General features: G+C 38.1%; 2 protein-coding genes across 6 annotated transcripts; both read left to right on the forward strand.

Annotated features, from left to right (window-relative positions):
• The first annotated feature begins 2,620 nt into the window (after positions 1 to 2,620).
• Positions 2,621 to 120,412, forward strand: Ecpas (Ecm29 proteasome adaptor and scaffold). 5 transcript variants are annotated; one of them, XM_085677111.2, is made up of 50 exons: positions 2,622 to 3,242; positions 10,847 to 10,950; positions 32,166 to 32,296; positions 39,448 to 39,564; positions 42,178 to 42,296; positions 44,493 to 44,642; positions 46,830 to 46,998; positions 49,849 to 49,988; positions 54,235 to 54,316; positions 56,622 to 56,741; positions 63,486 to 63,571; positions 64,025 to 64,103; positions 64,306 to 64,355; positions 65,364 to 65,430; positions 65,521 to 65,643; positions 66,333 to 66,436; positions 68,437 to 68,560; positions 69,974 to 70,054; positions 70,902 to 71,121; positions 71,790 to 71,881; positions 75,719 to 75,853; positions 77,258 to 77,420; positions 77,784 to 77,956; positions 79,078 to 79,179; positions 82,585 to 82,708; positions 84,652 to 84,797; positions 85,242 to 85,296; positions 86,213 to 86,327; positions 86,896 to 86,964; positions 88,710 to 88,827; positions 89,153 to 89,320; positions 91,550 to 91,629; positions 92,250 to 92,355; positions 93,435 to 93,482; positions 94,282 to 94,403; positions 95,892 to 96,042; positions 102,299 to 102,364; positions 103,508 to 103,597; positions 104,913 to 104,979; positions 105,473 to 105,564; positions 105,641 to 105,707; positions 105,869 to 106,060; positions 106,612 to 106,820; positions 107,498 to 107,541; positions 107,638 to 107,830; positions 112,124 to 112,262; positions 114,295 to 114,400; positions 116,251 to 116,339; positions 118,652 to 118,723; positions 120,121 to 120,412. In XM_085677111.2, exons 2-50 carry the CDS (start codon positions 10,929 to 10,931, stop codon positions 120,258 to 120,260), a joined length of 5,517 nt encoding a protein of 1,838 aa, XP_085533237.2. In that variant the 5' UTR covers positions 2,622 to 3,242; positions 10,847 to 10,928; the 3' UTR covers positions 120,261 to 120,412. The 5 variants fall into 5 exon arrangements, with proteins under 5 accessions (XP_085533238.2, XP_085533237.2, XP_085533235.2 ...); XM_085677110.2 differs by lacking the exon at positions 2,622 to 3,242 and adding an exon at positions 3,745 to 3,846; XM_087897111.1 differs by lacking the exon at positions 2,622 to 3,242 and adding an exon at positions 4,382 to 4,400.
• Positions 120,413 to 138,811: 18,399 nt separating this feature from the next.
• On the forward strand, positions 138,812 to 139,915 carry Or2k2 (olfactory receptor family 2 subfamily K member 2). The gene has a single exon (XM_048420575.3). The coding sequence runs from the start codon at positions 138,812 to 138,814 to the stop codon at positions 139,751 to 139,753; it is 942 nt and encodes a 313-aa protein (XP_048276532.1). The 3' UTR covers positions 139,754 to 139,915.
• The last annotated feature ends 4,264 nt before the right edge of the window (positions 139,916 to 144,179 follow it).

Raw genomic sequence — 144,179 nt, forward strand, 5'->3', positions numbered from 1 at the left:
GCATTAGAGCTGCTCAAGGGGTCTCATTTGAGTTTAGTCTGTCTTAGACAGCTTGCACCAGCTCTTGGCAACTTCACTTTCATCACTGTCAACCTCAGCGACATCTTGATGACTCTACCTATCTTGCTGCTATGCCTGCTTAGGACAAGGGTGTGTGTGGGGCGGGGGGGGGGGGGGGGAGAGCATTTCCCTGATGACTCAGCAAAAAGCTTGTGATTCTCTCTCTCTCTCTCTCTCTCTCTCACACACACACACACACACACACACAAACACACACCATGAGCATGCAAAGCAGTGACTGGTGGAGCTTGAAGCTGCTCCTAACCCTGCCATGCCCCCTTCCTGGCTATATATATATATATATATATATATATATATATATATATATATATATATATAGTCTGCTTGTTAGGCTCCTGGGGTCAGTTTGAAGGCTTCTTTTCTACGTATCATCCCTGTATATTGTGGTAGGCCCCGATAATAGGCTCTCTCGAGTGGCCTTTTACTTGCCCATGTATAGTCTTTACTGTGGGCTGAACTTGCCGCGTGGAAAGAAGACGAAGCGGGAGGGTGCTCAGCCACAGCAGCGGCACTGGTTGAAGTGGTGGTCGCAGCAGCAGAAGTGAGAAACCAGCTGGAGAGCTCCAGAGAAGGAAACCGTAGCAAGGAGAGCCTGAAGGTAAGAACCTGTGAAAAGCTGAGTCAGCAAGCTGCAAGCCCTAATTCACGGAAGACTTCCAGAGAGCTGGCAAGGATTAAGAGCCAAGAATCCGGATAATTGAAGCTTTGGCGCTGTCACACCAGCTGCTAGGTTCTGTGCCTAGAGCAATAAATAGCCTCTGACCCGAGTTCCTAAGGTTCTAAGTCTCTGACTGTGCAACATTGGAGCAAGAAGCCTCTGGCTTCGAAAGTTGCAGTCTGCTTTGGCCTTAGTACTTACCTATATAACACAGGCTTCTGGCCTAGAGCCACAGGCCTCTAGTTCTCAGGGACCAGAGCTACAAGCCTCTCTGTTTTGTAGGCTCTAATGTCCAAGAACTCAGAGATAGTATCACTAAAGAAGCTATCCCTGCCATTCTTTTCTTTTTATGTGTACGAACATTTGGTCTGCACTTATGTCTGTGCAGCACATGAGAATAGTACTCAGAGGTCAGAGGAAGGTGTCAGATCTTGTGGGACTTGAGTTCACAGATGATTGTCAGACGATACTATGTGGATTCTGGGACCTGAACAGGGTCCTCTGGGAGAGCAACCGTTGAGTCATTTCTCTAGCCCCTATTCTTGCCAGTCTTCACCATTCAAATAGATCAAAAAGACCCTTGGCCAGGTTTTCACGACATTTGGAGCACTTTAATACAGTCCAGAAATAGGAAAGTTTCCATGTATCAAGCTGTTGGATTCTTTCTAGGGAGTGAAATGAGGAGACGGTGGTATGGGAAGAGTAGCGAGACATGTCTATACTTCAGTATTGTTTGTAAATAGTTCGCTGCACACTTATTTTGGAAGAAACACCAAACCAAAGAGCAAGAATGACCACTAAAAAGGATTGAGGCTCAGTGCAGCAGTACAAAACTACACTCAGTTTTGTGTGCCCAGAGGCAGAGGCTGGAGTCAGGGACTTAGGACATCAGTCTGGATAGCATGGTAAGATTGTAGAGGAGGGGATGGTGTGGTTTAATACATCAAGTCAACAGCAAGAATGATTGTTGGGTAATACAAAGTTCTTTAAATTAACATTGAACAATGTTTACGGGGGCTGAAAAAAATTTATCCAGAACCGCGATCCACTTGTGTTTGCTCTTCTCACACCTGTGATCATCTAAAACCAGTGAAAATTTATTTGGTTCACAGTTTTAGAGGTTCGGCTCACGGTCACTTTGTTCCATCGCTGGGTGCTCGAGGTGAGGTTGGCCATCATAGCAGGGAGTGTTGGTGGAATAAAGCAGCTCCTCTCAAGGCAAACAGGAAGCAGAGAGCAGTGATCCAAGAGACCATTGCCACACAGTCCCTAAGGACGCACCTCTAGTGACACACTTCCTTCTGTTAGCTCCACCTCCTGCTTTCCACTGGCAAACATGAAGCCGTGAAAACATATCTTACTGATTAGGTCAGACCCCAGGGTCCAATTATTGTTCCAGAGTCCATCAGCTGGCAAGCCAAGCCCCAGGGCAGGAGCCTGTACGGGACAGTCCGTAGTCAAGCCTTATCACTATCAACCGAGCTATAGATGGGGCTGTACATGTGTGCAGAGAGAAGGTCCTGAAGTACCAACACAATCCTACATTACATAAATTTTCTTTAGGGTGTGAGATAGATGAGGTAGCTAAACTAGGAGGAAGGACTCTTTTTTTATGGTATTTCAAATCATTTGCATTCTTTACAAAGGCAATGTAAAATAAATACAGGAAGTAATACTGTTAGTGTTTAACATCTTGTACTTTCCAATGTCACATCCGGAACGACAGGAACGACATATATTCAAATTTCAAGGCATTATTTAGGGCCCTAGGGATTCCATTTTGGGAAATAGATGCAATTTCAATTAATTTAGGGTGTCATTATTCCATCTCCTGCCCCCCCAAGAAAGGTTATCTGATCTGGCACCTAATTTCTTATCGTGGAGTAATCACGTCATCCCTGAATTTGGATCCCCCCATTTTACAACTGTACAAGACCTCGTGGACAAACCGAAGGCATCAAAATTCAAAGTCGGCCTTTCCACTTAACTCGTGTGAAGAACAAATCTAAATCAAGTCTTGGTAGCTCACACGGGAACTTTAACTGCGGCGGTGCCCCGCCCTTCCCCAGGCTCGCAGCCCGTCCACGAGGCGTCCGTGGGGTCCCCCTCGGGGTTGATCTCTCCCGGCTGCTCCCTCGGTGCTCAAAGTTCGGGGCCGCACGGAGGCCCGGCCTGAATCAGCGCGGCGGCCGAGAAGTTGGGCGCGAGGCGCAGGGCGGGGCTTCCTCCGTCGACCCGAGCCTCGCTCGACTTTCCCGACTCCACGTCTCTTCTTCGGGCCAGGCCGACGTGACAGCCGCACACCTCGATCGCCAGCGCCGAGGGAGCTCTCCCGCCGAGACCGGGACAACCGGGCCAGGCTCGGCCGCACACACCACCGGCTCCTCCGGAGCGGCCGCGCGCGTCCGCCCCCCACTCACTCAGGCCCGGGCCGCCCTCCACCTCGCTGGTCGCGGCGCCCGAGCGGCAGCAGCCCGGGCTATGGAGACCGGTTCGGACTCAGGTCAGAGGCCGCGCGCCCGTGGCGGAGATGGGGGGTAAAGAAGCCGGGGAGGCGGGGGGAGCGGCCCGCCGCGGCTCCGCTCCGCGCCGGGGGAAAGCTTGGCGGCGGCAGGTGGGCAGGACGAGCTCGGCGCGGGCGAGAGAGCGAGCGAGGGCGGGCGCGCGAGGGGCCGGAGGGGGGGGGAAGGATGGCTCAGCTCTTTCTAAATATAAGAGCCGGCGTGAGGCGGGCGAGCCGGGCGCCGAGCCGCAGAGCCGCCGCGCGGGCACGGTCCCTCGGCCGCACGGGCGGCAGCGGCTCCTCCGAGGCGCGAGGCAGAGGGGGAGCGGCCCGCGTCGCGAGCTCGCGGGGCGGCGGGAGCGACGCTCGCCGCGCGGAGGACGCAGGCGGCGGGCGGGCCTCGGGGGCGCAACGCGGCCCCGCGTGAGGGAGCCGAGGCGGCCCCGGGCCCCTGCGGCACGGCGCGGCGCGACACGGCACGGCGACGGCCGCGAGCCCCCCTCGTCGCCCGTCCGCCCCTCCCTCCCTCCCTGGCTCGCTCGTTCGCTCGCTCCCGGGCGCAACATGGCTGCGGCCGCCGCCTCCGCCTCCCAGGACGAGCTGAGTAAGTGCGGCGCAGAGCCCGCGGCCGCGAGCGGGAGTCGACTCCACGCAGGGTCGGGCTCCCGCGGGACCCCGGAGGCTCGCGGGGCCGGGCGAGCGGGCGAGCGGCGGCGGCGGCCTGGGTGTGCGGGGGGCTGGGGCGCTCGGGCCTGGCGGGCGGGCGGGAGGGAGGGAGGGCGAACGGGGCGGGCCGCCGCCGCGGGCGCTTGTAGGCCGCAGGTTTGCACTGTCACGTCGTGAAATTGAAACCAGAGCTCGGGGCAGAGCCACCTCGGCTTGCCTGCCGCTTCGGTCCCGGGGTTCGGGGGGGAGGGGAGTCCGGCCCCCTGACCTCCTGCCCCGGGGTCGGACTGTGTGTCCACCCGTCCCGTCTGACCCCCGCCACCATGTCCCCTGGTTCGGACGGACGGGCGAGTTGTAGCAGTGGAGCTTTTGGGAAGGAGAGAAGGTTCCTTTCCCCGACATCCTAGGAATCGGCGGAAAGGTCACGGATTGGAGATGACGCTCAGGTTGAAGCAGGAAAGACGGACAGGGCCGCTGTTAGCGGCAGAAACAGTAAATAAATAAATAAAACGCGGGGTGCCAGAGCTGTCAGAAGGGAGAGGCAATCGCACTGCACGCCAAGCCTTGCGATTTTCCAGGGGACGGATCCAGGCTCGCCCGCAGCAGTGGTCACCCTGAAGTCCAGGCCCCACATGCTGCCAGTGTTCCCCTCTATGCTTTGTGGGAAGTGTAGTTCCAGAGTGTTGTGTAGGCCTATTCTGGGGTCATAAATATGCAATTTCGCGGGACATGTAGAATAATTTGTTGTGTTTTGGGTGGTTCGTTCAAGTGCTTTAGGGTATTTTAGGAGCACCCCTCCTCCACCCCTGGTTGCTGTTGAGCTCAAGACTAAAGAAGAAAGGTGTTATGGGATGATGTGTCTTTTACATGCGAGCACGGGTCAGGTGTTGTACGCTTATGTTTGTGAAGCTTGTGTTGTTAAAGCGTCTCCATCGCCATGTGAAAGTAGTTAAACGTAATTTATGTTTCTTTGGTGCTTGGCAGTTGAAAGCTACTTTTACGAACGTGATCTCACTTCTGCCCTCATAACAACCTTGTGTGACAGGCAGGTAGGAATTATCCTGGTTTTAACGAGGAGTCAGGTTTAGAGGGATTAAGTTCCTTGCTGCCTGACTCAGAACCGGGGAAGCAAGAGTACTGGTTGCTCTTTTGGACGTGAAAGTCAACATTGGGTATGGCTTATGAGGAACAAGGCAGGGTCTCCTGGTATGGAGGGGTAGGTGTGGACTAGTAGCTGCAATGTTGACTGCTTGCCTGCCAGTCCCCGTGGAATCACCACTTGGCCTTTTGAAGCGATCAATTCCTCAATTTTATTTTTCCGTATTTTTTTTTAATTGTCAAATACACATCACACAATTTATCATCCTAGCCATTTTGAGTCGTGTAGTCCAGGGTCATTGTGTACATCTACTCTGTTGTGCAGTCCCCACCGCCATCATCTTCAGGACTTTTCATGCAAAACGGAAATTCTGTACCTATTGAACAACTCATGCCCTCCTCCTTGAACCCCCTCGCAGCCACTTTCCCGCTTTTTGTTTCTGAACTTCATTAGCTAACATGTTTAAGTGACTGTACACTGTACTTGTCTCCTTTGTGTTGATTGTTTTATTTCATTTGGTATAATGTCTTCAAAGTTTCTCCATGCTGAAACATCTGCTGTGATTTTCTTTCTAAGTCTGAGTAACGCACCCTCACACGTAATACATTTTCTTACTCATTCGTCTCTCTGTGGACGAGTATGCACAATAACAGATTTCAGTTATTGTGATGCTGCTGCTCTAGTACTGCTCTCAGCCCTTTTGGGATTATGCCCTTAACTTTTGAGGAACTGCCACGTCTGGCTTGTTTTTTGTGGTGCTGGTGATTGAAACCAGGGCTTGCACGTACTGGGCAAGTGCTCTACCGCTAGTGACATCCCAGCCTGCCATTTGTTCTTTTGTCAGTGGCCACACCATTTTACATTTCCACCAACGTTGCATAAAGGGTTCCACTTCTCCATACTATTGTGAGTAATTATGATTTTCTGTATTCTCACTAGTACCATCCTAGGGGATCTCAGGTGGTCTGTTTTCATGTATGAAAATGTGTATTTTAAAATTGACATGCCTCATGGTTTTTGAGTTTCTGTTGAAACACTAAGTACATTACAATCTCAGTTGCTGGTAGGAATGGGAAAGAAAATGAGATGAAGAATTACATAGCATTTTGAAGTGGCTCAAGTGCTTGTGTATCTGCAGTTCATATTTGTATATCAGGTACCATTTAAGATGATGATAGTATTTCTGGTTAAGAGATTTGTTGGCATTACCAGCAAATGTTAAAGTTAGGAACAGATGGTTCAATTCTACCTGTTCTGTTTTCTTTCGTCAGTTTATCAAAGAAATCTGTTGATTTAGCTTCTGTTTTCTTCAGGAGAGATTAAAGACTTGGCATTTGGTTCCTAGAATAACTTAAGACCATGTACATAAGTGCAGGTTCAGAAATTTCAAATGGTAGCATTTGTAAAGCTGAAGCAAGAGGCACTCCAGTTTGAGGTCAGTCTGAAGTATATAGCAGCTCCTCTCTCTCTCTCTCTCTCTCACACACACACACACACACACACACACACTCACTCACTCACTCACTCTGAAGCATTTTTTTGTTTCAGGATGGCTGTAATAAGAGGAGATGAATGGTAAAGGTGCCTTGAGGGTTCCAAGAAAAAGGAACTAATTATCTGAACATCTGGTAGTATTTTACTGTTTTTGAGATTGGTCTTATGTTACACATGCTGGTCTCCAACTCTTGGGCACCAGTAATCCTCCTGCCTCAGCCTCCTAAGTGCTACAACTAACTACAGGCTATTACCACTGTGTAGTAGGGAAGCCGCTTGTTCGTTTCCCAGCTGCCTAGACTCCTAAAATAACCACACAGAAACTGTATTAGTTAAATCACTGCTTGGCCCATTAGATCTAGCTTCTTATTGGCTAACTCTTACCTATTAATTTAACCCATTTCTATTAGTCTGTATATTGCTATGAAGCAGTGTCTTACCGGGTAAAGTTCTGGCATCTGTCTCCAGAGGAGCTACATGGCTTCTCCCTGACTCTGCCCTTCTTTTTCCCAGCATTCAGTTTAGTTTCCCTACCTGTCTCTGTTCTGCCCTGTTCTGTTATAGGCTCTAAGCAGTTTCTTTATTAACCAGTGCTATTCACAGCATACAGAAGGGAATCTCACATCACTACTGGGTCTGATTTACTATAATTTCTGCATAATAGATGATAATAGAAGCATGAGCTGGATGGCAGCATTGTTTTTTTTTTTTTACCCTACTATTTTATTAGGGAGCCCAAACATACAGAAAAAAACCCTGAAAGTTAATATTTATATACTCAAATACTTGGATTTGCTGTTTGGTGCTATACTGTTGAGTTGTATTAAGTCCTCCATTTTTCATATACACAGCCACTTTAAATTACATGACCACCATACACTGCTCCTGAGCAGCAAAACTGACTGTTATCTCTACAGTCCTCACTCCTTTCTCCCTTCTTTCTCCCCCCTCCCCTTGAGACAATCTAGGTATATAGCGTAGGCTAGCCTCTAACTGTTGGGTCCTTCTGCTGAGATTACAGGCATGCACTACCATGCCCAGCCTTTGACTGATTGAATGTGTAAGTGAACAAAAGATAGGAAGGCAAGAAAACCTGGAGTTTTGTTAGAAGTTATGTTCTTTTTAAAAATATAAATATTGTGTAAGTTTTGCTTTGAATTATGTGGTTATAACAGAGTAACAGTAAAACTAATGTTTTTTGAGAGTGTACATACTTAATGACTCCTTAGAATAAATGAATTTGGTGCTGTCAACCAAATGGTGAAGTTATCCTAGGGCATAGGTAGGACTTGGACTTAGATTCTTTGACTTGAAACATTATGTCAGTTCTGCTCTGTCAGCTGTTAACTTCCCTACAGTTATAGAAAAAAGTAGTTATATTTTTAATGTTTTTTCTTTTATTCTCTTGTAGGGATCAAAACTGGAGAGGGTGTGCAGGGGAAGGGAGTTCTACTACTGAATAAACTCTCAGCCTTGTGGCAATGTTTTGCTGTTTGAACAAAATGTGCTAGACTTTTGGATAGTATGCAGATAAAGAGATTAATTAATTCATATTGTTAAAAGTGTTTCTTAGATTTAGTTTGTAATTACTTATGCTCATAGTCTGGTTTTATTTGTGTTTAGGCTAATGTTTGCAAATGGAATGAAATGCAATAGAGGGCAGATGGCTAATTTTGATTCTAACTTTATCCTTTATTGGTTCACGGAGAAGCCGGCACTGTAACTGGGTTCAGTACCTGAGAGAGGTGCTTCTGAAAGAAGGAGGAAAAGATGGAAGAGTTTTTGCTTGATTAGCTGCTCAGTGGTTTCCTGTTCTTGATTTTTAACTGTAAGGTGGCATTCAAACCTGATCTTTTGTTGGGTTTTGAACAACTCTTGAAGAAGCAACATATAATCTTGAAGCTTCCATCGTGGTACGGGTTGTCAGGTAACCAGCACTGCAGCAGTCTTCTCAGAGTGGCTCTGCTAGAGGATGGCATGTGGCGGGCAGGTGTGTGGTTGTGTTTTCGGCCATTGTTTGGGCTTACTGAAATAGTTCCTCAGAGTTGATTATTGGAATGACAGGCATTTAGACTGCTGAGTTGGTCTTTGTAGAAAGATCTTTGTAGAAAATCATTAAATTTTGGTTACTTAAACAAATAGGAAGTTAAAATGGAAAATGACAACAGGATTTTTCTCTCTTACTCTAGTCCAGATTTTATTTCTATCCTGTTCTTTTGAATTATGCTTTCAGCAAACAATAATTTTAATAAAGGTCAATGCCAGTAGTTGGCATGAAGATACCGGCCTTATTCAGAAGATGGTAAAGCAGTTGCCAGTGTTCTTAGATGGTTTGATCCAGGTGTTGATTTCTCCTTTCAGCCCTGGCCAAGACTCTGCTTTGCTGCTTGCTTTCTTTCATGACATATTTTATCCACATATTTTCCATTTCAGTAAGCAGACTTTTAAGATAGAACAAGTAATTTATGGCCTTGTCCTCAGAATGCTTATAATTTGACACATTTTTTTATGTCAATATAAATAGCCAATATGAAGCTTCATATGAAAAATGCTTAATTTGGGTCTTTGGAAACCTTAAGGAATGAATATAGCATTCTAGGATCTAAGGAATAATAGCTTAATTTGAGACATTGAAGTAGAGTAATATTCATGCATTTTGAGAAGTGACTGAGTAAATCAGCTGAGAGGGATGAAGGTGTTTTACTGTGGCTGTGTAAAGGACTAGGGAAAGAAATAAACTTGGTAGTCTGAGACTTACTCTGTAGTGCCTTTATGATTTTCAATCTAGAATACATCACTTCCTGAGTTTTTTCTTTCTCATAAAATGGGGTGATGACAAGAAAATACTCAAGGTGTAGTTAAGATTAGTGTATGAAAGTGCTCTGTATAGACAGTTAAGATCTCCAAATTTACTGTTTCTGGTGTGGAGGAAGGCAAGAATAGATAACATGGGGAGGATAGGATGAGCCAGCGTATAGAGACACCAACATAAAGAGTTTAACTTTGTTCTGTAGACAGTAGAGAGCAGCAGAGACTCCTAAGTTATACAACACGAGAAGACCTGTTTTAGAAGGATAACACATGGCAGTGGTGAAATTGGTTGTAAGAACCCAGAGGTCAAGAGCATCAGACTCATTCAGAGGGGATCACAATGGCTAAAGAAATTTAGGGTCTGAATTGAGACAGTGGAACTGAATTTGGCAAGGAGATAACATTAATTTTGAAGCCCTAAAATTTATAGAAATTATTGCGTTATTATATAGGCGAGGAGTATTAAAGAGGGGAAGAGTTAGGAATCCAGCTGGAGACTGTAGGGAAGGGAACTAGGACAGGGAGTAGCTGTTAGGCAGACAGAGAATTGGAAATGGAGAAACCGAAACAGGCTTATGAGTGAATGACGGAGGCATGTTTATTGACTGGTGTAAGGAGGACGTTTTGAGTGGCGGCCAGTGCCTCTGAAATTAGAGTCAAAGGGTTTCAAATTCATTGCTTTATCACTTTTTGATTAATGTATCCTTGATCACAAAACTGCCTACCTTTGGGCCTTGCTTTTTCCATTTGTAAAGTGGGATCATAACAAACCCAACTTACAGTAGTCAAAGAATGGAAAGAGATGATGCATGTTAAAATCTTGGTAGTTGGCACATGGGTTGCATGTGTGTGGGAAATTTGATTCTAAAGCTTTGAAGAGGTGGGGATGATGAGGTCATGAGATGAACAGGTTACTCCAAAGACTGTCCTTGGGAGCCTGTGGATATGTAGGAGGGTTGACATGATTCAAGGTGACGAGGAGTGCTGGGAAAAGTCATGGGTGACTAATGATCAATCTTAACTTTTTTCCCCGAGTTTTTGAGACAGAGTCTCACTATATAGCCCATGCTAACTTCAAACTCTTGCCTCCTGCTTCAGCTTCCTTAGTGGTTAAGCATTTATATTTCTCAGTTATACCGGCTAACACTCTTTTTTATACAAGTGCAAGTGCTGTGTAACTGAGATACTTCCTTTAACCTTAATTGAAGGTTTTAATATGTTTATGACACACACACACACACATATGTATATACACACTTATATGATAAAATACATGTTGTGTTAGTACTGGAGTTTTAAATCTTTAGTCAGTTATTATCAGTCTATCTTTGGAAGCATTATATAGGTTCAAATTCAGCTTATGGATGTGCTCTTTTTCCCCAGATATGGTAATAACTGTATTTTTCCTTATTCTGTTTCACAAAGGAGGGCATCAAAGATGTTAGCAAGAAATGAATAGTGCTTATTTTTCTTAAAATGGTAGCTGTGTGTTTAAGTCTTTAATTGTATTTTTTTTTGGTGTTCTAAATAATAGATTCTTTATACAATTGCATATGTACGAGTGGATGAACATACCATTGGTGATCCAGAGGATTTTTGTCAAGATTGGATAAACCATGTATCACATTGATTGTAGAGGTTAGTAGATTTAGTTTCTGAGGACATGTGCATTTTATAGCAGCATTTAAAATGCATAGATTATTAGGTAGCAATTTTCCCCTAAGATCTTCACTTTTTCCCTTTTCCCTTTCCTAGTTACCCGAGAAAACCAGTGAATTCATGTTAGTTTGTATTGCCTATTTCTATCTCTGTGATGATAAATATAAAAAATTAGCAAGAAAGAAGAAAAAGCTAGAATTTGAAGATACTACCTAGCAGTGTGCGCAGGCAGAAACAATGGATGACCGTTTATAATATTATCTACTGTACGAAAAGCATTTTTATGGAATTATTTTACTTCTGAAAAGAGGTAATGTAGGAGGCATCTTCATGGTAACTGATTACTCCTGTTTCTGCCACTTTGATATACACTGCGATTTTTTTTCAAAGCTGTTTTATCCTATGTCATTGTTACACAAGAGTGTGTTTCCAGGTTTGTTCTTTAATGATACTGAATAGTTCTTTGAAACTCTATAAATTCAGACTGTCATTTTCTCATATCATAAATTCAATATCCAGTGACTACTTGGGGTTTAGTAACATCAGCCTTAAAGTGGTTTGTGTGCCTGTCTTCTGCTACAACTCCTAGGCTAATTTAACTGTTATTTTATAACTTTTTAGTTATTTATGATTTATTTGGTACTGCTGATTATAGTATATGATGCTTAATTCATTTAAGTGGAATTTTGGGGCCTGGAATATTTGGTAAACTGAAATTCAACTTTAGAAAAAATTTTAGTTTATTTTTGCTGTTCCTCATCTTTTTTTCCTGAGGTATGTGGTGAAATGGAGACTTGGGAAGTTGGAAGAATTGTTTGGTAGACCAATGAGAACATTGCTTATTCCACCCTAGATTCTTTAGCTATTTTGGGAACTGTGAGAAATGTATTCATGCTCCTATGATATCCTGAAGACAAGCAGACCAAAACACAAATGCTAGGACTTAAATTGTGCCTTTTTAGTTAGGCTGGTGGTTCATGCCTATAATCCCTGTACTCAAGAGGCAGACGCTGGAGGATCACAACTTTGAGGCCTTCTTGGACTACATAGTGAATCCATCCAGGCTGGCTGGGGTTATTGTGTGAGATCCTACCTCAATAAACAAAACAACAGAACGTTCAGACGTTTTCACGTCTAAATGAACATTTTTCTTCCAAGTAATTAATTGTTTTTGGTGGATATTAATTATCCTACATTGGACTATTATGCAATCTAAATTCTTACGTAGTACCCCGAATTGGCTTTCATAATTCAAAGTAATCCTTCTGCTCAATAACTTATTAAATTAATTTCTAACCGGCTGCCTGCCAGCTCCCCGGCTCTGAGGGGAGAGGCCCTTTTGAGAGGTGGGAGTGTGTGTCAACCTAAGAATTGTATTAGGAGTGTGGCCCTTACTCACTGCGTCTTAGGAATTGATGAGTACTCTGGTCAGATCGTCTGGTGCAACCCCGTCAAACTGCCCTCCTGATAGCTTTGCTTTCCTATGTGTATGTGTGAAGGGGTGAGGAGTTGAGTAAGTAAATAATATTGGTGTGGAACTGAGGTGATCAGGAAGAGGTAAGCCTTTTTGGGGCTCATACTGAGTTGATAGGGGGCTTTAAAGCAGTCTGGCATCTTATACAGAAGGCTAGGATTTCAGTTACCAGGAAATAGACTCCTAACTTCACTTTGCTTAAGGAGTTTGGTACTAGTTCTTCTAGATGAAAAGATCCATGGCCTTTTCTGGAGAATGCGGCAGTGTCTATTCACCCCCCAAAAATGTATCAGTGGGAAACCAAAGAAGTGATTCTATCCAAATTTAGCTTGGTGAAATGAGGAGTTTATTTGGGCTCCTTAAAGGACCCTGGGTGAGTGGTTACTTACAGAATACATGACTTGAAAGCACCTGCTAGACTGCAAAGTCCCACCTCAGCATGGGCTACAGTTTATGAAAGTTGAATTCCTAGAGCTCCCTGCTGGACTTGGGCAGGGAGTTGCATGGATGTTCCCTTTTCTGCGGTTGTTTACTGCTTATGTAATTGGGGGAGGAGCCTCTGTATCATAACTTTTTGGGCTTCATGAGCTTCCAAAGTTTCATTAGCTTCCTGAGTCTTATGATCCTTAATCCACTCTCTGAGGGAATGCCTCAATTTAGGGGAAATAACTAGAAGATAACAAGGACTTTCTTAATTGGGCATTTGTCTTGACCCTGAGGACAGAGGGACAAACATGCTTTTGTTATTTTAGTCCTGAAGAGCAGGAGGAATGCTGCATAGGTCGGGACCCAGGTCTGGATGGTTCCCTGGGCTGCACTAGCTAGAGGAAGGCAGCTTTTGCAGAAACTGTGCTGATAGGGATTGAGTCATTGCCTTACTTACAACATACTGTATTTGTATTTACTAATGGACTGCTCGGCATTTGCTTTTAAAAAACACATTTGCACTTATCCCAGTTCCTTTAAAAAATGCTGGAGTAGGGGCAAATTTCTTTTTTAATATCTTAGGCATAAAGATGGGAGTTCTGATTTCTAGCCATTTTTTCTAAAGAAAAGTTCTGCTATCCTTTCTTAGGTTTTGCACATATTAGATTGACTTGGGATATCATTAGGATATTATTTAGGAATCAACAGATGGAATAGACTTTGAGGGCTAGTATTAGTTAGATTTATAAGACAGAATAATCTAGATAACAGCCAGGTCTTCCTTATTTTTCAGTTTTAGCCTCAATCTAATCCAAATGGTTTTCAGAATTTGAAGATGCTCAGTCTCTACTTTACACCTCTAGATTGTTACTTCCAGTTGTATAATTTAGTTCTTCTATTTTTCTTAGTTTGTAAGTTCCCATTTCTGAAAATGCTGGTTTGGTTCTCCCTATTTCAGATCTATCTATCTATCTATCTATCTATCTATCTATCTATCTATCTATCTATCTATCTATCTATCATCTATTTATCTGTTTTACACTCACTATTCTCTTTACCCCCAAACATTTCTGGAGTAAATTATTAAAAATGTGATAAGCACAAGGCAGCCTGGTGTTTGGAGCATTTGATTTTCTGTGATTTCACTGGTCTCTTTGTCATTTCCCTCTTTCATTTTTCTTTTCTCCTTTTGCTTCAGAAATTGCTGTACTCCCCTGATTTGGATCAGGATAGCTTTGCCACACAATGAGGAACTTTCTTGTCATGGTTATTAAAAACCTGTCTCTTTTCCTACTGATTCTAATTTATAACTTTCTACCAGTGTCCTCTTTTCCTATACAGATGTTAGATGCACAGCCTTCTAAGTAGTTTTTATGATACATAAAGAATTTCTTTTCTCTGCATTCAGTCAGTATTTGAGCGTGTACTTTCTGAAAGGAACTGAGTTTAGTGTTGGAATAAGAGACTCAGTCATAGGTTCTGAGCTTAAGCTGGAAGAGGATGGAGACAGCGAATAGGCAGTAGGGTGGAATCAGATCAAATCTGGTTAGGGAAGGATGGATGGAGCTCTTACATAATATGTAGCAAAGGATAGTAATCACCAGAAGACGTGTAGAAAATGTAAGTGGTGGCATGGGTCGGGGGAGGAGCTGAGGAGCTGAGCCATAACTCCAGGATGTCTCCTGTAGCTGTATTCAGGAGAAGCTGGGAGTTTTGACTTGGCCTCAGAAAAGAATTTCAAGAGGAGTTAGTATGAGGCCAAATTGGAGTTGATTAAGAAAAGATTTTAACGTAGATTTAAGCATGGGATTTATGGAGAGGTACTCAGGGAAATATAAGGTAGTCTAAGTGTGGGCGTGGGCCACTCAAGAGAGAGTTGCAGTTGACTGTGCCAGAACCTTCTAGATGGTTTTGATGGCTTCTGAAGTTACATCCCATGGGGTTGCTAAGGCACTTACGTGTGACCATAGAATGATTTCTGATGTGAATGTGTGAGGTAGGATCACACCTGATTAAGGTGAACTTTAGATGACAGGCTCCTTTTCATGCCCCTTGTATTTTCCTGGTCTTTGTACTTCATATCCTCTCCTGAAAAGGCCTATAGGGAGCCCATAGGACCAGGTTGGAAGCGGTATATTTGTATAGTACATAGTATTTGAGCTGGGTCTCAAGAGGGGTGGGGTTAGATAGAGGAGCAGTCTGGTGTATTTGGGAGAGTGGACTGTAATGATTGCCTTGGTTGGCCAGAGGACTTGGACTGGGAAAAACTGGATGTGGTGGCAAATACCTTGATTCTAGTATGGGGGAGGTGGAAGGAGGAGAACTGGAGTCTGAGGACAGTCTGGACTGGAGCAAAAGTGTTTCAGAATAATTGGACTGGGAGAACTTATTGTACATGTGAGAAACAGTTGGAATTTGGATGGTTTTTGGGAAATGATGGCATACGTAAGTGAGAACGTACATTATGGATAGATTGGCCTACTCCTAGGAAGGACTCCCTTTTTGATTTGACATGGCATTGGAAACATTTTGTTTTTTAAATGTACTTTATGGAGGTATGTTTTTATTTTCTTTTACAAGATCCTCATTTATATTTGGATCAAGTTGTAAGCTGGCTGAAGCCATAATGGCACTTAAAGTGAATCTCAGTACTTAGAGTCTTAGAATCGCAGGCTAGGAATTGTTCAGATCTTCTTCCAGCTTTTCTGTGTCTTCATGCCATTCTTTCTTCCGTCCAACTTTCTCTGATTTTTGTGGTCAATCGGATAGGCTCAAGATATCTGTATCATATCTGCTGGTTTGTATTTATAGCTTCAGCCAGTTAGATGAGACTTGGCTCTTAAATCCCAATTCTGAATGCCTGAAGACAGTTGCATCAAAGACCTACCCTGATATATTTGACACCAGCTGTGGTTAAGGTACACATTTATACTCTTGAAGTAATTAATAGAGTTAAACAACTGGCAGGCAGTATGCTTCCCCGTCTTCTCTTCATACTTTATGAGGACTGTTATAATAAGAAGGTGGTCCTGAAAAGGTCTCTGTTTCCTTTAGTGGTATATTGTTGTTGTTGTTGGTAATAATAATAATAAATAAAGCTTGCCTGAAGATCAGAGTGCAAAACAGCTGGCGGTGGTGACACACACCTTTAATCCCAGTAGCCACACTAGTTAGCCATACAAGCCAGGTTGCGGTGGTGGGCACCTTTAATACCAGCACTGGAGAGGAATATAAGACGGGAGGAGACAGCTCTTACTCGGTCTCAGATTGTGGATTTGTGGAGGCAGGATCGCCCATTTTGGTCTGAACTAGAGGTAAGAGCCAGTGGTTGGCTGCTTTTCCTTTCTGATATTCAGCTTGAACCCTAATATCTATCTCTGCGTTTTTATTTATTTGTGCTACATCCGGCGACCAGCGTGGGGATCGTGCTACACTTTGCCATTCTTCTCTTTTGTGTTTTCTGTATAAGTAATGACGTGAGTTAGAAAAAATATCTTTACATTTTTCTTTTTTTGTTCTGACATGGATATAATAGTTGGCATGAACTCAGCTAGAAACTGGTTTACTTTGGGGCTTTAAGATTATTCTCAACGGTTTTGGTACTTTTCCTTAGACCAAATACTCTTATTTTTTTTACATTTAAGTTGCTTCAAAAGTTCTGTAATTAAAATTTTTCCTTATTTTTGAAACATGAATTCTTATTTTTTAAATTGCTCTGTACTGTTCAGATAAAAAAGAAATTTATTTTTATTGAAGAATATTTGAAAATACAAAGAAACATCACTGATATATTTTATTCCCTGTTTTATATACTTACAAACAAAATTCTGGGCATATGTAATATCTTTAAGATAAAAATAATTCAAGTAATAATAAAAGAATACTATGAAGAAATTATGGAGAACTATTATGGAGGTTTTGAGTTTCTCTGTTTGTTGCAAGAGTTTTTAGGGATGGAAACCTGAGTACATGCTCGGCGAATGTACTTTATTTATTGACTCATGTCTGTTCTATCTGTCATAAAGTTTTGACATTTTTTCTACTACCTTCAGATCCTTTAAATAAATAATACAGAGATAATTAAAATCGCCTGTTACTGTTCTTTTCTTCCCGTTTTTGTATTTCTTCTTTTCCCTACTCTCGTAGACATAGTCATTTGTCCTGTTGTATTTATATCGTGAACAGTGTACGTATTGCATTTAGAAACTTTCTGTAAGTACAAGTACCCTGTTGTACATGCCTTGCTTTCTGACTTGTTTGAATCTTAAGAAATTTAAACATAGTACTGTTTAAATACGTACTCATGTATGTTTAAATACATAGTCATGTAAATATGACTCATACTTATTTTTACCACAGTGTGACCCTACTACATTTAATCCATCACTTGATTGATATTTAGGTTTTATTTATTTATTTTTACTCTTAACTAACCCTGTGGCTATGAATGGTTTTATGCATATGTCATTGTGCTTAGTGCTATACCGGAAGCATTAGCTCCTACCTACCTTTCTTTCCCTCCCTCCCTCCCTTCCTCCCTTCCTCCCTTCAGTCCTTCTGTCTTTGGCTTTTGGGACAGCATATTACTACTGCATCCCAGGCGGTCTTGGAACTCACTACGCTGGCCTCAGACTTGTGGCAGCTCTCTGGAGTCTTCAGATTGAGTTACCATACCCAGCTTAGTTCTTTAAAGTATTTATATTTAGTTCTTTTTTAGTTTAAAAACATACTAGCTATTTATAACTTATTCCTCTTTCCCTTTTTACTTTATAGAACTATTTTTTTGTATTTTGTTTATATCTTATGCTTTGTGCTTGAGAGTGTACTGTTTCAATTTTTCATTTTCAGATTTGCATTCAAAGCTTAAAATATCTTGATTTTATCCATTTATTAATTTACTTGGAAGTGATTTTTATGATATTTCATGTATTTCTGGTTGTCTGCTATATTCTCTATTTCAGTCTGCTGATTTGTCCCTTTGTAAATCTTTTTATTGTATATACTCTTACCTGCAGTAACTTTATTATAAGTCTTAAAATGTAGTAGGTCCATTCACTTTTGTGGAAATTTTGGTTATTTGATGGTCCATATTATTTTTTATTTATATTTCACTTGAATTTTATAATTATCTCTTCAACTTTCATGAAGAACTCTTGTCTATAGAGAATATTTGGTTGTGGAATAGTCTACTATTTTTATGATACTGAGTTTATTTATAGACATTTTTACTGTTTACCATATATTTTTGGCTCTCTTTTTGGGCACAAAAGACATTTTGGTGCTTGGCGGCCTTTTTGTTAGGGACATGACATGGTGTGCATATAAGACATGAGGTTAGTTTAACTTTCCTGTTGAGCAGAGGGTTGAGGGTGTGATGCCAAGGTAGCCGGGCTTCAGCTGGAGTTGGCCCTACTGCTGACTGCAGAGCAGAGCCTCCCTACTGAGCTTTGGCTGAGAAGTATTGTGGGAAGTTTGTGTCATCTTCTTTAAGTGTTGGAACTGATGCACATTTTAATCATGGAATCAACTAACCTGTTCCAGCTGACACAGAAATTTGAATATTTCTAGTCTGTTTATTCTGGTCTTTAGAATTAAGTTATAGTTCAGTAAAGAATTTTGACATGTTGTGTTAGATCCATTTCTAGGTACCTGTCTTAGGATTTCTGTTGTTGTGATGAAACACCATGACCAAAAAGCAAGTTGGGGAGGAAGGGGTTTATTTGGTATTTTGCTTCGACATTGCTGTTCAACAGTGAAGGAAGTCAAGGATAGGAATTCAAACAGGGTAGGAACCTGGAGGAATTGATGCAGAGGCTATGGAGGGGTACTGCTTACTGTCTTGCTTCCCATGGTTTGCTCAGCCTGTTTTCTTATATACTCTAGGACCACCAGCCCAGGGATGGTACCTCCCACAATGGGCTGAACCCTCCCCCATTGATCACTGATGAGAGAATGCCTTACAGCTGGGTCTCATGGAGGCATTTCCTCAACTGAGAGGCTCCTTCCTCTGTGATGACTCGAACTTTTGTCAAGTGAACACACAAAAGCATACAGGACAGTACCTTATGGTTTTTATTGCTGTTGTACACATTTTAAATAATGCTCCCTTTTTAACTCTTTGTTCTCATGTGTATCTCTTGACTTCTTTACTCTGATCTTGTGTGCAACATGAACTTTTTGCTCCACATTCTCTTCTCATAGATACTATACATTCTGTGAAATACTGGGAGCTAAAAAAATTCCTATTGATTTTTTTACACTGCATTTTCATGACCCTTTAGTTTGGTTAGAAGTAGTAACGATGTGTACTTTCTGTGTTGTCCAGGTTTTGTATACAATATGATATTTGATGTAGAGTTTTACATTTTGTCAGATAATGGTTATTTCCTTCCAGTCTAGTTGTTTTCAAATTTACATTTCTAAGCTCTGCTCTTTGATACTGGGATTCTGTATTATATAGCTTCCTGTGTTAAGGCTCTCATTTTCTGTTTCTATGAGAATATTTTCTTTGTTCCTCTTAGAAATTGTATTGTTTTATCTTTCATATTTAGAGTTCTTGGGAGTGGTGCCAAGGATGGAAACCAGGGTCTTGTTCATAAGCACATACTCCGTCACTGACTACCTCTAGCTTTTCATATTTAACGTTATGAGTTGCCAGAAATTTATCTTCTTTGATGTGTGATGAGATAGGAGTTATATTTTGTTTTCCCTTATTACAATGCAATTGATTTTAGTGTAGTTTCCTGAAATCACAATTATTCATTTACTCATTTTATTAATAACTTTGTTTTAAGGCAGGTGACTTATACATGTTTATCTCTTAAGGATTTTCTTTATTTTCCAACTGGTCTGTTTTTGTACTACATGGTACTTTTAGTTATTATTGTTTTGACAAGGTTCAAAATCTTGTCATGTAAATTGTTTTTCTTCTTCAGCATCAATTTGACAAATATTGGCAATTTTCTCTTCAAATTGGCAATTTTTAGCTTCAAGGTCATCCTTTGCAAATTTTATTCCTTTGTGGAAGTGGTAGAACCAACCTTTTATTTAATAGTCTTTAAAATACGTTTTGAGTTATTATTGTGTAATGTTTTCTATATATCAGTTTGAGGATAACTGACACCTTGTTAGTATAAATTGAAATAGCTCCTGTCTGAAAGGCTTAGGCCAAGAATGGGTTTCTGGTTTTTGTCTTTAGATTTAAAAGAAAAAGTACGTATTTATGATATAGTAGTTTACAGATGAGACCCAGGTCTAAATGCAACTTTTTTTTTTTAAACAAGTGCTTTACAACTTACTTACATTCTTAGCCCTTAATAAAATTCTTTTTTTTTTAAAAAAAAATTATTTTTGCTTTATGTGTGAGTACTTGCCTGCATGATGTATGTGCACCATGGCATTTCTAGTTCCCACAGAGGGCAGAGAGGATATTTGATCACCTGGAACTCCAGTTACACATGTTGTGAGCCTCCGTGTGTGCTGGGAACAAAGCCCAGCCCTCCCCAAGACCAGAAAATAGTTTTAATCACTGAACCATCCCTCCTGTCTCTGAGTAGAATTATACTAATGAAAAATGTTTCTGTTGTTCCCAAAATAAGGGAGCATGTAATTTATGTAATTAATTTTTCATTAAGTACAATGTTTGCTGTAAATTAAAAAACTCCTAACAGATTAAGTTCTCTTTCAACTTTATTCAATATGGATAATTTATTCATATCTTGTCAACCTGAGTACCTTTTCTAAATATATTAAAATTCTATAGGATTTTAAAATCTTAATTCTGTTAGTATGGTTAAGTATACTGATTTTAAATGTTAAACTAACTTTTTAAACATTTTTGAAATAAGTTCTTCTTTAGCATGATGTATTATTTTTATGTAACACTGGATTTGCTTTGCTATTTGACTTATTTTATTTGCCTTTGTGTTCAAGTAAAATATATTTTATTTACTTATTATTATTGTTATTTCTTAGGTGGAGAGATGGCTCAGTAGGTAAAGGCATTTTTCTGCCAAGCTTGACAATCTTGAACTTGACAGTTTGGTTCCTGGAGCTCACACAATGGGAAGAGAGCCGACTCCAGCAACTTGTCTTGTGACGTCTAGCACATGTGCTCTTCTGTCTGTTGGCACCTGAGATTTTAGCTCTCAGGCCTGTCTTAGTTTTCTTTTGGTGGTGTTAAATGAAGGTGTTAACACCCAGCATAGGATTTCTACTGGTTGTTAGAGTCTACAATTAATCTTAGCCGAACATGTGTTCTGAAACTGAAAAACTGGATAAATTCCTTATTTATAATATTATATGTTAATTTATATTAAGTTTTGTAGTAGCAAGCTTTTCTAGAACAGGTAAAATTTAAGAAGTTATATATATATATATATATATATATATATGTATATATATATTTAACACATATTTCACGTGTGTGTGTGTGTGTGTGTGCATGTACCTGTGGCATGAATGTAGAGGTCAAGGAATATATTGCTGGCATTACTTTTCTGTTTCCATAAAGTAGGTTCTGGGTTTGAACTTAGATCATCAGGCTTGGTGGCATGGAGTTATCTTACCAGCCCAGGAAATAATGTATTTTAAGTAGCCACATAGGACATGTGTGCACATTATAACATTTTTTATGTAGTATTGTAGATATACCTAACATTAAGGATGTGATCCTCCAGAAGGCTGTAATTAGATGCCACCATCAGTTCTCATCAGTTGCTGTAAAGTTGGAGGTCTCCAAAGATTTTTCCCAGGTTTACTAGTTTTTCCCAGCCTCTCAAGTGCTTGGGTTATAGGCATTTATTGCCAAAGCTGGTATGGTATCTAGAGTTTTCACTGACAAGATACTAATCAAGTCATTGCTCATGTGTCTTGATTTCCAGCCTCTTACCTTTATTACCTGGCTTCAGTTGCAATCCCCCAAGCATGTCTTGGTCTTTTTAGGGTGATATATCCCTTTTCTGAGTTATTGCTTGGGCACAAATTGTTAAGGAATTCCCTCTATCAGTTACTTCTTTAGTATAAGCTTTCTGGTGTGATCAGAGGTCCCATCATTGAATAACAGAGGCTTTCCAATACATGGAGAAGCTTCAAGGATCTAAAATTATCCCCTTGGTAAATACTATGTGGGGAGGGGAACAAAAGGGTAGGAGTCTTTTGATTTGTTTAGTGTTATAGTATGTGTTCACTAACCTTAATTGGGTCCTTTACAGTTTCTTCAGTTTTATGTTTTAACCATGTTTTCTTCTCTTTTTACCCTGATAATTGTAAGCCTTTTCCTATTATTGATAAACTTCTGACCTGTTCTATGCCTTCCAAATCTCAGTACTTGAGATTGCCTTCAATTTTGTAGAAACAATTAGTAGCAACCTCTCATTTCACCTGCTTTCCTTGAAAGGGGAGAAGTACCTTCTTTGGCACTTTTGAGTACTTCGTAGGTACACAGAGGAAATTCCACTTCAGCTACAAGAATCACTTAAACCATAGCTGCTGTTGAAGCGATGACTTTGGCCTTAGGATGTCCTGCTCTAGTCACAACTTTTCCAAACAGCTTGCACTGACTCTTGAGTACTTTTTTGGGGGCTGGGGGCACGACAGGACTTGATGATTGTTAGATGATTCTATCTATGTTGCTGGTATTCCCACTCAGAACATGAATGAGGCCATTTTCCCTTGTGCCTTAACAAAAAGACAGATCGGTGGGTAGGAGTCTGTGTACATTTGAAGCTTGTAATAGATTGATGGAGTTAGAATCTGTGTACAAACCTGACCCGCCTTGTTCTGACTAGTCTATTTCTAAGTTTCATTGGGTCAGTCTGAGACATCCTTCTATGTGCATCCACTCCCCAGGGTTGCAGCATTTGGCTTCAGTAAAATTCAATATTTGTGTCTAGCTGTCTCTCTCCCCATCCCTCTTCCCACCGTCCTTTCCTTCCCTTTTGTTCTGGCCCTCTCTTCCCTCTTCTTTCCCTCACTCTTTCTTTCCTTCCATCTCCTTCCTTTTCTTCTTTCCTTCCTTCTTGGCTACAGCTCAGGGTGGCATTGAATTTCTGGTTCTGCTTTCTCTTCTCGAGTGCTAGGATTACAGGTATGTGATACCATGCTTAGCTATTAGATGTGATTGTTTTTATGTTAGACAATTTTCCAGTTCTGTAATGATTAATACTTAATTGATAGGATCTGTAATCACCTGGGAAACAAATCTCTAGACATAAAGGTAGGAAGGAGCCACATCCTAAGTGTGGGTAATACCATTCCATGGGCTAAGGTCCTGAGCTGAATAAAAATGAGAAAGTAGGGCTGAAGAAATGGCTCGGTAGTTAAGAGTACATAGTGTTCTTGCAGAGAACTGAGTTTGGATCCTATCGCTAATGATGGGTGGCTCATAGCCATCAGCTCCAGGGGATCTGATGCCCTCTTCTGGCATCTGTAGTCAATTATGCTTTATGTGCACGGACACACATACAAAGTTAAAAAAAAAAACTATTGTTTTTAAAGGGGAAAATGAGCTGAATACCAGCTTTTTTTTTTTTTTTTTACTCTTTGTTTCCTGACTATGGATACAGTTTGACCAGCTGCATTATACTCTTGTTTTTCCTGTGTGATGGACTGTGTCCTCATGCTGGGATCCAAAATACTCTTTCTTCTCAAGTTAATTTTTGTCATGCGTTAAAATCACAGCAGTAAGAAAAGTAACCAAGTTCTTTTCAACTCTGAATATAGTAAGGATTTTTCTCTTTTCTTTCTCTTTTTGATACTATAGTTTGCACCTGGGTTTTGGACATAGTAAGAATATGCTATGCCAGTAAACTAAACTTGCAGCCCTTCAAATCTTTTTCTCATCCTCCCCCCAGCCTCCTTTCTTTTCTTCCTCTCTTCCCTTCCCCCTGACCCTTTAGAAATGATTTTACTGCGCATTTCAGTTAGCCTTGGATGCTTCATCCTTTTACGTCATCCCTTTGAGTACTTAGTTACATGCTCTTTTTATGTTTGGTCCCTCTCTGCCTCTGTCTGTCTCTCTGTCTCTGTCTCTCTCTCTCTGTTTTTTTTGAGTCAAGGTTTCTCTGTGTAGCCCTGGCTGTCCTGTAACTAGCTCTGTACACCAGACTGGCCTTGAACTCACAGAGAACTAATTGCCTGCCTCTGCCTCCATAGTGCTGGAATTAAAGGCATGCACCACCACCACCTGGCTAACAAATCTATTTTTAGTCATATTTCAGACCACGTATTATTTTCTCCCTAGGCTTGGGTGGTAGCTCTGTGAGCTGCCTAGATGAGCACTGCTAATAATTAATTGAACTGTGAGTGCTTGTGCTTTGAACAGTTTCTTTGTTTTATTTCACAATGGACAAGTTTTAGAGACTTCAGGAAAAATGTAAATTTTCTACATTCCTTCATATGCTAAAGGAAAATTTCAGAACAAAGACTTGAATACAAAAGGCAAAATCATAAGGTATTAGAAGAAAACGTAGATAAATATGTGTTAGGTCTCTCCAAGGCTACTACCAGATTGAGACCTTTAGTCTAAGAGGACTCACTGGGCTCCACAGATGTTTGTGCACTAAAGCCACCAAAGGGAAGATGTTATGGAATGAAGTCGGGAGGAAACCATGTCCAAGCTTCAAGATTCCTTTCCTGGCAGTCACACAGAAGAAGCTTTTAGTTCCTGTACTGATGAGCTGTGATGTGTGTGGAACGGTGTCTAGTAGGGTGCTCATTAGAGACGCAGTGTCAGATTTTTCATCTGAAGCCGGTCATTTTGGCATATTTTGCCCAAATGTATCAAAATTCTCCAAGAAGAAAAACTAGTATTTAACATAAAGTATACTGTTTGTAGAAACAGTTCAGACAAGGTGAACCATTCTTAATCTGAATGGTGAAAATGCTCTTGAACTAAGTTTCCAGATGTCAGTTAGATCTGCTGTGCTATTTTTAATTTTTTTAAAAAAATTATTTTTGTAAATGAGTACACTATTTGCATGAATGCCTGGACGACAGAAGAGGGTGTCAGATCCCATTATACATTATATAGATGGTTATGAGTCGCCATACACCATGTGGGTACTGGGTCTCTGGAGCAGCTGGTGCTCCTAACCACTGAGCCATCTCCCTAGTCCATTAATTGTTTTTCTGTACATCATAAATTTTAATATGATAGTCTTGGCATGATAAAACATTTTCAGCACGACGAGGAGAAAATTAAAAGGCCATAAAGTGAAGTAATGATAGATTGAACTGTATTTAAAAGCTGAGGTCTGGAAAAGAAAAAGAATAAGCTCTATAGAGGGTTATAAGGGAAATGGGAAAATATTTATCATATGGGGAAAAAGTGGGAGTTACTTGCCCAATATGTGAGAACTCTTATAAGGGCCATCAAGATTATTAGGATTCAGCATTATGCTGCCCTCTGTCATCTGGCAGGATGCACTCAGGCAGTACCCTGACCTGCCCAGGGTCCTATGGCTGCTACACAGGTGCAAAAGGTCCCTTTAAGAGACAAGCTTTGCCGATTCACATTCTCTTATTTGCTGTTCTTCTGAAGAGGCAAACAGATCTTTGCTTCCCCCCTCCAATCCCATCCCTCTCTGCCCCCTCTCTGCCCCCTCTCTGCCCCCTCTGCCCCCTCTCTGCCCCCTCTCTGCCCCCTCTCTGCCCCCTCTGCCCCCTCTCTGCCCCTTTCTCTACCCCCTCTCTGCCCCTTTCTCTGCCCCCTCTCTGCCCCTTTTATCTCCTATTACAATAAAACTCCGCATGTAATCTGTCTGCATGGCGTGTCTGGCTCTCACCTACCATGGACTCTCCCCCACTGTGGTGTGGACCCACAACCAATCATTATGAAGATGACTGGGTGGGTCAGCTTGTTGTGCATTAAGCTTCTGTGCAAATCTGATGATGGAAGTTTGATTCCCAGAACCTGCGTAAGGTGGAAAGGAGAGAATTGACTCCACAAAGTTGTTCTCTGACTTCTCCACTTGTACTGTGGCACAAACATGCTTTCCCTCATATCTTTACCCCTTTGCTCTCTCCCTTTTCTTCTCTCTCTCCCTCTTCCTCATTCTCACACACAATAATAATAATAATGAATAAAATTTAAAAATCTTTTACAAGTCACGTGGGCTTGCATACCTATAATCCCTATACTTATGAAGCTGAGACTGGGAGATTGCAATTTTGCTGTTTGCTTAGGGCATATTGTGAGTTTTGAGTCACATGTCTTACGTGGTGCCTTTGTAAAATCTGAAAAGTTTTGAGGTATATCACTCTAAAGCTCTAACGTAAGAGATTTATATTAATTAAAAGAGGAAAAGCAGACCAGGTGTGGTGATACACACCTGTAGGGAGACCCTGTCTCAAAACAACACACACACACACACACACACACACACACACACACACACACAAGAAAGGCAAAGTATGAATTAATATATGTTATGTTCCAGTTTTGAGGTTATGTAATGTTGCTATATGAGTGGAAAAACAGCAGTTAAAATACGTTTCCTGTGTTTGGACTGGGGAGATGTGAAACTCCATTAATAAAATGCTTGCTGTACAAACATGAAGGCCTGAGATAGATCCTCCAGTGTCCACATAAAAGCCAGAGGGTGACATGTTGCTATAATAGTGCTGGGCAGATACGATCTCTGGGGTTTGCTCAGCTCGCTTTGCTGAATTTGGTGAGCTTCAGATTCAGTAAAAATGAAATGGAGAACAGTGGAGGGAGATGCCTGCCATTGACTTCTAGTCTCCATACATCTGGGCTTGCATGTGCATACAACACACGCACACTCTGAATCAGTTACTTTTCTTGTTGCTATAATAAAATGCCTAACAAAAGCAAATTAATAAAGGAAGAAGGCACACAGGAATTTGAGGCATCTGATCACACTGCTCCTACAGTTGGGAAGCAGAAGTAAGTGGCTATATTTAACTCACTTTGTTCTTTTTTTTTTTCAACTTGGGACCTTAGTCCTTGGAATGGCAGCACTGGTATTCAGGGTGAGTCTTTTAACCCATTTAACTGAATTTAGAAGCTCCTTTTTTGACTTGCCCAAACTTTTGTCTCTTAGGTGATTCTAGATCCTGTCAAGTTGACAGTATCATGAATTATTTTTCTCTCTATCCCCATCTTCCTCTCTTCCCCCTCCCCTCACCCACCCACCGAAACATTTAACTGGTTATTTAAAGGAAATAGTAAGTTTCATAAATGAAGCAATGTGAGTTTGAATAGAAAAATAAGAAAATTATGAGAAAGATGGAACTTATTCTTGTCCCATTCTGTTTATCATATATTAGAGCTTACCATGATGATTTGGAGAATATCAGCTCCCATTGTAGCTTAAGAAAGATGGATGTGAGTTAGACTCTCTTTGAATCTTCAGAACATAATAGTCTTATCTCTTCCTAGTTTTAAAAAGGTCCTTTTGAGATATTTATTTTTGTTGCTACAACAATACTTAAGGCTAGATAATTTATAACAAAAAAATTCCCTTCATTTTCTTGTTTTTTCTTCCTTCTTCTTGGAGACAGAACCTCATGTATTCTAGGCTAGCCTTGAATTAGAGAAGGATACCCTTGAAATTAAAATTCTTTTGCTGACACCTCCTAAGTGCCACATGTTTGGTTTAATGTACTGAGGCTTTCTACCAGTGGATCTACACACATAGCCCAATATTTTTATTGTTCCTAAAAGCTGAAAGTCCCGGTTGGAAAGATGGCTCAGTGGTTAAGAGCACTGGCAGCTCTTCCAGAGGTCCCGAGTTCAATTCCCAGCAACCACATGGTGGCTCACAGCCATCTATAAGGGCAGCTGATGCCCTCTTCTGGCACACAGGTGCAGATAGAGCACTTATACATCAAATAAATAAATCTTTAAAAAAACCAAACAAACTGGTCTATGAGTTTGAGGCCAGCCTGGTCTACAAGCTAGTTCCAGGCCAGGCTCCAAAGCTACAGAGAAACTCTGTCTCAAAAAACCAGAACAAACAAACGAACAAAAAACTGGAAGTCCATGATTGAGAGATTTTCAAATGTTGAGGTCCCTCCCTCCCCTGTGTTATACCAGGTGGATGGATAAAAGCTCAAGAGGGGTTACTGTAGCTCAAACAATACAAACCCAGAGACAAGTATAGGAATTAAAGCTAAAGATCAGAAGCACAGTAGTAAGCCTCTAGAGAGACCTTTTACCTATACCAGTGTTCAGACCGAATGGATGATCTTCAGACTCCACACTTCAGGGAGTTTCTGTCTCTTCCCCTTTATGTTCCTTTCTCTGCCCAGCCCTTGACCCCTGAAGGTGTGTGACTCCCAAATACTGGAATTAAAGATGTGAACCACCACCACCTAGATCTATTTCTGGATCAATCTTGTGTACCCCCGGTAGCCTTGTGTACCCCAGGATCTCACAGAGATCCGTCTGCATCTGTCTCCCAAGTCCTGGGACTGAAGGTGTGTGCCACTACTCCCTGGCCTCTAGTGACTTAGCTTTGCATTCTGATCTTCAGGCAAGCTTTATTTATTAGAATACAAATAAAATACCACTATAGGTTACAATCTTAAGGAGAAAAATACTGCATGTTCTCTCTCGTGTAGGTCTTAGCCTATGTGTGTGTGTGTGTGTGTGTGTGTGTGTGTGTGTGTGTTTAGGGATGCATGTCGTATGTGTATGGAGGTCAGAAGACAACTTGCAGGAGTTATCTCCTTCCACTTTGTGATCCTGGGAATCAACTCAGGTTGTCAGGCTTGGCAGCAAGCACCTTCCCTCTGAGCCATCTCTCTGTACCCAACTCCCCTGTTTAAGACAGATTCTTGTAGGATAAGCTGACCTTGAACTTCTTAGCCTCCTGACTCAGCCTTCTACTGCTGGCATTATAGGAGTGTGTTAGTCACACCCAGCTTGACTATTTAAAAGTACATAGTGTCTCTAAAAGATGGCCTGATTAGTTGTACATTGATTCCTCTTCACTGATTACAGAGCTCTAACTCTGCCTGCTTTGGAAGTAACCTTGTATGATATTTGGTGCTCTTTGTATTATCATATTAAATTAGGAATGAGTATGTGAAAAATGACTACAGTATATCCCGTTTTTTTTTAACTTTGGCATAGATTTTTCTATATTAGTTTGTTGTGAAAATTTGTCTTTGTAGAATAGTGTTCCTGTGATTATAGCTTGTCTGTGGGCAGTTTTTACTGTCTCAAGAGCTGAAATGCATTGAAGAATATGCTCTTTGCTTGGAACTCCCAGATTGTATCCGGAGACTGTACTTTTGTTTCCCAGCCACACAGACCCAAATAATCATATAGAAACTATGTTAATTACAATATAGCATGCAATGCACATAGAAACTATATTAATTACAACCCTGTTAGGCCACTGGCTCAGGCATATTTCTAGCTAACTCTTATATCCTAAATTAACCTATTTCTCTTACTCTATGTATCGCCACGAGGGTGTGACTTACTGGTAAGGTTCTGGCATCTTCCTCGGCAGCTACATGGTGTCTCCCTGACTTCACCTTCTTTTCCCCTCTATCTCTGCTTGGATTTTCTGCCTAACTATATTCTGTCTATATTCTTTGAATCAGTGGTAGTGAAACATGTTCACAGCATACATATGCTGTGGTTGAATTTACCATTCTTAAGAATTTGTTTTACGGCCAGGAGGTGGCAGCACATTCCCTTAGTCCTAGCACTCAGGAGACAGAGATAGGTAGGTCTCTGTGAGTTCCAGGACATCCGAGGCTACACAAAGAAACCCTTTCTTGAGGGAAGAAAAGAATTTCTTTTACAACACTGAACATTCATTAAATAGAATCATTTGATCTAGTACTCAGAGTTTACCTGCCTAATTTTGATTCTTTGTTCTATTTTACCTTTATTATTAATTTCTTAAACTAAACTCGAATTTGGGATTTTACTAGCTTTTTTTCTAATGTCTTTTGTTCTTCCAGGATCCTGTTCAAGGCTGCATTTAGTTATATAACCTAGCCTCTCTGGGGCAGTGTATTAGTCGCCCTACCACCCCCAGCTTTTCAGGATCTTGGCATTATTGAGAAATACCAACCAGCTACCCTATAGAGTGTCTTCCAGTTTGGCTGTTCTATTGTTTCACTACAAGTAGATTAGGATGATGGATTTTGGATTGAACCCAAGAGTGCTGAAATGCCTGTCTTGTTGTATCGTCATGCATACGTTATATGTCACTGCTGTTGTTAATCTCTTTACTTGGGTGAGAGTGTTTTTCCATTGTAAAGTTAATCTATTTTCTTCTGTTCTTTGTAAGTAGTAACTATATCCAGGCTACCTTGAAAAGAGAAAAGGGAATGAAGCTGTACTTCCCTTTAGGAACATACTACATACAGTATTTGTTTTTCCATAAGAAAGATTAGCTCCTCTATTCTTTTAATTTCTTTAATCATTTATTAACATCAATATAGATGTGTCTAGTTTGGCTTTTAATCCAGTGCTGTGCTATTTATTGTGTTCTGTTATTAATTGATCTGCTATCGGCTAGTAGGAGCTCTTTCAGTTGATTTCTATACCTTCTAGATGTTTCATGTCATCTCTAATACTATAAGATGTTTAGACTTACCTTTCTAATATAATTGTTTTCCTGTCCTAAGCCCTAGAATTGTTATTTTGCCGAGAAATCTGTTCCCTTTTATTACAGAATGATATTTAGAAACAAGATTTTATGCTGGATATAGGGTTTGCACATTACTACGAGGGTTTTGCTGTTTCTTGTCCCTTTAGGACTTACTCGACTAATAGATGCCCACTTTTCTTCACAGAGAGATTATTTGAGGCAAACAAAATAATTCTTAGTGTCTGTTATAATAAAACTTGGCTAATTATCAGTCAGTGGGTAATCTGAGTTTCATTTGTACGACTTCTGACACCTGTGTATTAGTTAATATTCTACTTATTATTTAAAGTAAATTTTAGTAGCTATATTAGTTCACCTGAAAGTGTTTTCTGTTTTTATCACTACATAGTGAAGACTTAAAAATTTATTTTTAAATTGAGAGATAGTGCTTGTTGCCCAAATCAAGATATAGAACATTTCCAGCTCGTTCATTGCCATTGATAATTTATTTTACAAGTGATGTTTGCGTGTGTGTGTGTGTGTGTGTGTGTGTGTGTGTGTGTGTGTTTGTGTGTTGTGGAGTATGCATGCTTGTTTTGAATGTGTTGCTTTTACTCTACACCTTATTCACTTGAGGCAGGGTTGCTCTTGCTTACTGAACCTGGAGTTAGGCTGGTAATCAGTAAGCCTCGGTGTTCCTTGTGTGTCTGCTTATTCACAATGTTACAGTTATAGCCACATGATTATATATATTCAGGTTTTTACCTGAGTTCTGGTTATTTGAACTTGGATCTTTGCTTGTACAACAAGAACTTTTACTTGCTGAGTCATCCTCATCTGCCTTTTTGAGACAGTATCTTGTTATGCAGAACACAACTTTAAACTCAGAGTGATCCTTTTACTTAAGCCTTCTAAATGCTGGATTATAGTCATGCATCACTTTGCTTAGTGCTCTGATACTTTTTGCAAGAGACTTTGAGGAACAAGTATCTCATACAGCACCATTTTTTCCCCAATACTGAATACCAGAAAGTTGACAATAATTTGCAGCTAGATATTTGGCATTTGTGTGAGTTCCCTCTCTGTCACCTTTCCCTCTATCCTATAGTATACTGGTCAAAGATACATGGCGGCTTGTTTAATAATTGCTATCTACATTTTGCTGAACGTACCTCCAAGGTCTTGTCTAACATTTTCTCACGTAACTTTCCTGTGGGAAATTTGTCTCTGATTTTCTGATTCACCTACAACACAGTAGTAGTCAGTGATTCTGTCTTTGGAGAAACCTCATTAGTTAGGTTGTCCCTGACATCTAGTTAAAGTTCTTCTGTTGTGTTCTGCTAGCCAGGCCTGCCTCTGCCTCCCGAGTGCTGGGTTTAAAGGCATGCACCACCACCGCCCAGCATATCCTTTCTTAATAACTAAGTCCTTCAGAAAGACAAAGTAACTTTGTATGTAGGAAGGAATTTCATTACTCTTGGCTGTTCTCCTTTCTAGAGATTAAATGTCCCCAAACAGTTCAGAGTAGCACATGATTAGCTATTAGACCTTTTAAAGCAGTACCTCCTGGTGTGTCAGAGTCAATTGTAGGGCTAGTCTAATTGAAATTCTTGACTGAAGGATCTGCTGTACAGAAAATAGGATTATGTTATAAAAATAGGCTTGGTTATGTTTGGTTTGTCAAGTTCTCTTGTTTTCTTTTTATATTATAGATCAGCTCGAACGGGTCTTTTTACGACTTGGCCATGCTGAAACAGATGAACAGTTACAAAATATTATATCTAAATTCCTTCCTCCTGTTTTGCTCAAACTGTCCAGCACTCAAGAAGGAGTACGGAAAAAGGTAAGCATGTTGGAGGCCATTTGGGGGAAATAAATGGTGAATAAGTGTATATCAAGAAGTGAGGTTTTAAAAAAAAATTTCCATTGTTGTAATGTACGCTTATGATCCTAATTACCTTTCCAAATGTATGGTAAGTCCAAGAATCAGTTTTTGATGGAAAAGCTTAACTGTTTGGTGTAGCTGCCTTTACTACCCAGTGCGAGATAATTATTTGGACTGATCTAAAACCGAATATGAAAGCCAGTGTAGGAAGGGGAAATGTTCTTTAATCATTGGTTGATGGTGAATATATCCTTAAATAAAGGTAATAAAGGTAAGCAAATAAAGTTTTTGAAAGCAGACTATTCTAATGTATTTTATACTTTATGTCCTATAAAATACCATTTCATAAAGATATATAACTATAATATCACTTTTATTTTTAGATTGTTCTTTATAGAACATGTTCCCCTTTAATCTGTAGAATAGTTCATTATTTTTTCCAGTATATTTGTGATAGAGCTTCTGGTCTTTGATCTGTCATCAGGTTTCATCTCCTGTGATATTATAATTGATTGATGTTAACTTGAATATCTGCCCTAATAGGCCTGATTTGAGTTCAGTGAGAAGAGTATCTTCCAGAATGTCTGTTTGTTGCTGGAAAAGATGGACACTCTTACCATATATTTGTTAATCTTTACGTGCTGTTGATCCTTATTTGTTGAGGTAGATTTCTTTTTAGTCATGTCATTCTCTTATTTAAGACCCTTCGTGGACTTTTCTTGCTCTCAGGGTATCAAAGGCCTTTTACAGATTGATATCTGTTTACTTAGCTTGGTTATTTACTGTAAATTTTCTGTATGTCTTATGGTACATTCTGTATTTGTTACTTTTCTCTATTGCTGACACAAAATACTTAATTGTAGTGTGAACTCTAATTGCTCTTAATAACCTGAAGTCAGATATTAGGGGGTGAAAGCTGAGAGATCAGAGAAGCAGTGCAGCCAGCCACTAGAGATACTATTTACCTCTATGGAATCCTCAGACCAAAAGGATGAACCTGTCCTCAGACTGTGTCCTCTGACTGACTGCTTCCGGCTGCACCTCAGACCGCATCTGTCTCTACCGTCTGCACTGAGCTCCTGTCTCCTCCCACCTTACATTCTCTGCGCCCAGCCATGCCGCTCCTGTTCCCACCTCCCTAGTGCTGGGACCACTTATAGACAGAGTTAGTCTTGTGTAGCCCAGGGTGGCCTTGAACTCACAGAGATCCCTTTGCCTCTGAGTCCTGGGATTAAAGGCCTCTAGTGGCTTAGCTCTGCACTCTTCAGGCAATCTTTATTTGTTAAAACACAAACTATCACTACACCAAAAGAAGGAAGAATTTACTTTGACTCATGGTTTAAGGCATTATAGTAAGAATATGAAGGTCATATTATAGTCACTCAATAAGCAGAGAATGGATGGGAAGTGAGGCCTGGCTATAAAACCAGAGCACCTCTCCAGGGACCAACTTACTCCAGTGAGATTTTATCGCCTAAGAAGGTTTTACTTTTCAAAACAACACCACCAGCTGCATACCGAGTAATAAAATGCATGGGGCACATTTTACATTTGTTAAGAGGGAAAAAGAAAGGAGTAGATGGAAGACAATGGGAATGTGGTTATGACTGAGTGTGGATTGATGTGAGGGTTCTTGGTAAGCAGGAAGAGAGATCTACCAGGTTAAGAGATAATAGGTTCTTAGTTGGGACTGAATGTGATGGATGCCCTTGGTGAACTCAACAAGGCCACAGAGATTCCCTCAGTGGATGAGGTTGGGTCATAGGAGGAAACAGAGTTCTCCGGCACTGATTTGAGTGGGTGGTAGTGATATCTTTACTTAACTGCCAAAGCTATTTGAACTAGAAACTGAAAGAGTATAGTTCAGGAAGTAGCCAAAGAACCATTGTCTTAGTTTATGTTGAGTAATTTTAGTAGAATAAAAACAAACAAACTGGTTTACTTGAGATACTATATTTCTTTTTATTTTACCTTTTTTTTTTGTAGAAAATAATCCCTCTTTAATTTTCTGTTTTGAATTTTAGGTTATGTATCATTCACTTTTGTTATATTATTTATCCTATTATCCTTCTGAATGTAGACATTTCATTCTTGTTTTTCAGGGTTTTTTTTTGTATGTACATATTTTCATGTGCATGTGACTGTACACATATAAAGGCTAGAGAATGATGTTGGATAGCTTTCCCAGTTGTATTCCACCTTTTAAATATGTTTACAAGATTTTTAAATATTTGTCTGCATGGATGTTTAGCCTGCATCAATGTCTCTGTATCATGTGGATGCCTGATGCCCACTGAGGCCAGAAGAGGGCAGTCAGATCCTCTGGAACTGGAGTTACAGATGGTTGTAAGCCACAATATCGGTGCTGGGAATTGAATTTGGATCCTCTAAAAGAGCAGCCAGTGCTCTTAAATATGGTGGCATCTTTCCAGCCCCTCCACTTTTTCCTTAAGGCATGATCTCTTATTACACATGGGCCTCACTGATTTGACTAGACTGGTTGGCCAGTGAGCCCCAACAACCCTGCTAGCTTTATTTCCCCAGTGCAGGTATATGTGGCATTAGGTATAGCTTCTTTTCTTTTTTAAAACAAGGATTCTGATTGCCTGGGTGGTGGCACACTCCTTTAATCCCAGCATTCAGGAAGCAGAGGCAGGTGGATCTCTGAGTTTGAGGTCAATCTGGTCTACAGAGCGAGTTCCAGGACAGCCAAGACTGTTACGCAGTCAACCCTGTTGTCAATTTTTACTCTTTCTTTTTTTGATGTGTGTGTGTGTGTGTGTGTGTGTGTGTGTGTGTGTGTGTTTGGCACCTAGGTCCAAATAAATCACAAACGGAGGCTTAGTCTTAGTTATGAATGCCTGACCTTAGTTTGCCTAATTTCTCGCCAGCTCTTCTTAGCTTGAATTATCTCGACTGTCTTTTGCCTTTAGGCTTTTTTCTTTCCTTACTTCTGTATGTCTTTTACTGGTTTCTGGCTGGGTGGCTGGCCCATGATGTCCTCCTCTCCTCCTTCTCTTGCTCCTCTTCATTTCTCCTTCTTATCCTCTCTGCCTGCCAGCCCTGCCTGTCCTTGCTTCTGCCTTGCTGCTTACTGTTTAGCTCTTTATTAGGACCATCAGTTGTTTTAGACAGGCAAAGACTCACAGCTTCACAGAATTAAATAAATGCAGCATAAATAAAAGTCACACATCTAAAAATAATATTCCTCAATAGAACCTTGTCCTGAAAAACCAAAACCAAAAACATGGATTCTGTGGGCTTGAACTTAGGCCTGCATAGCAGGCTCTTTACTGATTGCGTGTCTTCTCAGCTCTTAGCTCTAGTTTATTGGTCACTATTATCAAAATTATAGTATTTGTTTACTTGCATATTTGTTTATTGTGCTGGCCTCTGACCCAGTGCTTTCTAAATGCTTGACAATATATCACTCAGCCTAGCTTAGGTTAACTTTTCTTAGGGATGAGCTGTTTTAAAAGGCAAACTAATATTTAGGTTTATTTTCCTCTTTTTAGTTGCATTATTTCTATTTTACTCAAATTTTTCCTCATAAGATTTATGTATATATGATAATGATGATTAAGAAATGCATTAAGAAAAGTGCTAGGTTTCCAAAATACTGTGAAGTGGTTCTTTTCCACATTTTAGAGATGAAATGGAATTTAGAATGGTTGATGAACTTTTATTTGCTTATGTTTACTTATTTAATGCCTTTTTAAGAGTCTCACAGTATAGCCCCCACTGACCTGGAACTCTGTGTAGACCAGGATGGCCTTGAACTTACAGATCTGTCTGCCTTAGCCTTCTGTGTACTAGGATTTAAAGCATGCTCCACCACTCCTGACAATTAACAAATTCTTAAAAGACCAGAGAATGAATAGGTAAGTGAGGATTTAAAGTTTAATATACAACCTTGGTCACCAAATACATTTTTTCATTTATTATGTTTTCAAGCATGCTCAGAATGAATAAAGACCTGTTTTTGAAGTTGTCTTTGCTATTCTGGTTAGATTTTACAGTTACACTGACACAGTGTTTGCTTTTATTTTTAGGTAAACTATTAATAAGAATATTTTAGTTTTGAAGTATTTAATACAAACTTTTCCTTCTTTTATTTTTCATTTGGACTGAAATCTGACAGTTCTGTTTATTTATTTATTTATTTTTTGGTTGTGCTTTGAATGGCTACCACCCAGGCTTTTGTGCATGAGAAGTGTGTGTTTCACCACTAAGTTACATCTGCAGTCCTAAAGGGTATTCTGTGCTCCTGAGGAAAGTCCTTCATAAGCTTAAAAACAATTCTTGTTTGTGGGCTGTGGATCTCAGTTTGCCCTGAGGCTGTTTGCTGCTAACTCTGTACAGCTGTCTCGAGACTCTATCTCTAGTCTTGTGTATTAGTAGTCATGGATGACAGTTTCCTACAGTTTGCAGTTTTCTTGTTAGGTTAATATTTTGATTTGATACATTTTGATGTACAAATTTAACGTTTTATTTTCAATTACAGTGTATTATATATATGTATTTATTGGCAGAGTGATTTACTGTTAAGCAAACGAGAACTTCTGGGACAAAGAAATAATACTTAAAGCTGGTATATTTAACATCATACCACTCTTTGACATATCTTTTCATTGAATCTTGTTGTTTGCCTTTGATGTATTATCATTTGAGTCCTACAAATGAAAATAATGATCCTGAAATTAATAGTAATAGCCAAAAGTATTGAACAGTGTCTCAGTTTAGCAATTCTGTGAGGTATAGGTGCTCTAATTATTCCTATTTTATAGATGAAAAAACTGGAACTCAGAGAAGGTAAGTAATTTGCCTTATGCCACATGACTAACAATGTACTCTATAAACCGGGACTTAATAGATGAGTAATTTCAAAATTAAGCTGGTTTCTGCCAGATACTACTTCTGTGTAATGGCTACATATGTTAATTTTTTGCTGTATTTATGAGAATAGATTTAATTCATCCAAAGTTAGTCAAAGTAAGTAGGGGTTAAAAATCACTTTGAAGGCAGTAATAGAACTTTTCTTGTATGTTACTTTGACTTTTAGACAGTGGATTCTTGATAGGAATCTACTTTCATAGTATATAGTCGTATACTGTTATGCCTTGTAAATTATAGAACCAGTGTAATAATTGTCATTTGAGTAGTATTGTTAATAAAATGTGTAGATATTGAATACAAACACAGAATGCATTTTTCCTCTTAAATATATAAAATAAAACTCATGAACATTTATTTTTAAATAGAACTCATTTATACCATAGTCTCCTCAGCATTCATTTTTATTATTTGGTTTTTTTTGTTGTTGGTTTTTTGTTGTTGTTGTTGTTTTCTTTTGAGAGAGGGTCTCTTCTGTGCAGTCCTGATTGCTGGCTGTCCTGGCTGATTCTGTAGATCAGGTTGTCCACGAACTCACAGAGATCCGCCTGCCTTTGCCTCCCAAATGCTGGGATTAAAGATGTGTGCCATGACTTTCCAGCCTTTTATTTTCTTTTATACAGGTGATTGAACCCAGGACTGTGTGCATATTAAGCAACCATTCTTTTTATTTTCTTTCTTTCTTTTTCTTTATTTTTGTACTGTCTCTAGTCAGTGTAAAATTTTATACTCCAATTTTATAACCAGAGTTAGTTGTACTGATTTTGTTTGTTGACTTTGTGGAACTTTGAGTCCTTACCATCAATTTAATAACATATGTTTGATTTAAGTAGGATATTACATAATATAGCTTTCAGTTGTGGATAAATTGGCTGAAAGAGAGCTAAAATATTGGGATTTTTTTGTACTAATTAGTATTGATTTCTTAATTTTAAGGAAAATGAGGTTTGCTAAGTAGAATTCTGTATTAGTTAACTTTTTTTTTTGTTCATAGTTACTACAATAGCAAAAAGTTGTGCTGGAGAGATGACTCAACTTTTAAAGGCTAGGCTCACAACCAAAAATAAGAATAGCAAAAAGTTAATGCCTGACTATACCTGACGTTAGCAAGGCTGTGGAACAACTTGGGTGCCCATGTACTACTGGCAGGAATACAAATTACTGTTCACTTTGGAAGTATCTGCTTAAACTGGGCGTGTGCATAACTTCGTGACCAAACACTTCTAGTCTTTGATTTATATCCAACAAAAATAAGCACATATGTCTTTGAAAGGAAAAATATATTCATATAAGCATTATACTTAGTCACTCAAACTTTAGTTTTCACCAATGTGTGCTTTGAGGCTTCAGTTTATGTTTCAGGAATAACATAGATGCAACCCTCCAGACTAGTTAAAATGTTCAGTCTTTCCTAGGTTAGATTTTAAAAAATGTTGAATTTCTTCTCTCTTAGTACATATTATACTAGAGTAAGACTGAGGCCATTTATCATAAACTTGTATATTTTCCTTTCTGTCCACAGGAATTGTTAATGTGTTAATTTCTGCATTTGTTCCTTTCCCACTAATAGAGGAGGAAGAAAGTTGTTATTTTTTTATTTAAATATTTTTTTGTGTTTTTGCAGACAGGGTTTGTCTTGGAATTCACTCTGTAGATCAGGCTGTCCTCCAACTCATAGAGAGCTGTCTGCTTCTGCCTCCCGAATGCTGGGATCAAAGGCCTGTGATACCACTGCCCGGCTTTTACTTGAATTCTTTATTGGTCTCAGATGTTTCAGGATAAAGGAAATGTATTTCAGTGTTTTGCTAAATTCTATTGTAATCCAGATCTTGTTTTTCTGAATTCTTACCATTCTGGGTTTCATCCAGATATAATTTGCCATATTCTTTTAGACCCTTGTTCTTTTCTAAAACTGGTTTCAGCTTAAAGTACATCTAATCCCCAGAACTCAGTGTTTCTACCACTTTTTCTCAGAAGTAGAATTGACAGACTAAGTGTATCTAGAAACAATAAAATCTTAAATTTATATTCTTGGGATCTCAGAAATTCAGATGCTGTGTTTTTGGTTCTGATACATCCCTTTCTGAGATACCAACTTTATAGTCCTTAAAAAGAATAAAGTAGCTACCTTTCACCAAAATAAGAAATGTCTAAGAAATTAAAATTTTATTTTTAAGATATGATTCGTAACTTCCGTTCTTCTGTCTTTGCTTTAGGTAATGGAACTGCTGGTCCATCTGAACAAACGTATAAAAAGCCGCCCCAAAATACAACTCCCAGTAGAGACACTATTGGTTCAGTACCAGGACCCTGCTGCAGTTTCCTTTGTCACGGTGAGAGTTGTTTTGTTTTGGAATTTTTTTTTTCCTTTTTTAAAAATTTATAGTAAATCCTTTTACTGTGTAGTTGGTGCCATCAATGTATGTTGGCAAGTTTAGAATTTTATTCTTAGACCATATATAATGGAAATATTTTTACTTTAAATCTCATGCTGTTTTTTCACAGAGTATTGATTCACAGGTAATACTGCTTCAGAGAACATTATAGGGACATGGTAATGAATGTCAATTTACACTGAGCAAAGAAATGTTGGTGAAATGACTGCCAGGTATTTACTTATAGAGAACCTGAACAATTTAGTTCTTAGAAATTAAGGATAGAATAGAGGTTATCAGAAGCTGGGAAAAGGTTAATTACTAGGTACAAAGTTAGAGAACAGAAACTTCTTTTCTTTTTTATTTATTAAAAATTTCCACCTCCTCCCCACCTCCCACTTCCCTCTGTCTCCTCCTACTCCCCTCCCCTTCCCTCTCCAGTCCTAAGAGTAGTCAGGGTTCCCTGCTTTGTGGGAAGTCCAAGGTCCTCCCCGCTCCATCCAGGTCTAGGAAAGTGAGCATCCAAACAAACCAGGCTCCCACAAAGTCAGTCCATGCAGTAGAATCAAAACCCAGTGCCATTGTCCTTGGCTTCTCAGTCAGCCCTCATTGACAGCCACATTCAGAGGGTCCGGTTTGATCACATGCTCCATCAGTCCCAGTCCAGCTGGCCTTCTTCCTCCCCATCTCCTCTTACACAGAGAACAGAAACTTCTGCTGTGCTCTTACCTAGTCAGGGTGACTATGGGTAACAATCCGATACTTGACATCAAATAGCTAGAGGCACCCAGTGTGGGATGGGACCTATAGTTTCATTGACTTGCTAGGTAGAGGCAGGAGTATTGCTTGAGCTCAGAAAGTCAAGACTAGCCTGGGCCACAGAATGGAATGTTCTTGAAAAAAAAAAAAAAGACAAGAAACATACACACAGGAACAACAAAATAACAGGAATCTGGGGGAGGGAAAGGCTTTTCAAGGGTTTGCTTTAATGAAGGGTAGGTATTTAAGGGTATGTTTAGGCTAATGTAAACATATAATGTATACATATATTAAAATGTCACATGGTACTCTATTATATATATATAATTTATATATAATAATTTTTTTATGGTATTAGGGATTAAACTCAGGACCTTTTATGTGCAAGGCAAGCATTCTGCTGAGTTATATTCCAAGTACATACAATTTTTGTTTTTATATAAAAGTGATTTTATTCTTATTGTATGAGATAAATCTGAATAGATCGAAGGGTTACAACACATGGGCATGAGAAAGCAATTGTGGGTGCCAGATGTAGCATGAATTCTGATTGTTCTTAATAAAAACCTGGAGTTAGATATTAGGGAGTGAAAGCTGAGAGATCAGAGAAGCAGTGCAGCCAGCCACAAGAGAGACCTTTTACCTCTACTGAATTCTGAGACTAAAAGGACAGTCTTGTCCTCAGACTGTGTCCTCTGACTAGCTGCTTCAGACTGCACCTCAGACTGCATCTGAGTTCCTGTCTCCACCCGCCTTATATTCCTCTCTCTGTCCAGTCATATCCCTTCCTTTCTCTACCTCCCTAGTGCTAAGATTAAAGATGTGGGACTCCCAAGTACTAGGATTAAAGGTGTGAGCCACCACTGCCTTGCTTAGCTCTGCACTCTGATCTTCATGCAAGCTTTACTTGTTAAAACACAAACAAAATGTCACAACAAGCAATACTGTTTCTGATGTGTGTATTCAAAAGATACCCTTTCTGTAGTGGATTACACCTTAAACTGGCAAATATTCCTCTTCATTCCATTTCATGAAAACAAAATATAAGAAATGATATTATATGAAGACTGTTTTCCTGGTTCTTATGATGATTTTTAACAATATGGCAAAATTTAATAAGTTGTTTTAGCAGGAGTTACAACTTTTGGAGGTGGTGTGCCTGTTTTTGATACAGAGTTCTATTATGGATAATATCTTTAAGACAATATAATCAGTGAGGCCCAGTAACTGTGCCAAACAGAAGGCCTTATGAAACCTTCTTATTTCTTCTGACTAATCCTTCAGATGCGCAGCTCTGTCTTATATGTAAATATGGATTTATGTCATGGGTTTTCTACGGTTGTGAATTTTACATGGGTTATAGAACTACTGATAACATTTGCATTCCTCAGTTTCCCTGACTCCTCTGTCATCCATTGCTGATTTGTAACTGAAGTGAGGAACCAGACTGCTGCAGTTTCCAAAGATGGTTTTAGTAACTGATCAGCTGGGAAATGGAAGCCTGGGGTTTGTTAACATGTGTCTAGTACTAATACAGCAATCTGGGAGAGCTGATGATAATGCAGATTTAGATGCTGTTTTACTTCCAGATAATAGTAATTACACATATGACTACTATAGGTTAAGTCACCTTTCTTGTATAAAAAGCCCACTTTAAAACAAACAGTTTGAATAAGTTGTGCTTGACTTTTTACCCTGATGTATAGTAACTTAACTAAGCTGTAATAAGTCTGTGAAGAGGATGATTTTTTTCATGATTTTGTAATCATATTTTTCCTTTCATACTCACTTGCTTTTCTTTTACTGCATTAGAATTTCACTATAATTTATGTTAAGATGGGCTACCCTCGCCTGCCAGTGGAAAAACAATGTGAATTGGCCCCTACGCTTCTTACTGCCATGGAAGGGAAGCCTCAACCACAGCAGGATAGGTATGGCTTTTCCTTATTACCTATTTCTTGTCTGCAAGAGTCAACAACTGACTTTTTCAAATACAGGTCACATTTGATTTCACTTGACAAATGGAAAGGATCGAGCTCATTTAGCTGAAAGATAGTTGAGTTTTCTGTTACTATTTTAGTTATTATTTTATTAATAGCATTATAAAAGTTCTTGATGTGAACATTAAAAAATGTATAAAACTAATGACATTTTTATAAACCTAACTGCTTTAGTTTTTGCTATTTGTTTTTAAGTGGTAAATTTATGTGATGTTAAAAATCATTTTGAGTCTGGAGAAATGGCTCAGTAGTTAAGAGCACTGGCTGCTTTTTCAGAGAACCCAGGTTCAATTCCTGTCACCCACATGTGGCTCACAGCCATTTGTTAACTCCAGTTCTAGGGGATCCAGCACCCTTTTCTTGCCTCTGGGCACTAGATTATTCTTGTGGTATACAGACGTACATGTAGGGGAGATACTTATATATGTGTTAAATAACAAAAAGGAAAATTTTTAATAAAAAAATTTCTGTCTTGAAGGATAAGACATTTCTCAGCAACTTCTGGAAGCAGTAGAGTATTTTTGACATGATGTATTAAAATAGGTGCTGGAAAAGTGGAAGGACTTAGAAATCATTTGTCTGTTGGCTTAGTGAGAAGATCTGTATCTCAGACCTGTCAATGAGAAAGATGTTTCCAGTTCTGTTTACTTACTAATTGATCAGTCAGTTGATTGATAATGGTGCTAGGGCTCAAATCTAGGACTTCAGAAACCCTGAGAAAAGGACTATGTGTATTTATAAACAAAATTAGTAATTAAATTTTTAGGGGGCTGGAGAGATGACTCAGTGGTTGAGAGCACTGACTGCTCTTCCAGAGGACCCAGGTTCAGTTCTCAGCATCCACATGGCGTCTCACAACTGTCCGTGGCTCCAGTTCCAGGGGATCCAACACCTTCACACAGACACGCATGCAGGCAAAACACCAATGCACATAAAATAAAAATAAATAAAAAATTAATTTTTTATTGAAAGGACATATTTGACTTTATTTTTTATAATTTAATTTGAAGTACCCTTTGGTAACATCAAGTCTATTTTATATATATTTTCCGAAAGTTTTAAAGTGATGGACCACATTGGCTAAATGCTAATTATCTCTTAATACTTTGACTTTCTTTTCTTTCTTTTTTTTGACCATGTTGAAAATTTAATATTTTAATACATTTCAATTCTTTTTTTTATTCAAAATCTTTTCTTTTCTTTTCTTTCTTGCTAGCAGGGTTTTTATTATAGTCTTGACTGTTCTGGAACTTGCTCTGTAGACTAGGCTGGCCTTGAACTCAGAAATCCACCTGCCTCTGCCTCTGGAGTGCTGAGATTAAAGGTGTGCACCACCATGTATAGAAGTTTCTGTCCTGCCTGGTTCTACAGCCAGTTGTTTCTTAACACACAGAAACTTACATTAATTATAATATAATTATAATTATATACTGTTTGGCCTTTTAGCTGAGGCTTATTATTAACTTACTCTTACAATTTAAATTAACCCATAATTCTTGTTTATGTTTAGCTATGGACTTGGTACCTTTTCTTACTGAGTCAGTCATTCAAATCTTGCTTCCTCTGAGTCTAGCTGCCTTACCTCTTCCCAGAATTCTCCTAGTCTGGTTGCCCCGCCTATACTTCCTGCCCAGCTACTGGCCAATCAGCATTTTCTTAAACCTATATAAGTGACAAATTTTTACCGTGTACAGGATCATACTCCCACAGCACTACCCCACTCATCTTAATACTTTGAGATTCTTAGTTCTCTCTCTCTCTCTCTCTCTCTCTCTCTCTCTCTCTCTCTCTCTCTCTCTCTCTTTCTCTCTTTCTCTTTTTTTTTTTTTTTTTTTTTTTTTTTGGTCTTTTGAGACAGCCTCTGTGTAGCCCCGGCTGTCCTGGAACTTGCTCTAAAGACCAGGCTGACCTCAAACTCACAGATAATCGCCTACCTCTGTCTACTGGGTGCTGGGATTAGGAAATCAGTACCACTCACTAAATTAGGATTTTGTACATAATTGGTGTCATAAATGAACAGTTCCTGATATAATTGCAAACTTTTATTAACTGTTCTTTGTTTTGTTATTCACATGTAAAAAAATTGAATTATAAAGTAGTTTCTTATAAATGTAATTTTTCTTTCAGCTTAATGCATCTTCTAATACCAACCCTTTTTCACATGAAATACCCAGCTGAATCATCAAAATCAGCTTCTCCTTTTAATCTTGCTGAGAAACCAAAGACTGTGCAGCTGCTTTTGGACTTTATGCTAGATGTCCTTCTGATGCCTTATGGGTGAGTTAAAAAAGACCAGTAAAACTAAGCAATGTTGTTTTTTTACTGAGTTTACTATATGGAAATTATATGCTGTTTTAAATGGTTCAGCTCACTTGTGAATGGATGCATCTCTGAGGATTTGCATCAGTCTTAAATGCTAAGATTCAGCTCCACTGCATAAAGACTGTGTCAATGTAGACCTGCTGTTGTGATTTCATACTTCACCTGTCCCAGGCAGAAATAGATGTTGTGTTGAGTCTCCTAGCACCTTGTATGTACCCTTAGGAAATCATATCCAGCTTTTCTTTTCGTAGTTTCCTTTCTTCTTGATGTCCTGAAATCTCTTTGCACTGGTACCATTTACTTTTGGATCTATTCAACTCTGATTAAAATTTTGTTCTCACCTCTTTGTTTTCTAACTCAGTTTTTTTTAGTTAATGTACAAAATAATGGGCTTCACTGTGATCTGTTATACACATATATCATTGTACTTATTATCCCTATCATGCCTTCAAACTTCTCCACAATGCTGTAGTGCTGCTTGATTTTTAGCATAGATATTGATCAAAACACATTTTACCGAGATTTCTCATTAACCAGTCATTGTATGCATTCAGTAGTCCGTGCTCTACTGCAGACACTTGTCATCTCATTCCTTACGGCATTGCAGTTAACTCTTTCTTTTCGGCTGTGACTGCAGGCATGAAACTGAGAGTGGGCGAGAATATAAACTCAAATCTCACCCCCAGTGACTTACTCCCTCCAGCAGTTATGGTTGTGGGGATTTACTATCCTCCAAAGTGCCAATAGCTGGGAACCAACTATAAACCTGTGGAGACATTCTCATTAAAACTACCATAGCTTTCAAGTACTTTCTTTAATTATAATGAGAATTTTATTATCCATTATGACTAGATTTATCAGTATAGAATTATACTGTTAAAGGGATTTTAACTAGTATTTATATCAAAATTTATTTTGATTATGAGGAATACTAGTTTTAATTGAATCAAAATGAATTCATAGAGATCTTATTTCTACTCTCTATAAACTAAAAAATAAGATAATAGTGAGGAGATATACAAAATGCTTTGAATATATAATGGGAAAATTCTTACTTTTTCTGACTTTTCCTCCTTTTAAAACTTTATTATTATTATTTGTCCGTGTATGTGGGTATGTTGCGTGGAGGTCATTTTGTGTAGTTGGTTCTCTTTTTCTACCTTTCATGGGTTTCAGGACTCAAACTCAGGTTGTCAGACTTGTGTGGTCAGTGCCTTAACACATTAAACCATCTTGCTGACTCCTAACTTTTCTCTTTGATCCTTTTACTTGGTTTTGAACTTTTAGACTGTTTTGCACTTGTATGTTGGCAGTTTGTCAGAAACTTCAGTGAGTTTTCTGATGTGAGTTACAAAGAAAGGAGAATAATGGAAAGCTCTGGGGCATAGAACACTGTCACCATACGCCTTGTAGGGTCCCCAAACTTGTGTCTGTTTGCCAGCTAGAAATCAAAATATAGTGAGTCTTTACTAACTCATCAGACAATAGTATGCAATGGAAATGGAACAAATATTTTGTATTCAACTATTGTTAAGTGTTGTAATTCATTTATAACTGCCTTGTTATAGGTTCTTCAGATTAGTTTGCTGAGGATATAGATACCTTTTTTAAAGATGCCTTTAAGATTCTTTATGTTGCTGGGTGGTGTCACATACCTTTAATCCCAGCATTCAGGAGGCAAAGACAGGTATATGTCTTGAGTTCGTGGTCAGGCTGGTCTATGGAGCAAGTTCCAAGACAGCCTACATAGAGAAACTGTGTCACAAAAAACAAACAATAAATATTCTTATGTTTAAGTTTTTGTTTTAGTTGTTCTAGCCTCATGCATCTCAACCTTCCTAATACTGTGACCCTTTGGTATAGTTCCTCATATTGTGGTGATCCCAAGCATTAACTTATTTTACTTCATTTCTGTAATTTTGCTACTATTATCAATTGTAATGTAAATGTAAGTGTTTCCTGATGGTCTTAGGCAGCCCCTGTGAAAGGGTCATTTGACCCCCAAAGAGGTCGTGACCCATAGTTTAAGAATCCTGTTCTGTCATACTACTGTACAAGGACAGCATGCGATTGACTCATGTATATATGTCTATATACACAAATTCACATGTTTTTATAGATAAAGTTTTATTTCCTTTCCAGATATGTGTTAAATGAATCCCAGAGTCGCCAAAATTCATCTTCATCACAGGGTTCTTCTTCAAACAGTGGGGGAGGTTCTGGAATCCCACAACCTCCCCCAGGAATGAGCTTTTATGCAGCTAAACGAGTTATTGGTGATAACCCATGGACGCCGGAACAGTTGGAACAGGTATCACACAGTTTGCTCATCATGGGAGTTGTTCTTGAACACTTGCCCCTGTGAAGTTCATGGAAGCATGTGCAATGTATTTCCTGTATATTCAGGTTCTCTAAAAAATATGATTGAAAGGAGCAAATGATACAAAATGTTCTTTTCCTCTGCCAGTTTTTGTTAAAGTCCTAGGGAAAGGGAGGAGTGGGAAATGATCTTAATGTCTTTCAAACATTGCTCACATCTTTCAAGTATTTTGCACAACCCTTTTTTATATTAGAGCAGATTTAGTTTTCTATCATTTCAATTTATAATTATAGGTCTTAGTAATTGCTTAGCTCCTTTGTTGCAATTAAATTATAATTTATCTTTTATTATTCAGTTTTTAGGGCTGTCCATTTTGTGTAAAGTGAGGAACCTCTGTACTTCACAAGTGACAATGTGGGGAAAAGCATGACTCCCTTTTATATTTCTTCTTGGGGTTTTAAAAATTGGCATTAAGAATTTTATTCTGGATTTAAACAGGACACAGATGTTCTCTGAGCAGCTTTTAAAAATGACTGGTGCTCTACAGAGAAGGTGCCCCCTGTGTCTGTCATCAGGCACCTCAGGGAAGAACAGAAATCAGTATGTAATTATTTTGGAATTCAAGCAACATGGGTTAGTCTTCCAATCCTTCCTTTATTTCTCCATAGCAGTCTCAATGATTTGATCCTTTTCTTTTTGGGATTGTAAGTGAGCGTTGATCAAAAGTGTTCCCAGGAGAGGGAAAAAGAAGCAAGTGGGGCATTCTTGCCACTCAAAAATTTAAGAGTTATTATGTTCAATGAGGGTTATAATTATTAGATTTACTACATGCTTGTACATCTTCTATTTTCCCTCCTTAAAGCATAGTGTGAGGAAGGTAAATAGAATAGAAACCACTCTATTGAGTGTGACCTGTGGCAGGTTCTGTACTGGGTACTTTGAGTACATTGTCTCATTTAATCCTCACAGCAACTAATGAGGTAGTGAAATTGAGCTCCTTATCAAAAAGACACTGAGGTTTTGGGATTCACCAGGGTCTCACTTCTTTACTAGACTGTTTACCTAGTCTTCTCTGAGGCTTATAGCTGTATATGTATTGGAGAGTAGTAGTTACTGTTCACTTAGAGTTTTAAGTTGGTCATTGCGAATTTAAAAGTCTTTGAATGAGTTTTGTCTATTTCATAACCTGGTGCTAAAATGGTTTAGCTTTAAAAATGAAAACTTCTTATTTTTGAATACCTTTTCTTCCAAATTAGTCAACTTTTATTTTTTCTAATTATAAAGGTAAAGGTTTAAGTAGTCAGAAATAGAATTGATGGGTGCTGGATATATAGCTTAGTTGGTAAGAGTGCTTACCTAGCATGCATGAAACCACAGTTGAATCCTGGCACTTCATAACCAAGATGTTACAGCAAGGAGTTTCAAGGTGTTCAAAGTCATCCTTGGTTACATAGTTCATTTGAGACCCAGTCTCAAAAATAAAACAAAACAATAAATAAAAATGACAACACAAAAAGCCAAACAGGAACCCCACAGTACTGCTGCTCAGTGATAGAGTGCCTAGCAGGCAGGCTTAGAGTCCTATGTTCAGTTCACAGCGTCTCAAGTTAAACACTGCCTGTAGTTCTACCTCCTGGTTAGCTATGTCTTCTCTCTTCCCCCTCCCCACCCCCTGTGTTTGTGTGTGTATATGAACAGTTTTTACGTAATACATTTTCATGTGTCACAATAGTTTTATCTTTTCACTAAATTGTCTTTGGGTATTTAAAACAATCTGTTCATTTGATGTTTGTGTAAAATTTAATCATGTAATATTTTTAACTTTTATTGATGAGAATCTGTCATTTTCAGTTTTTTTATACATTTTTGTCATGTATTGTGATTTGACTTCTATAACCATCTCTTTGCAATCTATATTAATGATTTCTTCTCTTTTCAAACTGTATCTCTTATAAGAAAGTTACGTTGAGCAGAGAGGAGAGGTAGGCCTCTGGTCATTTGCACATTTTTATTGGCCTTCTTTCTCATATTGTTTTTAGAAATTTCTTTCTCATTTAATAGATATTTTATCATTCCTAATTTATATAACTGAGGACTAATGTGTAACTTGTTTTTAAATTGAAGATGTAGTTTTGCTTTTCAGGTATATTTGTCCAGGAGTGATTTGTAGTGAAACTCACAGGTCTTTACATTTCAGAAAGTTCTTAGACTCTCCATGGCATTTCATTGAGCTTGTTGGATTAAACACTACTGTTGGATCAGAGCTGCACTCGGATTGACTAGAGTGGGTTTGAAGGCATATTCTCTGATTTTTAGTATCTTAAGAAAGCAGAGGACAGTAATATATATCTTAGCAATAGAGGAAAGCTCTGGAATATGAGATGTTCACATGTTTTTTCTCACAAATATGTATAGAGCACATTGTTCTTAATGTCGCAACCCTTTTTACCTGGAAGCTGCAGATGGAGACTTAAGTCTTCATCTGCCTAGGAAGGTTGTGTAACCTCAGTAGGGAGACTTTTGATAACTGTTTTGTTGTCAGAGACTTGTCTCTGAAGCCTGCCGTCATCTCTTCCTGTGTATTTTAATGTCTTAAGCCTTGCCTCAGTTTCTTCACCTAAAATGTCTATAATAATATCTACCTCATCGATTGTGAGGGTTAAATGAAATTATGATTAGTTATGATTTAGTACACTTGTCTAGTACATTATAAACCTAAGTAGAAGCTCCTACTGTTACATTGATCCATGGTTTATGACCATGTTGCTATGTTAAATGATACTTTTAGTGCGTGCTCTGTTTCCCTGACCACTCTTTCTCCTTCCCTTCACTTATCTACAGTGCAAATTGGGCATAGTGAAATTTATAGAAGCTGAACAGGTGCCTGAACTGGAAGCCGTTCTCCACCTGGTGATTGCTTCTAGTGATACACGCCATAGCGTGGCCACAGCAGCAGACCTGGAATTGAAAAGCAAGCAGAGGTAATTGCTTCCTTGTTAAATCTTTCATAATGGAAAAGTCAGAGTTCTTAAAGCTTTGCAGGGTTTTATGCAGTGAGGTATTTGGCTTAGGAAACTGTGACATATACATAGTTTGTAAGTAAGTAAAGTTTATCAAAGAGCAAAATTTTGTGTCAGAAAAAAGCTATTTGAAAATGCATTTCAAAACTGAAGTAGGTTAGGAATGCCATCATGAAAAATGAAACTTTTGGCTAGGCACATAAACTAAAAGTTAATGTTAAAAATATTTACTGTGAGAACTTCTCCAGCCAATAGCCTACTTGGGCGTGGGCTCTTGTACTATAAATATAGATGTAAAACTTGTATGGCCTCTCTTTCTTGGCTGCTGGATTCGGTTCCTGTTCCCTGCTCATGTAGAGAACTGTGATCTGTGAGTCTACCTTAAAATAAAGGACCCTTTATTATACTCAATTTTGAGCTAGTGTGGAACTACTTTATAGTGTTCATCTACAAATATTATACCCAAAAAGTAATTAGTTTTTAATTCTTTTTCTATCTCAAACCAGTTAAGTTTACTTTTAATAATGAATGTGTAAGTATTGTCGTTACTATAATAGAAACCAGGTTTCTGGAAAGGTTTGCTGAGTAAAACTTAAGTTTACGTTGAAAAGAGATACAAATAGCAAATAGACTTAGAGAAATACTCTGTATGAAATAAAAATCAATGGAAAATGAACAGTGAGCTACCAGTTTATACCTAGGGTTAAATACAGGCATATAGCTGTTGGTAAATCTATTTAAATTTCTGCAGAAGTGCTGTGTATTATGTCCTGTTTGAGCAGTGAGTCATGAAAAGAAATTACACACAGTAAATCCGGGAATTTATTCTCTAATATCATTCTCAAGAAGAAAAGTATTTTTAGAAATGGTATAAATTTAGTCATATCATGGCCTATAGTTATTGAAAAATAAAAACAAATTGAATTTTACACAATGGAGATAAATAACTATAGACTATTGTGTTTCTTTCAAAAATGTAAAAATTATATAGCAGCATATAAAGTGCTCAAGTAGTAGTAAATAAAGTAGAATACAAAAGATAAGATATTCTAATTATAAAATTTAAAATGATAAGTACAGAGACTGAAGAAAAACTTAAAAATAATCTATTTGGTTAAAAAATAACATCAAGCTTAAACAATAATGACTCATAATCTCAGCCTTGGGTACAGGAGCAAGAGAATCATACATTCAAAGTTAGCTTTTGATACATAATGAACTCCTGTATGTATATTTAAAATTCATATCATGAGGTTTTAGTAATTGACTTATAAATTTTGAGATGGTCTTGTTATGTAGCTTAGGCTGTCTTTACACTCCTGTCCCATACCTCAGCCTACTGAGGATTACAAGTCTATAGTACCACATCCCAAAGGTTGATGAATACATTCAGTTTTGCTAAAGTAACATTACACGACAGAGGAATATAAAAAATGTCATAAAAACATTTATAAATATTGTATAATTTTACTTTGCTTCCTCCAAGAAGACCAGTGCAAGGAGGTGTAGTAAAATAAGGAAATGAACTTGATTGACCTTAGCTTGTTCTCCTGTTAAAATGTTTAATTGGATAATGGTGGTGACTGTGAGTAGCTTACAACTAAAGCAGATAAGGTGGGATATAGCAGGGCTTCTTTAACTTTTTTTGTGATCCTTTTTCTTTGAGATTTTTCTTATGTGACTCTGGATATATGGTGTATGAATAGATTTGAAAATCAGACATTTGCTGGTAATTAATCATGAACTTATTTTAAAACGATTTTTGCTATACATATAATTTTTCCATTTATTTATGATGAAAGCATTTTTTCCTATTAGTAAAAGGATATGCTTGTTCATTTTTACACAAAGAATTAAATCTTGGCTGAATATTTGATACCTTAAGACAGATCATCTTTAACTTGCTTCAGGGTCTATTGCTTTTTTTTTTTTTTTTGGATTTTACAATGGTTACTGCTAGGAACACTGTTTTTCCTAAATATTTAGTACAAAATGGCAGAAGGTAAAGGCGTTTAGAAATTACTGTATATTCTGTCCTAATCCTAAGCCAAAACCCATGCAATGATTTTTTTTATGAAAAGTTTAATTCAAGTCGCAACTTAGCAAGTTTTAATCAAATATTCTAACATGATAAAATTCAAAGATAGACTCATTTGATTTTGCATGCTGAGGAATGATGGTGGGAAAATAATAGAAGTCTTGTTTTCTGTATTCCAGCCACTCTCTATAAGAGATGGAATGTATAGTAAGAACAGGGAAATTTATAACATGCTGGTCTTTGATAGGAGGCAAGGGGTTTCAGTCAATGTGTACTTGTGTTGTTTGACTGACACCATAGGGGTGCAGTGCAAAACCTGCAAATTGAGCGGTCAGAGTAAAGGCTGCAGGGAAACTGCATGATGCAGCATGAGTCAGCACTGCTAAAACACTGGCTTCATCACATTTGATTTTGAATGAATTTTTGGTTGTTCCATATTTAGAAACTTTATTGCTCAAAATTTGTTATGACCCATATTCAGTAATATGATTCCATGTGGAAGTCTTGACCCAGAGTTTAAGGAGAGGGACATAGAGGAGGTGATAGTCATGATCTTATTTTTGTTCATGTCTTTTATTGATTGAATTTGAGAGCCAAGCTTAACCTTCCCACACTAGAATGAGAAAATTGGGGCTACATTTTTTCTAACCCTTCAAGTCTCAAGGTTTTTTCCTTTTTATTGCTTATAACTTAGAATATTTCTGATTTCCATTCAAGGGGTTTAGTTTTGAAGTGTAAAAAATGTCTTCTTTCACAGTATTTTATTAAGTTTGAACTGGCCCCTTTGGTAACCATATTGTAGATTCAATTGTTGGAAGTACAACTGTAATTCCTAGATATATTAATTTTTGTTTTTTTGGATAAAAATGTTTATACTATGAAATTATATCAAGAGATCAAAATTCTGTAGAGAAAACACATAGGTAATCCCCATTTTGGAAAGAAAATTCTCAAAGTGTATCTTCAAGTATTATTTCTGACAGCTGTACTGTCAGCCAGTTAGAGTCTGGAAAAAGATACAACAAAGTCAGTGGTTGTCATATTGAAAAAAAAATAACATGGTTCATGGAAGAAAATTTGTTTTCTATATTTTCTGAACATTTTACAATGACTACATGGAAAAGTAAACCTTAAAAAAGATGAGTACAGCAAAGTAAAGGAACAGTGAAAAATTTCCTCAATGGTCAAGCACAACTAAGCATTTGGTTTGCTTTCCTAAACCATTTCTTTGTTTTGCTGAAATTTTCAAAACCTGAAGTTTCATAAAAGGGAAATAGTGGTAGAAGTTGATTAATTAGCATCAAGTAGCTGAGAAGAGGTGTAGGTGAATAGAACTAACATTGAAATATAGAATGCCTTTGAGAACGGTGGGGTTGTGGATAGACAGTCAAAGAAGACTGATAAGGTATAACGGAAAAATTGGATAAAAAGCAGTTGAGCAGCCTAACAAATTGTTTTACAGAAATATTGCATGAGTTGAAAGAACTGTGTTCAGAGTTAGAGAAGAACTTCAGCCATCCAATTCAAGATTTTATTATTATTAGGTTTATAAAGTGGGCGACTGAGTCCTGCTGTGGTGGTAGTGGTGGGACAGATACTTTTTATCCAGTCACTGTATCCCAATTCACCTTTTCTTCTATAGCCCAGCTAGGAATGAGTCTGTGACAAATGGCATTGTGACTTCTCGTTTTAGATATTAAAGCTATTAGATTAGATAAGGAATTGCATGATGTCAGGAATCAAATAACAATATTGGGGAAAGACAATATGTTACAAGTTTCCAAGGGTGTGATTATTTGAAGCATAAAACTATTTTTGTTGTTTAACATTTTTAAGTCATGAATGATTAAACAGAAGCATCAACTCCTGGCCCAGAGCTTTTAGTACAAGTATGGTATATGTCTGCTCTGCTGAGCTGCTCCATAGTGCTGGCCCTGACCCCGTAGTTGGACCATTTGCTGCGATAATCTGATGACTCAAAGTGGAAGAACTGGAATGAGTGATTTGTAGTCTTTCAAGCTAACTTCATGTTTACTTTCTACAGACCAGTTGTCCTTTCTATATGTGTATTTCTGGCATCTTTCTCTGATGACAAATATTAGAGTTATTTTTAATCATTGAAATGGGGACAAAAATAATTTTAACTCTCTCTATTGAAACCTCCCATAGTTTAATTGACTGGAATAACCCGGCCATCATTAATAAAATGTACAAGGTATACCTTGGGGATATACCACTGAAGACAAAAGAGGTAAGTTGTTTTGGTTTAATCTCACATCAGCGTAACAAACATTGTGCTGACATCAACTGTTATTTTTCCCTACTTAGTTTGTAAGCTAAATTCATGTTTTATAAAATACTAGTTTTAAGCCATGTTTGTGTGTGTGAATTAAACTCCCGAAAGGTTAGTTTAGTAGTTTTGGTGTTTTCCAGGTCAATGTATAAATAATAATGATACATTATGTAGATGAGGGATTCACAAACTTATTTTGCAATTATTTTGGGCTCTGTAGAGGCTTCTGAGGCTGTGACTACTTAATTTATGTACATGAAAAGAAGCAATAGGTAGTAGATAACTAAATAGATATGGTTGTGTTTCAATAAAATCATGAATTTCGATACTTTCATATTATATAATTTTCATGTATTACAAAATGTTATTCCTTTTTTCCATTCAAAGGTATAAAAGCAATTTTTAAAGCTCACAATTCTCCATATGTCGTCTACAGGCTGTAGTTCGCTGGTTCCTGACTATAATCTAGAACAAAAGATGATTTCTGCAGCCTCAAAATATCATCATTGCTTAATAAGTTTTTCACTGCATCAAAGTGTTCCAAATCCTAGTCCAAACACAGTGTGATTTGTATGTTTGGTTGCTTTCTTTTAAGGCCATAAATATTAATTACTAGTTCTAATTATATTAAATTGAGTGGTATAGAAGAAAGAACAGAGAGATTCCTGGATTGTAGTTCCTAATGTCTGCACGAAAAACAGATGTGTTAAGAAGAGAGATTTGGCTAATCACTCAACTCGCTGCTTCATGTTCTTCGTGTAAAAATGAAAGAATTGGATAGATTATTGGTTTTCAGATTATAGTCTGTTGACTTCTTCAGAATAACAAAGAACTTTTCAGGGAATCTGTAAAGGCAAGAAGTTATTTGCCATTTTCTAAAAAGTTGATATTTGCATTGATGGAATGAGAGTAATAGTGGATATATATTGTGTGGGATCATACCACATATTAAGGCAAAGCTATGTCACATACTTATGGGAGGAGAGGGGAAGATGAAGAAACAAAGGGAGAAGGAGGGAGAGTGAGAATGAAAAAGAAGAGAGAAGGCAGAATGACTATGTTTTATCTTAATATCCTGATGAAACATTAGAAATTATTTTACTTGAAGAATAGGTAAGTAAGCTGTGGTTATTGTGATTGGTATTTTGACAGACCTTTTCTCTCAAAAGAAAGAAAAAGAGAACATACATCAAAAATAATTGAAGTGATTTCTTTTTTCTTTTGGAATACCAAAAGTTAAACTTTCAAGGAAAACTAAAATTGTGGGAAATTTGAACATTGACCCAGTAACTTAGCAGTACATTTCCTGAAGAGTTAATGTTCAAAGGAATACTTTTAAAAAATATGTGTTGGGACTGTTTTATATTGAAATATTTGCTTAATGCAGTAAGATAGTATTTTCCAGATGACTAGTGATGTTACAAAAGCATACAACCTAAGGACCCCATCCAAACTGTAAGATAAGACTATGGAATTATATTTAAAAGCATCTGCAGGAGCTCAACAACTTGTCTTAAACTCCAAATTATAACTAAGCTTTAGGAAACCATTATTTAGTAAGTTTTGCTATAGAATCAAAGATCTACAATGACTTAACAGTTACTTTAAAAGGGGCAGAAATCATCCCTATTTTCTGACCAGGTGTCCGCAAACTGGATTTTATCACAACAAGCAAAATAGCTATCATAGCAAATTCAGTTCAGAGTATGGAAATACCCAGCTCTTCCCTAGTAAGATGGATGCTGAAGATAACTTTCAAAAACTGTAAAGTGGTGGTGTTCCTCAGTAATTAAAAAGAAATCTGTCTTTTAAAAGAAAAATGTTATTTATTTAAATATTAACTTATTAATGTTTCAGATTTCCCAGTTTTAGTATTTAATGTAACAGTTGGTAGTTGGTGATACTGATAAAAGTATTTTGGAATCTTTAGTAAATAAAGCATTTATGTATGTATGTATTTATTCATTTATTTATTTATATGTTTGAATGTTTTGCTATATGCATGTATGTTTGATTACCATGTGTGTGTCTGCTCCCCACAGAGGCTAGAAGGTGGCCCTGGATCCCTTGAAACTGGAGTTAATAGATGGTTTTGAGCCACAATGTGGGTGTTGGGAATCAAACCCAGGTCCTCTGCAAGAGCAAGAAGTGCTTTTAACTGCTAGGCCTTCCCTCCAGCACCTAGGAATCTTCCAGTAATTTTAAAGAGTAAAAAGCTACAAATAATTTTAAAATGCATTCTAATCAGACATGTCTTTCACAGGGAGCAGTTCTAAAGCCAGAACTGAAAAGAGACCCGGTCAGTACTAGAGTGAAATTAAAGATTGTCCCTCACCTCCTTCGTTCTAGACAAGCTGCTGAAACATTCCCAGCTAACATTCAGGTAATCTGTGTTGTCCAAAGAGGAAATATTGTTTGAACATATAGCTTTACTTAGAGAAAAAAAATGGTATTAATGAATATTCATGAAATAGACTGATATATAAAACAGGACGAATAGCTTTATTTCTAACTTAAGTATACCTGTATAAATTATTTTGTAAAATTGTATTACAATATATATTGCGTATAGTTTCCATTCACTTTAAGAATGTGTTGGTAACTCCATCCAGAATAGTTTTTGTCATCATAGAAACTAAAACTTTGTATGTCTTTGTGTGTGTATGTGTGTGTGTGTTTGTGTGTCTGTGTGTGTATCTTTTCTCTAAAAATATTACCGTCATAGTTATATAAGTGAAAAATCAGGCAGTGGACAGTTTTGACTTTGTCTTTTCAAAGTCCTTTATCTTTTTTCTGCACTTAAAGATGATATTAACTCACGCTGTTGCTTATTGATTTAGTGACTACAGAAGTCTTCTCCCCTGTCTCCTGGCTTGTCATCTGACCCACATTCAGTCTGTCTTCTGTATTGACACCAAACTTTCTTTGTGGTGGGAAATTATTGAACTTTGTTGTTGAAGGGTATTATATCCTTTTTTATGTTTTATCTTTAAGTTATGACTACCTCATCCCTCAAGGCAAATATTTGGGGAATTGTCTTAGGGTTTCTGATGCTGTGAAGAGACAGCATACTCATGGCAACTTTTATAAAGAAAAACATTTATTTGGGGCTGGCTTATAGTTTCTGAGGTTTAGTTCATTGTCATCATGACAGGTGGCGTGCAAGCAGACATGGTGCTGGAGGAAGGAGCTGAGAGTTCTACATATTGATCTACAGACAACAGGAAGTGAACTATGTTTCACGTTGGGCGTAGCTTAAGCTTAGGAGACCTCAAAACCTGCCCCCTTCCCCATAGTGACACACTTCCAACAAGGCCACACCTCCTTGTAGCTGCCTTAGTAGGGCCAGCCCCCAGTCAGCACCAGGGTAAATAAGAAAATCCACGAAGCTGGCATGAACTAAACTTCTTAGGAAATATCTTTTTCTGTTTCTTTGGGTTAGACTTTTCTATCTGAAGGGGAAAAAAAATTAAAGAAATACAGATACTTTCTGATGGTAACTTTCTCTTGTACTTCATCATGAAAAAAATCCTTTCTGAAAAATGTCTCTTGCTCCTCTACACAGCTTTTTAATTAGCTCTATGTCTCTCCTCCTAATGCTCTTTTCAGCAGCTTCTCTGTGATTAACTCTACATCCTCTCCTTGCTCTCTCCTCTCTCTCTGCCCCTCTGCTACTGCCCTTACAGACAAACTCTGGACAATTATGAGCTACATTTTCAAGACCTGACCCATTCTCACAATACATGAAAACTAATGTATTTTTTCTCAGGCTAGGAATATTGCATTGCCCCATGCATGTAGTTCTTTCCCAGACAGAAAATGACATTGGAAATCAAATTGCATAACAATAGCAATTAACTGGACCTTGAGTGGTAGGGAGTACATGCAGACTAAAGTTGCTTCAACTTCTGACCTTCAGTTAGTAAAACAACACCTTGGAAAACGAGCTCGTTTATATGTCTCTATGGGAAACCAGATATTTGTCTCCAGGGACAACCAGGCTGCTCTGAATTTGTTCTGGAGACTAAAGTTAGCTGTCTGTGTCAAAGGTTGTCCTTGTGACTGAGAATCCTATGTCAGTCTGAGTAACGTAAAATACCCTAGTTTTATTTCTGTTCATCAGAGTTATACAGAATCATCTTCCTGACCATTCAAAGCTATATGTGTGCTTAGTAAGTCTAAAACACACTACCAAAGGGCTGTGAAAAGAACCCCACAGCTGAGGTATACTAGTGGCTGGCACTTGAGATATATTATTTCTTCTGTGTTTAAAATTGTGGTCAGATGTACTTGGAATTTGCCATCTTAATTGTTTTAATATGCAGTTCACTTTTTAAAAAGGTCCCATTGTTACAATTCTTTTCATCTTACAAAACTGAAACTCTATTCATTGTCATTTTCCTTTTATGTCCTGCCAATCATTATTCTGGTTTTCATCTCTATGGATTTGATTTTTCTAGGTACTTCTTATATATAGTCTTTGTGGTTTTTTTTAAGTGACTAACTTATTTTACTAAGTACCATATCATTGAGGTCTATCTACTGTAGCATGTGCCATGATTTCATCTTTTTCTAAGATTAGATGTCTCATTCCTCTGTTTGGATCCTTGGCATATTTCACATTTTAGCTTTCATGAATAATATAGACAGTTTCTCTGTGTCCTGGGAGCTGTTCCCAAATAACCACATTGGAACTTATTAATTATTAAGCCTTAGCCAATAGCTCAGGCTTGTTATTAGCTAACTCTTACATTTTAAATTAACTTGTATTTCTTATCTATGCTCTTCCAAGTGATTTGATATCTTTTCTCAGAATAACAAATTCATCTCCTTTTCCTCACATTTCCTCATGAATCTTAGACTCTTTCTCTTCATGCTCTCTTTTTGTCTGCACCACCTAACCTCTACCTGTCTATCTGTTGGCCAGTCAGCTTCTTTAATAACCCAATCACAGTGACATATATTCACATTGTTAAGGAATATTCCACAGAATAGTGCTGCTATGAATGTTCAAGCATCTCTTTGAAGCCTTGCTCTCACTTCCTTTATGAATAAATTCTACTTCTAGAATTGTTGGATTATATGATAATTTACAGTTTTTGAGGAACTGCCACGGTTCCATGTTGACTATAAATACCATACAACCTTTCTTCACATTCTTAGTAACACTTAGTTTTGTTTTTGATGATAGCCTTCCTAGTGTTTATGAGGTGATGTTTCTTTGTAGTGAGCTCCTTTGCTTTCTTCCTCCACTCTACCCCATCTGTCTCTCTCTCTCTCACTCTCTCCATCTCTACCCCATCATTACTATTGCCTGAAGATAATGTGGTTTTTGTAGTCATCTACCATCTCTTACGTCCTTTATACTTTAAATTTATCCCTGAGCCTTGTGGGGAGTGTTGTGATATAAATGTTCCCTTTAGGGTTGAACATTCCTTAGTCTCTTATTCTTTACACTGTGACCAATTATGTGTCACTATTAATCACTATCTACTTCAAAGAGAACATTTTCAAATGAATACTGAGAGATACATTGAGCAATACATATAAGAGGTCATTAGGAGTCAGTTTAATGATATCTCCATTTAGCATCTGTCTTAGTTAGGGTTTCTAGTGCTGATGAACCACCTATCCCAAAAGGCAAGTTGGGGAGGGCAGGGTTTATTTGACTTACATTTGTTTGTTCAGTGTAGTCCATCATTGAAGGAAGTCAGGACAGGAACTCAAATAGTAGCTTGCACAGCACCTTCCTACACTATGAAAGCTTTCTGGAAGGGATGAAACTTGTAGGTCTGTATAAGCTTTATTTTTGCTATGTCCTTATGACTCAGGAATATTGTATCTTGAGTAACAGGGTCTTATTGTCAAATTCTAGAGAGTTACCAAGAGCAACGACAGTAGCCTGTGATGATGATTGGGGGGATCTGTGACTCTTTTGCTAATCTAATGGAAATAGTTTCTATATTAGGAACCTTCTTTTCAGGTATGTCAGGTTTACAACCAAGATTAACCATCATGCTATGTGGTAGTTTAAATGAGAATGGACCCTATGTACTCATGTATATTGAATGCTTGGGCCTTAATTCGTGGAACTGTTTTGGGAAGTATTAGGAAGTATGGTCTTGTTGGAGGAAGTTTGTTACCGTGGGTGGCCTTTGACATTTCAAAAGCCCACGATAGCCCCAGTTTCTCTCTCTCTCTGCCTCCAACTTATGGATCAGTTGTAAACTCCCAGCTCCTGCTTCTAGCACCATGCTGGCCTTCTGCCTTCATGATCACTGTCACAATTGTTATGGACTCAGCCTTTCAGTAAACCCTCACCCATTGAAGTGCTTTCTTGTACAATTTGCCTTGCTATGGTGTCTCTTCACAGCAATAGAAAAGGGATCAAGACACACTGGAAGTCTGCTCCCAGTGTGTTGTCATTGTTTTCAATACAAGAAGCCAATTCAAGCTCTGGTATATCCCATGTACAGTGTTCTGTGTATTGTTGAGGAAACAGGAAAAAGGTTAAGAGTGATAGACTTTTATAAGCCTTTTTCAGTGGTCAGAGTAGGACAATATCACCATTTACACCTACCAGCGTATCATTCAGGCGCTTTGGGATTTTACCCAGCTCTGGAAAGAATCATGGTGTTTGGACCACTCACTAACTCTTTGCTATGCCTGTGACCACTAGTTCTGTCAAGCTGTCATGGTCTGAGCTTATAGCCTGCTAAGATAGGTATAATACTGAGGGAAGAGCATTCTCCATGTTGCTGTAGTCTTCCTGTTGCATATGTGGACTGGTGGCCAGTGACTGCTGCAGCCAGTCACAGGTGATGCGGGCTAGATTAGAAATCTGGTCGATTGGGACCTTGTATCATTTTAGCACTGGGGTTGTCCCAGAGCCTCCGTCAGCTGACAAATTCTGGTGTTGATTGCTTTGTTCCATACAGTAAATGAAATCTTGCTTTTCATACTATGCTGCCTGATTTTGGGTAATTATTCATGACAGAATTCCCTTACTACTGTTGTACTTAAGTCACACAGCTACAGGGAATCACACGGTCTTGGGAAGCTGTGATGTATACCTGAGGCTCACTTCTAAATATCTATGATGTGAGCCAAAACTGGGTCTACCTTAGGCTCCGTCAGTTCTTTGCCTGATATTGGGGCAGGTATAATGACTCCAGATCAGGAGTACCTGCACCTTATGTGAGCTCTGTCTTGTGTACAGGGCTCTTTATTTCTGTCACCATGGGCATGGCACTGAGCTCCAAGATGTCTTAAGCTAGCTTTGGGCTCTGGATGGAACCCTGCTTCCTGTTCTGCAGCTGGAGTTTGCAGGGTCATGAAGATAGTTTTCAGTTGGAGTTGCAGCGGCTCAGTCTGCAGATATTGACTTAATAGTGCTATTAGTTCTGGAGGTCTTCTCTTGTGGGCTCGTTAGTGGAGTTCAAGATAACACCTGGATGACTTAATTCCTTGTCTTCCCTGGAGCAAGAAACCTTTCTAAACTCCACATTTTCCTGTTTCTAGTTGGAAGATGAGGCTGAGAAGTACTCCTTCTTTTCCTCTACTTTATTGTTGTCTTTGACATCCATCTTTGTTATCTTCGTCTTCTTTGTATTCCTTCCCTTCTGTCTTCTTCGAATGGGCTCTTGTTTACTTAGTTCTTCTGAGGGCAGTTTTGTGTGTCTATGAGGTGATTTCTGGGCAGTCTTAACTCAAAGGCTGTCTTCCTCTGCTTTTTTCATAGATTACTTTCAGAATGTTAATTTTCTTTTTATTTCTGGTTGGATGTTTTTATCATTTAAAGATGAGGATCTTTACAGATCTTCATAAATTGAAATTACCATGAATTTTTCCTTCTCTAGTCTACTGACATGGATTATTGTAGCGAAGAAAATATTCTGTCCCTGTGTATATATGATATGTAGAAAGGTATATGTACTATATTGTGTGTGTGGACATCAGAGAGCACCTCATTAGAATTTGTTTTGTGGTTCTACCTTTATGTGGGTTCCTGGGATTGAACTCAGGGTGCTAGGCTTGCATGGCAATTGCCTTTACCTGCTGAGCCTTCACCAATATTATTATTCAGAGTATATAATAATTCTGACATGAAGTTAGCTTTAGTTTACTACTTAATTGAGTACGTAGTATTTATCTTTTGTATTGATGATCATGAAAAGATATGTAGCTTTCTTGTAGTATTTTTCATCTTAAATTAAGGATTTTTTTCCTGTTTTTTTTTACAGTACTTAAATTTTTTTTATCTTTTTATTTTATTTGGGCATGTTTTTATTCATTTAAGATGAGGAATTTTGCAAATCTTCATAAATTGAAATAACCATGAATTTTTTCCTTCTCTATTCTATTGCTATGAGGGAGGTGTTATTGCAATTTGTTTAAAACAAAAAAAAGGAAAACATTGGACCAGTAAGATGGCTCAGCAGGTAAAGGTGCTTGCTGCCGCAACACCTGAGAACCAGACTTTAATCCCTGGAACCCACATGGTAGAATAGAGAACTGACTGACTGCAGTGATTTGTTCTTTGACCTCCAATAATGTGCCTTTCTGTCTGTTACACATGGGATTTTATCTCTTAGCCCTGGCTTAATTTTCTTTTGGAAAATTAAATGAAGGTATATTCTACAAGTAATCCTAGCTGAGTATGCGTTCTGAAACCGAATAAACTTTCTAAATTCCTAGTTTACATTTTTATTATTGTTTTATATATGTGTATATATATATATATGTGTACACACACATACACAAATAATATTGTAGCTTTTAAAATTGGTCAGCTATTGGTTTTTTCAAATTTATTTATTTATTTTTGTTGTTGTTTTGTTTTTTTGAGATAGTGTTTCTCTGTGTAGCTCTTGCTGTCCTGGAACTCACTGTAGACCGGGCTGGCCTCAAACTCACAGAGATCCACCTGCCTCTGCCTCCAGAGTGCTGGGATTGTAGACATGCACCACAAAGCCTGGCCAGCTTGTGTTTGTCAATATAAAAGTTGTATTAATTTTGAAGAGCATGGTGTAGTGCAGAGGTCTGTTGTTGAATCTTGACTACTATTTTTAAAACGCCAGATTGTTATTTGTTAATTGGTGTTTTTGATTTTGTTTATTTTATATAGGTGGTGTATGATGGACTCTTTGGTACAAATACAAATTCAAAGTTAAGAACATTGTCCCTGCAATTTGTACATCACATTTGTATAACGTAAGTTTTATTTTTTTTTTAAGTAATTAGCTATTCATTTTTTTAGAGTAACCATGTTTCAGGTATTTTTATTTCTTCTTTCCTAAAAAGCAGTCATATTTATCTTAGAAAGATTCCATTGTTTAAGATTTATTTTTATGATTTTAAATCTATACTTCCGTGGGTGTATCTGTGTGGGTCTGTTCATGTGTGTGACGGTTCCTGCAGAGTACAGAAGAAACCTGCGAGTCCTCTGGAGCTGGAGTTGCGTGTAGTTTGCATGTAGTTTGCGAGTTGCCTAGTATAGGTGTTGAGAACTAAGCTAGAGTTCTCCATAAAAGCAGTGCCAGCTTTTACTGCTGAGTCACTTCTGTAGAAAGTTTCAGGCTTATATATTGCTTAGCTTCATTTGTTGCTAATTTTCAAAGGAGATCATCTGAAAGGATATTTTGGTTTTCATTTTTGTTTTTAAAGCTGCCCAGAAATCAAGATTAAGCCTCTAGGCCCTATGCTTTTGAATGGTCTCACTAAGTTGATAAATGAATATAAAGAGGTAAGTGACTTGCCTTTTAAAGTTTAACATTATAAGAAGAGGAAGGGAGGGAGATGGGTTGACCCCCCCCCTCCACACACACACAAATAAAAAACACAAAACAATATGTTTTAAATAAATTCATGATTTTGGCAAAAGGATTTGATATTTATTGTATTTTTTGTTTTCTTTTTTTTTCTTCTTTTTTTTTTTTAATTTTAAGGACCCTAAATTGTTGTCAATGGCATATTCAGCTGTTGGAAAACTCTCCAGGTGAGTAATGTCTTTTTTTTTCCTTTTTTTTTTTCTGTGAGAGATATTTGTTGAAAATTGAGAAAAATTTATCTGATATTAACAGTGGATGGAGAATTATTTAGAGTTATTATTCTAATAGGAAATGTATTTTATGACAACAGGCTGTTTAGAAATTCCTTCTTTTTAGAAAAGATTTAAGTTTGTCTTTGAAAATACATTACCATAATAAATTTAGTCTTGAAATTTGGTTTTAAACTAAATTGTGTCAAAATACGTTATCATTATGGTTGCATAATGACTTACATTATAGACATTAGGTTAACCTTTAGTGTTTTTGTTGTTTCTTATTACTAAACCTCACAGTCTCATCTGATATTACTTATGAGTATGAATGATCCTGTTTTCAAAGATTTGTTTCCCTCTGTTCAGTATGATTTTCTCATTTTAATTTCTTCTGGTATTGTCTTCCTTCATGTTAAACTGGAGGGAAAAATGAGATGAAATTTATTCCGTGGTACCTGTATGTTACTTTGGTTCCAGCAGACATAGGCTGTGTATCACTCTCTTCGATGTGAAGGAAAAGATACTTCAGGGTTCAGAAGAAAGTGACCCTAGATCAGCTCACAAGCACAGAGTTGTCTCAGATTCTGTCCCTTTATATATTAGCATGAAGTAGCAAAGCCTCTTACTATTGTAGATTTTCCTTTAAATTACAATTTAATATCGCTTCCTTCATGTTAAAGTCTGAAATGTAAACTGATTGCGTGGAATGTTATAGAAGGAATACCCGGAAATATAAATATAAATAATATAAATATATGCTGACGAAGTATTATTTATATAATTGAAAAATTAAATAATCACTTTAAAAAATATATGGCGCCTGAATAAAGTAACCTGATGATACTGACGTTGTACTTAGTGTTGTGAAAGTGTGTGCTGAGGAATGTTTGGATATAGTTTCATTTTCTACCCCTTTTATTCCATGAAAATTTATGATAATGATATTCTTACGTTCTCTTATAGTCGAATGCCCCATTTATTCACTAAGGATATAGCTCTTGTGCAACAGCTTTTTGAAGCCCTGTGTAAGGTAGGGAAACATAGTGTTATATTACACTTCTGCATGGATACTTTCCTGGAAGTCTGCTGGGAGGGAAACACCATTTTTCTGTCTTTACAGGAAGAACCCGAGACTCGACTTGCCATTCAGGAAGCCTTATCTATGATGGTTGGAGCATATAGTACCTTAGAAGGAGCACAGAGAACTTTAATGGAGGCACTTGTAGCTTCATATTTAATAAAGGTCGGCCCAGCTATGTAAATGACAATGGCTAATAGTATATACATTTTTTATATTAAACTTTTAAAAGTTGATAAGTAAAAATTGTACATACTTAATGGGTATAATTTTTCACTAAGTGTGTACAGTTACATACTATTCAAATTAGGATAAATAAAAAATCCCCTTTTCTAGCTTTTTTGAAATATGCAATATTTTATTATCTGTAGTTATTCTTCTACATATTGGGACACCAAACCTTTTTTATTTTTGTTTTTTGTATCTAACTCATTTGGTACCTGTAGACTTACCTCTCCTCTTTGTCTTGTCTATTCTCAACTTTCATGAGATCACCTTTTTTAGAGAGATTCTTTTAGCTAGGATCTTTGGTCTATTTGCAGGATCCTTTTAGAGCATAGAAGTGCATATTAGGTAATGTCAAAGACTTGTAAGTAGCATGATCTTAAATAGGACTAATGGTATAGTTCAGTGGTAGAGCTGGTGCATAATGTGTGAGGCCCTGGGTTCAATTTCCATGTGTCTGTCCCCCCACAAGGGAGCTCTTGAACAAATGATTTATCTTGATTCACATTGTTTTGAACATGTGTTTATTGATATGTCAAATTTACATACTATTAGGTTGACTTAGGACTGGATTGAAATGCTGATGTTTATGTCTGTTTTTGTTTTTTGTTTGTATGTTTGTTCAATAGCCTGAAGTTCAAGTTCGGCAAGTTGCAGTGAAATTTGCTAGCACGGTGTTTCCCTCAGATCATATACCTTCCAGATATTTGCTCCTACTGGCTGCAGGAGACCCGTAAGTTTAGAAATGTCAAATTGAGTTTGGGTTAATTAAGTATATTTTAAAATTACTAAAATTTATGTTGGTTGCAAAGCTGGCTGATGAAATTTAGAAGTAGTTTATTATGGAGTTAAAAGTATATACCTTCAGGCGATCCATAGTCATATAGTTATATGTTTATATGTTGAATTAGCATGTATGTCTAAAATATATGGCACATAGATAATATAGATAGAAAAATTATTGTGAAATAGTCAAATGTAAATAAAGCAAACCTCATAAATATATAAATAATATAATTATACATAGAAATATAATTGTATAGGGAGGTCTTCTAAAGGAGAAAAAAGGATTAATGTCTTTGATTGCTTAATATACCTATTTTGATATTTCATTTTGTTGATAGAATATCTTTTGTATCTAATATGTTAAGATTTTAAAATGAGGTTTGCTTGTATATGTGTGTGTGTGTGTGTGAGAGAGAGTTACTGCTATTCCAAAGTGTACTTTTTCATGTGACTAATGTGCTACCTACTACACTAATGAGACACCTCTTTTCATCATTTAAGTATTTCTGAAATTGATAAATGATCTTAAGCCATTATATAAATATAATAAAATATATGTGTGCCTCTTCTAAGAACGCTTATCAAATCTATTACCTGTTTTATAGTCTCTGACATCTTAACATGTGTGAAGTACTCTATATCTGCCCTATTATGTGATTATTATATCTAATTATTTTTTCTTTTAAATAGGATTATCTTATTTTAAAGTTTAAAATAAAATTAAGCTTCCTTTTATTATTGGAGTAGCCTTTCCATAAACTCTGTGGTCAGTTTAAAAAAATATGGGAAGTTACTTGATAACTGTTTGAGAATTTTAATTGGTTCTGTTAGATATGCCTCTGATGTCTCCCTTCAGTATGAATTGCATGTATTTTAAGTGAGTTCACCAAAGACAGGTTCTGACTCCAGTGGTGGTTTTAATTGTTAGTCTTGTTTTTGTTGACCCCCCCCCCCCCCGACACCTTAAGTTTTCTAGCTACATGCTAGATATCCTAGTGTCTGTGAGCTAAGGTAGCAGTTGGTATTAGAACATGATTTCAGTCTAGGAACTTAGACAAACATTAATCAGTATTTTCCTTTATACCACAAAAACCAAAACATGACTAATTTACTATTTTGTTTACTTTTTAGTTTAATAAAAATTGTTCTGTTCAATCAAGAAATCCTCTAGCTTTCCCTGCTTGTTCCTTCCTGCCAATCTGTAAGGTACTCTTAGGAATTCAGGGCCAGTTCAGAGGCAGTTGAGGAGTTTTGAGAAGACTTTTGTGAAATAGAAGCAAAGTAGAGCTGTGAGGTCATTTTTTTAGGTGTCATGAAATAGATTAGTTTTTTTTTTGTTATTGTTGTTAGTTTGTTTTTTGTTTTTATTTTTCGAGACAGGGTTTCTCTAGCTTTGGAGTCTGTCCTAGAACTTGCTCTGTAGACTCACAGAGCTAGACCTGTCTCTGCCTCCCTAGTGCTGGGATTAAATAAGCGTGCCACCACCTCCAAGCTAGATGAGGTTTTATAGTTGTACATATTAATCCATTCAGGTGCCAGCTTTTGTAGAACTGTAGACACTGCTAAGAAGTCAGAATTGAGGCGGGCTTGTAGAGCACAGGACGTGCTACTGAGTTTTAATGTGTGTTAGAGTTGTTTGTGATTTAGTTTTAATAAGAGTAAAGCACACAGATAGATTTTTGCATAATAAATTGCAGTAATTACTGTATTTTCCCTGAGAGTAAAAGTTAAAGATGTAAGTCAAGTGAATCTCCAAATCTCACTAAATCACCCTAAGGTTGTAAGTTTTTATTTTACTTTTTATTTACTGCTTATATAGCCAAAAATGTATTCAAGACAGTTTGTCAGAACTCTAGCTGTCAAATAGTATTTCTGTTTCTGTTCTTCAAGTGAGACTCTTTCAGTTGGCAAAATTTATTTTTTAATTTTTATTTGTCTCTCTAAAAGACGAGAAGAAGTCCATGGTGAAGCACAACGTGTGTTACGATGTCTTCCTGGTAGAAACAAAAAGGAAAGTGCTTCTAAGCAGATGCCATCTTTTCCAGAAATGGTATATTACATTCAGGAAAAGGTAGGGATTTTATCTATACATAATTAGTGTGAAACATATAATAGATGTTGGAGTAAAAATGGACATTTTAAAAGTACAAATTCTATACTTAGATATTAAATAATAAAGTTCCTAGCCATCATAGTACTTATAGTAAGAGGGAGCTACAAAGTAAGGAGAGAAATATAATTCTTATATACAATTGGTTTGTTTAGCCTAAATATAAATGATTTGTAATTCTTTTAATGCTTGTCAGCATTGAGTATGTTGAAGAAAATTTTACTTCGGTATGACATAAACACATCTTTAAAAAGATTAAATTTGATTGTTTTGCCTGTTTTATCTCCTCTTTAATGACACCAGATGTCATAAAGTAAGGCTGCTTTGGAGCAGCTCAGGTTTTTTCTATTATTGTTAGTCCAAATTCTTTTCTAGATCTTTGCTTTACACAGGGTTCTGAGGCTGGTTCACAGCATTGGCAGTAGTAATCGTCAGCACTGACGGTCCTGCTCTTTATGTTGGTCTGTTTTGATTGTGTTAGAGAATAGCATTTTGAGTGTAAGGGACATATGCAGCAGGAAAATGTTTTGTTTTGAAAAGACAAATGCAGGTGACTGTTTTGTTTAGAAAAATGTTTTGTTTAGAAAAAAAAAACAAATGCATGGGACAGAGAGGAAGCTAAGTGGTTAGGAGCATGTGCTGCTCTTGTAGACCTGAGTTTGATTTTCAGGATCTGTGTCCAGCTGTATGTGACTACAGCTCTGGAGGATACAATGCATCTGACCTCTGTAGAGCCCTGCATTCGTATGCACACACCCACACCCAGATACACATGCATTCACATAATATAAAATGATAAAAATAAATCTTTAGGGCTGGAGAGAAGACTTAACAGTAAGAGAATTCACTGTCTTGCAGAGGCCTGGTTTGGTTCTCAGCGTCCACATGTTGCCTCACGATCATTGTAACCCTAGTTTCAGTGGATCTAAGTGTGCATATGGTACACTTAGATACACTCAGGCAAAACATGCATGTACATAAGTAAAAATTACTAAATTTTTAAAAAGGAAAAATCTTGAAAAAGTCAAATGAAAGGGGCTGGAGTCAAGGCAAGTGTGAAGAGTACACTGGCTTTTTTCTGACAGGACCTGGGTTTGATCCCCAGAATTCACATGGTGGTTCACAACCTTTTGTAGCTCCACTCCAGGGGATATGATATGCCCTTCTGACCTCAACATACTCTGCATGAATATGATAGACACATATTCTGGAAAACGTCCATATATAGAGAGCAAAATAAACCTTAAAAAAGAAACCCCAAAGACAAATGCAAATTAACAATAGCAATATAGCTAGAAGTACAGTTATTTTGAGCTGAGTAAGAGAACAGTTAATTTTCAAAAATTTAATTTGTTTTGGGCTTATTTTTATTAGGCTTCCCATCGGATGAAAACTCCAGTCAAATACATGACCGGAACCACTGTCCTCCCATTTAATCCAGCAGCATTTGGAGAGGTAGGACTTTTGTGTCTTCCTGTGTAGTGGCTATGAAAATTAACATCATACCTAAGATGTGTCTGATCCTTTGCATTATATTAAACTCATTATGGTATCCTTGTCCTTTAGGGTGTTTGTTTTGACAAACAAGGCCTAGTGTTTGGTAATTTGCTTTGTTTTAATTCATAGTTAACTCACTGAGGTTTCCTAGTCACCTCCAACCCCTGTCTCAGGCATCAAACCTGGGTCCTTAGAAATGACAGACAAGTACTCTACTGCTGAGTCACCTCTAGATTCCCAGTCCCTGTCTTTATGACAGAAGGTGCTCTGCATTGGTTACTGTTGGACTTTTGTAACAAGTTAGATTTGACTTTTAAAGCCAATATACTGTTGAAATTGCTAGGGTTTTCTAGGCTGGAAGGCAAGATAGGGTTTATCACATTTATTGAGAGTATTAATTTATCACATTTAAGGTGTATTTTATGTTTTAAATTACTGATTTGCACCAGTTAAACTGCAATAAATCTTGTTAGAGTAGGAAGGTGGCTAGGGGTGTAGCTCCTTGGTAGAATGTCTGCTTAGTGCCTGAAGGGATATGGCTTCAGTCCTAGCATGAAGGAAAAAAAGTAGTCAAGCCTTTTACTTTCATTAAGAAAACACGTCTGGATTTGTGAAATCTTGTTACTCCTTTTGTTGAATTATGTTATTTAGTTAGCATATTGAATAATGTTTCCTGGCTTCTATTAAGATTTTATAGTGTTTCATAAAGGAGGGTGCAGAGTGAAATCTGAAAATTGTCACGTTGAAGAATATGCCCCACACTGACTTTTTAAGAAGTTGGCATTTCTCATCCTTCTGGTTTTAGATAGTTCTTTACTTGCGCATGTGCCTGGCTCATAGTGCAGGTGTGGTGCCAACCTCTCAGAGTTTGGCTGATATGCAAGATCATGCTCCAGCTATTGGACGGTACATTCGGACGTTAATGTCAAGCAGTCAGGCGACAGCTTCATCTTCTAAGAGCGGAGAAACCAACCCTGTTCAAATCTACATCGGCCTGCTTCAACAGCTGTTAGCCGGTGTTGGAGGTAGGAATATAATCATACTAAGAAAAAATAGTAAAACAATTAAGCAAAAAGTTAATTTTACCTTTCTCTTCAGTATTTGTACATCTGACTCCAGTGGGTAATCTACAAACAGATGACTCGGATTAAACCCATTGGGCCTCAAAATATAATAAAACGATAGTAATTGGGAAAAGGACTTGTAGGTAGGAGATGGTTATATGTATGTATGTGTGTGCAATAAAAGGGGTGAGAAGAAAAGAGATAGAGGATCTGGAGTTACACTAATTATAATATATTTTATAGATACATGAGATCTGCAAAAAATAAATAAGAATGTAAAAAATTTTAGACTGTGCTAAGAATTTGCAGCCAATCTATTCCAACCTTCTTGACTTTTGTAATTAAACATTAACCATTGTTTTCTTTATTAATCTACCTGATTTATTCTTGGTGCATTTTTCATTTCAGAAAGATATTAATGTAGATACATATTTGTCTTTTTAAATGCATATGAAGAGCAGGACATCCTATTGATAACTGAATTGCATTCTATATTTTGAATTGAATTTTTCCATCTTTAGACCAGAATTTGTGTTTAAACAGTAGTATTACATTTGAGAGGAATTTAGGGATTTCTGTGCATTCATTCTTTTTCATGAAAGTTAAAATAGTTCTGAATTCTTATTTAGGTTTGCCAGTCATGTATTGTCTATTGGAAGCTGTGTCAGTGTATCCAGAAAAATTGGCTACCAAATTTGTAGACAAGACAGAATGGATCAAGGTATGTCCTCATGACATGTTTATTTCTCTAAGAATTCAAGTGTTTCAAACTAATGTATCTTTCTTCCTACCAGTCTTAATATGCTCTTTACTACCTTAAGTCATTTCAAAAATTACTTAAAAAATGAAAACATTCAGGTCAACATCCCTCATGACCCGTCTTGGTGATGCTGGGGGATGAATTTAAGAATCATCAATTAAAAATATTTTTCTGAGCCGGGTGGTGGTGGCACACGCCTTTAATCCCCACACTTAGGAGGCAGAGACAGGTGGATCTCTGTGAGTTCCAGGCTAAGTGTAGTCTACAGAGCGGGTTCCAGGGTAGCTATCGCTATAGGTGTTACACAGAGAAACAAACAAGCAAAACAAAACAACAAAAAAAGCTTCAAAAAATTTTTATGGTAATAGGTATATAATTTTGACAAACACACTTAAATTGTATATCTGTCAGAAACACTTCTGTAGTTGTGACATGCCTGCCTTTAAATGTCTCAGTCTCCCACTCTTCCTTGCTGCTGACAAACATACAAAGGACATTAATAGTTTTATGAGGTGAGACCTTCAATATTGCTTATGCATATATACATAAAACAATGCATTTAACATGTTTCCCTTCACAGTTTTGAATTTCTTTTACTGGATTGTAGAGCTTGTAGCTGGTCTTGTAACTGTGTAGAAAACTACTTTTTATTTTAACAGCTTCATTTTCCATTGCTCAGTTAATTCTAGATCCTTCTTACTGACCATTTAGGATTCTTATCTGTTGCAGTGCATAGTACTATTTAATACTGTTTTCTGTTCAGAAAAATAATTTTTCATAGCAGGGAGGATTTATTGTATTTCATGGGTGAGATGTATGAGTGAGAAGTGTAGGGTTCAGATTTCTAGATGTGGAAGACACGTGTCTATAAATTTTGATCATGCCCACCCTTCATGTGGGCAGTTCTAAGTTATGCTACCAGCTCGAGTAACACCAAAGATGTTAGCAAATAAAATGTGTAAGTAATTTGAATTCAGTAAAAAGATGGCTCATACACTTGTGTATATATCTCTGTTGTGCTGTACTGTAATTCATTTTGGAAACTAGCTTGAGGTACGGTAAAATTTATAGATTTTGTTTTTAAATTTGAAAATAGGAATGTAGTTTGTCAAGAGATACAAGTTTTTTATTTTTCTTGAGATTTGGTCTTTTGAATGTGCTTCTTATTTAAAAAGGGTGTTCATTCTTTGTGAATATTTTCTAATTTAAACTAATGTTGTAAGTTTTGATCACTTAATAGAAGGTAAAAAACTTTCAATGATATGAAGAGAAACTAGAATATGAGTTTGGTTCTAGGGCCTGTTATGCTGTGACCTATGAACTAAAAATAAGGTTTTATTCTTGCTTTTTCTCCCTCCCTCCCTCCCTCCCTCCCTCCCTCCCTCCCTCCCTCCCTCCCTCCCTCCCTCCCTCTCTTCCTTCCTGTTTTTTCTTTCTTTTCTTTTCTTTTTGAGACAAGGTTTCTCTTTGTAGCCCTGGCTGTCTAGAACTGAATGTATAGACCAGACTGACTTTGAACTCAGAGATCCACATGCCCCTGCCTCCTGAGTGCTGGGATTAAAGGCGTGTGCCACTGCCACCTAGCCCTATTGTTCACTTTATCTGAAAAGAAAAATACTGGAGTTTGAAAAGTGCTTTGTACGTGGTGGGCAGGGGTCTCCCTCTGAACCACAACTATAGCTCTTTTATATTTTTAAGTAGGTGAAAAAAATAACAAAACACATTGTTTCATGACATACAGGCTGCAGTCCTCATTTTATTGGAACACAGTTGTGTCCATCACTCTATGTATTATCTGTGCCTGCTTTTGTGAACAGTGGCATAATGGAGTAGTCCCCAGAGTGACTAGATAGACCACAGAGTCTTGGTTTTTCACAGAAAAATTGATTTACTGATCTTTATTTTAAATCAACTACATTTATTTTGCAGCCAATCTATTCCAACCTTCTTGACTTTTGTAATTAAACATTAACCATTGTTTTCTTTATTAATCTACCTGATTTATTCTTGGTGCATTTTTCATTTCAGAAAGATATTAATGTAGATACATATTTGTCTTTTTAAATGCATATGAAGAGCAGGACATCCTATTGATAACTGAATTGCATTCTATATTTTGAATTGAATTTTTCCATCTTTAGACCAGAATTTGTGTTTAAACAGTAGTATTACATAAATATTACAAAAGTAGTATTTATTTTGCCTGTTTTAATGGACATGCAGCTAAGATTTTTTTGTTGTTGTTTTAGGACAGGGTTTCTCTGTGTAACAGTTTTGGCTGTTTGAACTCATAGAGATTCACCCACCTCTGCCTTCTAAGTACTGAGATTAAAGGCAAACACCACCACGGCCCAGAGATTTTTGAATATAATTTCAGCTCATTACAATTTTTTCTTTTTATTTATTTTACATTTTTAATAAAATATAATTAAATCACTTCTCCCTTCTCTTTCCTCCTTTTAATCCTTCCCATATTCCTCCCCAACTCTCAAATTGATAGCCTCTTTTATATTTATTTTATATATGTGTATGTGTGTGTATATATACATATATATATACATATACACACACACAGAGAAATATATTCATACGGTCTGATGAGTTCATTTTTGTTGTTTGTGTGTATATGATTTCAGGGCTGACCACTTTGTATTGGATAACCAGTCAGGGAGCTCATCCCTGGGAGAGGCTAATTCTCCCTCAGCAATCATTGGTTGCCTGTAGTTCTTTGTCTAGGGGTGGGACCTGGTAAGATTTCCCTCTACTGTGTTAGCATGTCTATTAGTATTGTCATTGTTTGGGTCTTGTTTATCCAACCAATTTGAAGAGAGACAGTCTTTTAACACCCCTATCCCCAAAACCTGTTCTGTGATGTTGCCTGAATCATAGAGGCAGGAGCTGTGCTGCAAATGTATCCATTCAGGCTGGACTCCCCCACAATCCATTGATGTTTGCATTGTGTTCAGTTGTGGTTTTCTATAATGGTCTCCATTTGTTATAGAGAGAAGCTTTTTTGATGAGACATGATAGGTATTCTTACCTCTGGGATAGGAATAAGATTTAGATTGTAGTTAGGAATTATCCTGGTTTAACTAAGTGGTAATAATTCTTTTATAATACCTCACTAGTCCTGGGTAGTTGGCTAGATTTCTAAGTACCAGGCATGATTTCCCTTCTGTTGAATGGGCCTTGAGTCCATTTAGACAGCTGTTGGTTACCTTTGATTTGGCTTACCATTTTTACACGTTTCTGGGTATCTTGCCATGCTGGTCATTGTTGTGGCTCATAGATGTCACAGCTGAATAGGGCTGTTAGTTGTCCCTCCCTGCCTTGGCACTTGCATAGTATTTTGTGGTACTATGGAAGCAAGACTGCAGGAAGGAGGATTTCAGGTTAAATCCAGTTCAAATATATTAAGCTTGTTTTTGATAATTTCATACGTGAACATAATATATTCTGATAATTCTCTCCCTTATTTCTTTTTATCTTCATCTCATATTTTTTACCCTCTTCCATCGCACCACTGGCCTCTTTCCCATATTCATAACTTTTGGGTTTTTTATTTTTTGTGACCATTTAGTTTAACCAAGGCCATATGTGTGACCTTTGTATTATAACTGTCCATTGGAGCCTGGCAGAATCATTTGTTTGGAAATAATAGTTTCTTGCATTGCATTTTTCATGGAGAACAATAGATTGAATGTCAAATATATCATTTACTTTTATAATTTTAAATGTCAGAACTTGTGAGCAAGAAGATGGTTATGAATCATATGTCTCTCTTTCTGTGTTGCTCAGAGTCTGATGAGTAGCAGTAAAGAAGAAATGCGTGAATTGGCGGCCTTGTTTTATTCTGTGGTTGTGTCAACCGTATCTGGAAATGAATTAAAGTCAATGATAGAACAACTTATAAAGGCTACAAAAGACAATCATGTATGTTACCCGTTTATCTTCATTTTTCTTTATTATTTAAATAAAACAACTTTGCATTTTGACAAAATATATAAACCTGTCTCTGAAACTCAGGCACTGTTATTAATCCTAGGGCAAGTTTCCCTTTTTTATACCAGCAGATTTATCCAGTTTGAGATCTAAGTACTGTTATGACAAGAACTTAGGAGCCATTTTGCTAGAAAGAATCAATTTCTACTTTGTGCCTGTAAGACAGTGAAAAATATGAAATTTTGATTATGAAATATGAAAAAAGGAAATGACATTTTGTTTCTACCCCGTTTTTCTCTCAATTCTGGAAATAGTTGAATCTTTAAGGGACATCTTTTTAGATTAGGAAGTTTACTTGCAAGAGTGGACTCACCTGAGTTTGTTGGAGTTTTTGAGCCAGAGTCTCACTGTATAGCCGAGGCTGCTTTCAGACTTGAGATTCTCCTGCCTTAGTATGTGCCACTGTGCTCAATTTTGTTGTCCTCTTCTTTAGTTGGTGATAGGCTTTTACATAGTATCTGATTGTACTTTTAGTTTTCAGGCAAACTTACACATTCTTAGCCTTTATAAGTAAAAATTACATAGATGTGTTGATTCAGTCACTTCAATTAGTAGATTTTAATTATGTGTTTGAAAAGTACTGTTTTAGTTAATGTGCGCATTGTGCTAGGCAGTTATTTGGGAATCCCCAGGACTGTCTGGCGTTCAGTTATTAGCTCTTCCCACCCCCATCTCTGCTACCACTTAATAACTGCAGTAAAAGCAAACTTGATTAGTATATTACCTAATTTGTATTTGGAGATTTTAGCAGTTAGAAAAAGGACTGTTTATTGTATTTTGTTGGCAGTATAGAGAAATTATCCTTGAGCATTATGATAACTAGCTGTGTAAGCAAGAAGAAAGCATAATGGGTTATAGTGTTGCTCAGTGGTTAAGAGCACTTGGCTGCTTTTCAGAGGACCTGGGTTCAATTCACAGCACCCACATGGCAGCTCACAACCATATGTAACTCCATTTTCAGAGATCTGATACCCCTTCTGGTTTCTGGAGATAGTGCATGAATGTTAGCACACATTGAGGCCGACACTCATACATAAAATAAAAATTAAATAAGAAGGAAAGTATAAGGACTACAGAAGCATATTTAAAAAGTCTCCTGACCCACAGTTGAGGTTATAGTAAAGTATCTAAATCTGGACATGAGTAAAGGTTCTCGGCATTCTCTGTTAGAAACTCTTGTTAGAAACTACTCTTGTTTGAGTCATTGACTTCTAGTAGAATCGTTTTTATTTTCTAGCCTTAGGTTTTATCAGAGAAATTACTCTAACAACAGTTATTTCAGCATGTCTTTTCATGTGTGAGGTAGAAACAGTGCTGTTACGTTATTAAATTCAGAGCCCTGAGGTACAGCATGGATCTTTGCTTGCGTTGGGATTCACTGTGGGAAGATACTTGGCTAAGAAGAGGATGAGAGCAGCAGAGCAGCGTGGCCTGGACACAGACGCTGGTCTCCTGCCTGAGCAGGAGGAGCTCATTCGGAGCGCCACGGAGACAATAGGTCAGTGTCTGGACTGATTGGGTGCTGCAGAGTTTGAATTATGTTCAATTTTAATATGGTATTTTAGTTTCTTCTTATAATACTGCACTTTAAACACACAAACTTTTCCATAAGATAATCTGTTTTCTCCATGTTCTTATATTCTAGTGTCAGTTATGTTATGGGGAAAACTAACGTTCAAGGACACTTAAGTCCTGTTGTCACGCTGTCTAACTATTACATAGTTGTCAGCACGTGGTCAACCAGAAAACACCAGAGACCTTGATTTCCTAATGCTGCTTTAAAAAATTAGTACATGGCTGATTGTTTTAAATCAAAAGAATAACTAGTGTGCTACTGTGTTGTGTCTACATGTGCTTACAGGTTCATTTTTAGACAGTACATCACCTCTGTTGGCAATTGCTGCCTGTACAGCCCTGGGTGAAATCGGCAGAAATGGTCCTCTCCCGATCCCCAGTGAAGGATCTGGATTTACCAAACTTCATCTGGTAGAAAGCTTGCTCAATAGAATCCCTTCCAGTAAAGAAACAAATAAGGCAAGCCTTTCTTTTTCTTTTTTTTCCCCCTTTCCTTTCTGGAATTCATAGTTGTATGAACTAACAAAGCCAAGTTATTATGAGTATAGTCAACTATCCGTAGCCATCCGTGCACTCTGCAGGTAGAATAAGGTTTTACTAATGTGTTAAAAATGATAAAGATGTAATTTTGATAAAGGTATTTGCTTTTTAAATTTGCTTTTGATATGTATAAACTGCTTTGTATGTTATCGCTTGACCCAGTTATTCTAATTTAGCTTTTTAACAGTTTGGCTTTCAGTGACCATTTTTGTCATGCAAAAGATAGATAATAAAGTGCTCAGTTTCTTGATCCATATAATTTTAGGGCAGTGCCAAATCTTACTTTCTCACAGCCTATTTGGCTTGGAGAAGTGTAGGCATTAGGAAGCAGTGTGAATAGGCTGAGGGAAGGACAGTTACAGTTTTTAAGTTGAGATAATTGTTTTCATAGACTTTAAAACATTCTTGTAATTAAAGTACCTGATGTCGAAGATGGAGGTGCTTTAATGAGTAGGAAAATAACCAGTTTACTATAAGTTTTCAAAAAAACATTGTAGTCTTGTTCTTGGTTTAGCTGCTATTTAAAACCAAGACAATGCATTATATAGTTTATTTTTAGCTATCATTATCTGGTTTTTGTTAGCCATTGATGAATAATGCAAGTTACCCAAGATATATGCTACAGGTTTCACATGTATTAAAAGTAAGTCTTTAAAAAGATGTGGTGAACAAGGCATAGTTGTCATTTTTGTTTGAGATAACAAGGAAAGAGTTTCAGAGGACTGATATAACTTGCCCAAGGGCTACTAAGTTGTATAGATAATTTTGTGCTTATAAACCACATTTGTTACCTTGACAGTTTAAATAATAAACCTAAGACTTTTTAATTTTTGTAGGTATAGATTCTTAATGGGCTCAGTTTTCTGCTTTTACTGTTTTTATAATTCTGTAAAATCAGGCACTTTTGTAATAAGGTAGGCACTGGTATATTTGGCAGATGGATTTTCTCTTCCTGTCTTCTCATCTTGGAAATACTGTTGTTAGATAAAACTGTTACTTAATTTGTTTACATTTTAAGAAAAGAATCTGTGTTCTTCCAGATGAAAGAACGAGCAATCCAAACATTGGGCTATTTTCCAGTTGGAGATGGGGGTTTTCCCCATCAGAAACTCCTTTTGCAAGGTCTGATGGATTCTGTGGAGGTATTTATATTGTTACTCAAATAAACATTTTTAGTTGTTTTACTTACTTTTGAAATTTTAAAATTTTGTTTTATTGGGGGATTATTACTTTCTTTTATGTGTTTGGGTGTTCTATCTTTTTGTGTCCCTCTTATAGTGCCCATAGAGGCCAAAAGAAGGCATTGGATCCCCTTAAACTGTAGTTACAGATGCTCATTAATCACCATGTGGGTGCTGGGAATTGAACCTGAGATCTCTGGAAGAATAGTCAGTATTCTAAAGTACTGAACCATCTCTCCAGCCCCTACTCTGAGATTTTTTTTAAAATTAAACATTTGTTCCTTGATCATATCTAATTTTGAGTGCTAGCTTCAGGCTTGCGACTGTGTTAGATGACTGTGAATTGTGTATTTGGGAAAGACTCATTTTTTTTTTGAGCGGACCATGGTATAGTAGAACTAGAATAAACTAATTAGCCCTCTGTGGAGAGTTGTAGCTGATATTCTAGTTGCTATTGAGTTACTGATGCCCAGTGTCATGCAAAAAGACCTATAGTTAGTGAATACTAGCAAATTGAGCAAATTGTGGTGTCTTAAGAGGACCTAATCTTGCCTCTGCCTACCTCACGTTTGTGTACCAGCCTCTTTGCTCTGAGCTTCTGAAAAGCTCATGTTTCCTTTTCAGATTGTTGCTGTGCTCCATGAAAACCTTTTTGGCGTTTAAACTAGATTAGATTCTTAATTACAGTGGCTTGGAGCCCTTTTCTTTATAGTATTTATCACATCTTCTCACTGTTCTTTATACAAAAGGCAGGGTCCGCTTTGCTCATCATTACTCAAGTCTCTAGCAGTATGATTGTAAAGGTAGATTTTCATAAATATTGGTAGAAGTAAATGATTAGGAAGATATTTACGTAGAAGGCAGGAGAATCCTAAAGGAGGGTGTGATTGTGTCAGAGAATTCTGCTTGGATGGGAAGTAACTCCTGAGCCCTGTCTGGAAGGACGAAAGAAACAGACTTTAATTGAGGCTGAAAGATGTGAGGTTTAAGATAACTGAGTAAGAGAACTGGAATTGAAATTCAAGCCTGCTTTCTTTTGTTTCCTCTCTGTGGGAGAGTGAATCCAGGTACTTGCCCATACTAAGCATGCACTCTGCCACTGCGCTGTGTCCCCATTTCCGTACAATGTTATGAGTATAACTTCACAGGGAGTTATACTCATGCCAGTATCATCACATGCTGGTTGTCTTAGTTACTTTTCAGTTGCTGTCACAAAACACCACGACCAAGGCAACTTAGAGAGAAAGAGTTTATGGCTTCTAGTTCAGAGGGTGAGTCATGACCATCATGGCAGCAGGCAGTAAGGCACTAGAGCAGCACCTTATAGCTCATGTTCAGATCCACAAGTATGAGGTAGAGAAAGCTCACTTGAAATGACCTAGTCCCAAAGCCTACTCCCAGTGACATACTGCCTCTTACAAGGCCACACCTCACAGCCCTTCTCAAATAGTCCCACCAGCTGGGTACCCAGTGTTCAGATATGTGAGCTTATAGAAGTCATTCTCATTCAGACCACCCCATCTGTTTCATTGTAACCTCTTGGGAAGAAGCTTATGTTTACTTTTTCATCTTTTTCTTTGTAATGTCAACTCTGATTGTGGTTAAGTGAGAGCTTGTTGGGTTCTTAGCATAGTTTGATATCATTGTTTTAAAAGTTTAGAAATACAAAAAAACCCTGAAAAACCAAAATCATGGAATGAATGTAGAAAGATTAAAGGATTAGGATAAGTGAAAAACTGAATCTGAGAAACAGAATCCTAAAATAAAGCCCTACTGTGTTTTTTTGGTATATTTTAACTTTTTTTTTTTAATGGTGCTTGGGTCAAACCTATTACTTTACCCATAGACAAGAACTCTCCTAGTGAATACCTGGCCAGCCCTACTTTAAACTTCATTTTGGAAAAATTCAAACCTATATAAAAGAATAACAATATAGTGATTCTCCATAATTAACTCTCTTTATTTCCTTGCTATATAGTAAGTCTAGTTACCTTATCATTCCTAAATTAGCTATTGGGTTTTGGTTTTGGTTTTGATGCCAATTATGATGTCATCAATAGGAAATATGTAATTAACAGGTTAAAAGAATATAACAATTAAATTCCTGATAAGGATCCTTTCTGTTGAAATACCTTTTCTCAGCTTTAAAGGTCTCCAGGGGAGCTTTTGACCAGAGATGCTGTGGAGCTAAAGTCCTCAGCCTTATTACTTCTCTAGATTAAGAAGCCTATGGTGAGAGCACTTGATTCTTCATGAAGACTCAAACACTAGATTAAGAATAGCAGGGCAAAGCTTGTGTTTGGTGTCGTCGCTATAAGCCCCTCATATTCTTTCCATTCCTCATTGCATCTTTCCTTCTCTTACACATAAATGTTTCACAGTAAGCGGAGAAAAGTGCCAAAGGGCACTCAGACAGGTTCACCTCCATATTGGGGTGGTGGTTCCTGCTTGTAAAACAGCACCAAAATTTCTGAATTAAAATGTAAATATTTGAGTATGTAGCTACACAGAATTTTGTTTGACCTTTGAAGTTTTAAGAATAGTGCAGAGAATGCCTGTATACTCTGTGATCTATATTTACCACATTTTAACATTTTACATTTGCCTTATCATTCTCTACTTTTTTCAGAACCTTTTGAGAGTAGCTTGCAGATAGCATAGAAGAATGTGAATAGTTTTTATAAAAATGTAGTGGTGATTGTTCATTGTGCAGTTACTATAGTCAGGCACATTAAATAGTGAAAGCTTTGTCTAAATTAGTATCATTTAATCCTTATGGCCTGATGAGGTAAATGATGATATTGTGTTGATTTAACCGGTAAGGCTGTCAAGTATATGTAGCTGATGAGAAACTGAGCTAGAAATTCCACTGAGGTGGCTTCACCTTTGAACCACCCTAAGCCTCTACATAAGCCTACCATTTTCAAAGATTAATAGCCTCTACATAGTGAGTCTGTGCTGAGGGTGAGAAGCAGTCTCATGGAGGTGAGAAATGATCTTCAAATTTATCTTAGTTCTCCATTCCTTCACCCCAACCACTTCTGAATCACTGAGTTAGCTTAAACAAGGAAGAGAGTGAGAATAAAACCCGCTGAGAAGTGAGATGTGGTGCTCGTTTGGGCGGTGGTGGTGCACGTCTTTAATCCCAGCACTTGGGAGTCAGAGACAGGCAGATCTCTGTGAGTTCAAAGCCAACCTGGTCTATAAGAGCTAGTTTCAGAACAGACTCCAAAGCTACAGAGAAACCATGTCTCAAGAAACCAAAAATAAATAGATAAGTAAATAAATAAAACAACTCTTTTATAGAAATGGATATTTAAGGACAAATGCTCTCCTATTCATGGATTCTGTTTTCCTTCATTGTAGGCCAAGCAGATTGAACTTCAGTTTACCATTGGTGAAGCCATCACCAGTGCTTCAATAGGAACCAACTCTGTGGCTGCCCGAGATGCCTGGCTGGTGACTGAAGAAGAATATACACCTCCTGCTGGTATCAAATATTCATCTATTGATTTATTGAGTTTCTGAGTGGCTTTTTCTGTTCTCTGTCATATTCGAGGCAAAAATATTTTTTCCCCAAATATTGATGCATGCCTTCAAATTTGGTCTGTCAAGGAGAATAGTTGATTAAAGAAGACTGAACAAACCAGGTAGTGGCGGTGCATACCTTTAATCCCAGCACTTGGGAGGAAGAGGCATATGGATCTCTGTGAGTTCTGGTTTACAGAGCTAGTTCTAGGATAGCCAGAACTAGTTAGAGAGACTCTGTCTTACAAAAAGAAAAAAAAAAGATAGAACATAACTGGGTATGATGCTACCTTTAATTCCAGCATTCAGAAAGCAGAGGCAGGAGGATCTCTGAATTCAAGGCCAGCCTTGTCCATATACTGAATTCCAGGCCAGCCAGAGCTACTGCTCCTTCCAAAGATTGAATATGAAAATTAGAACTTTCTTAGCCTATTGTATCGAATTCATTATTACATAATGAAGCTCCACTGTCCCTTGCTAATCCTGGAAGTGCACTAGAGTTTAGTGACTGCGTAATCGAGAGAGTATGTATGTGATTCCCGAGTATATATTACAGACATTAAGATTTTAAACTAAGGTGATTTATGCCTGCAATCCCAGCACTTTGGAGGCTTAGGCAGGAGGATTGCAAGTTGAAGAACATATGGGGTAAATAATGAGATTAAACCAGTTTGGGCTATGTAGTGAGATTTTTGTCTCCATAGCAAAACAAAACAAAAAAACCAACAAAACCAAAATCAAGGCCTAGCAAGACCACTCTACAAGTGAAGTTGCTTACTGCCGAGCCTGATGGCCTGAGTTCTGTCACTGGAACCACATATCATAGAACCAACTCTAGCAGAGCCATGTGTGTTCTGTGGCATGAGCTTTCATGCATATCCACATGTGTGCACATTACACACAAAAAATGAATAAGCCCAGTTTTAAAAATTAAAGAAAAAACAAAGTAAAACAACAACAAAAAAAATCCAAACTACAAACTCAGTTATCTTTTTGGATTGATTTGAATTTCAAATTGAAAATATATTTTAGTATTGAACCAGGGTTTTTTTAATCTTTAAAGCTAAAAGATAATTCATAAAGTATTTTTATTTTATCTTAATAGTTGGAGAAATTAAATAAGAATGTTTTCATGGTAGCAATACCATTGTGAATTGTATTCTGTAATGAATACAGTTATTATACTTAGTGTTATAGTTAACATTTATCATTGTAGTATCCTCTTCACCTATTTATCATAGAAGACTTAAAAGAACTAGGAAAATCATTTTCCTTGCAGTATAAATGTGATTGATGGAAGCCAAAGTAGCTCTCCGAGGCTTCTGTTGGAATGCATGTGAGGTAAAGCAAGAGAATATTCGTATAATGGAAGGGGAAAGAGACATTCTTCAAGCCTCAGTACTGTTGGGATTGTGAAACCCCGAGGAAAAGAGACAAATGTGTTATAGCTGGAAGACAAAATTGAAAGGCAAAGCTATTGCTTGGTTTGTTCTTAGATGGAAGCGTAAGAAAGATTTAGTAAAGGAAAATGGCTGAGATTGAAGAGAGTGGGGAATTTTTATTCCAGTGAACTAGCATTATTTCATATGTTAAAATGTTTAGTTTATACTAAGCTCCTGGACATCTTGATCCTTTTTTTATTTGTATTTTTCGAGACAGTCTCTCTGTGTAACTTTGGGGCCTGTCCTGGAACTCACTCTGTAGACCAGGCTGGCCTTGAACTCACAGAGGTCTGCCTCCCTCTGCCTTCCAAGTGCTGGGATTAAAGGCATGCGCCACCACTGCCCAGTGGTCATGTGGTTATTGTTTCATGTGGTTTTTGTATGGTGTTGATTTAACTATGACTTTACAAAGGAATTTATATTTGTGTGTTTTAATCATAATCATTCTTTGCTTTTTCCTCAGGTGCCAAAGTGAATGATGTTGTCCCTTGGGTTTTAGAAGTTATTTTAAGTAAGCATATTATCAGCCCCAACCCACATGTGAGGCAAGCTGCCTGCATCTGGCTCCTTTCTCTTGTGAGGAAGCTAAGTACCCATGTAGAAGTGAAGGTGAGCTCCATAATATGCATTGTATATGTGATGAACTCTGTAAGGATCCCACAGTATTTATAAATTAAAATGGGAAGAAAGTTTGTGAAGGTTGGAATCATTAAAATAAAGGAGAAGTTCTGAGATAGGCTCCATGTGAAGCAGCGAAGGATGATGATCTGATTAATACTGGCAAGAACATGATCTAAATGTGAAGATGTAATGTCAGAAGTGCCAGTAATGGGGACATTCATAGTAGGACAAAAAAGATTAGAGCAAATGCTTAGACTACCTGTGTAGGGTCCAACTTCTAGTGATGTGAACATCTGTAAAGGTGAGGGAATGGAAAGGTTCATGACCGCCTTGGTCCTAAGACTCCCTGACCTCAGTGTACCTTACAGTGAAGTGCTTTATTCTCCGAAGAGGTAGGATTTCAGTGCTCTAATGCCTTTTCTCTTCTTTCAGTCTCATCTTAAGGAAATTCAGAGTGCATTTGTTTCAGTTCTGTCAGAAAATGACGGTAGGTTGTTGGTAAATACTTGACTTGTCAAGTTCTTTAAACTTGTATTTTAAGTTTTAAAAAGTGTGGGTTAATGAGCTGTCGCACAGAGACCTCAGAGCCATGTGACTAAGACAAAGTGAGCCGTCTACCTTTTTAATCCCAGCATTTGGGAGGTCAGGGGCAGGAGGATCGTGGTGTTCTGTCTCTATCCCAGAACTACAATAAAATTAAAAATTAAATGTTTTAGTATCAAGGGTAATTGTATTAAGGTGAAGACCAAGATTAATTACCACAGAACCATATTCCTAGGGTATCAGAAATTGAAATTCTTTCTTTTATATGAATTACAGCATCTGCAACTTTGCAGTTTTTAAAAATAGATTTGAGGCCTTAACGTTAGTGTTAAAACCTTTTCTACTTCTGGTTACTTTTCCTCTTTGATTAAAGCTAGGAAAAAGCAAATATTTTAGATGGGAAAGGGGAGGAGATGGGAAGAGAGGAGAGAGGAGAAATGGGTTGGTATGTAAAATAAACGGGAACAAAAGTTACTTAAATAAAACACAGAAAGAAGTTAAAAAAATCTTATTTTAAGACACGTGGCCTTGTATTCCCTTTATTTTTCTAAAGTTGGATATGAGTGTCGTAAAATCCTAGGAGATTGTGTCATCTCTAATAGAAACAGTGTGTTGGTATTTTCATCCCATGGCTGTTACTGTGACACTGTAGTTATTGGCATTCTATTCCTGTTGGATTATGGCTTTCATTTTTGTTGTCTCATGATATACTGAGTTGGTTTAGGAAAATAGAGTAATTCTGCTTTCACATCTCTATTTTTATATAATTTTGGAGGGAAGATAATTACTTGAAAGAAAATAATTGTCCAGAAGACAAATTTCTTTTAGAATAGTATAATTTTTGTCTGCCATTTTTGTAGAACTCAGCCAAGATGTTGCCTCCAAAGGACTTGGATTGGTTTATGAGCTGGGCAATGAACAAGATCAACAAGAATTGGTGTCTACACTTGTAGAAACACTTATGACTGGCAAAAGGTACAGTGAATTTTAAAATTTCAGGTATGAATACATAGTACCTTGAGACATGATATGGAAGAAGGAAAAATTCCTACTACTTATTAAAACATTGTATATCAATGTTTGTTACACAGTTTATCCCAGTGTATGAATAATCTGTTTACTTAGAGACTTTGTACTATGTTATGATTTCCAACTTGAAGCGTACCACGATAGCTTAAATATCCAGGTTAGAAAAACACTGTTAAACCTTTGGCTAAAAGAAGTTAAGATGTGATGAATAAACTTGAATATCATTCTTAATCTGATCTGTGGTGAGTGCATGGAGGGAGATTGGTTTTGTAATTGCTGCTTTCTGTTGCCTCCTTGAGGGAAGGGTAGTTTTATGTGTGACAATAGTGGCTGTAACTTTACATAGAAATCTTTAATATTTGTGAATTTGTTTTGTTTGTATTTAAATTTAGAAAATTTGCAGTCTAATAGAAAAGAATAATTTATATCTTTCATATACTAGATACAGGTTTTACTGCTCTTTGTTGGTATGAATAATTTGAAGCTAATTTAAATTTTTGTTTATTTGTTTTAGAGCTAAACATGAAGTTTCTGGAGAGACCGTGGTATTTCAAGGGGGAGGCCTTGGCAAAACACCTGATGGGTAAGTGAGCTAAATCTCAAGCCATTGATTGTCAACTAAGGCAGAGCAGGAATGGGCTTTATTGATGAATAAATAAAGAATGGCATGGGGAAAAAACCATACTGCTTTAGATTGAGTTTCCCTGGAAACAGACTCCGAGTTAGAGATTTGTATGCTGGAGGTTTATTGTAGAATACCCTGGGGATTGTCCTGGGGAGGGGTGAGTAAGTAGACAGTACCATCACTCTGATGATAGAGCGAAAATTGAACTGTTGCCATAGTCTCATTGGACACAGAGTTCTTGAGGAACTTTAGGCTAGGATGGCATGGCCCATTAGGGTTGTCTTGCTCTGAGACACAGAGCCTTGACCTTAGACTCACTTATCAGGCAGTTATACCTGTTCAGTGACTAATCATTGCTGATAAGCTGCTTTGTGGGAGACCGTGACCTCAAAGACTAAGGTTCTCAGAGACTGACACTAGGTTCAGAACTCTGTGCTCCCAGGAAGCTGTGTTCTGAGCAGAGACCTTGCATAGTACTATGTCAAATTATTTGTTTATTTCTGTGAAAACTTTGTGTCTTAGATTAGTCTTCCCGTTTAGCATTTCAGATTAATTTTGGTACTATCCTTCTTTCATTATTATTTCAGTGTGTTTTTATTGTTATTTTTCTTCTAAGAATTGTTGGGTAAATTATGACGCTTGTTCTTTTTTCCCGTGTGGGATTTGAAATAAAAGAAAGCAGCAGGTGGCTTATCTGTCTGCTGTTCCATTTCTCACTGTTTCATATCGAAGGTTTTTTTTATTTGCTTGTTTTTATTTTTGTTTTTCTGGGCTTTTCTTTGTTTTTTCCTTCTTGTTTTTGGGGGAATAGGTCTCATTATATTGTCTAGGTTGCTCCTGAACTAGTTGGTTCAATTGAAGCCTCTGGTGTGACTACAGAAGTACAAATCACTGTACCTGGCTTCTTTCTGAATTAAAAAGTGCTAGTTTTTTACAAAATGATATTTAAGCAAATAAAATTTTCCTAGAGGAAATTTAACACAGATGTTTTTAAATGACTCATAGTTATGAGAGAGTTGTATGTATAGTTGTGTACAACATGTAGAGTTTTTGAGTTGTCTTCCAAGGTGCAAAGAGCTTCGCATCCATGGGATGTCAGGCACATATTAGGTATTGTGTTTGTAACTACCAAATACCTGATAAAAAAATCAACTTGGGGTAGAAGGATTTTTTTCTGGTTCATAGTTGGATGCTGTAAAACCTGTCGTGAAAGGGAAGGAATGGTCGTAGATGACTCCATGATTGTAGGAGTGTTTAATGATGCTCCACCTCCTGACCTCTTAGAATAGAAAAAGGAGAGATAGGACAGGAGTTGGTACTGGACTATAAAATCTCAAAGTTCATTCCTTAGTAACTCCTTCCTCTAGACAGCCAAAATCAGCATCTTAGAGATTCTATAATCTTCCAAAACAGCACCATGAGCTGGGTACCAAGTATTCAAACACTTGAGCCAATGGGAGGCATTTCATGTTGAAATCACAACAGGTTTTTACCATCAGAAAGACAAAGGAATTATTGATGATTGAAGTATATGACTATCTTCTTGTCTTTTGTCTCCTCGGTGATAATAATGATACTAGCAACTGAGGGGAAAAAACAATTTAAAAGAGACCTCCTTCCCAACATTGATAGTAAAATGCACACCAGTCCAAAGATAGCTAGAAAAATGTCTTAGTATATATTTCTTTTTGTTTGTTTCTAAGCCAGGGCCTTTCTACTTACAAGGAACTTTGTTCTCTGGCAAGTGATCTCAGTCAGCCAGATCTGGTATATAAATTTATGAATCTGGCAAATCATCATGCAATGTGGAACTCCAGGAAGGTAAGTTGCTGTATTGTTTCTTTCTTAAATTTTTGCTGGAGGTTAAGCCCAGGACCTCATACATAGCAGGCAAGTGCTCTAGTACTGAACAGTATACTCCCAGATTTTCTTCAAGACAAACTTGGTACATTAGCCATGTAGTGCCAGTTGATGTCTGTGTCTGAGAGCCAGACTAACATAGTAGCTATTATTATTACTAAAGCTGGAATATGAAATGTTTTATTCAAGGACAAGTTTGAGAAAGACTATTTTCTTGCCTTTTTGTGTTTAATATGTTAGTATTTACCATGGCAGTCATTTATAAGTTATTCTTTATTACTGTTAGGGTGCTGCTTTTGGTTTTAATGTCATTGCCACCAGAGCTGGAGAACAACTGGCTCCTTTTCTGCCTCGGCTAGTTCCTCGACTTTACCGTTACCAGTTCGATCCCAATCTTGGAATTCGACAGGCTATGACAAGTATTTGGAATGCACTGGTCACTGACAAGTCAATGGCAAGTATCTGTGAACCTGAATGTTCAGAAGCACTGTAGCTTGCCTATGGTACCCCATAGGTTGAAACCCAGTGCTCTCCCATGTACACTTTGTATGTTAATTGCTGTCAATGGTTGTTGTTTGCTTTTTTCTTTCAAAGATGCTGTAACATTTACTAAGATCTAAAAAATGGAAATGATCTAAAAGTTCATTGGATGTGTAGATGGTTAAAAGAATGACAGTATATTCACACATATGTTATATGTTAACAAGGATCACTGATGCTGTGGGGAATGGGTCACAAATCTATGCTTAAAGAGTTACTTTAGTTGGAAAGACAGACAAACGAAATAGTCAGTTGACATGTATTGTTTTTCTTGTTTCTGTCATCTGACCTCAATTTACTGTTTTATCCTCCTTTCAGATTTGAAAGTTTTTCAGGAACTGCACTGAATATTGTTGTCCTGTTAGCTTTCTTTTTACTAAGTCCTAGGCAAACAAGCATTCTGTTTATTGTAATGGTTCTCTGTTCTGTACTGGCTCAGATAGGACATGTACTCCATCCATATTTACAAATCTCAGTGCGTGCTTGATGTCCTCACTTGTCTGTTATTTATATGTACTATAACTGTAACATGTCCTGTAAAGAGCTGAGAAGAAAAATACACATTTTCTTCTTTACTCTCACTATTCATTTATGTGTGCAAGCCAGCAAACTTGCTCTCACCTTCTTTTGTCTGTGTCTTATACCCCTCCCCCATCCCACCCTGAATTTAGTTGCAGTTTCTGTTGAGTCTGATTTTATCAAGTGTTCCTTGAATCCACTCTGGTCCCTGATTCTTCCCTGATGAACAGATCATCATCATCTTTTTTTTTTCTTTGCCCTGTTTTAATTTATCTACATAGTAGTGAAAGTAATTTTTAAAATTGCAAATTGAATTTTGGCTAAAATTATTAAATGGATTTTTAGTTCACGTTTTTTTCTTTTCAATACTGGAGTATGAACTCTGGCTCCTGCATGCTAGGTATGTGCTCTGCCACTGATAGTATTTCTCAAGACCTCTTTTAAAAGTACTTATATTGATACAAGATCTTGATCTGATTCAAACTGGGTCTTGAACTTTTGTGCTTCTTGCCGCAGTCTCCAGAATAACTTAAGTTACAGTTTATTGTTCCAGCTGAGTCTACCATCCATTTGTTATCACCAGATAACACCAATTATCTCATCCTTCTTTATCCTCATATCTTACAAGACCTGAAACATGCTGTAGTTCTGTCCTCCTTCTTACATGTGACACAGAGTATATTCCCGCTCATGGTTCTTGGTACTTGAGGTTTCAACTTTGAGGGCTCATTGAATTCTATTAGCTCTATGATAGGATATGGTGCATCTGAGTCAACTAAGACTTATTAGGATAATGGGGGTTACAGATATGAGTTTGAGTTACAGGCCTTGACTCTTGAGATTTGGGCATGATCTTTGAGTAAGTGAACTATTGAACCACAATTGTGATGAGACATCTATGGAATATACAGCAGGGGATGTGGGAAGCTATCTGTTTATTTACTTTTAGGTGAGTTATTCTCTGATTTGATCATCTAACATGTGAGTATAACAAAACTTAACTACAAGTGAAAAAGTTTAGAGTCCTTAGATCTGTTGGTGTGACAACTGAGTCTACTATCAATTTATTATTACCTAAGCTTAGATCAAACTCACTTAGCCTTCTGAACCATTATTATACTTACTTTTGCAAAAGAAAAAAGAAAGAAAGCTTCAAGGTACAGAGATACTATCTTGTCATTTGAGATCTCCAGTGTAATATTGCAGTGTCTGATTTGATTTACCTTAAGACGGTGCTGTGGGAACATGGAAGAGAGTTGGTGGGTTGAACTTTTCTGAGTGGTGGCTACTCTGAATCTCCATGACCAAATAGGGGTTACTCAAGTTGGACATGGAAGAGGACTGCAGAAGTAGTATGTGCCAAGCTACAGAACTAAGGCCAGACAAGATACCTGTATGACAAGATGAGTCACAGCGGGCTTGTGTGGTATAAAGCCTAAGTGATTAGGTTTTATTCTCAGGTACTGTGGGAAAGGATCATCTATGTTTACATTTTAGAGTAGGCTGAGAGGCCTAGGGACACTTTAATAAATAAAAATGATCAATTCTTAATAAAGAAAAATGAGAGGTAAATAATTTGATTGTTGGATTTTACATTTTTCATTTTATCTTTTGCTTTCTTTAGGTGGATAAGTATTTGAAAGAAATTCTTCAAGATCTGATTAAAAACCTTACGAGCAACATGTGGCGTGTTCGAGAATCCAGGTACCACTTAGAAAATTAGACTAGCTAAAGAGAGCTGGAAAGTTCCCCTTCATATTTCTAAGGTTTTTTTATTTTTTATTTTTTACATGGTATAACAAGAATTAAATTAAAGCCACCAATAAATAAAATTTTTAGTTGAGTTTTTTTTCTTTAACTACTTTAACTCTACTTGAACTCTACTGGATGATTTGCCTAAATTGCCTTATATAAATATGAAGTTAATGAATCTGTGGATCACTTGTTAAACTGTAGACATAAAATTGTATAATTTCATGACTTAATAGGGTAGAATTTCTTTGTATATGCAGTTTGTATACATTTGATGCCTCTTACATGCTTGGTGATATGTGCAACATTAAGAGCACATAAGTGACTTAAAAATAGTGTATTGGTGTATCATTCAAAGGGATTGAATTATATAGTTGTAGGAATTGTCACTTAGTGATTTGTGTCCTCTGTGATACATTTGAGGTAATACTGGAATAATTATAATTGTCTTAGGACAAGAGGTTAGGACTAGAAATACGGATAAAGTCTGTATTATTGTCTGGTATAACTATTTGGTAGTAAAATCTTGAACTTGCTTGAACATATATTTGAAATCAAGTTTTTATTTTCAGCTGTTTAGCTTTGAATGATTTATTGAGAGGAAGACCTTTAGATGACGTCATTGACAAACTTCCAGAAATGTGGGAAACACTTTTTAGAGTACAAGATGATATTAAGGTATTATAGAAATCTACATTTATATGTATAGATTAATATAAACTGGAATCATTAAAATACACAATAGATTTTTTAAATGCATATATTTCAAAATTCCCTGTGTAGACAGTTTTAGGAAACCATAGTTTTATCTCCAAATTTTAGCTCTGATGTATATGTTAATTTCAAGTTTGAGTGTCTTTATTTAGGTCTAGACTGAAGTGACTTAAAGGAGGTGACTACAGCGTGCCTTTTTCAGTAGAAATCTCATGATGGTGTTGGATTAGGAACAAATACCCATTTGGAAGTAATTTGTATGGTTAAGTTTGAAATATTAGGCATTCATTTCTAAATAATGTGATTAATGAAAAAATATCTCAGTTTTCTTACGTATTTTCTTGCTTCATATTACTATAAGGCTGAGATAATTTATAAAGGGGAAATGGTTTAGGTATTTTGGAGGTTATTATTTTTCATAGATGGACTTTGTTTGGGCCTATGACAAGGCAGTCTATCAGGTCAGAGTCTGCGGTGGAAGAAAACATTTACTTGGGATAGTGAGCAAAGAGAAGGAAAAGAGGAAGAGTCTGCGGCCCCATAATCTCTTTCAAGGGTTTGTTCTCAGCATGCTACGCTTGTTTCCCTATCTCTGAGGAGGTTGTAGTAGTGCCTCTCTGGGGACCCCGCCTTTAGCACATAAACCTTTTGAGGATGATCAAGAGCCAACTAAAATACTGCATCATTTGCATTTTAAAATATTTTGACATCCTTAATATTAGACTACGAGGCTTGTTTTTCATGTTGCTTTATTCATTATAAAATGTTAATTCTTTTAGAATCTTCACAGAGATTTTTATGTATTTTATACTGCATTTTATTTTTGGACTGTTGTAGTTAATGACTACATTTTTATATGGGCAAAAATAGATAAGCAATATATGTTCCTTAATGTTCAAAAAACGTAATGAAATACTATATACTTAAACCTGTTATTGAAAGTTATGTTTTACTATTTTGTAGGTAAGATAATTACCCATTATAGAGTAGAGAAGGATGAATGTTGTCTAATATGTATAATGCCAGACTTTTCTCATTTTTAGGAGTCTGTACGGAAAGCAGCAGAACTAGCTCTGAAAACTCTGAGCAAGGTGAGAGTACTCATCTCACAGTGGGGAGAGTAGGGCAGGACTCACCATACACTTCATATTGCTTTATTTATTTTTTATTGTCATAGGACATAATGTTGCCTTGTAATTGGTTTGTATAGTTTATTGCTCTTAAAGTGAATACGAAAGTGAGTTCTGTAACACTAAGGGTAGTGTTTCTTGAACAAAATATGCCTCTGCTTTCTTTGAATAATGAGACATCTACATGAGGTATACTTTTTCTTTGACCCTGAAGAACACATTGCTCTCTTAAATGAAGCAATAAATGTCTTTATTTTAATATCTTTCCCAAATTCATAAGGTTGGTAAGCCTTTTTGAAACTAAATAGTCTGCCACTTGGAATTACTTTTGTAATTTGCATTTTAATTGTGTAAGCCTTGTCATTGATCACATTACTTAAATAGTAAAAAAAGTATGTTTTAAATCCAGGTGTCTTTCATGTCTAGGTTTGTGTTCTTTACTAGAATTTGTCCTGCCTTTTAAAAAGCGCTTTCTTTCAAACTTTTCATCACACCTTCAACTCCTTTGTTCCTCATTATACGAATCAGAAAGTAAAACATTAGAGAATAAAATATATTATCAGATTTTCTGTTTAGATATGGCAGATCTTTAGAAACCAGTTTTGGTCATTCCTCTATCTCCCTTCAACCCCCACAGTGGCATAGAAAGTAGACTCACTTTCACTTTATTCCTAATAGAGACCTAAAAACGCACTGTCAGAGAAATGCTGTAATAGTCGAGAGGCCAGCTTCACTAATGTCCATGCTCTTTGTATGTGAGGTTTGTGTGAAAATGTGTGACCCTGCCAAAGGAGCAGCTGGCCAGAGAACCATTGCTGTCCTCCTGCCCTGCCTTCTGGACAAAGGAATGATGAGTCCTGTGACGGAAGTCCGAGCCCTCAGGTGTGGTTTGGTTGAAGTGAATGTATTAGAATTATCTAGTTTCTATCCAGTCTGTAGAAAATGTGTTTTCTTGAATGTCAGATTCCTAAAAATACAGAAAATGGACTGAGGAGAATCCATTGAGATAACCCAAGCGTTTGTGAAAGGGTGTGAGTCATAGTGTTTTTATAGTCATATTTCATGGGGAGCTTGATTTCAACTAGCATTCTGAGTTGCATATTATTCTTTTGTCATTGGCCCCTTTCCTAAGTTAGAAAGCACATTTTCCTGTTACACCACAAGTCCTCAAGGGCTGGCTTGTTGGGTATAACCAGCTCTTTTGCTGTGCTTACTAATCTATGTGATGATTGTTAATTGTACCTAAACCTACTGCCTAAAAGGCAGGTATGGAACTTAATGATGGTTCAGGTGTCAGAACTTGAGCCCAGGGGTGATTCTAACAGTGTAAAGTGACACGCCTGATGTGGTGGGATAAGATGCAGACAGCAGTGCTTGTGGAAGAGCCTTGGTTGTTTGGGAGGCAGAGTCTGCTCATGTAGCTCACTTTGGCCCTATATTTACTATAATGCAACCCAGCCTGGCCACAAATTAGTGATCCTTCTGACTCATATGTTCGAATGTTGGCATTACTGGCATAAGCTTATTTTTAAAATAGTTGACCATTTCCTTAGTTAACCTTAGGAGTTATGTTAACACAACTAGAATATCATCAGTGGTCAAATGAGAGAATGAAAAAGGATGGGACTGTTAAAAAGTTTGAAGAATCAAGTCAGCACACACCTTTTATTCCAGCACTCAGGAAGTAGAGGCCATCAGATCTCTGTGAGTTCAAGACCAGCCTGGTCTATGAGAGCTAGTTCCAGGACAGGTTCCAAAGCTACAGAGAAACCCTGTCTTGAAAAAAAAAAAACCTGAAGAGTTTTGTTATGTAGCCAAGGTTGCCCTTGAGCTCTCAGCCATCATCTCAGTCTCCCAGCTGCTGGAATTTATAGGCATTCACCACAGCCAGCTCCTGAAAATTTCTGTAACAGTCAAAAATTTGGATTTTAGATGAGAATAAGTTATTAGTATTTTTAGAAGTGTAAAAGTGTTATGTTTGGGATAAAATACTTGTAGAAATACATACTGAAATTTTATTAGCTTAAAGTAAAACAGCAAAGGGAAAATTGTGCTTAAATGTATGAAGAAATTACAGATTAAGTAAAATTGGTCATTGTTATTAATTGTTGAAATAGGTAAAGAGGACAAGGAATTTCATCTTGGGCCTCTCTATGTTTTATGTGTGCTTACTTGAAAGTATCTGTAATTTTTTTAAGTGCCAAGAGACCTGGGTTCAGTTGTGACTAGAACCCTACTTCCTAGTGGCCTGGATCAGGTTTTGACCCTATGACTGTATACCTGATGCAACTACAGAACATCCTCACCGTTAGGTTGTAGGACTTCTTATATTTGGTCAGAAGACTCAGATTTTGCCTTTTGTGTGTCTAGCATTAACACCCTTGTGAAGATCAGCAAAAGTGCAGGAGCCATGTTGAAACCACATGCACCCAAACTCATCCCAGCACTACTAGAGTCCTTAAGTGTGTTGGAGCCTCAAGTTCTCAATTATTTGAGTCTCCGTGCTACGGAACAAGAAAAGGTGAGTTGGTAGCAGAAGTCTGTTAGTGTTGACGAGGTACAATTACTGTTCAGATCCACCCCGTGTCCATAGACAAACTCTGTATCTGCTGACACCTTCACTCTTACACACTACATGCAATGGGTTTCTTTGTTGGACTTTTAGATTTTTATTTTAAACGGAGAAGGCCCTGTCTATCTCATATGTTCTTGTTAGATAAAAATTGACAATTCCCCCCACACCCCCTTAATCAATCAGGGTTTCCCTGTGTAGCCCTGGCTGTCCTGGAACTCACTCTATGGACTAGGCTGGCCACTAACTCAGAGATCCATCTCTCTCTGCCTCCCAAGTGCCAGAATTTAAGACATGCACCACCACCACTCAGCTAAAATTGATAACTTATTTTTTTTAATTTATTTTTATTTATTATGTATACAACATTTTGCCTCCATGTATGCCTGCAGGCCAGAAGAGGGCATCAGATCTCATTACAGATGGCTGTGAGCCACCATGTGGTTGCTGCGAATTGAACTCAGGACCTCTGGAAGAGCAGTCAGTGCTCTTAACCTCTGAGCCATCTCTCCATCCCTAAAATTGATAACTTATTAACCTAATTTTAACAGTTTAAAAATTACTTTTACATTTTTTAGGGAATGGATTACATTTAGGGGGAGACTTTGGTCTAAAATTTTTCTGCTTTGTTTTTGATTAGTTATTTTTTTAAAAGTTGTATATGACACATATATTGAGGAAAAATGAAATCAGCTTGGAAGGTACAAAGCAATCCCCTAGAGGTTTCCACTGTGAACAGTTTCCTGTGGCTTTTAAAAATTCTTTCATAGTCATAGGCTGCAAAGCCTCCAGATAGTCAATTTAAAAACAAAATCAGAGTTTGATTATTGTGTAACTTTTTAATTTAATAGTGCATAATGTCTGTTTATGTTTTATTTTATTCTTTTTAATTCATTTATACTAAAGTCAGGTGGCTTTATTTTTGTAGGGAGATTTTATAATAAAGGTTATATCCCCTCCTCCTCATTGAAAAATTGAGTAGTATCAGCCTTATATTTTGAACATTGCCCATTATCTTTTTATACTCTCTTAGATCCAGCCTTCTTCTTATCCCCTCCACCCTGTGTCCAACTTAGACCTTATGCTTGGAGCACTGTATCTACTGAGCTAAAACCCTAACTTTTGGGCTAGAGAAATATCATAGCAATTAGCTGCTCTTGTAGAGGACTGGAGTTCAATTCCTAGAACCCACATTAGTCATTTTTTAACCTGTAACCCTAGCCTTTGTTAGTGTGTATAATCACATGTGCTTGCCTCTCCCCATACTTAAAATAACAAACTTTTAATCCATAATTCCATTAACTATTTATATACTTCTATGAATTGTATTCTATGCCTAGTTTCCTTTCTCCACCCTCCTTTCTTTTAAAACATAATTTCTTTATTTATTCTTTGGGAATTTCATATAATGTACCCTAATTACACTTATCTCCTAGTCTCCCATATCTTCCCCTCATCCCTGCAACATCCCCCAAAAGAAAATTAAAAGAAAAAAAAAGCAAACAAACAAACAAAAACAAAAAGCAAAATCCTCTTTTCTCTTCCATCTTTCCTGTCTGTCCAACATCTTTTCATTTATTCTGGTGGTATTGGAGCGGTATGTCACACAGCATACCCTTTTGTCCAGTCAGCTTTACTAGCAAATGTTCATTGCAATGAGTCATTGGTTCAAGGCCTCTGGTTTCTGGCACACCATCACCTTGCCAAAGATCCTCTGGTATATCCTGAGGCCACCCCAAGTCATGGGCATCCTGTGGTTATCATTCCACAGAACTGGTGTCTTCACCAGCTCCAGCAAGTCCTAGATGGCATAAATGTTAGGGTGGGTCAACCCAAGGCCTGGCTATGGGCTTGGGTGGTAGCCGAGCTTGTCTGTATGGGCCACTGGGGCTGCCTGCCTCAGGCGAGGGGGCAGAGCCAGCTATCCTACACCCATGCCATCAGGATCAGGGTGAGAACTGAGGCCATCTCCTGAGTGCGGGGTTCAGCTCTCCTGCTGCAGTGTCCAGCAAGAGGCAAGGCCCCTTTCCTAGAGCTTGCGAAGGGTGGGGCTGGCTCAGCATGGCCCTTTGGTTTCATCACACATGGTTCCTATGGCCCCCTGAGGTGACATAAGCCTCAGACATTAACACAGACTCTAGTAAAACTGGACCACAGACCCAGACATGGCCTTCAGCAGCAATCTAGGCCTAGAGGTGACACCAGAGCCCTGGATAGCAGTACAAACCACTTAGACCAGCTTGGCTCGGCAGCACCATGATCCTCAGACACTGACAAGACCTGTGCTTCTGTGTGGCCTTTGGTGGCATCATAGGCCATGGATGTCTACATAGATCCTGGCTGTGGTAGGACCATGGGCCCAGACATATCCCTTGGCAACAGCCTGGGCCCACTCGTCACCATGGTCCCAAGTAGCAGGTAGGCTTTTCACATCAGCCTGTTCCTCACCACCTTCATATCTTCTGTTCTGCCTATTTCCACAGCACATGAACCATTCCACTTCTTTTTTTCTCCCTTTTCTCCACCACGTATTTGCTCATCATAATGGGACCCACATGCCCAGGCTGATCTATGGGTGGCTAACACTTATCTGAGCAGAATTTTATGGGTGGGCTGTGGATTATTTTTCCCTTCACGTTTGTGTTTGTTTACTAGGACTGTTAGGCCTATGTAATATGTAATGTCAGCATTTTCTCTCAGCTCATTATTTCAATCTTAATTTGCATAATTATTCTAATAAATTATTTTTTCGCTTGCCTCTTATTGGTGTTTTTTTCCTCTTTTTTTCTAAAAAAATCTTTTACTGATTCTTTGTGTATTTCACATTCTGATCCCACTTATCTCCCCATCTCCTTGCATCTGCCTTCTGCCTTTGCAACTTCTCTCACTGATCAAAACCAAACTTAAAAGAAAAAACATAAGCCAACCAAACAAACAAAAAAAGAATCTTGTTGTGGAAGCCGTTGTTGTGGAAGCTGTAGTGTGGCCCATTGAGATACACAGTTTACTTTTCATGTTTTCTTACAAGTGTTCATTGTCACGAGTAATTGGTCTGGCTTTAGGACTCTGATTTATGCTATAGCACTGATTATGGGTTCTCACTGGAGCTCCTGTTGTTGTCCTCTGTCATGAAGATCATGTTGTTTTGGATCTGTAGATTCATTCGCTTCACATTCTCCAGCAGTTCATAGATTTAATGAATGTTGGGATGGGCCACCTCATAGCCCTGGTTCTGGTCCTGGGTGGTAGCTAGCTTTCCCTCAGTGTCACTACCCAGACAAGGTCTCCAGCACTGCCTCTGCTAGCTTACCCAGTGCACCTCCAGCAAGGAGTAGGGCCAGTTCTCCTGTCTTGGGCCCTATCACCAGGGCCAGCTCTACTGTTTTGCCCAGGTAAGGTGCAAGATCCTCTCTCCAGATTGCTGTAGTGGACATGAGGGTGGGTGTGGATGGGATCAGCTCTCCTGCTCTCACACCCCCGGATACAGCTCACCTGTATCTCTGACACCGGAGTTAGCTCTAGTGTGCTCCCAGATGAGGTGCATGCCTGTGGTGAGTGGTGGGACCATCTTTCCTGAGTGGGCTAGCTCAACACAGCATGGTTCCAATGATCCCCGTGCTAACACAGGCCATGGATATCACCACAGACCTCAGCAATAGCAGGACTGCAGACCTAGACATGATCCTTGGGCAATGGCTTGGGGCCCGACACACCACAACCCCAGTGGCAGCATAGGCCACTCATATCGGCGTGGCCTCCTGGCAGCAGCATGATCCCCAGGTGGCTGACCAGACCCTGGGCATCCACAGAGCCCTCAGTGGCAACTGGAGCCATGAATAGACCCTGGTCTCTGCAGGACTATAGACCCAGACATGGTCCTAGCAGCAGCCACTGCCAGGGCATGAATTTTCATGGCTTCATGTGACAGCACTGGCCACCCTTTCAGCATGGCCCTCAATGACAACAGGAGCCCTGGACATCAACTCAGACTTTGTCCACTGTAGGGCCACGGACCCAGGCATAGCCCTCTGCAGCAGCCCTGTTCTGGAGGACACTGTAGCCCCTGTGACAGCGTAGACCACTTAGATCAGCATGTCCCTAGTGGCAGCATAGCCCTTGAATGCCCTCATGGCCACAGGTTATGGACCAAATCCCGGACATTGGTGGAATCTTGGGCCTTGGACATCAATGCAGACCCTGGGTGTGGTAGAACCATGAATTTTGACATGGTCCTAGGCAGCAGCGCAGGCCTGAATGTCATCCTGGGTCCAGATGGTAAGTAACCATGACCCAGACTGGTATGGCCCCCACAGCAGCATGGCCCTCAGACACCAACATGGCCCCAGGTGGCAGCCCAGACCCCCTGCATCAGCATGGTCTTTGAAGGTTTCAGACGCCACAGGCATCATCACAGATTCTGGGTGCAGCAGGGCCACAGACCCACACATGGCCCTCAGCCGCAGTCCTGGTCCAGACCGTACCATGGCTCCAGTTGATAGTCTTAACCACCCAAATCGGCCTGCAACACAGCCCTCAGATACTAAAATGGTCACAGACTGTGGCCAAGACCCCAGGCATCCACCTGGACCCTGGCAGCAACATGGGCTAGGGACATCAGCACAGAACCAGGCATGGTCCTCCGCAACATCCTAGGCCAGGTTGTCGTCATGACCTCCACGCAGCATGGTCCCTGAAGACCAGTGTGGCCCTAGGTGGCTGCCCAGAACACAGGCTCCTGCCCAGTTCCCAGTGATAACAGGGTCCACAGACATCAGCACAGGCCCCCGTGACTGTCCCAGGGCCCCAGATTAAGATCTGGCCCTTGGTCATCGTCCTGGCCCAGACATCTCCCTGAACTCAAGTAGCCAGCTAACTATTCACATCAGCCCATTCCTCACCACCCTCACCTCTCTGGGTCTTCCTCTCTTTCCAGCCTCTCTTTCTCTCTCTCTCCCACCTCCCCACTCTGTACTCTCTCACCACCATGGTGCCAAGTCACACAGTGCCACGGCTCTTGGTTGGATCACAGTTAAGTACTGCCCACCCCAGGCATAAGGGATGGCACAGAGCTGTTGCCTTTCTTCTCTCCCATGCCGGCACCTAGACACCTTGGGCAGTACTTAGTGTGATGGTACCTCTGGCACTGGGGTGGCCTCCTAGTCGATTGTGGTCCCCTCAGATCCAAAAGTCTGTGGCAGAGGGTTGTTTCTTCGTCATTCTTTCCTCTTTCAGTATAAATGTTTACTAGGTATTAAGAACTAGGGTACATAAATTCTGTACATGCTTTGAAAGCCTTAGCAAGTCACTTTTGCATGCCTTCCTTTTCTCTGGATAATGATTGCCCCTAGCATAATTTTTATTAAAATATCTTTGTAGATACAAATCCACATTATAAAGTTAAAGAATTAAATGGATTATACAAACACACGCTGTTTTGTGTTTTCACTTAGACAACTTTTTAGACATTGCGTAGAAATTCAGTGTATTCTCTTTTTAAGTAGATAGAAAACCTGAGACCCAAGAAGGCTGAGTGACTTGATTAGAGCCATAGCTGTATGTTAATAAGTGAATGCACTAGCTGATTTTTGGCAGTATTAGGAAGTGATCCCAGGGCCTTATGCATGCTGAACATATAGTGTGCTGGTAAGGTGTACCACCAGCCTGTGTATTTTGTTTCTAACTGTTGTCTGAATTTCTGATCTTCAGGGAGATGTCAACTGTACAGTTAAATTGGTATATTTTTTTTGTAAATGTTACAGGCTTTAATCCCTAGACCAGAATTCTAACATGAATGGATATGAGAACTCTTTAGACATTTCATCATTAGGATGAAGTCCACTTTTCCCAGAATGAATATGATTTACAGAAGTCTACTAGTCATCTTTCACCCAATGTTAATATTTAATAGTCTTGCTTAACTGAAGTGTTATTTTGCTTGTAAAATCCATTGAAAATATTGATTAGAAACTATCAAATTCAACCCCCCTTTTACAAGTGTCTGAATAATTAGCTGTTTCTGTCTTGTTTGTTTGTACAGTTAAATTGTTAAGTGAGGTCAAAAGATACTAGAATTAGACTTTCACCTGATTTCATTATTGTTTACTTATTTAAAAGCTTTTAGTTTGGAAATGACCCTTAATTGGAGTGTATGTGGCTAGTTCCTAACTAGTTGAATGTCTTGAGTGACTCGGTTTGTGCTCTCCAGGCTGCAATGGACACTGCTCGCCTCAGTGCTGCCAAGTCCTCTCCCATGATGGAGACAATCAACATGGTGAGTTCCCAGGACAGCCGCAAAGCTCCTTTGTCCTCTTTAAGTGCAGTTCTTCATGAAACAAGCTGAAGGGAGATGGATGTTTTGATAAAATACTGTGAATGCATTTTTTTCTTTGAAAAATTTTCAGTTTTTAACTAGTATATAAAAAGTATATATTTATGGGCATTTTTCTTAATTACTAATAGAATTAAATTTTCTGGATAGCAGAATTAATCAAAATTTGTGTTATATGGAAAACAACATATTAAGAACTCTATCTATAAGTCCATGTATATTTATGCTTTGATCATCTTATTTTAGAAAGGTTCAGAGGTGTATATTTATTTATTTTATTATTATTATCATTACTTTTTGCCTGCCTCTGAGAAATTCTTTGGAAAGGACCATGAAGGTATAAGCTTAGAGGAATTTTAAAAGAAATAGATAGCACAGAAGGTTCGTGACAGGAACTGAGTAATCGTGATGTGTTTCGATGTCAGAAATATTTGTAGTGAAGAGGTCATGGTTCTTTGAGGTTCTGAGTTCTATAGTCCTTGGAGTCATGGCAGAGTCACCTTTTGGACATTTCTGTAGTGATTGTTAAGAGCTTGCAAGCTAAGCAGGTCACAGATTGGTTAAGAGTATTTAGTCTTAAGAATTTCATGTCTCAGTTGTATTATTGGGAAAAGTGATAAGAGTATTTAGCAAACATCTCTTGGAAATATTCATAAATAAATGAAGTATGTATTTTTTAAAATTGTAACAAGCTATGGTGAAGTCATATAAGAAATTGACTTATTTGGGGTCAGGTAGGCTAGATCCACTTTGGAAGGTCAGTTTTAATTGAGGCATTTTACATTAGATATAGATTGGTAGAGGAAGATGGAAGATTGAAAGAGGGGTCTTTTATTAGGTAATTATTTCTTTCCTCTTTTAGTAAATTAATCTTCACTATTTTGTTTTATTCTATTTTTAATGTTGAACCATTAGTGAGTAAATTTTCTGTTTAATTCAACTGGAGGAAAAACAAACTAGTGATTTTCCAACTTTATATTAAATTCAGTGGGTATATATTTGATATGGGGTAGTTTATAAATGAAGATATGGTACTAACTTAATTATTTGCTTAGGCTTGCCTTTGTATTTATTATTTTCTCAAAGTGCCTGCAATATCTTGATGTTTCGGTGCTGGGCGAGCTAGTTCCTAGGTTATGTGAACTGATCAGAAGTGGTGTAGGTCTTGGAACTAAGGTAAGATTTTTTTTTCTTTGTGTGTGTGTTGTATATGCAGCGTGTGTGCTTGTCAGGTTGTTGTCATGCAGCTAAGGCTGGTCTTCAACTCCTTATATAGCATAGACTGTCTCAGCCTCCTACTGTTGGAAGACATATCATAGGCATGTGCCGGCTACCCAAAAATGTGTGTGTGTGTGTGTGTGTGTGTGTGTGTGTGTGTGTGTATGCACATGCATGTGAAGGCCACATAATATTTTGAGACAAGGTCTCCTATAGCCTAGTCTAGTCTCAGACTCCATATAGAGCTGAGGATGGCTTTGAACTTTTGATCCTTCTGCCTATATTTCCTAATGCTGGGATTATAAGCTTCATCCTGGTGTACTACCTTACATGCAGCTATGTTCTGCTTGTCTTACTTGTTTTAGTGGGATTGTTTCTGGTTGTCATGTAAGTGCTTTTGGATTTTCTGTTATTACCAGTTAATGGATAAGCTCCCTCGTCTGTCAAGGAATAATCATTTTAGATAGTGATTAGGAATTTTTGTGTAAGAGTCAATAAGTGTTTGGGTAGAAAACTTTCTTTTGAGACTCTTATAAAGGTCAGATACTGCCTTCGTCTGCTTATTTTTTTTCTGCTGTTAAGTTTTTCGTTGTTGTTATTTTAGAGCAGATCTCACTCTGGGGTGTCCCCACACTGCCTTCCTGCCTCAGACTCGGCAGTGCTAAGATTGCATGTATCACGACACTTAGCTTCGTCTCATTATAAAAGAATAAATCATTTCTTCTCTTGGTAAAATTATTTCACTTCTAATTAACATTTCTAAATCAGAAGAGAGCTAAAAATAAAAACACTAGTTTTATCTTGCAAGAGAAAAACTGCAGCTGTTTATGTCTGAGTGTTTCCCTCCTATGTATATTTTCTGTATGCATGTCTTCTACATTGTGTTCTGTAAGGGGTGTGTGATACTCTGCTTGCAGCAATATAGCCTTAATCTCACTCAATCAGTGGACATCTGACTTTTTAGCTTTTAGAAAGCTATTAAATAAAGAACCATTCTTCTCTTTGGACACATATAAACTGATGGAATTATTAATGCAGTTGTTTGTGATAACTTGTCTTATTCTGAGAGTTTATTCACAGTGCCTTAAATTCTTGCTCCTAAAACAGTCATCTCTGCTGAACTAGTTTAAAATGTTTTCCTTTTTCTATATTGAATCCCAGAAGAGCTATTAGACTTTGTGTGTTTTATCTTTAAATTGTTGGTGCCTAAAAGAAGTGGTTTGATAGAACATTGTGACCTTAAATTTAGACCTTTGTTTTTGTGACCTTAAAGGGAGGCTGTGCCAGTGTCATTGTGTCTTTAACTACTCAGTGTCCCCAGGACCTAACACCTTACTCAGGTGAGTTGTCACATGTATGTGGACACTTTCTCATGGTTGTGTTTATTTCAGAGTTTTAAAAGGAAAATTATTTGAACATGCTTATGTGTTTTGCTTTCACTCAAACTTGACCCAGTCATTTTGTTAGCAAGCTTCTGTTGTTCTACCAGGAAGTTTCTCAGTGGTGTAAAGAGGTAAAAGTACCTTTCATTCTTTAGAACTGTTTTAGCTAATTTAACATGAATCTTTTTCCTCTTCTAGATAGGGTCCTGGTGGGGTTTCTGTATATAGCTCTCATTCTTGTACCTTTTCCACAATATTTTGGAAAGAGATTAATTTTTAATTTTTAAATCAAATGAGTGAAAGAAAGTAGGTAGTACAAATAATATTCAAAAGATCTAAATTACTGTACAGTAAATCTGATTAATTTCAGGGTTATGGGGTTTTTATTCCTGAAAACATAACAAAATATTTTGCCAACCATACAATCAGATGTTTTTATTTATTTATGTAGGTAAACTTATGAGTGCTTTGCTTAGTGGTCTGACAGATCGGAACAGTGTAATTCAGAAATCCTGTGCATTTGCCATGGGCCACTTAGTTCGGGTGAGTTGGATTTCTTTCTCAGTTAAGTACAACTCTGGGAATTGTAAAGAAGTGAGTAGGGTTGTTTGTTTTGCAGACTTCACGGGACAGCAGCACTGAAAAGCTGCTGCAGAAGCTCAGTGGCTGGTATATGGAGAAAGAAGGTACCTTTCTTCTCCTTTTGTATGACATTTTAAATTTAGAGTTTAACCAAATAGACTACTGTTTCAGTAGAAACATTTTAAATTGGTTTATTTAGATTACTTACCCTGAAAAAATAGTAATAGTCAATGCTAACGAACTTTTGGTTTCTCCTTCTCTTGAGAACCTATCTACAAGACCTCTTGTGCTTTGACTGTTCATGCAATTGGAAGATACAGTCCTGATGTGTTGAAGAACCATGCCAAAGAAGTTCTGCCCTTGGCATTTCTAGGCATGCATGAAATTGCTGATGAGGAGAAATCTGAAAAAGAAGAGTGTAACTTGTGGACTGAAGTGTGGCAGGAAAATGTACCTGGTTAGTAAATGGTGGTTGCAGGGTAAATGTGTTTCTTAAGAACACAGCTGGAAGTTTTTACTCATATTGTTGATTCATAATTTTCTAAGGACTTGAACACGTATCACATTTCATTTTTAGCATATCCTAATTTCTAAGTTTGCAAAGTGCCACACAGAGCTCTTCTCTTTGACTTGTTGCTGTCTCTGTGAGAGAATATAAACTGTCTAAGCAAAGCAGAACTTTACTTAGGTTAGTGGAGTGTAATTGTGATTTTTATGTGGCCTTAGAGTATTATTGTAGAACTGTGTTTTTAACCTTGATACACATTAATGATGATGACCTTTTAAAAATAACATCCCCGCTAGTATGTCCAGTTCATAAATTCCCGCTTTTCCAAACAGAAGCAGCCCTGCACAGTCTCTGCCTTTATTTAGCAGGTGGTATATTTTATCAGTTGACAGTCACTGCTTTAGACAGATGGCACTGACTTACATTTAAAAATGATTTAAAAAATTTTTTCTTGTCACTTGAGAGGTGTTTTAACTTTTCTTTCTTCTTTTTAAATGTAGGCTCCTTTGGAGGTATTCGATTATACCTGCAGGAGTTGATTACTATTACCCAGAAGGCTTTACAGTCGCAGTCTTGGAAAATGAAAGCCCAGGGTGCAATTGCTATGGCATCAATTGCAAAACAAACAAGCTCTCTAGTACCTCCATATCTGGGAATGATACTGAGTGCTTTGGTGCAAGGCCTGGCTGGAAGAACGTGGGCAGGAAAGGTAAGAGATCCATTGGGTTCTGTATCTTTGTATAGGATAGGAATCTGATTGGACGTGACTTTGGCTTATTTTCACAGCTAGGTTCTCTAGCTAGTGGAAGATTTTTTTCTGATTATCTATGGCATTTTATATCAAAGTATGTTTCATCCCATATGTTCTTGAATAAAACATAGTAATTTTGAAGATTGGATTACTTTATCTATTCAGTCTTACAAGTTACTTCTTAAACCAGGTCACCATTTTGTGCCCACTGACCTTCAGAAGAGCCTGAACTGGCCATATTGGTCTGCTTCTAATCCAGGCACCAAAGATGCTCATTTCTGGGGCTTGAGAATTGGAAACCTTTTATACAATGGCTAGAGAAAAATGTGTATATTGAGTGTTCCATGTGGAACATGAGATTGGGGCAATATTTGTACTATTATTTTGTAAAGGTCACTAATGGCCACCACAGTATTGTGGTCATAATAGTGCATTGCCTGGTGACCTTGGTTACAAGTTCTTGGGCCTTTATGAATTAGAGATTCATGGTTTGGGTAGAATTCAGTGATTTTCATAAGTGCATATGTTAGTTTTTGCCATGGTGGTTATAAAATACTCAATGGGGTGATTGTAGTCATAATGCAAAGAATGTGACATATAGGTTTAATAGTATGTTTTCATCCTTAACTTACCAGGAAGAACTACTAAAAGCCATTGCCTGTGTGGTGACAGCTTGCAGGTAAATGTTCTTTTAATGAACATACCATTTCTTAATGTGAAACTTAAAGCTGTAGCGTTTCTTAACTACTCTGATGTTTTTGTATGGATCCTGTAGTACAGAGTTGGAAAAGTCTGTGCCAAATCAACCCACCCCAAATGAAATTCTTCAGGCTGTCTTGAAGGAGTGTTGCAAAGAGAATCTCAAATACAAGATTGTAGCAATCAGCTGTGCAGCTGATGTTTTGAAAGCCACCAAAGAAGACAGATTCCGGGAATTTTCTGACATTGTCATACCCCTCATCAAGAAGGTAATAGCTACCTATATCATCCTAGGTTTTCTTCTGTCTTGGTAATGTGTTTTTATTAGGACAAGTTTATCAGTAAAGTAGCAGAAAAATTCCAAAATATTACAACCTCAAACAGAGGAAAGTTTGTCTTGATAGTTGGATCCCCTTTAGGGATCATATTTCTTACACTTTATCCCCATGCTCTCTATGGTTTATCTGGGTCTCAAGAAGATGGCAGAGGAGATGAAGTTAGGGTTATAGTAAGTATATAATTCCTCTCAAGAAAAGTTATGGACGCGGAAATATATCACTTTGATTCATGTTTCCTTGGCCAGCTCTTAACCCATAGGCCAATTTAGCAGCTGATGAGACTAGGAAAGGTAAGTTTTCATATGGGCACCCCTTTTCCGCCTGTGGGAGGAGGGAGAGAGTACCTATATAGTGAACACCTTCTGCCAAAATAAACTCTACCTTGCTAGCATGTACAGATGCCAAGTAATCATTTAGTTTGAAAACAAGGAGTATTGTGTGTTGCATAGTTTACCTCTGCATTGTCCTGGGGGAAACTTTAGTTGAAAAAAATATGACTGGCTTAGTTTGGAAACTGAAGTACTCATTTTTTTTTTTAAAGTAAAGTGGGTATCATACAGAAATAGGGATATAATTGGTCTATTTGTTTTGGTTAGTTTTGAGACAGGCTCTTTTTATTATGTAGTGATGGCTGTCCTGAACTCACCATGTAGCTCTGTAGACCAGGATAGCCTGGAACTCACAGAGATCCACCTGCCTTTGTCTCCCGAGTGCTGGTATTAAAGGCCTGTACCACCACTTTTGGCCTGATCTACTTATATTTAAAGCATGAAATATTACCTCTTGTTTTGCTTCTAATTCATATATTTGTTTTTTTGTACTAATAAGGCTGTTTTAGGTATTTCTGTGATAAAGTATGGGTTTTAGAGATTTGTATATTAAGTGGATTATATTGTGCCTGCTTAGATATAATAGGATAAAAGGGTAGATTATTGATTCTACTCTGAATAAAAGGGAAAGGCCATAACTAATATAAAAAAACTATATACAATAGGAAATATATAGGAAATAAGTACAACAAAAATGTCTAGTCCATTTGCATTTGACAAATTTAGAAAAAAATACTTCAATATCTATTTCATCTTGGTAAGTTCAAAGTCTTTCTATCATAACTTGCTTTTTGCTTCTGGTAAACTATAACTATCTAATCTTCAACTCCTTCAGAGACCCAAGAAGGAAATAATAACTGAGTAAGCAGGAAGTGCAAGCAAAGCAGCCTCCAAAATATGTGAGAAATGACAGAAGCAGCTGGCTGCCTGGGCAGTCACTCAAAGTTCCTCTGCAACATTGGGGCATCCATCTTTGGCCTATAGCCCTAGCAAATCTTTTTGTGAAGCAGGATATTCTGTAGGGCTGTCCTTCCTTGTCTTGACAGTGTTTGGCAGTCACTTTCTTTTTGTTATGCTTGTCCAGTTAGGACAGCATAATGTCAACAGTCAATGCAAGGAAATTTTCTTGCCCAGTGGCTTACTTTTGCCACAAGGAAAGTAAACTCCATATGGAGTTTTTCAGTGCCCATAATCTTCTCTGAAGTAGATTGGTGCTGCCAGGAATAGACATGTCTCATTGTCATAAAAAGGAGCCTATGTTATTAAAATATTGTAAATACTATATTCTCTAGAGCTCTGAAGTGTTTGAAGATGACCTGTCTATCTAAAATATATCTTTGTTTGACCCTGAAAAAATACCTAATGTAACTATAAATTCAATTATAATAGGTGACTAATTCCTAACCTGTATTTCCTTATCATCCTAAAAATCTGGTAATAATAGCTTTCAAAGACTAGAAATTTGCATTATATTGTTAAATCAGCTGTATGGGTACAATCCCTTGAACAAGATTAAGAATGTATGTATAGTATGTTCTAACCAAATTAATCTCAAATTTGAATCAATATACAAAATTTGTATACAGTGTACAAAAATTCAATCCAATGTAAAACATTTAAAGCTAGTAGCTGTTTTTAAACATAGATTCAACAATTTTCCCTTTTTATCTTACCATATCTATATCCTCCATTTTTTCTTTTCATAGTAAGTTCAGTAGTCTACCCTTTTATCCTATCTATATTCCTTTTTTTCTTTTTAAAACAAGAACCTTGAGTCTAATTTCCCTTTGTTTAGCTTTTTCCCTGACCATTTTCTATAATAACTTTTAATCAGCAGTCTAAACAAAGATAGATATCCATAATCCATTTTTTTTGAGAATGTGGTTATAATTTTCTAGGCTACTTCCTACTGATTGGGGGCACTGATAATCTTATGGGGACCTAAAGAAAATTTAGGATTATGATCAAGTCCTGACTGGAGTATTCTGTGATGCTTGATCATCTCAGCTAACGGTCTTGAAGCTGTTCTGGGTGTAGAATCCAGAGGAAACTGCAACAGAGGTGCTCTGAAGTGTTGGGTCATCTGGGCCATTCATTCCTATCAGAGATTTTGCAGGGGATCTTCCTTGATCAAACCTTATTTTTCTTAACCCACAGTGAATCCTCTCATTTCCTGTGGAAAAAAAAGGGAAAACCTCTTCTCCAAAGTAATATATCTTTTGACTTAAATTTTGAAGTCAAGGTATTCTCAAAAAAATATATAGGTTGGATTAATCCAGCAGCATTTATAATCAAATGTCGCTCCTCCCTGTAGCAGTCAAACAAGTCAATGATGGCACAATAACGTACAATCGAGATTCTCTGTGTATTTTTCATCTTTATGTGACTTTTATTTAAACTCTGTTTCTTTTATTTTTATTTTAACTTTTTTGTTTTTTGAGACAAGGTTTCTCTGTGTATTTTTGACTGTCCTGAAACTCACCTGTAGACCAGGCTGTCCTCGAGCTCACAGAGATCCCCCTGCCTGTCTCCCAAGTGCTGGGATTAAAGACTTGTGCCCCCATGCCCGACTACTCTCTTTTTTAAAAGGACTTTTTCTAAACTTTTCTTTTCTCTCCCAAGCCTACACATATTTTTAAATATACTCTAAACTGTTTAGAGGGTTTTTTTTTTGTCTTAATCTGTCTTTACTGTGTATCTCTATCTTTTAATGAGCACATGAGTTCTTAATCTGCTCAGCAATATGGCTAGATTAAAGCTGCAGCTTTGGTGGCTGGCTCTACCCCATTCCTTAACTTTTTTTTCTTTTCTTTTGAGTGTCTAGCTTCATGGTGGAGGTTCTGGTAGAAGCCAGATTTATTGCCACAACTCTGTGCAGTTTCTAGATCCATGCCACCACCAAGAAACATGCCACTGGTTGCTCTTTTTGATACCATTTGAGTATTTGGTGGTGTTGCCTCTTTAAAATAACTGCAAGGTTTTTGCTGCTAACACTGAGTCAGGAAGTCTCTTTTAAAGGAGCCATGCATCTGCTCTCTGCCAGCCCACAGAGCCTACTGTAGTCAAGACAACCACTGCAACTTCTCTTGACTCTGTTCTTGTCTGTCTAGAATTCTTTTTAAAAAATTTTCTCAGACTTTATGTGGAAATTCTTTCCAAACATTTGGGTGCCATTTGTAGCACAACTAATAAAAACCCAGAGATAGAAATTGGGGTTCTACCTGAAGACCAGGAAAGCAAAGCAGCCATTCGTTGGTTCTTACCTCAGCCTCAGTCCGAAAATAATGACTCTGTCTCCAGGAAACCTCAGAATGAGACTGTATGTGAGAGCTGTCTCCTTCTGTCTTATATTCCCCTCTAGTGTTGAGATTAAAGGTGTGCACCTCTACGCCAGGTTTCTATGGCAAACTAGTGTGACTACTAGGATTAAAGGACCACTGCCTGGTCCGTAAGACTGATCAGTGTGGCAGTTTCACTCTCTGAAGTTCAGGCAAGTTTTATTTATTAAAATACAAATGAAATATCCCATCTGCTAGCTGATTACACCTGCTGGCTGATTGAATTACTTCTTGCTTCTTTATCAGTTTTTCAAGAGTTTGTGTTTGGAACATTGTCAAGTTCTTTCCATCTTGAATTCTCTTGATTCAAATGCAGGTCTTTTTAGGTTATGCTCAAAATAGTACATATATAGATTTTCATTTTCAATTATTTTTAAAGTATTTCTCAAATTTATTAGAAATGTATGCTCTTAATACAAACAGAAGAACTCATGGTAAAGAACTTAGCATTTAGCCCTTGGTCAGTATCTCCTGTTCTACAGTCTGATTGTTTAATAAGTGTAACTTTGAAGAAGGAAATACTAGAATTTTCTTTCTTTTTCTTTGAAATGTCCTAGAACTCACTTGAAAGCATGGGAGTCCGGAGCAGCAAAGCTGAAGATGAAAGTGATAAGGAAAGAGAGCTACAGCTGGAGTCTCTGCTGGGCGCCTTCGAGAGCCTGGGCAAAGCATGGCCCAGAAACCCAGAAACCCAACGTAAGCACCAGAACTTGTAGAAGTGCTGTAGCCAGAAGTCACTTAGCAAGAACACTGAGTTTCTGCATGGCTTATTAATAGTGCTTATATAGTCTGAATATTAATAGTGAGAATTATCATATACCCATTTTATTTTTACATCAGCAAATAAGTACATGGATCGCTGTATTATTGAGGGATACTTTAAGAAAGTATCACAGGGGGCTAGAAAGATAGCTAACCCACTGGCTGTTCTTTCAAGAGGACCTGATGAGTTGGATTCCTAGCACCCACATGTTGGCTCACAACCATTTATAACTCCTGTCCCAGGGCATCCAAGAGCATCAGGTACCCATGTGGTGCACAGATAGACATGTGGACAAAACACTCACATACAAAATAAGTAAGATAAAGGTAAAATATATTTTTAGAACCAAAATATCACAAACTGTAAGGCTTAAACAACAGAATTGTTTTTTTTTTAATTTTGATGGATAGAATTTCAAGATCAAGTTGATGATAGGGTTGACTTCTGAGATTTCTCTCTACTTAGCTTTTGAATGGTTATCTTTCCCTCTGTTGCTGTGTCCTTGTAAGGATCTCTTGTGAGGGAATTGGATTAGAATCTACCCATATGATTTCTTTAAATATTGTGTCTTTTAGTATAACACAAGAATGTTAGGGAATACAATTGAGTTCATAGCAATCATGATGCATTTTATGTAGATATTTGACTATAAATGAGTTTTGTTACTCTTGATTATGTCCATAACTCTTTTCTGAGAAACCTGAAGTATTAGAATTCCTTCCTTGCAGAATTGCTGGCCTTGCTAGCAAGTCTTCAGTAAGCAAGTGATAACTGTTTTATTGAGAAACTCATGGCAGAGATTTTCAGAACTAAATATATATATTTTTCAAAGGATTAAAAAGTAAGCCATGATTATTGGTTCGAGTCATAGTTACAGCCCATTGACAAGACCTTAAATTTGAACAGATGCTAAATACTTTGTCTTGTTCTGAGAACTGCACTCTGTCCCAATGAATATCTCTCTGTACTAATTATTTATATATGCTAACTCAGGTGTAATATTTTCTTTGAGCCAATTATTCTTTGTGTAACATGAAGAATTTCTCAAAAGAAATTATCAATTTGTGAGTGGTATAATGAACTATAGTGAAAGTCAGATTGCTTGATTAACTCTTGCTTGATAGCTAGAGAAAGACAAAGTGGGGAATTCCATAAGAAAGAAAACAATATAAACAAGAGTTTGACACGAGGCATAGAGATAGACATTTGTTTACCAGTTTCTGAGCAGAGAACCAAGGCATTTTCTTTAAGAATTCAGTGTTACAAACTAGCTTCTCACTCTTCATAGTATCAGCTGTAATTTCTGGGTTTTGTGTCCCTTTGAAAGAGAGACACAAACCACAAATTGTTATGAAGTAATCTGTTTTATATTTAAATCATATAAATTTTATAATAGCTATCCAACTAATGTCCTGTTGGTCCCATTTATCCCAGGGTAGGAATGAATGTGGCCCAACATACTGAAGATGATGTCACATTGCAGTATCAGAAGTTTGGGGAGCCCTATTCTAAGCATTTAAAACCAACTCCTATCAATTTTTTTATTTTTTGTTGTTTTTTTCTCTTGTCTGTTAGTATAATATTGTGTGATTATGGAAACACTTGTGATTGGGACTAGTTTATGATAAAAGACTACTGACTGTTGATAATCCCATAGTTGACAGAGGACTCTAGAGGGTGCTCAAGGGTTCTGCACTTTTTTATTTCATTAAGAAATTTACAAGGGAAGGGAAGTATGGCTAATCTGCTACCTCTAGTCTGTGGAAGACAAAATGCCTTAACAGCAAGCTGTTAGAGCAGACGTGTGTGTGTGTAGGGGGCTCTAATCAAGGAAAGTTTCTTGGAAATTAGATACAAAATCCTGCTAAGAATTTGGGGGAAATTCCGTGTCCTTAATTAAAGGCATTTATTGTCCCTCACTTTCCTCCACTTTTTTCTATTTTTAATGCTTCATCTTTTTCCCAGGTTGTTACCGTCAGGAGCTGTGCAAACTGATGTGTGAGCAGCTGAGACTCAGCACGTGGAAAGTGCAGCTGGGTGTACTCCAGTCGATGAACGCCTTTTTCCAGGGGTAATTTGCTTCATGATTCAGGTTTTTATTTTATTTCCCTATTGAATGGAATTCTTAACATTTCACATTTTTTATCGAAAATAGATTCTTTTCTCATACAATATATCCTGATTACATTTTCCCTCCTTCTACTTCTCCCAGTTCCTCCCTGCTTCCCTCCTCTCTGGATCCGCTCCCTCTGTCTCTTTATAGAAGAACAGACATTCTAACAGATAACAACCAAAAGTGGCAAAGCAAAAACTATCATATCAGTGTTGTACACGGCAACCCAACAGGAGGAAAAGAGTCCCAAGAGCCATCACAAGATCCAGAGACCCACTCATTCTCACAGTCAGGAGTCCCATAAAATACTAAGCTAAGAGCTAGAATATATACACAAAGGACCTGGTGTAGACCCATGCAGATCTGGTGCATGCTACTTCAGTCTCTGTGAGCCCATGTGTGCCTTGCTTAGTTGATTCAGAGGGCTTTGTCCTCCTGGTGTCCTTCATCTCTGGCTCTTACAGTCTTTCCACCTCTTCTTCCAAGGATGCTCTGAAGGAAGGAATTTGATGTAGACCTCTCATTTAGAGTCTCTCTCTCTCTCTCTCTCTCTCTCTCTCTCTCTCTCTCTCTCTCTCTCTCTGTAATGTCTAGCTGTGAGTCTCTGCATCTGTTCTCATCTACATCTGGAGGAATCATCTCTGATGATGACTGGATAAAGCATTGATCTATGAGTATAACAATATCATTAGGAGTCATTTTATTGATACTTTTTCTTTTTAGACTAGTGTTTGGTTTTACCCTAGGTCTCTGGGCTACTTAGTTTCTGGTTCTTGGCTACCTATCAATGCTAGGTATGGATTCCTTCTCATGGAGTGGGCACTGGTTGACTACTCATCCAAGTTCTGTACACTAGTGTAGTATGCAAGCAGGACAGACTGTAGGGCAAAGGTTTTGTGAATGGGTTGGTGTCCACATTTCTGTGTTGGTAGATCGCATAGTAAGTACCTTTGACACCAAAGAGACCAGAGTATAGGGTGAAGGCTCCGTGTAGACAACCAGCTTGACATCTCCGTGTTCAATGAGTGTGCTGCTGTCCTGGGCAATGGAGCCCACTGTCAGTTTGTAGAGAGCAACCCTTTGTCTTAGCAACAACCTAGGTTGTTTGAGGATTTCCTTGGAACTTCCTCCTTGGCCAACAGCTCATTTGAATGCAGCCCAGTCCCATAAACCTCACCTGGCTACAAGAGATGGCCAGTTGAGACTCCTTTTCCCCATTACTAAGAGTCGTCATTATGATCACCTTTATAGATTCTTGGAAGTTTTCACTGTACTAGGTTTTCACACCACCCCACAAATTGGCCTCCAGTTCCAGCCATCTCTGTCCACCCTCCTTCCCTCTATCCCATCTCCTCCACACCTTGTTATTCCCTGTCCCCTCCCCACCTGCCCCCAACTTGCCTTTAAAATCTATTTTCTCCTCCCAGGAAGATTCATGCATATCCCCCTGTATCCTTCCTCTTTACCTGACCTCTTTGGGTCTGTGGATTATATCTTGGTTATCATTTACTTAACAGCTAATATCCACATATAAGTGAATATATACCATATTTATCTTTCTGGGTCTGGGTTGCATTAGTCAGGAAAATTTTTTGTAATTCTATCCATTTGCCTATAAATTTCATACTGTCTTATTTTTTAACAGTGGAATAATACTGCGTTGTGTACATTTACACAGCCTTATGATTAATATAGACACTACTAGTTTATGAAATAACATGATGAAGTGATATATACAGATAGAAGTTGTGCTAGGAAGGTTTTAAACTATTTTTTATGATTAACATGTATCACTTTTATGTTTCTAGGTTAATGCTTTTGGAAGAAGAACATGCAGATTCTGAAGCTTTAGCTGAAATTCTTCTTGAAACTTGTAAATCAATTACTTATTCTTTAGGTGAGTGAATAACCAGAACTTGAATAGTTTTGTGTTGCTGTTTATTTTGTTTTTGGTGCTGGTACTGGTGATGAGGCATAGTCCTTCATTCATGCTACCCCTGAGCTACATCCTCGCCTCTTTTTGTTTTGAGTCGAGAACTCTATGCTGCCTAGGCTGGGATCGAATTTATGGCTTTAGTCACCCAGGTAGCTAGGATTATAGAGACATGACCGGCAATTCTTAAAAAGGAAAGCATTTAATTGGAACTGGCTTATAGTTTCAGAGGTTTAGTCCATTATCATCATAGTGGAAAACAGCAGTGTGCAGACAGACATGGTTCTGGAAAGGTAGATGAGAATTTTACATCTTGATCCATAGGCAGAAGAAGGAGACTGAGTACCACTCTGGGCTTAATTTAGCTTGAGTGTATGAAACCTCAGTGTGACTTTCTCCAGCAAGGTCACAGCTATTCCAACAAGGTTTATATTCTAATAGTGCCACTCCCTGTGGGCCAACATTCAAACACATGAGTCTGTGGGGGCCATTCCTATTCAAACTACTACAGTCACCACACTTGGTTTAAGTAACCCTGATTTTAAAACTAAGGAGCTGAGTCTCTGCTGTGGGAGCACATTCTGCTCCTTCAGCCAATAGCCTTTAAGATACCAGCCCACTTGGGCATGGTCTCTTATAGTTTAAGAAGCAGCGGAACCATGCACCCAACTCTCTTAGATCCAGCAACCGGAACAGGAGCTGTTCAGACTGGCCTCGAACTCTCAGAGGTCCTCCTGCCTCTGCCTCCAGAGTACTGAGATTAAAGGCGTACACCACCCTGTTGGGCATTTATAGTCTCTTTTCAACTGGTACACTCCTTCAGCCTTTCTTTCTCTTACATATACTCATAATTTTGAAGGCTATAGCCTTCCCTTCTCTTCTTTTTGGAAAAAAATAGTTCTCATTTGTTATTAGTATTACTTTTTTTGACATTTCCTCAGGCTTAGATCTAGCTTATGAGTTCTGAAGTTAATATGTTTTCTCATTTCAAGAGGCATACAATGTTAACAGCTTTCCTGATTTTTCAATGTTAATTTTGTTTACCAAATCAATGTACTATGGATTTTCTCTCTATTATCATTCTTATTTTTTCCTCATGTCTAATAGTATACTTTAAGGTCATTCAAATAATCTCCTCTTCAAAACTGCATCTATTAAACAGTTTATGAGAAGACACTATATAATCTTGTAAATACACTTCTCTTCAAAGTTTATTCTTTAGGTTTTGCATGCATTGGTGATTCTTCTCTGATCCAGTTTTTTTTCTATGTTATTTTTTTTTCAACTCTAGCCCTTTCTCCACATTAATTGTTTGGTAGTTGGTATTTTATTTTGAACAAGATTCTTCTTTTCCTATTTCTTTATGCCTCATTAACTAGTATTGATTCATACCACTCCCATCATCCCACAAACCTCTTAATGTTTTATAATTCATTGTTTTTTTAGAATTTTGTTAAAGTTATGTGATTATACAAATGAGTACTAGTGTCCACAGAGGCCAGAGGTGTTAGGTTCTCATGGAACTGAAGTTACAGGCTATTGTGAGCTGCCAGTGTGGGTGCACTTGAACACTGGGCCTCTCTATGAGGATTACATGGTGCTGAGCCATCTCTCCAGCCCTGATTATTTTCATTAATTAGTTTGTTATGTACTTGTCTTAGCTGTGGCTAATGGAAGTGCCTTCAAGCTGATTCTCCTGTCCTTAAGTGGGGCCACTGTTCGTTTTTGCAGTGCTTTACTTCTCTAGGTTTTGATGCATACTAATTTTGGATAGACATTTTCTCCAAAAACTCAGTACCTTTTGTGAAAGAGTATGTACCAAAAAAGATTGTTTTAGTTGTAATTCTTAGAAGTAACATGCTTTTGTGGATATAGAGCAAGAAACTAAAAAAATTGTCTTTTCAGGTTTCTAGGTATCCCTAGATGATGATCTTTGAAATCATCATTTTTGAGGATCATTGAAATCAAAGACCTGTCTTACGTGGTGATGACTGTTTGTTTGGGATAGTATCTTTGGATCTCCCACATCTTAAATGGGTCTTTTAAATATTACCACTTAGGGCTAATATATTTGGCTATCTATATTTGGCTGTCTACAGTGCCTTGAAATAATAAATGTAGACATATAGCTTAAGTATTTGATAATAATTAGCAAATAGAAGTTTACTTCAAAAGTGAATTCACAGAGTTTAAATTTTTATGTTTCAGTAACATGAATTTAATCTTGGGAGTTCTGTCTTTGAAATATACTTACGATTGCATATGTTTCTTCTTAGAAAATAAGACTTACTCATCTGTGAGAACAGAAGCTTTATCTGTGGTAGAATTACTGCTTAAGAAACTTGAAGGTGAGTTATGATTAGAACACCAAAGATTCCGGATACTTCATGGCATGCATTTCAGAAATTTTATTTCTGTTTTTGGTGATGATATAAAATACACATTAATGTATGTATACCTACAAGTAGACTACAGAGAACTGAAGTCATTAAATTTTAAAGGTTTAAATTTTGTTGTCTGTGTTTATGTATTTCTGATGAATTAGTAAGCTGTAGTTATCTGAAGTAGTACAGCTTTTTTCCATCATGAAGTCTTACTTAGTCTTGGTTAATCACAAGTGGTTATGGTGACTGAGCCAAGCTTGTGGTGTGCGTGTGAACAGGACACAAGAAAGAGGTGCAGACTGCTTTATCAAAGACCCACTGGAGTTGACCTGTTACAAAAACATGCTTTTAGTCCTACTTGATTTCTTTCTTTTCTTCTTAAGAAACCTTATAAATTCTCTGTTGTGTCAATGGTAGAAGAAAAGCAGCTTTTTTTTTTCTCCTGTGTTATTTATCTATCTCTGGTTTCAAAAAGAGGACCGTTCCTCTTCCTTCTTCACTTTCTACTCCTTTTCCTATTCTGTTCCTTGAATTAATAGTGCAGAAGACGAGACAGTTTTCAACACAACGTTGTGAATTTGGTGTTTGTACTTTTTCCTCTTTTTTGCTTAGCAGCACCTATTCTAGGGCGCTGCAGAATGGGCCCTTTAGACTCGTGACTTACACTGAATATTGCATGGTGTATTTTTATTCTTAAAATCAAAAAAGCCCTAGGCATTTAGCCATGTGATTGAATTCCCGGTTTTCCAGATAGATAGTAATATGTCCTAGATGATGAAAGTGAAGTTAAACAACTTCTTGAAGCTGGGCATGGTAATATAGGCCTGTAATCCCTGATTTGAGAGGTAGAGGTAAGAGGATCAGGAGTTTAAGGCCTTCAATAATTACTTGCTTGAAGTCATGTCACTAGAAAGTGACAGAGCGTTATAAATGGAGTTGAGATTTGCTGTGCTTTCTTGTTTTTTAAATTTTTCAGTATGTATCTAGTTCTCCAGGGCTTCTGTTAAAAAAGGGGGTAATATAAAGTGTTATCTACTTAAACTGTCCAGTTATGAAACTTACTCTTTCTTGGCATGAAAATTACTAAATAGCCCTCGGTTGTGGGTGAGATGACTGTTTTGCTCCTATGCTTTGTTACTTCTTCCCACTTTGCTATTCATCCTGGGGAAGGGTGAAGCTCCCTGGTATTCTTTGAGGCTGTTGTCAGGGATTGGGTTTGAGACACCTATCCAACCTGTGATTGTTAAATACTGTTCTCTTAATTATAGAGTTGCTGTGTAGGCATAGGATATATGGAAGGAAAAGTAAGAGTGTTTTCCTTGCTTGTTCTATGATTTTCCTTCTGTTTTCTTTCCATTCAGAAGCTAAACAGTGGGAAAGTTTGACGGCAGAATGCAGAAGGCTCTTGGTTGAGTCTTTAGCTACTATGGAGACAGACAACAGACCTGAGCTGCAGGAGAAAGCCTCAGTATTGAAGAAAACACTTGAAAGTCTGGAATGAATGAGAATGGGAAGAAACAAACAAGTGCCATGTTCTTTTGGGTTTGGAAGTTTGGAAATGGTGATATTCTTTAAAAACCAAGTGGGGGGAAGTAAAGATTATTCTGTAGCATGCATCATTCCTTGGCTGAAATAAAAAAAAAAAGCCTTAAATTTTGCTCCTTTATTAGCTTTATTTTACTTGTCCAAGTATGTGGGCTACATGAGCTTAATAGAACTTGGGTTTTCAAAAGATAGTTGTAAATAAGCCTGTCAGCCATCATTGCTAAAAGAACTGAAACTATTATAAATGAAATACAAGGAAAGCTGGATTAAAATCTCAGAACTACATCCAAGCTGAAGTTATTGCAGGAAGGGATTCTGTAAGTCACTCGATTTATATACTTCTTGCATACCCGAAGTAATAGGATTGGGGAAAACAGCTTCCTTTCCAAGGCTGGAGTCAAGGCCATACCCAGAGTCTAATGTCCTGTCCTGGATACTTTTCTCAACCTACTACCAAACCAGTGTTTACCTTGCCCTACCCTAGAAATTCCCAAAGGGAGGTATATTTAGGGTGTCATACAACAGATACGTTACATATATGGTATATATAACATATACCAGAGCTAAACTGACTCTTACCACCGGGTTCTTGAAAGTCAGATGCTGCACTTTCCTTGTGTAGGTAGTCAGTTGTTAGGAAGAGGCTGTTCAGCATGTTTCTAGGTTGGCAATAATCTGGATTCCATAAAATTCTGATGGAAGTCCTTTGACTGGATATGAAAATAGGCGGGAACAGGATTGTTCTTCTGTCTGTTTTTGTGGTTATGGAGTTTTCCAAAATCTAAAACAACAGTAAAATTTAGAAACTGCCTTGGTTTAGACCACTTAAATCTCAGAGTTGTAACGGTAACATTTCCCATGACTTACTGTCATGTATACAATGTGACAGGGCAGGTAGATAGAAAGCCTTTTATTTAGCTGGCTAGGAATTTCTCTTTTTTAAATGCCCTTTCTCAAATTGCCATGAGAAAAACTTGAGGAAAACTGTTGCCAGGGTCTTCCCCTGCTTTCTGCTGCTTCTGCCCCTGCTGAAGGGTGCAGAGTTGGTTTAACTTAAGTATTTGTGGTAAGCTAAAAACTAACTTGTCTTGAGTTCTGGAGCACAAAATTGACTTACACGTTCAGTACTGTCCCTTTGATAGCATCAACATGGAATCTGTGTTCGATATTTTTGGTGGAAATTCCATCTTTATTATTTTGGTATTCTCCAGACAGTGTATTTAAAATATTTTTAACTGTGACTCACAATGAAAATAACCTTTTACATCATGACCCAGAATATATGTGTGTGTGTGTGTGTGTTTGTTTGTGTGTGCATGTGTTTATGTATGTTTGAATGTAAACTCTTTAACTGAAATAAATATTTCAAGAAGAAGTAGTTGCTAAGTTTGCTAAACTCCATCTCTCTATGTGTCTCACAGTTGTAAGTGTTCTTCAGACTCAATAGATTCATATCCCAGTTCACAACTATGTTGCTGTTCATGATGGAACAATACTGTCATTCATTGATAGTACCTAAACCGTTACTGTGTTTGAGATTGTTTCTGATTGGAAAACGGTTTATAGCGAAAATATTCAGTGCTCACTCAGTATCATCTTTGCTGCTACTGGGCTGTGCTAGTGAGTTTGCAGAACATAGTGAATTTTAAGGGATCTATTGTAGAACTTCATTTAAGAATGAATTTTGTTTTAGAGAAAAACAAATGGCTTCAAATGTTTCTCAGAACACTAGCCTCTCAGGACTCGGTGTTTTTGAGTCAGTATTGAATGCACTAAGGACCTATCTGGCTTTTCCTTTGTGGTATCCAGGGCACTTCTTGGCAGGAATACAGTGCCGGTCAGGTGTGTCGAAGGTGAGAGTGTAAGGGAAAGAGTGAAGTACTCGGTCTGTAGCAAATATTGAAACCTCATCAAATTTTATGCTTTTAAAGCTTTCTGTTATTTGATACTGGGGATTTCCCTTGGTGCTGAGAGTGGTGCTAAGACGCCTGAACCTTAGTGCTCTTGAGCTGCAGTCTTTCCTTTCCTGAGCTCACTTCTAATTTACACTAATGCCTTCATGTTTGCCAGCCAGGACATGTTCACAGCTAGTAATGTGTGTTCCTATTTCAAATGCAGTTTGTAGTTGGTATACATCTTTTTTTATTTTAAAAGGTTAATAACCAGGACTTTGTAATTGTGAAATGTTGGTACTGGTGATCAAGTGATAAAAGTGCATTCATGTATCATCAGTCTTTTTGTGCAAAAGCAATCTTGAACAGGTTTGATTTTTCTCTATATTCACTTGTATTTGCCACACAGATAACTAATTTGTAGGACCTGTTCCTTATTCCTGCCATTAGTTCACTAACTAAATCTTTATTGATAAGTGAAAAGGTAATGTTTGAAATGTGGCAGTTGGATTAAACATGAAAATGGTCTACGGTTTTGGTGGTCAAGAGCAGCTGTTTCATTGAATGTTTGCACCCAATTTACAGTTCCCAGGGGATCTTGTCTACAACATAGTCCACCCACATAAGGGGGACTGCTGTGAAATCCCCATGGCTTCGCCCTTCCATTTTTAAAAAACTCATGTATTAACCAGCAAGAAAAAGACTAAAGATGTGACCTCACTGGTTGGCGCTCTGTCAGCGGTTGTGCTGTGTGAGCCCTGCCTGCCCTCGGGGAACATTTCTACCTGCTGCTGTCCCAGTGTATCCATGCTGCTTGTGACATTCAGGGAGGTATTTTGACATTGGCACTTACTGAACTGTGCAATTTGTCATTAAATGGATGTATATGTAACAGATTTTTGTATTTTATATGCAACTTCTTCATAGATCCTCTACAATATGTACTTTAGCTACCTAAGCATGAAATAGACTTATTTGAAAGGAAGACCTCACCTACACCCCAAAGATATTAAATGGTAAATAAAACCTGCATGACTTGGTGTTTGGAAGTAGTGCTTTTAGTTTTTACTGGTTCTGTTGGAAAGGAATCTGACTGTGGACACTTTGACTAGTTGTGCTTTAGGAAGAAGGGAGGGAGGAGAGAGTCCTCACTGCCTGCTGTATTCTCAGGTATGTCTAATGAATTGAAACTTCTGGGTAAAGTCTCTGGGAATTCCAAGACATCATGAACTGCTGCTGCCACATAATTGGAAGAAATTGTTTGATGCTAGAATTTTCTGATAAAAGTAACTGTACTGTGGAAGCAGAGCAGACAGTTGGGATTAAAGCTTTGCTTACTCCTGCGTGAGAATTTGCTAGCCTGAGCTGTTACAATGCCTTCAGTAGTCCTGTCATTCTGCTTTCAGATTGGTGTGAAAGAATGTTAGAAAACATGGAAATAAATAGCCACTCTTTTAAATGATGTTTATGAAAAGATTTAATAGTTTCTTTATCTTTAAAAATGGTATGGGCCAGTAAGATGGTAGATCAGATGTTTTCTCCAGATGACTGTTAATGAGAAGAGTCACCAATAAAGGAGAAACTAGGATATTCTGAGGAAAGAGAAGATGACCACCAGGAATAATGACAGAAATCTGGGATGTGATGAAGAAAATAAACAGGTCCAACTCCAGCCCTGGCTTTCTTGCCTGGGTGGGGAACCTGAAGCCACATCTAGGCGGTAAGTCAGGCAGCCCTGATGATGGCAGATTGCCAACTCTATAGGAGATACCCATAGTCTTGAAACACCTTAAATACAGTCTGACAGTGACACCCGCACTGCAGGCTAGCTTAGAAAAGAAATCTGTTGGTCTGTACATCTCAGATTGCTGTATAGCCAGGCACCTTTACATTGAGAGGGAGCCTGTCTGAGGTTGAGTGATTTTGGAGATAAGAAAAAATAAACTGTTTCAAGTTAAGGAGCCCCAAGTATACCCTGCCATGACATTGTAGAGGCAGCTGTGCAGGGTCAGACTTTAAGTAGTGGGGAGCTTATGGAGGGAGTGGTGGTTGGTGATCCTGTCTTCTGTGGCAAAAAAAGTATCCACTACCTGTTGGTTACTGCAGAGGCCTCGGCCAGCACGTTGCTTAACCTCAGAATTGTCTCCTGTGTGTGTGGTTTGCTGTTAGGCGAGCTGGGTCTGGTGGATTGCTAGGGTTCCACACCTCCCTACCACTGGGTGATTTTTTAGCTAGGAAAGGTCATCCCAGCAGAGAACCATCCCAGAGGAAGTGAATAAACAGATGTGTGACCTGTCAAAATTAAGCTGTAGAGTAAAGCAACAACAGAAAGCAATGGAATTGACGCAGCAGTAGAGGCTCCTGACAAAGAATGGCCCAGGACTAGATGGATTCACACCTGATTGTGTCAACACTCAAACTGTTCCATAAAAAATTGAAATGTGTCCCAACTGATTCTGCAAATCTGATATTACTCAGATAGCAAAATCAGTAATGAACACACCAAAAACTGTAGACAATTTTCTTAATACTGATGCAGAGACTCTTAAATCAAATTTAACAACACATAATTAAAATCATATACCAATATCATGTTGGTTTCATGTCAGTATGTAAGGGTGATACATTAATGGGGAATCGATAAATAGAATATAGCATATAAATAAAATACAAAAATCACCTCATTAGGTGAAGTTTTTGACAAAACCCAACATCTCTTCCTGATAAAGGCCTCAAAGAAACTAAGAATAGAAGGACCTGCACCTCAATGTGATAAAGGCTATGTATACATACAGTCACAGCCAACATTATACAACATGGGAAATGCTGAAAACATCTCTAAAAGCCAAGGATAATGCAATGTGTCCCCTCCCTCACTCGATACAGTACTTGAGTTCTTGGCCACAGCCATACGCAGGGGAAAGGAATAAAGGGATGAAAGCCAGAAAGGAAGAAGTCTATTCCTTTCTGTAGACAGTATTACTACTGGGAACTTAAGTGGCCTATTGGGAATCTTAGTCTTGTTAATAAAAAAATTAACAGATTCAGAAATGTTCCAGGACAATTTTAATGGATTTTAAGGGAAAAATCTCAGGCTAGGAAAGTAAATTCCTGATGATGATGATGATGAGGAGGAGGAGGAGGAAGAAGAAGAAAAAAAAGATCTTTTAGAATTAGGCAAACTGGGTTAAAAAAAAAGTCACATGCAAACCGGGGGTGGGGTGGGGGTGAGGGGGAGATAGAGAAAGCCAAGTTCAAAGTGTTAGGGAAAGCTTGCATGGGAAAATGATACTTCTGATTAACTTGAAAAAGCAGGCCGACTTAGGAAGATGCGGACTATGGCACTGTAAGCAGCTGCACTAAGGGTGGACTTCCTGGGAAGGAAAACCCATCAAGGAATAACAATACCTCCTCTCTCTTTAAGGTGGTTTCAGGTGAAGCTGCCTTCCTGGGGGATGCTCACTAGTCAGACTGGCCTAACTAGAATGTTAGGTCTCTCAGGCCAGAGATACAGAGTAAAGCTTTCCATTGACGAACCTTGAATAATACAGAGAAAACCCCAAATCATTTAGGAAAGGGACTGAAATTGGGGAGTGCCTATAACCCATTTTTTTACCAAGAAAATTCAGAGGTCCAGTCCTAAAGCTGTTGACCAGAAGTGATTAGTGCCTGGATGCAGTTTCAGTTCCACACAACCTCCAGGCAGGCATGTTCATTTAGGAGGTAAGAAACCAGCACTCCCTTCTGACATCCTGGCCAGAGACCAAGGACATTGTTGCAACTGCTGCTTTTGGGTCCCTACGCTGAGCTGCCTGTTCAGTTCCTATCTTCTCTGCTCAGTTTGATTTTACTTAGAAGATCCCAAAGACTACACGGAAAACTCTTAGAACAAATAAATAACTTCAGCAAAGTACCATGGTACAAAGATCAACATTGCTTCCCCTGAAGGAGGGGAGAAGGGGAGGGGCAAGGAGAACTTGAGGAAAAGGGATAGTCAAGATGGAGGAAAGACAGAGATGAGAGCAAGCAAAGATATCTTGATTGAGGGGGAGCCATTATGGGGTTATCAAGAAACCTGGCTCTGGAGAAACTCCCAGGAATCTACAGGGATGACCCCACAGCTAAGATCCTAAGCAATAGAGGAGAGGGTGCCCAAACTGGTCTTGCTCTGTAGTCAAACTGATTAGAATCTTAATGTTACCATAGAACCTTTATCCAGCAACTGATGGAAACAGAGGCAGAGACCCTCATCGGAGCACTGGGCTGAGCTCCCAAAGTCCAGTTGAAGAGTGGGAGGAGTGAGAATATGAGCAAAAAGATCAAGACCATGGTGGGGACACGCACTGAAACAGTCTACCTGAGCTAATGGGAGCTCACCAACTCCAGCAGTACTGGGAAGAAACAAGCATAGGACTATATTAGACCCTCTGAATGTGGGTGACATTTGCATGACTGGGTCAGACTGAGGGGTCACTGGCAGTGGCACCAGGATTTATCCCTACTGTTTGTGCTGACTTTTCGGGAACCTATTCTCTTTGGATGGATACCTTGCTTAACCTAGATATAGTAGGAAGGACCTTGGACCTTCCTCAAAGCAATGTGCCTTTCCCTCTCTGAGGAGTGGATGGGGGTGGGGAGGTAGGTGGAGGAAATGGGAGGAAGGGAGGGGGTGGGAAGTTTGGTATGTATAATGAAAAAAGATAATTTGTTTTCTTTAAAAAAATAAAAGATAAAAAACAAACAAAAAACAACTTTCCCTGTACATCAGTAATGAACATGCTAAACAAGAACTCTGGAAGACAAGTTACACTCAACAACAACTGAAAAGTTGCAAAATAATTGATTAGAAATGTCAACTTTCCTATTGGAATCAAATCATTTGCCTGTCTTCTGTGGGTCTATGTTGTCATTAAATGGAAACAGTGTTTTTTTGGTGGTTGTTTTTTATTTCTGTTTTTGGTTTTTGTTTTGTTTTGGTTTTGGTTTTTCGAGACAGGGTTTGTCTGTAGCTTTGGAGCCTGTCCTGGAACTAGCTCTTGTAGAGACTGACCTTGAACTCACAGAGATCCACCTGTGTCTGCCTCCCAAGTGCTGCGATTGAAGGCATGCACCACCACTGCAGAATCAGGCATTTTGCAGAATGCCTGGCAGAATCAGTGTTTTGGATCAGTATGTTTTGGATACTTTTGATCTTGAATATTATGATACTAAATTTTATGCACTCTTTATGCAATTAAAACTATATTATTGTGGAACTCCATTGAATGGGTAGTTACTGCTTTGTGTATAAGGTGATGCAGTGTTTTTTATTAAATGTAGAATTAACATAAAATATCTCTTTCTTTTTTTTTCTCAGTGTAACAGTCATAGTTATCCTAGAACTAGCTCTTGTACACCAGGCTGGCCTTGAACTCACAGAGATCTGCCTGCCTCTGCCTCTGCCTCTCAAGTGCTGGGATTACAGGCGTGTGCCACCACTGCCTGGTTCAATTCTCATTTATTTAAAGAACAATAAAGGAAGTAAAATGCCAAACAGAGTCCTAATGACTTAGTAACCTCTATGAAAATGTTCATATTGCCAAGAATCGTCTTCTCATTTCTGAATTACTTCATTAGTAAAATCTAATTTTTCCCAACTTTTAGGGAAAAAATGCAGTGAAGAGACACAATGACCATGGCAACACTTATAAAGAAAACATTAAATTTGGATGGCTTGCTTAGAGTTTCAGAGGTTCAGTCCATTATTATCATGATGTTGAGTTACATCTCACAGACAACAGGAAGTCAACTGAGACACCAGGCTGTATCCTGAGCACAGGAAACCTCAAAGCCCTCCCCATGGTGACACACTTCCTCCAACAAGACCATACCCACTCCAGCAAAGGCACGCCTCCTAATAGTGCCTCTCCCCATGTTTATATAGGGGGCAATTCCACTCAAACTAGCCCACCTACTTTGGCTCTTGTTTCGTTGTATATGTGTTGGTACCCTTTTAGAATGCACATAATCCAGGGTATTTATTGTTTCATTGTATACACGTTGGTTCCATCTTACAACGTGTAGAGTCCAGGATATTTATTTGCACTTAAAACTTAATGCCTGCTATTATTTGCTTCCTTGTGTGTTGGATTAATGTTGGCTTACTTTTTTTCTATACTAATATAATCTTTCTAATTGTTCTTAAATTTTCCTCCATTAATTTTAGAAATAGAACTTTGAAATGAAATATTCTTCTGGAGTAAAAAAAATACAAAGGAAGAAGAAAATCATGAAAAATATTTAGAATGTTCTGCAGGAAGAATTATTCCTTTGTGTCTTGGTATAGGGCCTAACTATCTAGAATTCACAGGCCATAAAGCAAACCACAGTAGATGTAAGAGAATGAAATTGTAGAGGTATTCTATAATTAATAAATTGAAAATTTGGCTGAATGACGAAATACAATTTGGGAAGTTAAAATACGTATAAACGTTAAGTAACTGGTGGACCAAAGAAAAAAATCACTACAGAATTTAGAAAATTCTCTGAATGAAAATAAAGACACAACATTGACAAACTTAAGGTTTGCAATTAAAGTATTGCCTAGAGCAAAGCTACAGCTAAATCGCTAATATTTTTAGAAGTACAAATCTCAAATTAACGCTACAACCTTTCTCTTTACATACTAGGAAAACAAAAAAAGAACAAAACTACATAAGTTCAAAGGAACTAGACAGGTAGAGCAAAGTTCTGAGAATATGCAGATAAAATTGAGGGCCAAGGATGAGAAGTGAAAATTAAAGTTGGTCTTTTGAAAAGACCATGAAATTGACAAACTTGTGGCTGGACTGACAAAAACAAAACAAAATGCTCATTACTAAAATAGGAATGAAAGAAAGCTGGGTAGTGGAGGCACACACTTTTAATCCCAGCACTTGGGAGGCAGAAGCAGTTGGATCTCTGTGAGTTTGAGGCCAGCCTGGTCTGTAGAGTGAGTTCCAGGACAGGCTTCAAAGCTACAGAGAAACCCTGTCTCGAAAAACCAAAACCAAACCAATCAAAAGAAAAAAAACTAAAAGAGGAATGAAAGAAATAGAATCACTACTTACTAACCTTAAAAAAATAAAGGAATACTCTAAACAAAGAAGATACAAAAATCAAATCTCACTTAAGAAGTAAAATATTTGGTTATGCCTACAGCAAATAAAGATATTGAATTAGTCGTACAAATAACTACTCACAAAGAAAATGTCATGCCTAGATGGTGAATTCACCGAAATAACTTAAAAAGTCATGTTTTCACAAAAACATACGGGAATACTACCCAATTCTTTCTGTGAGTAATAGAATTATTAATACAATAAGCTAGTAATTATCCCGATAACAAGCTGGACAAAAATGTAAGATTAAAGAAAACTACAGTTTAAAATTACCAGCAAAATGCTAGAAGCCAGTAGAAGCAATGCGTGAAAAGTATTATTCATCATAACTATATGGAGATACCCTAGGAATACAAGATTGACTTAAGAAAATTAGTGTAATGCACCATTTAAAAAAAAGACTGTGTGATATGTTCAATAGATGCAGAAAAATGTGTTTGATATAATCCAGTAGTTCATGAGAAATTTTCACCATTAGGAACCGAAGGAACTTCATGAACATGGTAACGGTATTACCAATACACTCAGCGTGCAATATAATCCCACGTTGCTGTGCATAATGGGATGGTACATAGTGATGGAACGCTGTCATGCTAAGATTGGGAAATGGGGTGAGAACGCTTGCCCTTGTTAGATTTATGCAGCAGTATGTTGGCAGCTCTAACGGGAAATTTGTGAAGAAAGCGAAATGAGAAGAAACCAACTTGGAAGAGAAAATAAATTTTCCAGATGATGATACTATGTGTACTGAACATTCTAAATAATTCCCACACAAAAAGGTGTTATAACTAGCAAGCCAATTTAGCAAAGCCAAAGATAGAGGATTAATTTGTAGAAATTGATTTTATTCCTATATATCAATGGGCAATCTGTAACGGAAACTGAGAAAACTTTCATTTGCTAAAGAAAATTCTTTACTCAAAGAGTATAAATCTTAGGAACAAATGATAAAACGAATGTAAAAATTACACACTGGCATTCAAAACCTTACTGAAAGAAATCGAAGAGTAGCTAATTAACTGAGAAGACAGTCTGTATTTATGACTTGAAGACTTAATGTTGCTAAATTTTTGCACAATTGCAAGGAAACTGGATTCCTTGCAAAAACAGACTACTCCTAATGATCATATGGGATGCCAGGGACCCATAATAAACAAAATATTTTGAAAAATAGCAAAGTCACAGTTGTTAGTATCTATGGTACTGGTGTAGGATAGGCATGTAATCGAAAGGAATAGGATAGTGATCCAGATTTATAGTCTATTAGTTTTCAACAGAGAAAGCAGCTTTCTTTTCTTTTCTTTCCTTCTCTTTTCTTTTCTTTTCTTTTCTTTTCAGATGGTGCTGGAACTGGCTATCTTCCTGCAAGTGTATGGAGTTAGACTTCTTCCTTACATCAGACAAAAATCCCAAAATGTGTTAGATATAAGTAATGTAAAAACTAAGGCTATAAAATTCTTAGAAAATGTAGAATTAAGTCATTATGACCTTGAGTCAGGCTTAAAAAAAGTCTTAGATACCAGACACAAACTAAAATATAAATAGAATTTCATAAATTAAAATTTGTATATGTGTTTTCATAGGATACGGTCATGAAATTAGGGAGAAAATATTCTGGAATTGCATATTTAATAGGTGACTTAGACTACAAGCTGTTGATGAGATGGATGAGTGAGTAAGGTGCTGGTTGGGCAAGTGTGGAGATCTGAATTCGGCTCCTCAGCATCCACGCAAAGCCAGGCACAGCTGCATGAGTGTCTGGAATCCCAAGGCTGGTATTCCAAGCAAGCCGAACCAAGAAGCAAGGCAGGGCAATTTTAGACTGACAAAATAGACTTCAAACTAATCAGAAAAGATGGAGAAAGACACTACATACTCATTTTAAAAAAATCTATCAAAAGGATATTGTGATTCTAAACATTTATGCATCAAGTTCATTGTTGCCTGATTTCACAAAAGAAAAGCAATTGCATCCAAGATGGTTCATCAAGCATAACACAGTGAGAGCGAGTGACTTCGGTAGAAGTCACTGTAGATGAACCTAACATCTACAGATAATTCCACCTGAACGATAAAGAATGCACTTTCTTTTCGGCAGCCCATCGAACTCTCCCCCAAACTGAACATATATTTGAACACAAGATAAGTCTCAACAAGTAGAGGAAATTTAAAACAACACCCTGATTCTTATCAGACCACTATGGGTTAAAGTTGAATATCAACAACAGAAGCAGAAATTTTCAGGCTCACGGAAGCTAAACAGCTCATTGCTGAATGGAAACTGGGCCAGGACAGAAATCAAATGGTAAATTAAAGGCCTTTTAGAATTGAATGAAAAATAAAAACACAGCATATCAAAATTTATGAAAGACTATGAAGGCAGTTCTTAAAGAAAAGCTCATATCAGTGAGTGCCTACCTAAAAAACTTGAGAAATCTCATATTAATCACTTAACATCTATTAGTCATATATCTTAAAATTTATTGTGGTTTCTAACTAGTTCCAAGATGTTATTTCAGTTGCTTCTTTCTAATTTTCTGAATAAACTATTGTTTCATTGTCTTTGTTTTTCTTTTTGTTTGACAGAGGCTTTCTCTGTCACTTTGGAGCCTATCCTGGAACTAGTTTTTGTAGACCAGCCTGGCCTTGAAATTACAGAGATCCACCTTCCTCTGCCTCCTGAGTGTTTGTAGAAGGAGGCCACTAGCTAGTTCCCAGCTGCTGCTTAGCCCTGACATAATCATACAGAAACTATATTATTTAAAACACTGCTTGGCCAAGTACTTAGGTGTATTGTTATCCAGCTCTAACATCTAGAATTAACCCATCTCCATTATTTTATATCTTACCATGAGGCTTGTGGCCTACTGGCAGGGTTCCAGTATCTGTTTCCAGTAGGGCTATACAACTTCTCTCTGACTCCGTCTTCTCTCTCCCAGCACTCAGCTTAGTTTTCCTCACCTAGCTCTGTTCCCTTATAGCTCTGCTATAGGCCCAAAGCAGTTCCTTTATTAACCAATGGTAATTACAGCATACAGAGGGAAATCCCACATCACCTCTCCTTTTCTGTTTAAATAAAAAGGAAGGTTTTAAATTTAACACAGAAAAATTGCATATAGCAAAACAGTTACAATATTTATATCTACTTTATCTTTTATTATAACTAAGGAAAACTATATTATTACTATCTATTCTTCAAATCCATCAAAGACTCCAGAGGGCTATAATATTACCTAAGTAAACAGGAAATACATTGTAAGCAACTTCTAGAACTCTAGAAATGGCAGAGACACCTCACTGCCTGGACAGTCACCCAAAGTTCTTCTGTACTATTGGGGCATCCATCTTCAGCCTACAGGCCCATAGTATCTGACAGACGTTTCCATGAAGCAGAAAATGTTAAAGACAGTTCTGCCTATATTGGCAGTTTGTCAGTCACTTTTTTCTGTGTCCTACAGAATGTCTAGCAGACTCTTTCATGAAGCAGGACCCCTGAAGGATGATCTCACCTTTAGGCAAGTTCAGCAGTCATTTTTCTGTGGGTCCTGCGTGTCCAGTTCACGAAGCAGTCCAAGCAAGAGCAGTTTCTTGCCCAAATGGCTAGCAAATTCCATAAGGAGCCTCTTTGATGCCCATCTTCCTCTTGAAGTAGCTTGGTGCTGCCAGGAGCAGATATGTCTCACTGTCATGAAAAGTCCTAATTTCTTAAAACACTTTAAACACCATATTCTGTAGTCTTTGAAAGATTTGGAGAATCCCTATCCATCTAAAATATATCTCTGTACATCTAGAAAATCTAATTAACATGACTATAAGCTTGACATTATAGATGATTATCTATTAACCCATATTTCTTAATGATGTATTACATTTTTAGATGAACTATACAATCACAATGCTTTAATCAAGAGCAGAAATATAACAAGATTGACTCTATAACATATCCCCCTTTAAATGTAAACAAACATTTATAAACAATATTTAAAAATATGGGTGTAGTTCTCCAAACTGCTTCCTGCTTTTTATTGGGTGAAGTAATTTTTTGAGGAGCGTTCAAGGTGACCTTTCAGGGGTTCTTGGTCCATCAAGCCAATATTAGTCTGTAATGATTCCACAGGTTCTCATCCTCTATGGAAACAAAAGCAGAACCTCTTCTCCAAAGCAACATATCCTTAGACCCAAATTCTGAAGTCAAGATACCTTTATAATATACATGCTGGTTTAGATTAGCAGCCCGTATAATGCAATGTCTCCCTGTACTTAACTCTTTTATAGTCAAAAATTCAAAGACAACAAAATAATATTCATAATTCAGACTCCCTGTGTATATTTTTATGTGGCTTCTTTGTTTTAAAAGTATTACTTTTTAATAACTCTCTATACTCTTTTTCTTCGCTCTTCAAATCCTATGTACATTTTTAAAACACACTGTGACCCATTTAGAGGTCTCTTATGTCTGAATTTGTCCAATTATGCATCTGTAATTCTTTACTGTCCAGGAGTGCTTCTTAAAATACTAAGTGCTTCTTAAAATCTTAAGCTGCTCCATTGCTAGGAGAAATATGGCACTTCCTGCTTGCTCCACCCAGTCCAGCATGGTGGAGCTACCCATCTCCTCCAAGAGCCATGCACAGTGCCCCATCTCTAGGCACACAGCTGGTCCATGTTGCCACCAAGCAAGCCGTAGCCTCACAAACCCCATTCAAATGCTTGGTCTCCTGAGAGAACCAGAGGTCTCGCGGGAGCATGGCCCAGAAAGCCAGCATTTCAAAACATCTCGGCTTTTTTTTTTTCTGCTACCGAGGAACCAGGGATACCTCTCTTAAGGGAGCTGCAGCACGCTGCCAGCAAGCAGCAAGAAGTTGTGTTAAACTCTGTATTTTTGTGTCTCGAATTCCTTTTCGAGATCTCTCAGGTTTTTAAGTGGATTCACTTGGCCATGTGGGTGCCAATTTGTTATAGGAGGAGGCCGCTAGTTAGTTCCTGGCTGCTTATTCCCAAAATAATCACACAGAAACCATATTATTTAAAATACTGCTTGGCCAATTACTTAAGCGTATTGCTAGCTAGCTCTTACATCTAGAATTAACCCATCTCCATTATTTTACATCTTACTGTGAGGCTTGTGGCCTACCGGCAAGAAAACATCTCTCTCTAGCAGGGCTACATGACTTCTCTCTGACTCCGTTTTCTCTCTCCCAGCAGTCAGCTTAGTTTTCCCTGCCTAGCTCTGTTCCCCTATAGCTCTGCTATAGGCCCAAAGCAGTTCCTTTATTAACCGATGGCAGTCACAGCATACAGAGGGGAATCCCACATCAAGTGCTGGGATTAAAGGTGTGCACCATCACTGCCCGGCTCAATGTTAATTGACCCACTGATACAAGGGGACGGATCTAATGAGAGTTTACCAAGGCCAGTTGGACTGGGACTGAACGAGGACGTGATCCAACCAGATTCTCTGAATGTGGCCAGATTCTCTGAATGTGGCTGGCCCGGAGTCTTTCTGAAAAGCCATTGACAATGACACTGGGACTTGTTTCCTCTGCATATACTGGATTTTGCGGATCCAGTCTGTCTGGACACTCACCTTCCTGGACCTGGAGGGAGGGGGGAGGAACTTGAACTTCCCACAGGGCAGGAAACCCTGACTGCTCTTAGGGATGGAGAGGGAGGAGGAGAGGGAGTGGGGGGAGTGGGAGGGTGTTGGGAGGAGGGGCAGAAATGGAAACTTTTATAATTTAATAAAATTACTTTAAAAAAAAACTTAAAAAAATGCTCACTGCTTTGCTGCCCTATAATTGGAGAAATGTGACCAATGATCTTTAGGAGAACATTTCAAGGTTAATGTTAAAGCATGAAACCATGAAGTTTCCTAAGTTTTACAATAAAGTCAGCATGCAGGCAGGCCTGCCTATTTCAAGCACATCCTATATGGGCCACTGTAGCTTATTATCCATTAAATATTCTCCTACTTAATTGTACTCATTTTCAATCCTTAGATTATTCAGTCGAGTTGTTATTTCTCTTCCTAAGAAGATAAAAGCATTTTGTTATGTATGTGGTGAACAAATTTTTCTATGACCCTCTATCTAAAACACCCATTTACCCTCAGTGATTTAGAATAATCGAACCATCATAAGGATGGTAAAAAACTGGGGCCACGTGCCACGTGTCTATGGTCCCAGATCTTGGAACCTGAGGCAGGAGGATCACAAGTTCAGGACCAGCTTGGGATACTAGCGGGGTTCCCCGGGGAAAAGAAAAGAGATGACGTGAACGACCGCAGCTGACAGAAAGAGTGCGGTCATAGATTCACCATCTTCCCTGTTTTAAAAACCTTTAACAAAATACTTGAGAACAAATTGAAGAGAGTCTGCTTTTCTATATCAGCACACAGCAACTGCACAAAATATTTGCTTGCTTGCTTGTTTCTTGCCTTTAAACATTATTTTAAGGAATATCCCTGAATATTGCTGTGCTTAATCCTCAAGATTAGATTCAGATGACTTATTTTTGATGGGCATACAGCAGAAATGACACAGTGCACAGAATCAGTCTGTCCTAATGGCTGTGATGGTATGATGATTCTTCCAGGACGCTTCATTGTAAAGTTATCATTTAACAGTTGTTAAGTAGCTTATTGTGAGATATTTTGACATGGTGTAACTATCCTGTAGTTTTTGTTTTTTTGTTTTTTTTGTGATACGTGTTCTCTAAAATAAACTTCAATTAGGATCGTTCTAACTGACATTATTCTTCAATATTTTCTGTTTTGGTCATCCTATGATGGGGAAGAGACTTTTATCCTTATTTATAACATAATGAGCTGATACATTTTAAGTTTCTTGTGTGAATTATGTCCATGGATTTGACAAGGAATGGATTCATGAAATGAATGCCCGTGCAATGGTCCCACCATTCTCTGCGTACTCTTGTGTTCTAGCATGATATGATATCAAGTCAGCCGTTTCTCTGTTAGCTTTTATGTCAGCTAATTTTCTAAAACGTTGTTTACTTTTGGGTCACCGTTCTATTCAGAAGCCAATCTAAATCTTGGCTCTCCTGTTGCTGTGATAAGGTCCTATGAACAGGGCGCACTGAGTGAAATTTCTGATCACTGGGGAAGACATTCAATGAGTTTATGCTCTAAAAGAACAAATACCTTCAGTTCTTCAAACTAGGAAGTGATTTCACAAATAGAAAAATCATATACCTTCTAGCTCTTAGAACATATTTTCTGCTGAATATTCTATATGACAGCCATTTACAAAAAAAAAAAAATCCTGACACACAAGGGAATGATGGAGAACGAGGATTAAAACACTTCTTTTTTGAGATCTTTACATGTATTTTATAGGACCCGTCATTTGTTTTTGAAGTCTTTAAAAGTTTGAGATAATTGCATCTTTGGGACATTATCCCTGAGGATGAGAAGTTTCAAACCTCTGTATATTATTGTTGCTGAACTTTAAATTGTTTGGGGACAAGTATTCCCCCAAACAACAAGTGACTTAAACTTGCATAGTATTGCAGTTGTTACCCTGTGGTAGTTTTGGCTATGTTGGTAACAGCTGGTCATTTTGAAAGAAATAAATTGCATAATTGATTTTTTGTAACACTTCACATTTTAAATATGGATATATTCATTCTTCTTTGTACATAATTAACCATAACTAACTTATGGGATGTATCGTAAAACATTTTTGTTTGGAATTTGTAGCACAGAATTCAGGTGAGAGAACCATTCTTCCTTGGCTACTATTTTTATGCAGTATAAAAACATCAAATTCTGAGCACCCAAGTTAATGTTGTTCTTAACAGCAGTATACAATTTTTTTATTTAAAATAACTTTTTATAATAATTTACTCGACAGGGATTTTACTAAATATTAAATTTTGCAGGAAAATCCACAAGAAAATAATTTGTTAACTAATGTAAGAATCAATTATTATTGATGGAAGAAAATGTTAAGAAGAGGAGCAAAAATTATATGTTTGGTTATAGAAAGGAGGAATTCTGGACTTTTTGGGGGATAGTAAAGATGCATACAGTGTTTCCATTCATGTTTGGACTTTGCAGGGTAAGCTGCTTAGGAGTTAATTAGTAAAACGGGAAAAAGCATTGACAGAACTGTTAACTGAGTAGAAATGAGCAGCAATAGAGGGAGAAGGGGAGGATGACGTAATGCAATGGAAGCAGTTTGGAAAACTGGACATCTCTGTCATCAGTGCAGTAAGACATTGCCGTGTTACTGTGTTCACCATCTCTGTTGATGCCAACTTTCTAAAGGTGGAGAGCAAGGAGAAGGTTGCAGTGGCTGAAACCCTGAAACAAGGAAAGAAAGCGAAGGCTGGTGTTGCAACACTAACCATCTGATGGGTGGATTTTTCTGAAAGAAAGCAGAGAGCGTGAGAGGATGGCAGTGACGGGGATGCTTGAGGGCCCGTGTGTTTGAAGGAACACTGGAGAGAACCAGACGGGAAAGGACAGCTTGAAGCTGATGGTGAGCAGTGTAAGTGCCTAAGCGAGAAAGTTTTCTGCACTAATCTTTGTTAATGTAACACGGAAAAAATAAAACCCAAAGCGCCTCTTTTACAACCATCTTTAGTCCTGTTTTCAATGAACTCTTAGAGAGATTTTCTAAAAGACTATAATTTCTGCATTTCCTGGGAATGAATGGATTTTAACACATAGTAAGAGAATTACCTGTGTAAATTTTTTTAGAATTCTTTAAATATGAGGTATGGGGCTCAATACTGAAGGAAACTCTGTAGTGGATATATCAGCGTTTAAATGAGGTGGGATAATTTTATTTCATGTATAAAACAGTTCTTAAATTTAACCACAATGTTTAAACAATATCACCATTATTTAAGCAAGTCCTCTCCTCTCCTTTCCTCTTCTCTTCTTTCTTTCCCTTCCTTCCTTCCTTCCCTTCTCTTCCCATCCTCTCCCTTCCCTTCCCTTCCCCTCCCCTTCTCTTCTCCTCCTCCTCCCATTCCTCATAGAGCTTGTTTTAAAAATTCATTCATCTCTATCAACATTCCTTCCTTCATCCACTGAAGAGCATTCCTGATCTTTAGTATGAACTGTCACCTCTTCAAGTATGTGACCTACTTTTCTAAATTGTGTTCAGTCTACACAGTTGAAAATGGATCCAGCCAATGTCCATTTGCATTTTTCTCCATTGGTCACTTTCACACTTTTATTGAAAACCTACTGTTCCAAGGACATAATTATGGGCTGACATAAAATATTAAATTGACTTTTTGCTTTCTGGTTCATTGCTTTCTAAATTTTGTGGTGCAGTAATCAAATAAATCAAGTCTGTTTTCCTTGATTTACAGTATCCTGCAATTTTGTGTGTGTGGTGAAATTATGTTATAACAACGAAAATAACTCTGAAAGTCCTTTTCTAGCTAAAAGAACATTGCGTTTATTTACATTCTAGAATGACATTAGTGCTAGGAAGGAAATGCAAGGAGAAAATTTCACTGCTTGGAGCCTTTTGTTCCTGGAGGGATTTTCCCGGTACCCAAGGTTAGAGATCATTCTGTTTGTCTTCAGCCTTATAATGTATTTGGTTACCATCCTGGGTAACAGTACTCTGATTTTAATCACTGTCCTGGATTCACACCTTCAAACCCCCATGTACCTATTTCTTGGGAACCTCTCTTTCATGGATATCTGTTACACATCGGCTTCCATTCCTACTTTGCTTGTGAACTTGCTGTCATCCAAGAAAACCATTATCTTTTCTGGGTGTGTGGTCCAGATGTACCTCTCCCTTTCCATGGGATCCACAGAGTGCATACTTCTGGCTGTGATGGCCTATGACCGTTACGTGGCCATCTGCAACCCACTGAGGTACCCCATCATCATGAACAGGCAAGTCTGTGTGCAGATGGCCACCATTTCCTGGGTGACAGGCTGTCTGACTGCCCTGCTGGAAACTAGCTTTGCTCTGCAGATTCCCCTCTGCGGGAACGTCATTGATCACTTCACGTGTGAAATCCTTGCGGTACTAAAATTAGCTTGTATGAGTTCCCTGCTCATGGATCTGGTGATGCTGGTGGTCAGTATTCTCCTCCTGCCCGTTCCAATGCTCTTAATTTGTATTTCCTATGGCTTCATCCTTTCAACAATCCTGAGAATCAGTTCGACAGAGGGAAGAAACAAAGCTTTCTCGACTTGTGGTGCGCACTTGACTGTTGTGATCCTATACTATGGAGCTGCTCTCTCCATGTACCTGAAGCCTACGTCGTCAAACTCACAAGAAATAGACAAAATCGTCTCGTTGCTCTATGGAGTGCTTACCCCTATGTTGAATCCAATAATTTACAGCTTAAGGAACAAAGAAGTAAAAGATTCTGTGAAAAAACTGCTGGGCAAAGTACCATTGGCACCAAGCGTGTGACCGTCTTTGATTGGGTACCTATGACTTTGCCAAGGATGTGCCACTGGCACCAAGCGTGTAACCGTCTTTGATTGGGTAGCTGTGACTTTGCCAAGGATGTGCCATTGGCACCAAGCGTGTAACTGTCTTTGATTGGGTACCTGTGACTTTGCCAAGGATGTACCATCGGCAGAACTCAGCAGAGAAATTCTGAACACCGTTGAGCTCTTTTGGATTCTGACCTGAATATTAGCACTGCAATTTCACAGTCTTGAGGTCCTTGTACACCAAGTCATGGATGCAGTAGGTTCACTTACTAATATTTCTTGGCTTTGGTATGTCATAGTTGGGAGGACATCAATTCAGTCACTGCGCGTTTGCTCCAAAAGCAAACTTAGATAAATGTGGTCAGTGAATCTTAGTACCAGAAGAAATACCTTCTTTGTTTCAATCCCTTGTAGGGATTGTAGGGGTAGGAGCCTAAAGATACAAACCAAACAACTAAAGGAATGATAAAGACATTGGCATTGATTATGAAAGCAAGGACATGAAATCAAAGAAAATTGAAAGGACTCAGTCAACACAGTCCTGTGCAGACTTTGATGACAGCATCCCTTTGACTTTTTGGTCAGAGCTTACTCTATTCCATGCTGGTAGCTTATTAAATTTCCTGTCTTCCCGAGTAAGGATCTCATAAAGTCAACTTTGCCTTTTGTAAACAAATCTGTTCCTGTGAAAACTATACTTTATATATGTTAAGTCATTTTTACTTGTTCACTGTTTTTTTTTTCCTTCATTGGAAGACTGACTTCATAATAGCCGATGAGGAAGCATTTGTTCTAGAAATAATATTTTTTTCCATCCAAATCTAATTGTACAAACACACCCTGGTTCTTTCAATGGCAATTTCGAAGTGAGATTTTAGCACAGGCTTTCGTTAGACTGGGGTTAAATTTCCCCTTTGAATATAACTAAATTGTCTGTTCTCTGGAATTTGATACAATTTTGCAAAAATATAAACAGTAATAGAGACACAGAGACAGATGAAATCTTACCTGAAAGCATGCCACTGAAGAACCTGGAGACACAGAAGTGGGGCAGTCCCCTGTAATATAGCTGGCTTGCTACGAGGTCGTGAACACATTGACATGGAACCAAATCTTCTGACCGGCATATGACCAGAAGAGGACAGACGAATGTCACAAGTGTCAGAAGAGGAACCATGGAAGAAATTGGGCAGATAGCTCTGTAGTAGTGCTCAACTAAGGCAATAGTGAGTCTGGCCACATGCTTCATAAAGCTGCTATGGATAATAAATAAAAATATTGGTACATATTACAGACTGTATGTGGTACTGAAGTTAACTATGGGTGAATGGTATATTATTTTCTTGGGTTAAGTTTCATCCCAGCAACTCTAGTTATAGAGTCTCAGGTAAGGGATGTTCTTCAAGCATTGTCTAAGGAGAGAAATACTTGACAGAGAAGGTAGAACTATCTCTAACAGAGTCCATGTATTCATGAGTGATGACATGTCCAGATTTGTGCTTTAGAAAATTCTGATCATGTCATGTCTCTACCCAGTGACTTAATACAGAAAGTCCTTACGATGTGATACAAAGGCTCCTATAATTTGATTGCTTGCCATTCCCGTTCTTTCCTTCAGGACACTCAAATCCTTTTAGTGTAACCAGTGTATACTTTCTCTTGGTTCTCTTTTAAAAACACCAACGAGCGGTGGAGAAGGCTCAGTCGGCACAGTGCTTGTCATGCAAGCTCAAAGAAATGAATTTAGTCTCCAGTGCGCATGTGAGAAAACAAATGCTTGAGCAGAGTTGTGACGCCCTTGTACCCTCAGAAATGGGGCACTGAGGCAGATGGAGTTCAGGGCTTGCTGGCTATCCAGCTTAGTCTACTTGTTGTGTTCCAAGTCAAGAAGAGATGCTGTTTCAAAAAAGTGGATTGTATTTGGGAACAACCTGAGGTTATCTCCTGACTTCAACATTTATGCATATGTACCCATATATTCTCATGCATACAAACACACATACAAAACACATATCACAACTTTTAATGGAATAATAGTTTGGAGGTTTTGTTTGTTTGTTTGTTTTTGTGAGACAGGGTTTCTCTGTGTAGCCCTGGCTATCCTGGAACACATTCTGTAGACCAGGCTGGGCTGGAACTCAGAGATCCACTTGCCTTTGCCTCCTGAGTGCTGCAAATAAAGGCGTTCACCACCACCGCTTGGCTGGAATAGTAGCTTTTAATTTTACCTCCTTGGTGATGCCTTCTTCACTATCCTGCAGGTTCACCACTACAAGAACTCTATCGCTTTGTTTCTCACTGCACGCCAAAGACTAAGCACAATGTCGCCACAGAAGAGATGCTCAATGTACCTTTTGAGAAGGACTAAGTGGTCCATGAACACCTTCCAAATAGCAGTACACATGTACCAAACCTTTGGTAGCTATTTAGTAGGTACCTGGCCATCCCTCTAGTGAACAGCACTTTGACGGTTGGGTGGTGATGAGAAAGATGTCCATCTAGACCTTTCAAAATAAAGTTGCTATCAGTTTTTAGCATGGGATTTTATAAAAAAGATTTATTCTTGTGTGGATGTGTGTGTGTGTGTGTGTGTGTGTGTGTGTGTGTGTGTGTGCTCATGTGTATGTCTTCACACGTGTGTGTATGTGCCTCCAGAGATCACAGACTCTAGCATCAGATCCTCTGGAGCTAGAGTTGCAGGTGGTTATAAGTCATCAATGTGGCTGCTGGAACCAAACTCTGGTACACTGTAAGAGTAGCAAATACCATTAACCACTAAACCATCTCTCCAGTCCCGCTAGCATGGAATTTACAGGTTTTTTTTTTTTATATTTAAGATGTCATATGAGTGTACAATGAAATAGGATCATACATACCCCCATTTTTCCTTCCAACTCCTCTCTTGCTTCTTCCAACATCCCCTCCAAATTTCAAGCCTTTTTTGTTCACCTACTAAGTCTAGTTAGTACTGCCTATATGTGTAAGAGTGTAGGCAATCTACTGTAGCATGGGAAACTGACCAGAGGCCACATCCTCTATAAAAGAATGATTTTCCCTCCCCCCACCGCCGCTATCTGCTCTCAGTAGCTCCTTAGTAAGGAACGGGGTCTAGACATCATCTACTCCATACACAGCAGTAGTTAGGCTGGCTTGATCATAGGGGCACACAGTTGCCGCTGTGAGATCTGTGATACCCACACCATGTCTGGAAGACAGCATCTCACAGCACTTCTCCCCCTCCTTTGATTCTTACATTCTTTTCCACTTCTCCTCCACAATGTTCTCTGAGACTTGGTGGTGGTGATGGGAATTAATATAATTGCCCCATTTAGATAGCACAGCACTTTGAAAACCGAACCACCTTACTTTCCCAATAGAAGGACACGCTGTTAGATAATACTTGTCTATTTTAATATTAGAAATGATTGAAGCAGGCCTTTGATAATACAGTCCATATAGTTAATGACTGAGATGGAGAAATGTACTCTGAATGAATGAAAAAAAAATATTCCAAGGCATTCATAATTGGCTGTATCTGATGGTATGGAAGAACATTTTAAATAAAGGAAGTACTTTGTCTATGAATAGAGGAAAGTCAAGTGTCATAACACACACACACACCACACACACACACACACACACACACACACACACACACACACACACGTCTCTTACAGCTCTTATTCTTCCCTAAAAATAATTACAACTTGAAAGGTTTTTTTAGTATTGCTTTATTCTCAGCAATATAAACAACCGTAACTTGTAGACTCATTTAAATAATCTAACTCTAGAATTTATTTCAGATGCATGGGAATGAAGATGTCTCATTTATGGATAAGGGTTGGAAATATTATTTTATGGTGCGTTGCTTTTGTTTATGTTGCTTTTATATGACTGTGCCTGTCTAGAACGCCTGATGGTCTAATAAAAATCTGAATGGCCAAGAGCAAGGCAGGAGAAAGGATGGGTGGGGCTGGAAGGCAGAGAGAATATATAGAAGGAGAAAGCTAGAAAATTCAAGATGTCATTGTTTTTTACCGCTGAGTAGTACTCTAATGCATATATATTCCACACTTTTTTTTTTAATCCATTGAGGGTCATCTAGGTTGTTTCTAGGTTCTGGCTATTACAAATAATGCTGCTTTGAACATAGTTGAACAAATGCTTTTGTAGTATGATTGGACATCTCTTGGGTATATTCCCAAGAGTGGAATTGCTGGATTCTGAGGTAGGCTGATTCTGAATTTCCTGAGAAACCACCACACTGATTTCCAAAGTGGTTGCACAAGTTTGCATTCCCACCAGCAACGGATGAGTGTTCCCCTCACTTCACATCCTCTCCAGCAAAGGCTATCATTGGTGTTTTCGATTTTAGCCATTCTGATAGGTGTAAGATGGTA

The sequence above is a fragment of the Myodes glareolus genome, chromosome 16, assembly GCF_982192425.1.
Source record: "Myodes glareolus chromosome 16, mMyoGla1.1, whole genome shotgun sequence".
NCBI classification, from domain to species: Eukaryota; Metazoa; Chordata; class Mammalia; order Rodentia; family Cricetidae; genus Myodes; species Myodes glareolus.

What these genes read in the sequence shown, in the direction of transcription:
- Or2k2 (XM_048420575.3), top strand. Translation starts at nt 138,812, where the DNA reads ATGCAAGGAGAAAATTTCACTGCTTGGAGCCTTTTGTTCCTGGAGGGA.
- Ecpas (XM_085677109.2), top strand. Translation starts at nt 3,807, where the DNA reads ATGGCTGCGGCCGCCGCCTCCGCCTCCCAGGACGAGCTGA. An exon ending in AGTTCTGTCAGAAAATGACG is followed by an intron (nt 85,297 to 86,212) that starts GTAGGTTGTTGG and finishes CCATTTTTGTAG; the next exon opens with AACTCAGCCAAGATGTTGCC. An exon ending in GAAGAACGTGGGCAGGAAAG is followed by an intron (nt 106,821 to 107,497) that starts GTAAGAGATCCA and finishes TTAACTTACCAG; the next exon opens with GAAGAACTACTAAAAGCCAT.